Source organism: Coptis chinensis, chromosome 3 (assembly GCF_015680905.1).
Source record: "Coptis chinensis isolate HL-2020 chromosome 3, ASM1568090v1, whole genome shotgun sequence".
NCBI classification, from domain to species: domain Eukaryota; kingdom Viridiplantae; phylum Streptophyta; class Magnoliopsida; order Ranunculales; family Ranunculaceae; genus Coptis; species Coptis chinensis.
Genome location: NC_141458.1, coordinates 117,098,520 through 117,218,401, shown reverse-complemented (window position 1 = coordinate 117,218,401; position 119,882 = coordinate 117,098,520). Strand labels below are relative to the sequence as shown.

General features: G+C 36.5%; 11 protein-coding genes, 1 long non-coding RNA gene and 1 pseudogene across 16 annotated transcripts; 7 read left to right on the top strand and 6 right to left on the bottom strand.

The window, feature by feature from the left end:
- Positions 1–1,557: 1,557 nt before the first annotated feature.
- On the top strand, positions 1,558–3,344 carry LOC147513472 (RNA-binding protein-like RNA recognition motif protein). The gene is made up of 5 exons (XM_086596531.1): positions 1,558–1,693; positions 2,079–2,179; positions 2,379–2,452; positions 2,545–2,671; positions 2,750–3,344. The coding sequence occupies exons 2-5, from the start codon at positions 2,177–2,179 to the stop codon at positions 3,017–3,019; spliced, it is 474 nt and encodes a 157-aa protein (XP_086452657.1). The 5' UTR covers positions 1,558–1,693; positions 2,079–2,176; the 3' UTR covers positions 3,020–3,344.
- Positions 3,345–3,664: 320 nt separating this feature from the next.
- LOC147513471 (uncharacterized) lies at positions 3,665–7,928 on the top strand. Its single transcript, XM_086596530.1, has 6 exons — positions 3,665–4,043; positions 4,122–4,348; positions 4,453–4,563; positions 5,419–5,574; positions 6,016–6,257; positions 7,505–7,928. Exons 1-6 carry the CDS (start codon positions 3,811–3,813, stop codon positions 7,826–7,828), a joined length of 1,293 nt encoding a protein of 430 aa, XP_086452656.1. The 5' UTR covers positions 3,665–3,810; the 3' UTR covers positions 7,829–7,928.
- A 1,237-nt stretch (positions 7,929–9,165) lies between these two features.
- On the top strand, positions 9,166–14,230 carry LOC147513470 (ferric reduction oxidase 2-like). Of its 2 annotated transcripts, none has more exons than XM_086596526.1 (8): positions 9,166–9,801; positions 9,888–9,990; positions 10,233–10,430; positions 10,516–10,750; positions 12,029–12,356; positions 12,449–12,689; positions 12,790–13,502; positions 13,630–14,230. In XM_086596526.1, the coding sequence occupies exons 1-8, from the start codon at positions 9,639–9,641 to the stop codon at positions 13,767–13,769; spliced, it is 2,121 nt and encodes a 706-aa protein (XP_086452652.1). In that variant the 5' UTR covers positions 9,166–9,638; the 3' UTR covers positions 13,770–14,230. The 2 variants fall into 2 exon arrangements, with proteins under 2 accessions (XP_086452652.1, XP_086452653.1); XM_086596527.1 differs by having other exon boundaries at positions 9,178–9,801; positions 10,236–10,430.
- Positions 14,231–16,717: 2,487 nt separating this feature from the next.
- Positions 16,718–20,633, top strand: LOC147513469 (ferric reduction oxidase 2-like). Of its 2 annotated transcripts, none has more exons than XM_086596525.1 (8): positions 16,718–16,957; positions 17,082–17,184; positions 17,294–17,488; positions 17,590–17,824; positions 18,605–18,932; positions 19,038–19,278; positions 19,399–20,105; positions 20,246–20,633. In XM_086596525.1, exons 1-8 carry the CDS (start codon positions 16,795–16,797, stop codon positions 20,383–20,385), a joined length of 2,112 nt encoding a protein of 703 aa, XP_086452651.1. In that variant the 5' UTR covers positions 16,718–16,794; the 3' UTR covers positions 20,386–20,633. The 2 variants fall into 2 exon arrangements, with proteins under 2 accessions (XP_086452651.1, XP_086452650.1); XM_086596524.1 differs by having other exon boundaries at positions 17,291–17,488.
- A 1,393-nt stretch (positions 20,634–22,026) lies between these two features.
- LOC147513468 (IAA-amino acid hydrolase ILR1-like 5 pseudogene) lies at positions 22,027–22,413 on the top strand (annotated as a pseudogene).
- Positions 22,414–24,614: 2,201 nt separating this feature from the next.
- Positions 24,615–27,083, top strand: LOC147513467 (putative choline kinase 2). Of its 2 annotated transcripts, none has more exons than XM_086596523.1 (7): positions 24,615–25,085; positions 25,383–25,504; positions 25,594–25,789; positions 25,961–26,078; positions 26,218–26,265; positions 26,516–26,584; positions 26,774–27,083. In XM_086596523.1, the coding sequence occupies exons 1-6, from the start codon at positions 24,750–24,752 to the stop codon at positions 26,548–26,550; spliced, it is 855 nt and encodes a 284-aa protein (XP_086452649.1). In that variant the 5' UTR covers positions 24,615–24,749; the 3' UTR covers positions 26,551–26,584; positions 26,774–27,083. The 2 variants fall into 2 exon arrangements, with proteins under 2 accessions (XP_086452649.1, XP_086452648.1); XM_086596522.1 differs by having other exon boundaries at positions 24,617–25,085; positions 26,484–26,584.
- Positions 27,084–30,927: 3,844 nt separating this feature from the next.
- On the bottom strand, positions 30,928–33,511 carry LOC147513466 (BTB/POZ domain-containing protein). Its single transcript, XM_086596521.1, has 2 exons — positions 32,272–33,511; positions 30,928–32,066 (listed from the first exon to the last, which is right to left on the bottom strand). Exons 1-2 carry the CDS (start codon positions 33,226–33,228, stop codon positions 31,149–31,151), a joined length of 1,875 nt encoding a protein of 624 aa, XP_086452647.1. The 5' UTR covers positions 33,229–33,511; the 3' UTR covers positions 30,928–31,148.
- A 2,353-nt stretch (positions 33,512–35,864) lies between these two features.
- Positions 35,865–42,304, bottom strand: OVA6 (Class II aaRS and biotin synthetases superfamily protein). The gene is made up of 11 exons (XM_086596519.1): positions 41,920–42,304; positions 41,784–41,840; positions 41,472–41,582; positions 41,258–41,344; positions 41,040–41,153; positions 40,754–40,960; positions 39,917–40,054; positions 37,879–38,040; positions 37,488–37,687; positions 36,564–36,647; positions 35,865–36,218 (listed from the first exon to the last, which is right to left on the bottom strand). The coding sequence occupies exons 1-11, from the start codon at positions 42,268–42,270 to the stop codon at positions 36,077–36,079; spliced, it is 1,653 nt and encodes a 550-aa protein (XP_086452645.1). The 5' UTR covers positions 42,271–42,304; the 3' UTR covers positions 35,865–36,076.
- Positions 42,305–53,579: 11,275 nt separating this feature from the next.
- LOC147513464 (uncharacterized) lies at positions 53,580–57,257 on the bottom strand. Of its 2 annotated transcripts, XR_015217386.1 has the most exons (4): positions 55,933–57,257; positions 55,427–55,525; positions 54,954–55,278; positions 53,580–53,682 (listed from the first exon to the last, which is right to left on the bottom strand). It is a non-coding gene; the product is annotated as an uncharacterized LOC147513464 (long non-coding RNA). The 2 variants fall into 2 exon arrangements; XR_015217385.1 differs by lacking the exon at positions 53,580–53,682 and having other exon boundaries at positions 54,733–55,278.
- A 3,330-nt stretch (positions 57,258–60,587) lies between these two features.
- LOC147513463 (brassinosteroid-responsive RING protein 1-like) lies at positions 60,588–61,447 on the top strand. Its single transcript, XM_086596515.1, has one exon. The coding sequence runs from the start codon at positions 60,735–60,737 to the stop codon at positions 61,248–61,250; it is 516 nt and encodes a 171-aa protein (XP_086452641.1). The 5' UTR covers positions 60,588–60,734; the 3' UTR covers positions 61,251–61,447.
- Positions 61,448–98,119: 36,672 nt separating this feature from the next.
- Positions 98,120–99,725, bottom strand: LOC147513462 (uncharacterized). Its single transcript, XM_086598921.1, has 2 exons — positions 99,627–99,725; positions 98,120–99,523 (listed from the first exon to the last, which is right to left on the bottom strand). Exons 1-2 carry the CDS (start codon positions 99,723–99,725, stop codon positions 98,120–98,122), a joined length of 1,503 nt encoding a protein of 500 aa, XP_086455047.1.
- An 8,730-nt stretch (positions 99,726–108,455) lies between these two features.
- Positions 108,456–114,707, bottom strand: LOC147513461 (uncharacterized). The gene is made up of 8 exons (XM_086596514.1): positions 114,175–114,707; positions 114,059–114,080; positions 109,865–109,921; positions 109,693–109,774; positions 109,481–109,576; positions 109,281–109,405; positions 109,121–109,139; positions 108,456–109,027 (listed from the first exon to the last, which is right to left on the bottom strand). Exons 1-8 carry the CDS (start codon positions 114,275–114,277, stop codon positions 108,800–108,802), a joined length of 732 nt encoding a protein of 243 aa, XP_086452640.1. The 5' UTR covers positions 114,278–114,707; the 3' UTR covers positions 108,456–108,799.
- Positions 114,708–115,802: 1,095 nt separating this feature from the next.
- Positions 115,803–117,671, bottom strand: EDA8 (Putative membrane lipoprotein). Its single transcript, XM_086599542.1, has 3 exons — positions 117,387–117,671; positions 117,015–117,079; positions 115,803–116,810 (listed from the first exon to the last, which is right to left on the bottom strand). The coding sequence occupies exons 1-3, from the start codon at positions 117,552–117,554 to the stop codon at positions 116,129–116,131; spliced, it is 915 nt and encodes a 304-aa protein (XP_086455668.1). The 5' UTR covers positions 117,555–117,671; the 3' UTR covers positions 115,803–116,128.
- Positions 117,672–119,882: the final 2,211 nt, after the last annotated feature.

Below are 119,882 nucleotides of genomic sequence, written 5' to 3'. Positions count from 1 at the left end.
TTCATTAAATGTGAATATTACCCCCTCACAATTAACAGTTGTGTAGGTGTTGTTTCAAACTTTCAATATAAATTTACGAAGGATCTTACAACGAAATTCACCATCAGTCCATAATTGACATATTCGGATATTTAATTTAGCACCCAACTAGCCATTTCAATGTATTGACTATTTTGACGCAGCCAGGGAAACTTGAGTGATCGTCATTCGTCCAATATCCGTGAAGTGAAGTGTCGGTTTGCCTTTCGTAATGGGGATAAGAAATTGCCAACATTGGTCCCCGCATATAGCCTTAGCATATTACGAAGGAATTTTCATTGGATAATGGAGTTAATGCCCGTTGTAGTGCTCCCCAGACTGGATCCTTGAAATACGATGGGAACAAATGAAAAGACATTAACTAATCTCTTGGGCCTTCAAAATATATGTACTTAAGAAACACAGTTATCATCCTAATATGCACCTAAAAAGTCAGTATCAGCTATTTAAGAAATTGATTTGCATTTTTCCTCGTGGATCCTTAGAATTGTATTACTTTTACGTGGATCCTCACGCCAATCATTTATCCATACAATGATTATTATAAATTGTTATCGTGAGACAGCTCCAATGTTCATGAGACTAATATCAATTTAGCGAAAAAAAACAAATCATACTTATATCATTGCATTGTGCTGTCATGTTCAATATGATGACACTGGTATTAGTTTATGACTTTATGTACAAAGTAAAAATTGCTGTCAAAGTAAAGAAAGGAGAAACGAAAGAAGAGAAAATTAGTTTGAAAAAACCAACATATTTTTGCCTAATCTCCATCCCTCTCGAGTTTCAAAATCAATGCTCAATCAATGCTCTTTAAGTTAGTGATGTTGAATTGTTTGTCATAAGTCATAAGTCATAAACATGTGCAATGTCTGCTTGCTATTAAGTGGTGCAACACAGCAAGTGCAAGTTCTTTTCCCACTAACTTTTTCCCCTTATTTCTCTGGGTTGACATCGGCTCCATTTAGAGTATTTTCCATGCAAGTCAATATGAGGGGGAATTGAGAATTTTTATCTCCAAATGTTAAAAATCCTTGTCCAATGCAAGAGTGACTATAGGGGTGACTTATTCACTAAGTCAAAACGAGAGTGAAATTTGCGACCGAAATAGTAGCTGAGTTGGGAACTTTGGACGAGATGTTTTATTGGTCTCGTGTGTTTTTTAAAAAAATTTTTTTTTTTTCAGATGGAATGTTTTATTCCTCGACTCTTTTTCGGTTTGTTTTTTAAACTTCAGACGGGATGTTTCATTCCGTCTGACGAGTTTTTTCGATTTTTACATTCAGACGGAATCAAACATCCCGTCCAAAAAATAATAGTCACATTTACATTGGGCAGTCTCACCTTGATTTTCACCAAAACGGTGGAAAAGATAAAAAATTGAGTCTACGTGGAGGTGAATATGAGTGACAAACAAACAAACTTCAAATTTTCTTGGGCCAAACGTTCCACATTCATGTGGGCCTAAATTAGGTAATTGTCCCAATCTTTTCTAGAGAGGTCCGTGAAATTAGGCCCAACATTCCTAATGACACCTTTCTGACTTCCAAAGTTAGAAAATTTTCATCCGATCTTCATTCTCTGAATTAAACGTTGCAACTCTGTTGAAATAATAGGACACGCACACGCTATATATTGTTCCAAAAGCAGCGTAAGTCTAATTATCCCTTTAGAATTTGTTCCTTACTTTTTGTGTAGAGTTTTCTAGTTTTTTTTTTTTTTTTTTTTTAGAAATGGTAATACCAAGGAATAAAATGTTATTTTACGCTATGCAATAATTGGTAGTTGTTTTCATATCAACAAATAAATCTAAAAAATTAAATGTACATCTAAAAAAGAAGTGCTCATTGTTGAGAAAGTTATAGGTTATGACTTTTAGAGCTTAGAGAACTTGTGTTTAATTTAAAGTGTGGTGTTGTTCCATGTGTTAACAATTTGTTTGCCTCTATGATGCAAGTAGTTAAAAACTTAAGGCGCTTTGCTGTTGTAGCAGGCTACCAGCCCACACTTACTATATTGATTTTTTTTTAATGCAGATTTGTGGTGCCTGAAGAGGTGTTGCAGTGACTAGTTTCTCGTATTTCTTGCTGACATTTATTTCCATTGGTCCTTACCATAGGCCTGTTGTTCTTTCATGGTAATATTCACGTTACATTTTGTCGTAAACTTATAATTTAATGACATCCTTCTGTGTTAAGCTTTTTTCGACAAAGTTTATTAGTACCGAACTATTTACAAGTTAGTCGTTAGAACCCTGTATGCTCGCCGTTGTGTATATTGACGATTGCATCATGTCACACATTATTGACTTGATCACATGTGCTTATGATATGCAGGACTCTGATAATCTGTTTGATGATAAGTCTGACAGAAGACTGTACATTGGTAACATTGATCATAAAATAACTGAGTAAGATTTCTGTCTTTGGGGTATGTTTTTGAAATGTAGAGAGTACATGACATCTTATTCCAAAACACTTTTGGTCGGCCTTCTGTATTTAGGGCTCTCCTGATCAAGATGTTTTCTCCTTTTGGGAAGATTGTGGCAGAGGATTACCTTTGGCACACCCGTGGCCCAAAACGTGGAGAGCCACGTGGTTTTGCGTTCATCCAGTTTAATACTAAAGAGGTAAGTTCTCACTTCCCACTGTTTAATCTTGCTGTTATCATGCAATGCCTTATTTTCTCCATTGAAGTGAGCATGCAGGAAGCTGAATTAGCGAAGGAGAAGATGAATGGAAAGTTGGCTTGTGGGCGTCCATTGGTGGTTCGCTTTGCCAGTGAGAAGTACATGGTAGAAGCAGAAGGAAACCAGCTGAAGGCTCCCAGTGAGGGAAGCAAATCAAGTCTTGTGGGTAACTCATCAGGACAGGTGAGTCGGAGTGCTAAGATAGCTGCAATAAAGAATAAACTGAAAGCTATGGAAGATGAGGGTTCTAGCTTAAAAAAGCCAAGGCAAGGTGACAGGATTACCTGATCAAATCTCATTTCTTCCCCAATTGTTGAACAAGTTATCAGTTGTGAAAGTTCGCTTGAACAAATGAAGAGGATGTGCTAGTTTTATGGTAGAAATTTGTTTTGTTTTAGCCAAGTCTTGGAATCAGGGACACATTTTTGCAGTGTCATGTGCCACCCACACGCGCATTCCAGATTCCAGAGTTCCTCTGCTAGATGATGACTAATAGTTTCATTGGCTGAGAGCTTAGCTTTGAAAATATATTTGGAGACGGTGATAGTTGATATGATGTATATAATAAATTCCAAGCTGCAAGATGATAATATCTGTGAACTACTTTGAAACTTATAGATGCAGAAAATTTAGTGCCTTAAAATTGGTGTCCTATATAGGTAGCGAGACAGGCAGATTTGGATTACGGGGTTGGTGGGTTTTCCTTTAGAGCCACCTTCTCCTATATAGGTAAACCCAAAGCATATGATACATCAAGACGCAGAACAGACTCTTCTTGTGTGAGCCAAACAGAGTGACTGCACTCCATTTGTTTGTTTGAACTTTGAAGAGCTAATCAAAATTAGGTACCCAATGCCCATGGGCATTTTGAAGAAAGAGGCCCCAACCCTGGCAAGAAGTTATTGGCATTCTTCCAACTTCACAAATCTGGCTGGTCCAGTGAGTCAGACAGTCAGTGAGCAGTGGTGAAGTCAATCAGAAGTCGTTTCGTTGTTTTAGTATAATAAAAACGCTCCCGCTGCATGTAGAGTTTTTTAGGCAGGTAGTAGATTATAGACCAACTAATATAAAGAAGAGCAATGACGATTACAATGTCAATTTCCAACACTCTTCACCCTTTCTTTCATAAACCAACTCTCTCTACTACCACCACTACATTTTCACAACCCCCACTCCTTCATATAAAACACCCATCCTTAAATCGATCAGTTAAAGCCAGAGCTCAGTTCAACTTAAACTTCCCTCTTATCTCTCCTCATGATAATTGGGGAACTTGGACTGCCCTCTTTGCCACTGGAGCTTTTGGTATATGGTAAAACTTCTACTCATCACTCTACTTCAATTTTATTTGATTATTTTAGTGACTTGGTTTAACAATTGGGCATTGAAGGTCTGAGAATACTAAGATTGGGAGTGCATTAAGTGGTGCATTGGTAAGTACTTTGGTGGGGCTCGCGGCGAGTAATCTTGGTATAATTTCTAGCGAAGCCAGAGCGTATTCTATTGTGATGGAGTATCTTTTGCCCATTGCTGTTCCTTTACTGTTATTTAGAGCTGATCTACGTCGCGTGATAAAGTCGACCGGGGCATTGTTCTTAGCTTTCCTCCTTGGATCAGGTTTTTCTATTGCACCTGTTTTGTTTGTTGTTGTTGTAATCTCAGTTTACCGATGAGTATCTTCCATCACATTATCATTCATTTATATTTTTATCTTTTGGCAGTCGCGACTACAATTGGAACAGTAGTGGCATATCTTCTGGTACCTATGCGATCACTTGGTCAAGATAGTTGGAAGATTGCAGCCGCTCTCATGGGTAGACATATTGGGGGAGGTAATACTGAAAATGTTTGTTTGTTGGAAGTTCTGCTGCATAGTGTAACTAATAGATGGTTTTTGTTGACTTCGCAATGTTAATGTTATACAAAAGTTTTTCATGCGACACTTCATTGGCTTAATTTCATACTAACATTTTTTCAATAATATTGTCAAGTTCCCATGTTAACGGCAATTGGTCTAATTCATCTTTCTCGACAGTGGCGGATCTATGAGTTGGCTGTCTGGGGCTATAAGCGCCCCCCCCCCAACTTTGCCCAAAAATATATAGTGGTCACTATTCATGAAGTATACCCCACAAAAAGTCAAAACCCAAATAGCAATGGCAATTAAGGCTAGTAGCCCCCCCCCCCCCCCTCCCCTTGTGGAGAATCTTGCATCCACCCCTGTTTCTCGATATGCCTGAAAAGTGTGCATATAATGGTCGTTACATTATTTCAAAGGATCTTTCCTTTGGTGGAAAACAGCCATCTGGAGTTATGGTGGTCATTGTGCAGTTTCTCTCATATCATCTTTGTTTTCCACTTTTTGTTGTTATAATAAAGTATTCACATGGTTCTCTGTACTATTAGGGTCGTGAACCACCCTGCATATAACACAATGAATACCTATCTGAGACGGGTTCGTTATCTGTCATTTATCCTTGAACTCGGAGGGTTAAATATAAACACTATTCTCCTATTGCAATACTTACTAGTTTCCAGATCTAGCAAGATCCTACTGTGCTGCTTCTTGTTTCATTTAGTTTGCACATGTTTTTCTTTTTTTTCTTTTTTATGATTTATTATTATCATGTCATGTTTCTTTTCTCCTGTATGTCTGATGAAGAATCTTTGTCCTTGATCTGTCATAGCGCTGAACTATGTTGCTGTTTCGGAGGCGCTTGGTGTTTCTCCATCTATTTTGGCTGCAGGATTGGCCGCTGATAATGTTATATGTGCTTTATATTTCACGTCACTTTTTGCTTTAGCCTCCAAGATACCTCCTGAGTCTTTAAAATCGACAGAGGGTAGGTACTTATCCTTGTAGTTTCATCTACTGTCTGTCCATTATCTATCAGGTTTTGTTTTGTGCTGTTTACCTTGGGTACTTGAAGCACACTTTCATTTGGCCTCTTTTTTTAATATTTTGATTTGTACAACTTATGACTTATGAGTCTTGTATATTTCTTGAGACTGTTAAACGTTTCACCCTGCCAAAGTTGCTCCTCTTTCTTGTTCCTTGTTTCTCTTTTTCTTTTTCGTGTTTTTTTATGCAGCTACATTGAGTGTTGTTGACAAATGGAAATATAAGTGTTTGGACTTTGTTATCTCTTATTTCATTAATGATAATAACTAAGTTCAAATACTTCGAATCTATTTAGTTTCAGTAGTTACTTAGTCCAACAATAAGGATGGTTCTAGTTTCACTGTATACAAGATTTGCTGTCTAAAAACAGTCACATTGACAGATGGTCCTGTGGATATGGAATCAAATCCTGGAAGCAAGACACCAGTTCTACAGAGTGCTGCTGCTCTTGCTGTATCGTTGGCTATTTGTAAGATTGGTACGTATCTGACAAAATATTTTGGAATCCAAGGAGGGAACCTTCCATGTATAACAGCGATTGTAGTAGTATTGGCAACTATGTTTCCAGTACAGTTTGGCTACCTTGCACCTGCTGGTGAGGCTATGGCTTTGATCCTGATGCAGGTACATACTCCAAAACAAATACATTTTAAATTTTCATAATATAATAATGTGTCTCTACGAAGTTAGTGTTATGCTGATTCTCAATGCAGCTAGTGTGCAATCCAATTCTGAAATTCAAGAAAGTAGGGAAGAAAATGACTATTGGAATCGGCATACTACATTAACAGGATTGACTTAAAATATGTTAATTATTGGAAGAAAAACCATTGACAATAATGATCCAATACATTTCCATACTTGCTTAGAATCTTAAGAAATAAATGGCCAGGCCCTGCAATACATAATCTGTCCTAGAGCTTTGAGCCACAACCAAAAATTCTCTCCCCTTGTTGAGATAACAACAATAGAATTCATGAAACCTCGAGAACCTTGTGACATGAGTTGTATACCCTATAGGAGAATAAAGCAACCACAGAAACACTGAAGGAATCCTTTGATCAAGATTCTGTTACCGATGCTCTTTTTGTTCTGGTTTTTTCTTCTGGCCTGTCATAGTGCCGTTTTTTTTTTATTGATTCTTTGGGCTCCTACTAATCGCTAAATTGGTGTCAGACCCCTATCAGAGGCTGTTGCTTGCAATCCAAGTTGTTAAAGAAATGAAAACCCCCCATTCCCCACGTAAGTGGGTATCGAACCATCAAACCCAAGTCCTCCTAGTACAGCCACGAGATCCCTGTTAGACGTTTTGGGATTAGGAAAGTGTTGTGTGTGTCCATGTACATGCGCATAACATCCTACAAAAGCAGCCTCTTATTGATGTTGATTTGTTAAGGTTTCTGTTGCCTATAGTCTTAGGCGTGCATAATCCATTCATACTCCAATAGTCCAATTGCACCAATTTCAGGAATCTGATCTTAAAACACGAAGTTCAAACTGGAGTTTTCTGGGGCAATAATATGTCAGGTGCCGTCATAGGTGACTCATTTCATGTTTACAGACGCGAATACACTTTTCCTCCCAAAGTTGGGGCAAATGAAAGAAGTGAAATGTAGCATAATTATAGGCTTCTGCAATTAGAGAGATTTTTGCTCCTCCATGTACTTATCTTTTGTAATTTGTAATTTGTATTTTGTTTATTTTGCTCTTTGTTTTACAAGTTAGACTGGCTTGTCCGATGCTCCAATCTCTCTTTTTAGAGTAAAAAGAGTGTTACATTTTTTTTTTGGTAGTGTTTCTTGCTTGGTGGATTTAACTCTCTCTCTCTCTCTCACACACTACACATGCAAATTTTTATTTATTGTTAACAGGTCTTTTTCACTGTTGTGGGCGCCAATGGAAGTATATGGAATGTCATCAACACTGCACCCAGTATTTTCATGTTTGCTCTAGTCCAAATTGCTGTTCATCTTGCTGTGATCCTTGGAGTTGGAAAGCTACTACGTATTGATCAAAAGCTGTTACTTTTGGCTTCAAATGCCAACGTTGGGGGTCCTACGACAGCCTGTGGCATGGCCACTGCGAAGGGTTGGAGCTCTTTGATTGTTCCTGGAATTCTTGCAGGCATATTTGGGATTGCCATTGCAACTTTCCTTGGCATCGGCTTTGGGGTGACTGTTCTTAAATATATGTAACTTCTTTTTCTTGTCTTGTATTTTTGCTGAAGAAATTGATGTAACTCTGAACAGTTAATCTGACAAATTGTAAATTGGTAAGTCTGTTCTCTTTTGCGAATTGGCGATCATAGTCATTTCATTTGTCGAAAGGCACAACAGATTTTTGGGTGCCAAAAGATTCACCTAAGAAGAAATTTTGAACAAATTTCATGCCATCGTACCCATGAGTGGTCCACTATGGAATAGAAAATAAATGAATGTAATGGATTTTTCTTTTTGATGCGTCTATTTGGTTATTTCGGAAAAAGGAAAGGAAAATTTAAAAATGGAATCTATGATGTTTGTGAGGCCAAAACTTAAGAAAAGAAAAGAATATAAAACTATATATATTTTTATTAAATTTTATTTCCTTATTTCTTTTACATAATTGTTTGTTATGCAAATTGGAGGGTTGAGCCACTGACTCGAAAACTTTTTATTTTCCATAGTTTAGTTTTCACAGGAGAAAGACAATTTTCTTTTTCATAGCAGACAAACACACTAAACTTATAGAAAGGGTGGTAATTTGATAAATGGGCAGACGGCATCTTCTTCTACTTTTGCCTATTAAGAAATAAAACCTTAAATGAGAAAAATGTCCAAAATGGAAACTATTATAGCATTTCCGGATTTCCCTATAAATAGCAGTACTTTTAGAAAATTGCAAGATGTGTTATAGACTTATAGCTACTTCTCACCTAAGCGCCGCATGTTCTACAAACTTATGTGATTCTGAGGTTATTTTTTCTGTTCTTTTGTTATTCTTTTAATACTAAATGCAGGATACAATTGCTTAAAATCCTCATGGATGCGATCGTTCACAACACTTCTGATTTGTCGTAAAGGTAATTTGGAACTTGTGTTATGCACTTCGTAATGTATAGTATGATGCTGACTTTCTGGATTTGTTTGGTCTTTTACAACAGCTTGATGAGTGCACGCTCCTATTAGGGCTTTTTTTAACAGCCCCACGAACGGTTCAAATACCATGACATCTATAGGTACCTAACCACACACAGACACACGCAAGCACACGCACATCAACACTTGAACACACGACCAACATAGAAAACACATTCTTCTTAACCCATCTCACTGATTAACAACTCAATTCCTCCTCAATTCCTTTTGTCCTAGAAAGTAGAAACTAATTCAAAACTTGTACCAATTCAAGTACTCCCCAGAAGTGTGCGCCTATTTAAACGTACCATACTTCTTCTTTGGACGCCACGTGGAAAACCGATGGATACATGTATTACCAACCGTCCAATGATCTCAAACACTAAAATATTGGACTTCATAACTTTTTGAAGTTTGTGGAGTAAATTGAGTAAACAAAATGTACATCAACCTCAAAAGCCATGCATGACCCTTGCCTTTCCAGGTAAAGAAGTGAAACATCAAACAATCCCACATACCAGTACACCGCAAGCTTTCAATAGGCGTTGACATTGAAAAAGAATGTCAACTTGAACACCCCACATGCGCATTTTTACTTAAGTTGCGGGCGCAAAGAATGTAATGCACACTTGAGCTCAGAATGCACTGTGGAGGGACGTGCATCATGCTTCTTTCCTAATTATTATACTTAAATCTACTAATGCTTAGTACCATAAAGTCATACACAAAACAAGCTAAGTACTATTCAAGTGTACTTGCATGTTCACAAGTTGCTGCCTATATATACTCTTCAGTGTACCATACAATCCTCATTCAAGGGTGTTTCGGCTTAACTTTGAGTACACACATTAAACAAAAAGGGTGAGGAGAAGAGAAGATCATTGCTTCAATGACGACGATAAATATTATTCGAACAATGATAAAGCTTCTGCTTCTTGTGGTTTTTCTTGGGATTGTGATGATTTGGATCATGACGCCAACCAAAATAAATAGGCAGAAATGGCTGCCTAGTATAAGGGCCAAGACTAATTCAACGTATTTTGGGATTCAAGGTTTGTTTGTTTTCTTACACCAAAGTACTTCATAAATTTCACTATATTGGTTGCTAAGGATTCATGCAATTTCGGATGTTTCATAGGAGCAACGATTTTGGAGTATACGTTTCCCATGCTATTCATAGCTGTTTTGGGCTGTGTTTATCTTCATTTGGCAAAAAAATCCAAAGATGATCAAACTGAAAGGTATATGTTTATTATAGAATTGTAGTGTTGCGAGAATTTAGATTTTTGGCAGCCAGATTACTAATTTACGGTTGATCTAATCTGGTACTAAGATTTTATTTTCAAGAGGTCAAGAAATCATTCTCAGTTAAGTTTTCCTGGCTTCTTCTAATCGAGCCTTGGCAAGTCCCAAACTCTGATTGGAAGGCATTATTATCTAAGTTACAGTTTTCACATACTGATGTTGCATGGTGTTCTGTCAGCAGCCCAGGCAAAAAGAATGCTCTTCTGCTGTGGAAGCGACCAGTCCTCGTGAAGGGACCACTAGGGGTTGTTTCTTGGATAGAACTGGCCTTCTCAGCCATGTTCATCGCGCTCTTGGTCTGGTCTTTTGGTACATACCTACAGATCAGTTTTTCGAACATTACAACAAAATCGGCTGCCAAAAATGGGGAAGAAGTGTAAGAAGATGGTTTTAATTACTTAGTCATTGGTTTACCATGACAATGAATCTCACAAATGATGAACATATTTTTATTTTGGCAGGTGGGAAGCTAAGTTGGACAGTGCAGCACTGAGACTTGGCCTTGTTGGCAACATATGCCTTGCCTTTCTCTTCTTTCCAGTGACTCGAGGATCGTCTCTTTTACCGCTCGTAGGAATTACATCTGAATCCAGCATCAAGTATCATATCTGGCTCGGACATATAGTCATGACACTATTCACAGCACATGGTCTATGTTATATTGTATATTGGGCTGCAACCAATCAGATTTCAGAGGTAACAAGCAAACGCAGGGTTACGTTAATTTTTTTAATTGATGTTGGTATAAGCAAGTATGACCATTTGTAAAAACAGAGGAAAGGACTGCCTTTTTTGAAATGATGATCTCCTTAAGGAATTCGTCCTCACAATTAAAATCTGTTTGACATATTAATTATCACAATAAGTAAACAATACATAGTCTACTATGAAGGTTAGGATTGTTGGAATGAACTGATTTTCGGTAAAGATCAACTCTATAGTGGACATCAAGCATGTTTGCCAAAATTAGTCAGTGGCTTATTGCGTACATTACCAAGATTGCATGGTTTTGTTAACTGTCATAAGCAGTTGGACCCATGCATCACACAAATCACACACACAATTCACACATTTCCTGCACTAGTAGTGGACTAGTGGAGTGACTATACCCTTTTCAGTTTTCACCCACGTGAGTATCTTCACAGGAACTATTTAGTGGTGTGGAGACAAGCAGAGGACTCATATATTTATAAATACCGCGAAGTCCCAATATACTATGGGTCCTATGAAAGTGATACTCCGAACTATCATAAATCAACTTAATTTTATTGCTTATGAATACTGAATTAATCTACATTTGACTTTACTCTTTTCTCAAAGTTGACTTTTGGTGGGTGAAGTTTCAGTTCAGCCATCAAAATCCGATAAAGAGGTCGGGAAAAAGAACATAGAAAATACCAAAGAACATACAAATCAACAAGAAGTCAGGAGAAAGAGATTCATGAATTCATGGCTGTGTTCGTCGGCCTCCTTTGGTTATTACCAGGAAGCATGGGCCATATTAATAGTTAACATTGCATATTATTGTATTATTGATTATGGACTAATATTTTCTCTATCAAAGTAGAACAAATATGATAATCATTAAACTTTTCATGTGTTGTCGCTCTAGACGACTAGACCTGAGATGGATTTCAATAAACTGGTAACCTCTCACCCAAAGAATGCAAAACTAGCTAACTGAAAGGCTTTTGGGCTGATACAAATTCTGAGTTGCTTCGGTAATTTTATGATGTGCTTGAGTTAGTGTAGGTGCCTCCGTAAGTCCTAAGACATCATTATGCATGGCCCGGTCTGTCCGACTGCCCCCTGTTAAACGGTTAGACCATTGGTCTTTTTGAGATGCTTATCATGCATCTTTCCTGTACTTTGGGCTTTAGAATTATTTCTAATCTCTTAATGAAGATTCATAATTCGGCAATCGCTGCCGATTAATAGGAAGTGAATTTACAAGATGTGTCTCTTGAAATGCAGATGATAAAATGGGATAAAATAGGGGTATCCAATGTAGCCGGAGAGCTGGCATTGCTTGCTGGACTAGCCATGTGGGCAACTACCTTCCCTCGAATAAGGCGAAAGATGTTTGAGCTCTTCTTCTACACTCATAACCTTTACACCCTCTTCCTCTTTTTCTTTGTGTTACATGTTGGGATCTCGTATGCCTGCATTATGCTTCCCGGTGTGTATCTCTTTTTGATTGATCGATATCTGCGATTCTTACAATCAAGACAGAAAGTTAGGCTGCTTTCTTCTCGCCTTTTACCTTGTGAAACTATTGAGCTAAATTTCTCCAAGAGCACAGGTGATTCTGCAGCACTAGAAAATGTCTTTGAAAACTATCTGAATTCTTTTTGCATCACACCTAACAAAACAAAGCAAATTTCATTATTGCAGGATTGAAATACAGTCCTACCAGCATCATCTTCATCAATGTTCCTAGCATTTCTAAGCTCCAATGGCACCCTTTTACTATAACCTCCAGTTCTAATCTGGAACCGGAGAAGCTAAGTATTGTCATCAAGAAGGAAGGGACTTGGTCCCAGAAGCTCTACCAGATACTTTCAACTCCCTCTGTTGATCGACTTGATGTCACTGTTGAAGGACCCTATGGACCTATTTCAACTAATTTCCTTAGGTGTGTGAATTAACCAAGGATGAAACCAGTGTATTTCTTGCCACCATTAATCATAATTAAATTGAGCATATACTGATTGCATTTAGAAATATTGGTGCAGGCGCGACAGTCTTGTGATGGTGAGCGGTGGAAGTGGAATAACTCCTTTTATTTCGATAATTCGCGAGCTTATCTCTAAGAGCACCACAATGAAGACAAAACCACCACAAATCCTCTTAGTGTGTGCCTTCAAGAACACCGCTGATCTGACTATGCTAGACCTTCTCCTCCCTTTATCTGGAACCCCTTCGGACATTTCTAATGTACAATTACAAATTGAAGCCTATGTTACTAGAGAGAAACAGAACACCATGTATATGGACAACAAAAATCTCCTTCGCACAAAATGGTTCAAGCCTAATGTGTCTGACCAACCTATATCTGCAATCCTTGGTTCCAATGGCTGGCTCTGGCTTGGGGCGATAATATCTTGTTCCTTTGTTATTTTCCTTATTCTTCTGGGTATCATCACTCGTTATTACATTTATCCTATTGACCATAACACCAACAAGATCTACTCTACGTCCGCAAGAGCTCTTATAAACATGTTGCTAATATGTGTCTGTATAGCCATTACATGCAGTGCTGTAGTTTTCAAACACAAGAAGCGAAACGCCAGGGAAGCAAAGCAGATTCAAAACATAGATGCGCCAACACCAATGACATCACCAAGCTCATGGTTCCACACTGCCGACAGAGAACTGGAAAGCCTTCCTACTCAATCCCTTGTCCAAGCAACCAATGTGCATTATGGATCAAGGCCTGATCTAAAGAGTAATCTCTCTTCTCCATTCTTTAGTTTGCATATTTAGTTGATAAATATAATACACGACATAGAGTTCATTTCAGTTGCTTAGGATACTGAATTGCGTTTGCATTTGGTGTTTTTTCCCCCTTGCAGAGATTCTATTCGCGTATGAAGGGCCAAGCGTTGGTGTTTTGGTTTCTGGTCCCAAACAGATGCGACACGATGTTGCTACCATTCGCTCTTCTGGTTTGGCAGATAATCTGCATTTTGAATCAATTAGCTTTAGCTGGTAATGTTAAGGAGATGGCTCTCATATTGTGACAAAGGATTCCGCTCAATCCTAATAAATTGCTATCTGTAGCAGCTGGCCGGGGTCAGAAATTGTACAAAAGTTCACTTTTTTTTTTCTTCGGGTTTGGGGGTTTGAGAATAGAAAGTTAAGTAATGTTGGATCTTTGAAGAAATTCAACACTAGAAGAGTCGCTGTTGATTTTCTAGTGTCGAATTTCTAACCATGATAATGTCATTCTGTTCTTAATCCGGCCATTGTCAGCAACTCAATGCAAAAAGTTGCTGACATTACCCCACTAGTTGCTGACAAAATACGCTGAGTTGTATTTTGTGGCCGAATTGAAAACACATTGACATTATCACGGCCGAATCAGAAATTTACCCCTGTTGTAATATCTGTTAGTATGAAAACTAAGAAATGTTGTATCTTATTAAATTTGTACTATCTATATTTGACTGAAAAGATGCATACGGCTGATACTGTCAGTGAAATGTGGGTGTCCATAAGTACAGATTCATTTAATTGAGGTTATTAGAAACCAATTAAGAGCCATACCAAGAACTAACCTGATTAAGAAGCATCAATCCCACATTCCCACCCAAAAACAATGTGCAATTATCATGGCCGAATCACAAATTTATCCAAAGTTAAATATGGCTTTTAAGATGTAATCTCTATACTATATGATAGCCGGATCTTTAGGAGGAAAATTTCTCAACCGAATTGTGTATTTATAATCTCTCTATTTTATGATTTTAGAACCACCTCCTTTAATTATTCTAATCAGCTCCCTCCTTTTTAAACAATTTACCAAAAACTCTCTCACTTTATTGAAATTAGAATTAGCTTCATATTATTTAAAATAATTTAGAAAACCTCATTCACGTCACTCAAATTATATTCAACCCCTCTTAATGTTTTTATATTATTTTTTAAATTATAACTAGAATTCAAAAAATCATACTATCAGAGAGATGTTAAAGCGACAGGTTTAAAGATTTGAAAAAACACCGATGTGTAGCACAGTTCGCATACTCGTATCTTAAGATAGCTCTTGTTAAAATTTTAACCGATTGAGGTTTTCGAGTAACAATAAATTTCTAGGATTGCATGTTGTACTTGTTCAACTTTCATATATAAACGCGCCATGGCCAAATCTGTAAGTGAATACGAGTGTCAATTCATATTTCAATTCATTTGTGATTGTCTGTTGTACAGTCACAAAACATGCAACTACTTAGGAAAACAATTTTATGAAAATCATGGATAGTATCAGTAATTACTCACAGGTTGTAATGTTCTCTCCTTAATACATTAGTAGGCGTAGCAAGTGCCGACTAGCAAAGTCGGTAAAACCTTAGGGTGATGATACCAGAGGTTTGGAGCTTGAACCCGCATCAAAGAGTTACTGATCTCCTTTAAAAAAAAAAAAAAAAAAAAACTTTAAAATAAATAAATAAAATTGTTTTAGACACATTTATATTACTAAATTACGCTTTCTTTTTTTATTAGACGTACCCAAGACAAAACAATTCATTTATTAGAATATATTAAGGACGCAATACTTAACCGTAGATATTCTAAGTTTTTCACTTGTAACTGAAAAAAACAAGAACATGTTCTTTTTTTTTCTATTAAAAAAAATGATATTGATTTATTCTCTAATAACCTCTTCTTTAATAATATTTCTCTCACTAATAAACATGTAAGTACTCATCTTTAATTTGAATCAAACATACCAAAATAATGGGGATAAATACCAATCTAATTAGGATGAAGGAAAAAAAATCGAAATCAAATTTTAACGAATGGGGAAAGAAGAAAATTGTCGAAAAAAAAAGCGCATTTTTGTTTATTTATTTATTTTTATAGTTTTAATTTTTTGCCCCTAATGAAAATATTCTAAATTAATTTGGGAGATATTATTTGATTGAAGCTGTTGTTGGGATATGACAAAAATTTTAATTAGTTATGGGATACTGGGATCTCAAAACATTTATTGAAAGTTTAAGATTTCTTAACTTATAACAGATATCGTTGATATTCCCAGACTTTTATTTCATGTTCACACCCTTTTAAATGGACTTGTTTCAAATTCTAATTTTGGTTTTTCTGTTATAACTCTTGATGACGGCACGCACTGGCCACTGGCCACTTTAGAGGTTTTTTTAACAGTCCCACAAATGTTTCCAATACCATGACATCTACATGTACTCAACACACGCCAGCACACTGCCACATTGTACTTAACCCTTTTTACTTGTTGATTACCCAATTAGCCCGCAATTAGAAACTAATCAAAAGCTTTTACCAGTTCAATACTTTACTACTTCCCAATGGTGTTTACCTGTCCAACAACATTTGTACTTCTCTTCCCATGTTGAACACTGATCCAGAAAATTGGATCTCACATCTGAAAAATATTCCCAGGAGAATTGGAGTGCAGAACTTTTGTTCAATTTGTCATTAGCGGAAAAAATAGAACTTTTGTTCAATTTGAATGTTATTGATGTGTAAGTAAGGTATCATGGTATTAAAATTATCAAAACTCAAAATCCATTCACGAGTCAAGACCGCCTTCCAATTTTCAAAGAATGAAGTGCAACATCAACCATCAATCCAAAAACATACCACAAAAGAAAACATACCACATAACAAAACATTCCACAAGTCTCCAATAGGCGTTAAAATCTAAAATAAATGTCAACTTGAATACCATATACATGCTCATTGAAATTAATCTTGTGTGCATGCACAAAGAGTTTTTACCAGTACCCTGTAGGTGGACTTGTATTATTCTTCTTTCCGAACCATCCTTAATTAGATTCCTATAATTATGCTCATTACCAAAATAAACCAAAATACTCCTCTACAAGGCTACAAGCAAGTGTCCTTGATATTCTTAAGGTGTTGCTTATAAATACTCCAGGGTACCATAGAATAGTAGAATCCTCATTCAAGGTTAATTGTGGCTTTGAGTACACTAAACAAAAAAGGAGAGGATAACAGAAGAGGACACCATTGCTATGATAACGACAAAGGTGGTTCGAGGAATGATATTCCTTCTGATTCTTGTGGTCTTTCTAGGGACGCTCTTGGTTTGGATCATGAATCCAACCAAATTATATTGGGAGATATGGCGGCCTAGTATAAGTGCAAAGGCTAAATCGACGTATTTTGGACAACAAGGTTAGTTTTCATTGCATTTTAATAGATATGTTTATGTGTTTGTTGTAAGATTGATCTTCAAAGAAAAGAGTTTCATCGTGTTTATTGCGAAGGATTGATACAATCTCTGACGTTTTATATATAGGACCAACACTTTTGGAGTTTATGTTTCCCATGCTTTTCATTGCTTCTTTGGGCTGTGTTTATCATCATTTGACGAAAAAATCCAATGATAATGGCATCAGAAGGTATTTAATAGTTAGTGTTCGTATTAGAGCCTTTGCAAGTCCCCGTGACAGCTGAAATGCCTTATTTTTTAACGTAACATCTTTAATTTTTATTTTGTTCTCTCAGCAGCCTAGGCAAAAAAAATGGTCTGGTGCGGTGGAAGCGACCAGCCCTTGTGAAAGGTCCACTGGGTGTTGTTTCATGGATAGAACTGACCTTTTCAGCCATGTTCTTGACGCTCTTGGTCTGGTCTCTTGGTTCGTACCTACAGGTCGCCTTTTCACAGATTACAGTGGAATCGGCTGCAAAACACGGGGAACAACTGTAAGAAGATGGTCTAATTCTTTAATCATTGGTCTACCGTGGCAACGACGAACAGGGAAACAAATAATAAACTGGGAATGATGGTGGTTTCATTTTGGCAGGTGGGAATCTAAGTTGGAAAGTGCATCACTAAGATTAGGCCTTGTTGGCAACATATGCCTTGCCTTTCTCTTCTTCCCAGTGGCTCGAGGATCGTCTATTTTGCCGCTAGTTGGACTTACATCTGAATCCAGCATCAAATATCACATCTGGCTCGGTCATATAGTCATGGTATTACTCACAGCACATGGTCTAGGCTACGTGGTGTACTGGGCTGCAACCGAACATCTTTCAGAGGTAATAAGCAACAGCACATTATTACTTGTATCTCCATAATATGGTGTCCTAATCAACTAGATCCACACATACGATACTCGCATACTAAACCGCATTTGGTGCACCAGCACTCCAGTAGTAGAGTGAGCGAGTGACTAATTTTTTTCTCTCATAGGAATTTCTTAATAGGTACTATTTAGTGGTAGGGTGACAAGTGTACGGTGAAGGAGTTATTTAATACATCGAAGTTACCAATTTTCCGTGTGGGTCTTATGATTGTTATCGTCTGAACTTTCAAAAGTGAACCTAACTGGATCTTATGAGCCAATGTCAATGATGAAAGGGTCCGATGATGAAAACCCACAGTAGACTTCACTCTTCAGACTGATGGTAAAGGTTTGTTGATTTGGAATTTTTTCATCCTTAAAGCTGCCTTAGGAAAAAGATCCATATATATATTTGGTAACCTCACCCCATGTACCATGTAATGACATTGATTGTTGATTGATATTTCCTCCAACTTACTTAAACAAATATCATCATATCTTTCTCATTAACACCATATATTATTTTCATCAAGTATTTTGATCTCAATAAGTCCGTAAAGTGTCGTTTTGCCCCTGCCCTTCCTTCTCTTTACATTTCCAGCCACTGGACTCCGTGACAAGTTATTTGTCCATCTCTAATAGTCTCGGCTTTTGGAATATTTCCGTCCTGTTTACATAGATTATAATTCGCTACTTAAGCAAATTTATACCTAGGCTGTATGTACATTTCTAAGCTGTCTCTTTTGAAATTCAGATGCTAAAGTGGGAAAAAGTAGGAGTATCAAATGTAGCTGGAGAGATGTCATTGCTTGCCGGACTTGCAATGTGGGCAACTACCTTTCCTCGAATTAGGCGAAAGATGTTTGAGCTCTTCTTCTACACTCATTACCTTTACATCCTCTTCCTAATTTTCTTTGTATTACATGTTGGGATCGCATATTCCTGCCTTATGTTTTCCGGTGTGTATCTCTTCCTGATTGATCGATATCTGCGATTCCTACAATCACGACAAAAAGTTCGTCTGCTATCTTCTCGCCTTTTACCTTGTCAAACTGTTGAGCTAAATTTCTCCAAGAGCACAGGTGATTCTGCGACATATTAAAACGCCATTGAAAACTATCTAACTATCTGGCCTTTCTTTAATTTATATCTCTCCTAACAGTACAAATCAAATTTGACTGCTTCAGGATTGGAATACAGTCCCACCAGCATCATCTTCATCAATGTTCCTAGCATTTCTAAGCTACAATGGCACCCTTTTACTATAAGCTCCAATACTAATCTGGAACCAGAGAAGCTAAGTATTATCATCAAGAAGGAAGGAAGTTGGTCCCAAAAGCTTTACCAGATACTCTCATCTCCCTCAGTCGAGCGACTTGAAGTGGCTGTTGAAGGTCCCTATGGACCTACTTCAACTGATTTCCAAAGGTGTGTTCAGTAACCACAGATCCGACACTAGTGTATGTCTTACCACTAGTGTATTTCTTACCACTAGGATCATAGATCTTATTAAGCATACACTGACTGCATTTAGCAATATTGGTGCAGGCACGAAAGTCTTGTGATGGTGAGCGGTGGAAGTGGCATCACTCCTTTCTTTTCGATAATTCGTGAACTAATTTTTAAGAGCACCACAATGAAGGCAAAACTGCCAAAAATCCTCTTAATCTGTTGCTTCAAGAACTCTGCTGATCTGACTATGCTAGACCTCCTCCTCCCTGTATCAGGAACTCCTTCTGACATTTCCCATGTGGAATTGAAAATTGAAGCCTATGTTACTCAAGATAAACAAAACACCATTTCCATGGACAACAAGAATTGCCTACGAACAATATGGTTCAAACCTAATGCATCGGACCAACCTATATCTGCAATCCTTGGTTCCAACAGCTGGCTCTGGCTTGCGGGGATAATCTGTTCTTCCTTTGTTATTTTCCTAGTTCTCTTGGGTATCATCACTCGTTATTACATATATCCTCTTGAACATAACACTCAGTACTCTACAACAGGAAGAGCCCTTATAAACATGTTACTGATATGTGTCTGCATAGCCATTACATCCAGTGCTGTAGTTTTCAAACAGAAGAAGCGAAATACCATGGAAGCAAAGCAGGTTCAAAATTTAGATGCGCCAACAGCAAGGACATCACTAAGCTCAAGTTTCCACAACAGCGATAGAGAGCTGGAAAGTCTTCCTAGACAATCCCTTGCCCAAGCAACCAATGTGAATTATGGCTCACGACCTGATCTTAAGAGTAATCTCTCAGCTCGATCCTTGCTTCTATTAACATGTTATTTGGTTAATTAATTAACATTATATTGTAAACAAAAAATCGTTTAGATATATTTAACTTGGCTAGGAAACTGAACTGATCGAGTGTTTTTCCCTTTGCAGAGATTCTATACGCTTGTGAAGGATCAAGTGTTGGTGTTTTGGTTTCTGGTCCTAGACAGATGCGACATGAAGTTGCTAACATCTGCTCTTCCGGTTTGGCAGATAATCTAGAATTTGAATCAATTAGCTTTAGCTGGTAATGTGTAGAAGATAATGGCACCATTTTCTTTTCTTTTTCCATCTTTTAAACTTCCCATACATGAAGAGTTATTGCTGTGAAACTGTGTGCTCGAAAAGTTATTCTCGTATAGTTATGCAAAAGATGCGTAACTACATTTTAGATGCGTCCCTAAGTGCGAAAGTTATTGAATGGTTAGTGTTGTAAGAATTTGTATAAGACAAATCCAAAAACTATTAAAAAGGGTATCGAAGTTTACAAGTTTTGACACTATAGAGAGTAATTTTTTTTTTCCGTCAAATTGGGGACCAACTTACATACATTGTTATACACTTTCTTATCAATGTATATCCATGCTGCAACTTCATGACCATAGAAATTAATTCGATCGGTGAAACACCCATAGAAATTAATTCGAACTGTGAAACACCCGTGTGAGAAATTTAGATGTCATGTTACACATGTCCCCACATTGCAAAAATTAAAAAAATTAGTTCCTAATTTAACCAAAAAAAAAATTTAGTCCCCATATTGTCAAAATAAGAAATGGGGCTCAGCCCCTTGGTTTTAATCCGGATGAGTGTAAACCCCTTCATATCGGCCCATACCACATAACCTCCCTATTTATCAGCTTATATCACAAAAACTCCCTGTTTTCCAATATCAGCGAAATTCCAATCCGATTTTTATTTCCTATTTTATTTTATTACCTTTTTTACCCTTCTTCCATATTTGGATCAGATCTCATTGCTTGAAGCTTCTCATCCAAATTAAAAACCTCCTTCTCTATTTTCATCGACCTCTTCAAATTTTCAACATCATTTTTCGCTTCCAACTTCTCAACAAATTTAAGATCCAACTTCACAAATGTAATCGTCATCACCACTTATGATCATCGTACTCACGCGATTTGAACAAGCCAATTATAACACCAAGAAGAGAAGGCCAAGCATGAGGAGTAAGGAAAGGATGGAATGCTTAGGTGGAGTGATGTCTGAGAAGATGAAGTATACATGGAGAGTGGCCCAGGAGCTCATGAGAGTTACTTCTCCAGTATTTGGGAATTTTAAGAAAACTACTAAAGATACCAGCTTTGGTGGTTTTGAGATGTGTTGTGTTGAAGATGTGGTGTGCTGGAATGCTATGATTGATGGGTATGTGAAATATAGTGAAATGGAGCTAGCTAAGTTGGTTTTTGAGAGAATGGTGTGTAGAGATGTTGTGTCTTGGAATACTATGATTAATGGATATGCATTGGTTGGGAGTATTAAGGAAGCAAAGAGGTTGTTTGATGAGATGCCTGAAAGAAATGTGGTTTATTGGAATTCTATGTTGGCAGGATATGTTAAATGTGGTGATGTTGAGGGGCACTTTGAGGTGTCTTACAACAAATGGCCTACACCGACTCCGGTGGAGACTGAAAGAAGTAACTATCATCCATACTTGACCTTTCTATTTCGCTTAAACACATACTGATTGATCAAGCCTGTGATGCTTATGAAATATTAGTGTATGACAGAGTTTGCCGAAGATATTCGTGGATTCTCTTAGAACAGGATATACTTGCTTAAAGTTAGTAGTATATTTATCTCCATTACGTGTTTGTTCTATGTAATTGTAAGAAACAACGCATGAAATAAAATTATGTATTAATCATGTTGATATGCATGGAGTGGATGCGTGGTCACAAAACAGGCTTGCATTACACGGATGCAAGGCTATTATTGACATGAAGGAGAAGGAGGCGCCCAGTCTACCCGGTGTCATGAATGATGAAACCTTGCATGAACATGTGGAAATGGTTGGCAGACACTTACTCGGTTCCGAGAATGTCAAGTTGTGTAACAAGGTGTTGGCAAGTGAAGACTTTGCTTTCTATCAAGAAGTGATTCCTGGTGTAATGTTTAGTATTGGAATCATAAATGAGGAGTTGGGTTCAGTTCACTCGCCACACTCCCCTTATTTTTTCCTTGATGAAGATGCCCTTCCCATCGGGGCTGCTGTCCACACTGCGCTTGCAGAGATTTCTGATTTTCATGTGGAAATTTAAATTTACATAGTAGTTTGACATATGAAAATTTAATTTTACATAGTAGTTTGATATATGAAAATTTGAATTTACATAGTAGTTTGATATAAGAAAATTAGAATTTACATATGAAAATTTAAATTTACATAATAGATTTGTGAAACAAAACATGTCTGACGAAAAAACATTTGTACTATGCAAACTTAAATTTACATAGTCACTAGAGCTATGAAAACTTAAATTTACATAGTAACTTGATCTATGAAAATTGAAATTTATTTAAAAGAGTGTGTTTACATGCAAGTATGCAACACAAATAAGAAACTATGCATGATAAATTGTTTTCACATAACATTTCTTTGAAATTGACCAATCTAATATCTGACAAACGAACTCATGTAATTTTATACAACCTGTTAAAATGTATTTTCACACAGAACTTATCTATGTAAATTTAAATTTACACAATAATTTGATCTATGAAAAGTTAAATTTTCATAGAGAAAACAGATCATAACCTATGCAAAATTATTTTTACACAATATATTTTTGAAACAAAACAAAACCAATTTGTTTTACCAACCTGAAAAGATAAAACAAGTTCCCATTACATCATTTACCAACAACACATTAAGCCAAATCAGCCTTTTTACATCCGAATTTAACAATTGTAGTCATTACATCAAAGATCTAATAACAGATCCACCAAGAAACCGATTAAACAAAAATCAACTCATCATTTCTTGCATTTTTCTTTTTAGATCCCATATTCATTGTTGAGATATGGTCCTCAGCTCTAAGCCTTTTCTTAAAAAATCTGCTACAACCCCAAGCGTAGGTAATGCGAAGCTCTAAAGGTCTTGTAACGACTTATTCTCGTTTTTTCATTCATTTACAATGAGAGAAAACCAATTAATAACAAAGACTATCTATGCAAAGTTTAAAATAACATAAATAAATTAATACGCAAATTTAAAAGTGCAGAGTAAAACTACTATGCACATTTAAGAATGCATAGTAAAACTACTATACAAATTTAAGAATACAGAATAAAACTATCACCACATATTACACAAACATGAAAAAACAGAGTAAAAACACTACGCAAATTTAAGAATATAGAGAAAAAACTACTACGAAAATATAAAAATGCATAGTAAAACTACTACATACACAAACATAAAAATTCATAATAAACCCAAACTTGAAATTGCAAAACTATGAAAACTATAAAATACAGAGTGAAATCACTAAACAAATGTAAATTCGTATTTACAAACTAACTCACATATGAAAATTCATTTTTTCATACAAATTTCTAAAAATAGGATTAAAAGTTGAAGATTCTCACCAGATTTGGTTTGTTTGCCGTAGTTTTTGGAGCAGCCATCTTCTTAATTTAATCTCCATCTCTTCTAGAACTTGAAAGTTTGATTTTTTTTGTTTGCAAAATTATTGTTTTCCCAAAAAAGTCGGAGATTTTCCAATGGATTATGGTTTAGATATGCTTTTTAAATAACCAAACTTCTTGTTTTGATTTTGGTAGTGTTTTATGACAAAAAAATTGATATTTCACATCTGAATAGCGAGATGTTTCTACACTAATTCAAAAATGAGAAATTTTTGGAACTGAAATAGATAACAGAAGAAGGTGGACTGGTGTAGATGACGGGGGTATTCAGGTCATTATTAGTTTTATTTTCTTATTTCGAAAAACAGGAAGGTTTTGTGGATTAGTCCGCAAGCGAGGGTTTTTTAAGTAACTGAATCAAGTTGAGGGAGATTTATCCCAAAACCTGATTGTCAAAAACTGTTCAATACCTTTTTAGTCGTTTTTCATAATACAAATTGAAAATACTTGAAGTCTACATTTTGCAATAAAGTTTATCAAACATTCAAACAAAAATAAAAATAAAGAAAGATGTCATTACGGAAACGTTAAGCTCTACGCCAAACTCATGCCAAACCTGTGGAATCAAGTCAGTTGAGAACTTGTACGTAATGATACATGCTAGTAGATCCTTGTTTCTAACATCAAACAAATGGAATTCATTTATAAATAATAAACGTGCACTTCATTACAACTAAAATTAAATTATGCGTCAACACAAACCCACATCGTTGGAGAATCAACCACGGTATCGAAATTTTATTTGCGAACGTTGAAAAAGCAAAATCAAGTCGCGTATTAATATCAAACGCGTGCGGAGTTTTGTTTTCCACGTGTCCAAATCGTGTCTATGATAAACATGCATAAATCGAAGTCCCCACTGTTTTCTGCTTTCTTCTCGTAACGTTTATAACTTCTAGGTAGACAGCGAGTACACATACCCATTATTGCATTTTAAGGTTTGGTCATGGGTGTAAAGAATGATGGTGGTCTTCCTAAAGAAGCAAAAAAGATATTGCAATCATTGGCTTCAGCTTGGGACGATGTAATAGATTCTAGTACGTTGGAGGTGATACCTATAAAGGGAGCAATGACTAATGCAGTTTTTCAAGTAAATTGGTCGACAGAGAAAGGAAAACTTCCTCAAAAAGTTTTGCTTAGGATTTACGGTGAAGGTGTGGAGGTTTTCTTTGACAGGAGTGACGAGATTAGGACATTTGAATGCATGTCAAAGCATGGCCAGGGACCTCGTCTTTTGGGACGGTTTCCTAATGGCCGTGTTGAGGAGTTCATACATGCAAGGGTATGTGCTTATTTCGATTTTTAATTCTAAGCTTTTTATTTGGATGTTTTATTGCTCTCTTTTGCACAACCTATAAAACCAATCCTTACCAAACATTCAAACCATTTGTATATATTAATGTTCTTTTGGTAATGCACATTGATGTATCTCTTAAAATTGTAATGAATGTTTAGAATTGTGTAAATTCGCGTTCACTATTTCTGTGCAAAATATGCTCAGTTGGATTCTAATGGTCTAATTACAATAGGGTTTTTTTTTCGAGTAATGGTCATGTATTTTTTGTTTACTATGTTTTAGACATTATCAGCATGTGACTTGCGTGATCCAGAAATATCTGCGTTGATAGCAATCAAACTGAAGGAGTTCCATGATCTTCACATGCCTGGTCCCAAGAATGTAATACTCTGGAACAGATTAAGGTAAGCTTATGTTCACCAAAGTTTAAGCTCCCTTTCATGCCAATTTTGTAAGTTGGGGTAAATTTTGTGTACCTTTTTTTTTTCTCTAGAAATTGGTTGAGTGCATCCAAGCGTCTGTGTTCTCCTGACGAAGCGAAAGCATTTAGGTTGGATGCCATAGAGTTGGAAATTTCGCTATTGGAAAAGGAGCTGTCAGGGGAAAACCAAAATGTAGGATTTTGTCACAATGACTTGCAATATGGAAATATCATGATCGATGAAGAGACCAGATCAATAACTATTATTGTAAGTTATCCTCAAATGGTTAATTTAATTGTGTTAGTTAGGTTGTTCTTTACATATTCTAGATGGTTGCAGTATATGCTAAATGGTTAGTTGTGCTAGTCTGTACCGTATATATTGTCAAATGTGATCGTGATTCCGATTCCAATTCCGATTCCATTCCTTTCTTTACAGGATTATGAGTATTCGTGTTACAATCCTGTAGCCTTTGATCTTGCGAATCACTTTTGTGAAATGGCTGCAGATTATCATACTGAAACACCTCATGTTCTAGATTATGATAAATACCCAGGTCAGTTGAGAAATCTGTTATTTCCTGTAATTCATAAATGCGTCCAATTTATAGTGCTAAAGCACGTTAGACACGCACCATAAAAAGTTGCACTTCAGCAATATCTAATTACTTTCATGATGGGCTGCCTGTGCAACAGGTTTGGAGGAGCGCCAGAGATTTGTGCGTGCATATCTAAGTTCTTCAGGTTAGTCGGGTTTTGTTCTGCAATTTAATGACGTGTATATACAAGTAGGGCCTAAAATGTGTTAGACTTGATCCAAATTAGATGTGACTGAATTTAGAAAGATTTTCCTGATCATGGACAATAACATCTTAATGGTTTAATGATATTGTGGCCATATTATGGTATCAATAAGAATGACTTACTAACGTTGAAAATATGAAATTTTCATTATAATATAGGCAATGAGCCTAGCAATGTTGTGGTGCAGCAGATGGTCGAAGATGCAGAGAAGTATACGCTTGCTAGTCATCTATTTTGGGGTTTGTGGGGAATAATATCGGTAAGATGGATTGTTATTGTTTTCATGATTTCCGTGGACAGACGCACACATGAGGCAGATTATCTATATGGAGGAAATTCAATACCAATAGTTTTCAGTACCTGATAAAAAAAAATTCACTTACCTTCATGTTCTTTTGGCAGCCTGTGACCCTGATAATACTTTCTTGTTCATTTTATTGGTCAACAGGAAAAAGTAAATGAAATCGATTTTGAGTACATGGAGTATGCAAGGCAAAGGTTTCAGCAGTACTGGTCAAGTAAATCCGTACTCTTGGAGAATTCAAAAGATGTTGCGGAGGATGGTATTAGTGGTTGTGCACTAGGTTCTTAGAACCTGAACTGTGTTTCCTAAAGCAGGATTTCTGTAAATATTTTCATTCCATTTCCACAGGACATGTAAAAATAGTCCATAGTGGTTGAAGGTTTTAATAAAGCTTGTAATTTGTAGAGCTGATTGTAATGGTTGTTGAATGAATAAACAATTGTGATCTTCTAAATACTATAATGAGAATGTTGTTGGATTCTCCACACACGTCTTTGTTATGGAATTATCAGGAGGCAAACTTGTGTAAACAGATGGACGTGCGACATGTTTTACTTTCTTCTAGTGATGTTCGTTTTACACTTACTACTTTGTTCACCATCCTCCATAGCAGTTCAGTTCGCAATCCTATGAAAAATTATGGGTGAAATTTTCTCGCAGTTTCGGGATAGATTCACTCTGAAAGTCTGAAGTAGTAATGCGAGCAAGAAAAAGGTAGTACAAGAAGAATATTTACTCGCGCGTGACACTCAAAGACTTCAAGTGACTCTAGAAAGTGGTGGAACCAATTCTGATGAAGAGTTTATCCAAAAAAAAAAATCTGATGAAGAAGAATTTTCTTGCAATAATAAAGCTCTTGCTTCTCTTAGTCTTTCTGGGTTCTATAACGATATGAATCATCTTGCCTACCAATACATATAAGAACAAATGGCTGCTGAGTATAATTGGTAAGACTAATTCGTCGTATTTTGGAGTGCTAAATAGGTTTTACTTTACAGACGATGTCAGTATATATGAAGAATTGGTATAGGGCTGATGGTAGCATGGTGGACTGATTTTGGTAGGTGGCAAGCTAGGTTGGGTAGTGCAGCTCTAATACTGGGCATCGTTGGCAACATATGCATTGCCTTTCTGTTCTTTCCAGTGGCTCGAGGATCCTCAGTTTCGCAACTCATAGGTCTCACCTCTGAGTGCAGCGTCAAGTATCAGATATGGCTCGGTCACATAGTAATGACTTTGTTCACAGCGCATGATCTATGCTACATCGTATATTTGGCTACAACCGATCGGATTTCAGAACTAACGGACCACACCATTTAGTAACCGATCGGATTTCAGAAGTAACGGATATATATATTTCGACATTTAGGTGGCATATGTCGGAAATTCCGAAATCCTGAGCTATGGTTCAAAGTTCAAACTGAACATTTCTAACGATATGGTCTACTCATTTGTTGATGAACAAACACACAAACACACAAGGTTAGAAATGTTTAAATATTATTCCAGTACTTTAGCTTAAAACAAAATTATCATTATACAAAAACGAGACCAACAATCAGCCGTAGTTCATTGGATCATCATTTATCCGCTTGTGTTTTCCTTGTCCAAGTATCATAAAAAGTTGACCGACAGTGGCATTGGCTGCATCAAGAATCAATATGCCAGGTTTCTTCCATCTACATTCCACTGAGTTTCTCAGCAGGATCTTCTGCCAAATATTCCAAGGGTCCTCTCGAAGCAATCTTCTGAACTAAATGTCAAACCAAAAAGGCAAAAACATTGATCTACTTGTCACTTCTCAGTTGTTACTTGTGTACAGTGCTAGTTTTCTGATTGAAGATTTTTACGGTGAAAACTGGTGATTTGTTTATCTGGAATCTTCATTCTAGGACCACATCTGAAGGTGGATAGTAGACTTCACTTGAGTGGCCTCTCCAAGTGAACGTTTAAGTTTTAACAGGATCTCTATTCTCTACCATGAATAAAAAAGGAACAAAACAATACAAGTTCAGCAATTAATACCAATTAATGGCGTGTGTTTATGACCAGGAAACATGGACCACATATTCACATGTACTGGTGAAGCTTGCTTCCTTTTCACTTGATGATAACGGATATTTCTACTGTATCATACTGATTTCATAATTCTTTCAAAGAACTAATGTAAATAAAACAGACATTACTTCGCAATCACATTATGTAGGATTGTAGGAATGAACTTACGCCTTTACCTAAATCCCCTTCACCAACCAGAAGGTAACCAACTCTGGTACGGAAAAAAAATACGCCAGACAACATTTTTCTGAATACAGATAAGGAAGCACAATTTCACGAAAATTACCAATGACTTAAAGGACTTCAATGCTTCAAAATTTAAAAGCTGGATCTATAGTAATTCTGATGCTAAAATGGGACAAAACTGGCTTACCAAGTAGCTAGAGTTCGCATTGGATGCTCAATTAGCAATGTGGGTGACTATGGAGTACTGACTAGTGCCAACCGCATACGGCGAAAGATGTTTGGGCTCTTCTTCTACGCTTCTAGCCTTTACCACCTCTTCATTTTCCTCTTTGTATAACATGTTGGGATTGCATAATGCTTCCTGGTCTGTATCTCTTCTTAATTGATCGGTATATGCAGTTCTTACAATCACAATTAAAAGTATGTCCACTCTCTTCCGTTTTCTACCTTGCAAAAGTGTTCACCAAGGTGCCCAGCTTTGCTAAGCTGCAATGGCACCCTTTTCCTACAAGTCCGAACAAGGCTTTGCTAAGCTGCAATGACACCCTTTTCCCATAAGTTCGAACAGGGTTATCTGGAGCCAGAGAGCCCAAGTGCTGTCATAACATAGGAAGGAACTTGGTCCAGAAAGCTTTACCAGATGCTTTCAGCTCCCTCGTCAGTGGAGCGACTTGATTTATCCGTCGAATTCAAGTCATTTTCTAAGGCTTGCAAAATAACTAAGGATCCTCAACCCTAACGTTTTACCAAGATTAATATAAATATTAAATAAGCCTACATGGGTGACACAAGACAATTCTGGTGCAGGTATGCCACCCTTGGCATGGTGAGTGATGGAAGGCATCACTCCTTTCATTTCAATAATCCAGGAACTCATATTTAAGAAAGCCACAACGAATATAAAAACACCAGAAATCCTCTTAATATGTGTCTTCAAAAACTCTGCTGATCTCACAATGCTAGCCCTCCTCATTCTTGTATCTGTAATCCCTTCAGACATTTCGGGTGTAAAATGACTAATTGAAGCATATGTTACTAGAGACAAACAAAATACCATGTCCATGGACAACAAGAATCTACGTCAAATTTCGATCAGGTCTTGGGAATATTCCTTTGCACGAAATTTTTGTAGACCTCTTACTTTGCCTGCCTAGATGACTAATATTAGATTCAATTATATTTCTCAGGACTTGGGAAACTAAACTGGGTCTGCATTTTCAATATTCATTGTATATACATAGTAGGGGTGCAAACGGATATGTTCGGATGCGGATATGTTTGTATCTGAATCCGAATCCGAAAATTTATACCGATATCCGAATCCGAATCCGATGGATATTAAAAAAATTATCCGAATCCGATTTCGGATATCCAAAACGGATATCGGATAATATCCGATCCAAAAATAAAAATTAATTAAAATTTTATTTGCTTTGAATAATTCATTTTACCACTATAAAAACTAGTATAAATATATATATTTGTCATTTATTATTATTATTTTGTTATTATAGTTTTATATTATTAGTTTATGATTTTATATAATATTTTATACAATAAAAAATAAATAAATAAATTATATATAAAAACTATTAATTTTTTAAATCGGATCGGATATTATCGGATGCGGATATGTTAGTATCTGAATCCGTATCCGAAACCAGTTCGGACATAAAAAAAAAATCCGAATCCGAAATTTTCGGATAATATCCGATTTTTCGAATACGAATTCGAATCGGATTCGAATATTTGGATAACCACTTGCACCCCTAATACATAGGCGTATTGCTTGCAACAGATCTTATTACCCAGAAAGAAATGTGAATGCCCATATATGAAGGGAATAATTCTGGGCACTCAGGCATTACAAAATGAAAAATACGAGAAAGCAACCTATTAAAAGTCAGACCAGTACCACCCCAACTAAAATGCCACGAAGCATCCAGTTTCACCAACTTAGTGCAGAGAGGTGCATGCCACACCAAATTAAGCACAAAGTGGTAGTTCAGTCTAGAAGTGAAAAATAAAATAAAACTAAATGAAATAACAAGGGATTGAGCAAGCAGCTATAAATTCTCAAAAGAAAATTAGAATTCTCCGTGTCAGGACATGGCACAATCTTACATGTATTGAACACACAAATAATACAAGTGAGTAATCATGAATTAATAAATATGAGTAAAAGCATCAAAAGTATGACATCGAAGAGAGTTCAATCTAAAAAAGAAAAAGAAAATTGGAACCTTTCTGTCGAATCAAGGATTTTTGTGATTTCTCACAAGCGACGCTGCTCAGATTCACCATATCTGCGCCAAAAAGCCCTCCTCCACCAAACTTGGAACCCTCTCTGTATATTGGGGCAATCTTCACCTGAGTTCAAGAACCGATCAAACCAAGCGAGTAAGATCTCTTGCTGCCAAGCTAGAGGCAGAGTGAGAATGGTGTTGCTAAGACCATCCTCAATTAAATGCCGGTCAAGACCATTTGACGCCCTCCTCATCCAACCAAAATCATCATAGAATGGTTCCAGCCATGTTCGCAGAAGCATGCATCTTACTTCCTTTGAAGCCACAAGCTGCCCCTTTCCAATACCAACAAACAGTCTAGCAGTAACCCGACTCACTTCATATCTGTGGATTGCAGGAACTTTAGAGTGCAGTTGAGATAGCTCAGATTGATCAGCCCATGTCTTCAAGAAGTCATCAGCAATCTGTCTATCAATCATTATATCAAGAATCCAATGTAAATTATCAGCTTGTCGAACAATCTGATTCACATCATTCGAGTCCAATGAAGATGATGTCGCTGCACGGATGAAATGCGACCGGAGGAGTTGCAGACACCCATCACAAGCTGAGTACAACGACTCCTTACTAAGGTCATTCTGAGATGAATTCTCACGAAGCATTTTTAACACCAACCCTTTCATTTCCCGCCTTGCTTTCTCGTCTTTGCCCTCAAGAACCACCTGCAAGAGCTTATAAAGAACTTCTTCATTATTGCACCCTTCTTCTGGCTCTGCAACTATTTCAGCTGAAACTCTCTTCAGAACTTCCCCTGCTCCAACCGCCTCTAGGTGAAGACGTGATAAGAGCAATGCTATCTTCTCCTCTTCATCTTCAGCCCATGGAACTGCTTCTAAGTACTCCAAACAAGATAGTACTCCAGCCTCAAATACAATCTCAGCACAAACCTAAGGAACATAGGTATATAACCGGGAAACCTCAAAATTACAATCTCAATCACATAAAACACCAAAGCAAGTTCTCAATATACAATAAACCAACGCAAGGGACTTGACAGTTGGTACTAAAAATTAAGCAAACATAGAAACTTAATTCCTCAAATAAACATTGCAAACATAGAAAAACTTTAATGCACTTGGAAAAGAATATCACCTTCAAGATGGCTAGTACTTTGGGAACATCCTCCTTCATGAGCTTCCTTCTAATGTCCTTACAATACATCAACCTCAACGTCTCAATATACACTTCCACGTCCTCGCAATCTGATATCTCCACAATATGTGGCAGCGATCGCCGTTGCTTGGACCAACTATCGGTCAATTCAGCTGCAAAATAACGACTATGGGCAACAAGGATCTGTCTATGAACATTCATGGAAACACTCAATCCATCGTTAGAACTCAAAGTTAACTTAACATCACTCGAGACGGGATCATTAAACTGATTCCCAGGACTTATATTCCCTACCATCTCAGCCAATCTTTGTTGCAAGAGAACCTGCTTGTCTTGTACCGAAATAGGGTGGGGTGGTTTTCCATTCATAATGGGGATGTGGTTATTGTTATTATTATAAGTTGGCATCTGAGATTTAGGATGGCAATCTACTTCTTTCGACATCATTTCGAAAAGAGTTGGGCTTCGGGCTTTGTCTAGAAGAGGTGGTGGTGGTGGTGGTGACAATGGGTTTAGTAGTCCAGCATTTAGAGCAGAATTGAAGTCAGTGTAACTTGATGGATATGAAGAATTATTATAAGGAGTTACACCAACACCCCCAACAACACCAAATGGAGCTGTAGAAGAAGAAGAGTTGGAAGTATCCATAACTGGAGAAACTCTCCCAGGTGAGAATCTAAACTTCAATGTCAATGAAGATGTAGAAGAAGAAGAAGAAGAAGAGGTTGGGTATTTTTCTTGATCTTGGGGTGGGGCTGAAGTGGAGCAGCACCAAGAGGTTTGAGGAGAAGAAACAATGATGGGGTGGTGAAGATCAGATGAGGAGGAGGAGGAGGCAGAAGTGGAGATAGTAGTTTCACGATGTTTACGACGTTTATTGAGTTTGGAGTGGGTTTGGGTATGGGTTTGGGTTTTGAGATGGGCGGCAGCAGCCATGAATGAAGTATAGTAGTGCCGTTATCCGTTTAATAATAATATAATAATAAAGCGTTGGTTGTAATAACTAGGGGGGAAGAGGTGTCACTTACCTGTGAATGTTGTCCTTTTGTTAAATGAGAGGAGAGAGAAAGAGTGGGTTTTGTTTTTGATGAAGAAAAAGAGGTAATGGCGATGGATACGAGAACACAGATGTGGGAGCGATAAAAGAGAGATAACAAACAATAAATAAAACAGAGGAAAAGAGAGAGAGAGTGTGTGTGGGAGTGACCGACTGAGGTCTGAGGATGATGAATTTTATTGCCCATTTGATAATGTCAGTGTGAATTGGATGAAGTGGGGTCGTGTTTCTTTTGTATGATCGGTGATGCTTTTACTATGTTTATGGTTGGCTGTCAGCTGAAAAGCAACAGACCAACCCTCCCTTTTGAGTTTTGACCAAGACGGCAAGACCAATCCATCAAACCCTCTTCCGGTTCATGGAGGCCCATTTTGATTTTTTTTTATGCACCCGCCGTCACGAATTAGAAGAATCTCATTCCCGCCATACGCAGGCAGGACCGTTTTTGTGTGTTTGAGACTTTGAGTAGTTGCTTTAGTTGGTAGTGCTGGGAACGGGTCGGTTTCGGGTCGGATATGGTTATATCCTAATTCGAATATGAATAGTTTGATAATATCTGAATCCGAATCTGAATCAAACTAAAATCTTCAATCCGAACCTGACTAACCAGATCGGATAACACTAAAAATTCAAAAAAAAACCTAAAAACTATATTCGAACTCGAATCCGACAGACCCGAATAAAGAAACGGATATGAAAATCAACCTGACTATTCGGATTCGGATCAAATCGAATTTGGGGTCAACCCGACCCAATTCCTGCCCTACTAGTTGGATAGAAAAATGTAAGGGACATCCCACCAAATCACATGATGTGCACGTGCAACGACTCCCACAATATAATGTGACCCCTAGACACGTACGAACGCCCATCACACTCGTATAATCAGCAACTCAGTGATTCGTCACTCGATTTTATCTCGTGACATTATCACATACTACTGTCATCATTACTAATATATCCTTAATCTCATTTCCCACCGTAATATATGCACTATTATAGCCATACACCATCATTTCGGAGAATATCATCATTACACCCTATACCAACTCAAATAGACCTAAACACCTACAACTGCTATCCACATACCTCTCAAAATAGATGTCATTCATCTCGACCGCACATATGTACTCGTCATTACACGTGTCGTATCTGATGCTCATTCTCAATGACTATAAAAGCCATTCTCTAGAGCTATGTGTGACTTAATTCCAGTCTCACTAACATAGTGTTGGATACGTAGACATCTTCTTATTCATAAAGAGCATCTATTAATACAAAATAAAACCATTTTTCTTTATTATTCCAATTTTAAAGCTAAGAACTAAGTCTTAATCTTTGGTGTAAATTTAGACATTTTTAAAAAGTAAACAAACAATTGAAATCTTAAGCAAGCTATGAAGTATTGAAGCCCTAAGATATATTTATTCCGAATGTTTCCAACCAAATTTCAGAACTAATGAAAGTACGGCCCAATATTTATTTGAGTCTATTTATTTTTCGTTGTTCGTTTTCTATTTTCAGAAAAGAGGGATATTCATAGGAATTCAGGTATACTGTTCAAAATTGCAAACACTGGTTTGGATACCGTCTTATATAGCATTTTGGATGCCTAGTTTTTTTTTTTTTTTTTTTTGCTCACACACCACCAGACCACAGTCCTCATTCAATGGCAGAAAACATTGAAGAAGCGGTTGTATGGGATTTTTTTTTTTTTTGACAATTCTGAAAGTCCCAAATTTGTTATTGAACAATAGAGCACTCATCTAGCCTCTCCATCTTCTAATAATAGAAGATATGTTTTCATTAACAAGAATTCCGGGACAAAGGACACTTTTTTTTTTCGAATCACTCCCAAACCCAATTTTCGGGTGAAAATAACACTTTATGACAAATATATTGGATTTGAAATTAATATTTTCCGATTTTATTTTTTCTGTGGTTTTGGTATGTCTCTTCATGTATAAACAATGTTTGTTCATGCCCCAAATAAGTGAACATCTCTCATACATTATATTAAAATATGAATAGAGATTGTTCATAGTTTATGTTAAAATATGAACAATAATTATTCATACCCCAAATATATATTAACATACTCCAATATGTATTCTTATTAATCATACATTATTCATAACTCATGTTAAGATATAAACAAACACTACATCGGGGCTCCAAAAATCAAAGAGTTGTTTTGATTTTGGATCAAGGTTATTTAGGATTATTTAGGTTTTTTTTTCAAGGCCAAAAGTAAACTTGAATTTTTACTACCCGGGTTTTTAATTTCGCATAAAAGAGGTATACTTGTTCTAAAATCTATAAAATCTAACCGGTCCTGGTAGATTATAAGAAAAAATTGGTTTGAGAGTGATTTTTTCTTTTTTTTTGTCCTTAAACTATGTGAGGACAATTTTTTGTCCTTTTTGTCCTATTTCATTAACTTAGTGAAGACAAAATTTTGAAATCGAGAATAGAATATCTGAATTACACCTAAACCCGACGCATTTAAACAGTATGGACCGTAGAAGACAACTGTTCTTACCGCCATTAAATTACACTCGAACTTTTATGCTGTGTATTGATTGGTTTCCTCTAATTCCTGCACTGAGAATTTACTGGGAAACGAACTCAAAACCATAAGAAACTACAAAAATACATACAGAACTCAATAAGGAAAAAATATCTTATGACTACCTACTCTAAGTAGATTACAAAAACTACCCTGCTTTAGTAGGATTTTGCAAATATTGCAACCTCCTCTGCTGGATTGCCAGTCATCAGGCATGCTTTCATCCCCTGTGGCTGCTCAAATGGGAAACACCTAATGGTAGCACCAGTCTCTTCCTTCACCCTTAACTCTTCGGAGTCACTGTTCAAACAATAATCGCACACTCTTAATGCATTATATCAGCAAAATTTGACTATAGTCAACTAATTATATTTGTCAAGAACTTCAATCTTTCTGTTGACCTCAGCACCCTCCTTTAAATTCATTGATAGAGAATTACAAAGAAAGGTAATACGCATTAATCAAAGAAAAACTTGCTATAGCAATTTCAGCCTTAACAACGGGATCCTAGAAGTAAATCTAGTGATGCCACAAAAAATCTCATGGACTCATAGTTTCTATAAACCAGTAGTCATCCAACATGTGAATTCAGGCCTTATTATAACCAAATACATGCCACTATGTGCACACTTTGGAAAATATTACCTTGCTGACCAAGGACCCCTAGCCCACTTGCCTTGAGAAATCACCACCTTGAGTTCGTCGTATGAGGTCACGTCCACAATATTGCTGCAGCATGATCTCTTGTTAGTGAAGAAGATTCTTAAAAAAGTAAGGCAAAATGAATATACAGAAATTGTTACCCCTTGCCCATTTGCAGATACAAGAAAAGGAAAGGACTACAGAGTAAAAAGGACAGTTGCATATTTGTTATCCTGATCCATTACCAAATAAAAGCTCACATAATGACCAAACAAACAGTTATATGTTTACTCCAGTCCATACTAACCCTCCAGGAAACACAGACCCAACTATGTGGCTCAATCAGTAAGTTTACCTAGCAATATGTTACTGAGTTAAATACGAAGGCATACTAGCTGTCTTCTGTACATTTCCGTAAAAGGTAAACTAACAACAACTCCGTCTTGAGAGCTTCAGCCTGTAACTCAAATTCATTGACTAACTTCATTGCAACTAGGTCATTACATCAAGTCTAGCTAACGTGAGCAGTCATTCAACATGGCAATTTCTTCAAGAACAAAGTATTTTTGTCACATATTTGATAACGAAATGGAGATTCACATTATCAAGATGATCTGGTTTTGATGTGATATAGGGTTCATTATTATTATTTAGGATACTTTCTGTTTAGGATATTTCTAATTATGCATTTAGGTATTTTTGTTAGTTTCCTTTTCCATTGGTTTCTAAATTGTTAGCCTTTGAAGGCTATAAATACTTATGTAGGCCTTTGGCCAAGTTCGTTTTGGAGATTGAATTGAATTGCAATTGCGATTGCATCAGGTTTGCTTTCCCAAGTTGGAAGTAGCAATAATTATGTACTATGCATGTACGATATTTCTAGAACGACATATTAATATCATGAGATTATAAAGAACTAAAATTTACCTATCTCTGAACGCCTTTGCTTTTTCCAAAAGAGATGCCTGGATCTCTTCTAATTTGTCCTTCACATAAGACTCCAATATAGAAGGTTCCATAGATATGCCAAAATCTTTCCCTTGCTTTCCAGGAACATCTCTCCTTGATACAACTAAAGTCTGACTTGAAACATCACGGGGCCCAATTTCAATCCGTATGGGAACACCCTGATGAATAGAAATGGCTATCGTAAGGAAATGGAGAAATGGAAATCTACTATCAAAAAATGCAACCAGCAATCAATATCAAGGGAGCGGCGAACAAATTCTGTATATGCATACTGCATGGTAATAGTTTGACACAAATTGAACAAGTAACTTTCAATAGTCACAAGAATTGTATGTGAATTGGTGTATACCTTCATCTCCCAGAAATTGAACTTCCATCCTGGGGTTCTCTGTTCCGAATCATCCAATTTAACTTTGATCCCAGATGTTTTTAATATTTTCTCAACAGATAAGGCCGCATCAAGTACATTTGCTTTCTCCTCAGCCTTCTTCCAAATTGGTACAATTACCACCTGGAAATATTTAATACAAAGATAAGTAACTAACTCACAAAGCGTATTATCAAACATACATTCATACTCCACATTTGTCGAACTATTTAAGAATATATGCATGTGTCTATACCAATTAGCATTAAGCTTTAAGATTCTTGGAAGCTTTCAGGGGATACAGCTTCAAGACACAGGTGATTTGCTCGCCTTAATGTGCGCCTAAAATCGCCATTTTAACAATGATCCATAGATTGAAAAATTACAAATAGCAATATGAAACAAAGGTTAGCACCTACCATTATTTCAAAAGAATGTATACAGAAACCAGCACTATTAACAACAAGTATGCCCCCACAAAGTTTGAATTTATCTTAGGCATTGCTTGAATGCAAGCAAATCTAGCAAAAGTTTGCTGGTCAAACTCAAATAAATTAAGGTTTCTTGAGGGCATTGGTAGTCCTGGTGAACGCAGAAAATATCCCTATATATAGGAAAGTGATGTAGGATTACTAGCCCTTCTTTCTAACCATAATTCCTTCTTTTGTGCTAAGATTATTATTTTCAAAGTAGAATTATTATTTATTAGGAATTTGGAATATTTAGTATTTTCTATTTAGAGTTTAATTAGCTTTAGAAGTGTAGGTTAGATATAGAAGTTTAGGTTTCTTGGTTATCAAGTATGGCTTATCTATATAAGGAGACCATTGTAGTTTAGTTTAGGAATTCAATTATCAATTATCAAACTATCAAATCTCCAAAACCTAATATACTTTTCTCCCTCAACTTCTACAATTCTTCTAGGTTACATTGACACGGACATACGTGTCGGTGTCCGACACGGATACGGGGTGTCGGATACGGCTAGCTATTGGAGATCGACACGGGAACACGGATAGGTTTAATTAATTAATTTTTTAATAATTATAAATTTATTAAATTAGAAGTTTTTTCAAGGTCCATAAATAGAAATTGACCACCTGTACAAGTATGGGTCGTGTTTAAACTTTAAAGACCTTATATGAGACTCTTAGTTAAAATTTTAAAGCAAGGCCCATCTAAAAGAAGCCCACTCAACTTCAATTCCTTCTAAGTTTGTCCCAGTCATGACTCACGTGAATACAAACCAGATTGAAGAAAAAAGAAAAGCTTGCACCATTCTTCTTCTTATTCTTCTTTTACTTACCTTTTCTAGTCTTCTGTCCTCTCTCGACCAGTAACCAGTTTTCTTTACTCTTGGTCTGCCGTATTTCGCCGATTTTAGCCGTGTCGACACACATTTTTTTCAGATATTGCCGTGTCCATGTAACCTAGTAATTCTTCTATTCAATCTTCTTCCTCCTTAAATCAATCCTCCTTTTTGAAGATCTCCACATTTTTTCTTCAAAATCTCGTTTATTCCACATCAGAAAGTTTGAGAATCTGATACCAATCTTCCAATATGCATCCACAACTTTTACCCCCATTTTGGCTTGACCTGGAAATATTGGTTCAGTATATTCCATTCTATCAGGGACATATGACGGAATGGGTAGAAATCAATTTGTTGGGCCTTGGTCCTGGTACCAGTCAAGCCTTGGGAAGCTGGAGCAAAGATCTTAGGATCGATTCCCACCATCATCCCGGGTTAAAATGAATACGAGTTGTAGCCATATAAAAAGGCAGTTCCACTACAACTATCTATCAAAGATGATGCAAGTATGAAAGAAATTTTCTCTTCCATTTAAAACTGAAAAAAAACTCAATCGATTTTCCATCCATAGCACAGAATTGGAATGATATTTATGACGAGTCAGAACTAATGACCACACTTGTAATATAGGTTGGTTTCATACCAAGTGGAGCTCATACAATCAACCGATGAGGGCTAATGTAAAACTGTAGATAGCCGCAGACTTACCTGTACTGGAGCAATCTTTGGAGGAAGCATTAAACCAGCATCATCTCCATGAGTCATGATTATACCACCAACAAAACGTGTGCTGATAGCCCATGATGTTTGCCATACATGTTGTTTTTGTCCATTTTCATCAGTGAACTGTCGTGCACAAACATAATTTGTTAAACCTGAGTTGAAAATTACTCTCCGACAAATAACCAACATAAAAAGATTTCTAAAACAACTAATGGGATGCAGGATGCTAAGCATCTATAAAGACACAAGTTCAGTCTCTTTTCTTATTTGCATATCAATATATGCCTAATTTACGTAGAAATAATTATCAGCAAAATGTACAATAACTGACTGACACCCAAATTTTGAGATTAATAATAGCTTAGAAACAATAAAAAGTAACTGTGGACTATATAATCTCAAAATAGAAAATGAACCTATTTCCAATTCCCTGTTGATCCAAACATGAAACATCAATTTGGGACTAATATTAGAGATTGAATACCCATATGCCATGTATTATGTCAAGCTGTATGATCATAACCCTCCGACAGTACTCTCATAGATACACTTATATTGTGAAACTAATGTATTAAAACTTAGCAATAAGGTTAGCCAAAATAGTTTGTTTTGCATTCTTCATAATTACAGGTGGTGACTCGAATTCAAGCGCATCGGACGTATAGTGTAAGAACCAGGGTACCAAAAAGGATAAATTCTAAGAAAAAAATTATCATAAGGACAACTGGACAAGGGTCATACAGATACTTGCCTACATCCAAAAAATGAGAGCAATTTCAGTTTCTACCTTTACTGACATGGGTAGAAAAGTTTGTTAAAAACCTTTGTTCCAAAGGCACGAGAAAAGTTCTGTCCAAGATTATGGCTAGTTCCCGCCTGTAAAGCCTTCTGGTCACCCATCATAGCCTCTATTGTATAGGTCCTTGAGGCACCAGCAAATGTTTCAGCCTTTGATTTCCTACCAACAATAACAGGTATTGCAGTTTCCTCATAAGCAAATTTTTTGTAGACATCAATCATCTGTAATGCCTGCAGTGAAACAACATAAACTAAGTAAACTTACAACAAAACTGCAGTCAAGTTACTTGGGATGGTCTACTTAGAAAACCTCCTTCTCTGCCTCCTCTGGAGTTGCATGAGCTGTATGACCCTCCTGCCACAGAAACTCAAGAGTCCTCACAAATGGTTTCGTGCGCATTTCCCATCTCGTGACATTTACCCACTGAAGATAAATTAGATATAACAAGAGGGACATATTAGTATCTGCTTCCAATTTCACACGTCACAAGGGAAAAAAGGTTACAACAAGCAACAAAATTACTGCACCTGATTGATCATAAGGGGAAGATCACGATAACTATCAATCCATTGGGTGAACATGTGATTTACAATTGTTTCACTAGTAGGCCGCACCTGCCAGTACCTCAAAAAGTGCAAGTAACAGGAATCAAAACCAAAAACCTCGGGCCTGGAGAGGCTTTTTCATATACTTGTAATTAGAGAAACTAGGATCAGTATTAAATTCAAGAAAGAAAGTTACCACAAGTTTCTCTTCAAGTTCTTTCCCTCCGCCAATGGTTACAAGAGCTAGTTCTGGACTGAAACCCTCAACATGACTAGCTTCTTTCTCTATGAATGAGTACGGTATCAACTACAATAGTGAAGGAAATGTAACTATCCTATTAGTTTAACATCCATCCCTGATTAAACCAACAACCCAAGGAACAACAATGGAAAACTCCATTTATATTTAATATATAAATGCCAGAATAGGAAAAAAAAAATTATCCAAAAAGAAATCTCTACTAAAAATACCATAAACCTCAAATGAACACATAAGATGAATTCAAACCTGGGGGAAATACATATTACTGTGACCAGTCTCCTTAAACTTGACATTCAAATAATCCTGCACACAAAAAAAACCCCATATTTCAGAAACACAAAAAAAGAAGACATACAAATTTGGATAAAGAAATAGGCTTTACTTGAATAGCTTCCCAAATAGCATAGCCATAAGGACGAATAACCATGGTACCACGAACTGGACCATAGTCAGCAAGCTGAGCGTCACGAATGACGTCAAGATACCAAGCATTGAAGTCTTGTGAACGTGGAGTAATGGTGCCTTCTGGTTTAGATTTCTGCACTTCATTGTTATGGCTCTTCTCTTTTGGTTTTTGTGGTGTGGTGTTTTGAGTTTTTGAAGCAAGGGGTTTTACAGTGAGACATAAACGGCGGTGTTGTTGTTGGCGAGGGAAGAATGAGCGAGAGGGAATTGAAGAGTGTGGGGATGTGTGGAAGAGTGTGAGTGAAGATGGTTGTGTGAGAGAACCCATTTTTGCTCCACGTTACTCTATGGAGTATGGACTTGAAAACTATATCTTAAAAAGATAAGCCCAGAACCAGAAAGATAACGATATGTAGGTCCAAAACAAAATTTTGGGCTTGACAATTTCAGTTGTACTCTGTGTTCTAAAAAAAAAGGCTTGGCGGTAGTAGGGCGGTGGGAGAACGCCTAATGCCTAGACGGGCTATGCACTAGGCGGTTTTTTTTTTCTTAATCCTACCTACATTAATATCCATTCTCTTGGAATGCTCATAGAGTCAGCACAATTTTTAAGTGGGTACACAAAGTTAATTAAAAGTCATGACAATATGTTGATTATTTGCGAGTCAGTCCCTACTACAAATTACATCAGACCTTGGATTTGCTCGCGATTGTTTAGATATTCTCGGGATACATATAATAAGAACAACACAATTACACGCCCAATCTTTAAACCAATTCGCGATAACTACGAATCATTCAAATACAAAATTTGAATCTAAAAAAAAAAAAAAAAACTTCGATTTCAACTAGGAATCCTAAAAATCCAAAAAACCTTCGACTACTATTAACCAAAAACACCATTTGACTTCAAACTACGAAACCTAAAAATCCGAAAAGCCTTCGACAAGTTCCATATATTAAAACTCTTCATAATTAAACTCCTGCAAAACCTTGAACAAGTCTTCATCAACTATCTTCTTTCTATCTCAATCAACACCCAATCTTATTTTTCCCTGTTCTTTTAAACGGGTTTTTTTCAATATTAAATAAACAATCTCTGCCATGGCGCGCGGGGTAAAATGGCCAGTATATGTTTTTATAATAATGTTTAATTGATTGGTGTTTTTGTTTCTTGTTATTATATGTTGATTAAATTTGTGGAATGTGATATCTCTATAAGATGGAATATTCATATGTGGTAGAGCTAGATGTGCAGAGTGGAAATTTTTTGACCTGGGAAAAAAATAATTTTTTTTTTTGACAAAAGTTTAGTAACATATATTTTCGTTACAAAAATCGTTATTAATAGCAAGTGACACATATATTACTAACAAATATATCTGTGACATACGAAAATTGTTTTCCTGCTAAAAAGTAACTGAAGCAGCACCAAATGTTACTAACACATACATCTGTTAGAAATGAATAGATTAAATGGGCTATCAACAGTTGACTATCCGTTACAAAGAATTATAGTAACAGATATAAGTGTTACTAAAATTAATTTAAGTAACGATTGTATCCGTTACTAAATTTGGCCCAAGTGACAGTGACGCCCCAGAGCTAACGTATATAACCGTTAGTAAAAATATAAGTAACGGATATAGCTGTTGGTAAACGTCTTTTCTGGTGTAGTGACGGGGAAAAATGGCTAATATATATTATAATATATAGTAGTACACACCTATACGGCTATACTACAAGAAATGAATAAAAATATTTAACTCAAAAAATAAACACAAACAAAATTACTTATTGCAAAAAGGCATAATAGTTGAAGAAGATTGTAAGTCATTTGCTCGAAGTTTAATAGAGAAACCGAAGATCGACTTTCTTATAAGAGGATGGTTATATGAACTCCACCTTATAGTGACTCCAATTATTAAAAATGGACTTACAAGATGATTTGAGGGCTAATTTGTTCTGGAGATGTACATCATATGATGGAGAATATGAAAAAAATAACTAGGGCGTTGAATAATTTTGTAACTTTCCAAACAATTTTTAATGAGTTTGTATATTTTCAAATGAACTGATATTTGGTGTGGATGTTCTATATAGTGTGAGAACATCTCCACCAAAAATCAGCTTCTAATTCAATGTATTTAGTAGTGGAGTAACTTTGGAATCATTTTAAATGAAGTTCATATAACCATCCCCTTCTTATAAACACATACTCTCTTTCTTATATTGACATACTAGGTATTACCCGTGCCTACGATACGGTTTGTTATGAGGTGTTTATTATGTTGTTTGTGGTATTAATATTAGTACACCCAAATATTTTAAAATGTGTAAGCTATGTGGGAATTTGTAAACATTTTATTTTGAAGTGGTACTATACTACGTTGTTGTATGTGTGGCATATGTTCAATATTTACACTCTAGGTATTATTGAAGGCACGACGTGCTATTGAAGTTATTTCTGAAACAGTATTTAAATTGATCAAAGAAAATAAAATAAATAAAATAGTAGTAAAATTAGGATAAGTCCAATCTTTTTATTCTAGTTATTGGTTTTAAGCCCGTGTCTCTCAACTTCTCAAGTCGATAGCTAGCAATACTAATCTGTATCTACGGAGACCTTAACAACATAATAAAAATACACTACACATTTTTGTCCATACATGATAAGTTACCAACTATATCAATAATTAAACTAAACAACTGCCAAACATTAACATATTTCTTCTTGATGTGGTGAGAATCAAGTATTATGGTCTACCAAAAAAATCAAATATATGAATTAAAAGGAGGCCTTCCAAGAGTGCGTGAGCTGCCACCAACAATGCGAAGTTACATGGCTTTGATAAAATTCAATATATACAATCATTAATTATGCTCTCACTTATTATACTACTTACTCAAATTCATAGATTGCCTCGTTTACAATGCACGTTGGGCCATCAAAAGTGAAGCTTCGCTGAAACAATGATATTATATACATGACTGCAAAACCCACACAACTAAGCCAGAGTTTTGAAATAAGCCAAATAGCTTTAAGATTGTTCCGAATGGCATACTCTTAAAGCTGTGCGAGTTCATAAAACTTTGTTTGTTTTTTTGTTTTGTTTTGTTTTTTAAGTGGAAATTCTATTAATAATAATAACGAGTTTTACAAATAATTACGACAAGCGTGCCACAAATTGTGTCGCAAGTCTTTTCTGAATGACAAATCCTATCCTCCTAAAAACAAACTCATTAGAATCAACTGTCATTACGTTGTAGTCCATAACTTTCTGCAATCTCTTAAGAAGCTCAACAGACTGTTGTGCCAAGAAACCAAAAGTGTCAAAACTGAAAGGAATGAAACAATGCTGGTTAGTACTACAAGCCTCCTTGTGTTTCTCAATTTTTCTATCGCTGCTCTATTAGTTGTTTCTCCTACCTCAAAGACTCCATTCCCAAGCCCTACCAATGGAGAGGCTCCAGTTACATCAACACACACATGCTTCCCCTCAGACCAACTATAGATCAATACATCCGCAGGCCGAAGTGTCGATCTCCCCTCATTCGGATCAGTGAGAAAATTCACAGGAGCCTTCTTCGATATTCACTTGTACCCCAGCCCTCCAAAATGCATCACATAAAATATCTCTAACATGATCATGTTGGTATTTGAAACCTGGAAAATGTCTACAATATACTTCATGGTCCCTGAAATCATCTAGTCAACTCTTTTTGCAAACAAGGCATAGATCGCCATCAAAGTACAAAGAAATCATGAGATGGTACTGGAGAATAGAACGATACTCTACCACCGACATACGCTGTCCAAGTCCCTTCATCGGAATAGCAAGTAGAAGATCATGTGCATGTTCTGACTGCAAGCATCCAATGACTGCTTTCTGAACGATACTCTACCGGTGACATTATTTTTTTTTTATTTTTTGAATAAAAGAAAATGTATTTTTTTTTTTGAATAAATTTAATTTGTTTTTTTTTTTTTTTTTAGTTTACTCTTCGAATAAAAGAAAATGTACGGGGTTTTTTTTTTGAATAAAAGAAAATGTTAGGGTTTTTTTTTTTTTTTTTTGGTAGTATATACTCTTCGAATAAAAGAAAATGTTGGGTTTTTTTTTTGTAGTATATACTCTTCGAATAAAAGAATAAATATATATTTACTTATTTATTTGGTATTTTTTTTGTGTGTAGTATATTATACTCTTTGAATAAAATATATTTTTTTTCCATAACATATAAAATAAATATAATTTCTACATTGAAAGATAATCCTATGTGAATAACTTAGCCAAATAAAGAAGACAAAGTACTTAATTAAATAAAACTTACAGTAAAACTTGTTTCCAAACTTCCAATTCAATGGGAATCGAAGGAAAGTCACCATCTCTTCTTCGATCTCCGTTTGACTCAGTACTACAAAATTAATTATTTCGGATATGATGTCCATTCCTCACACACCACAGATTGCAATATATCCTCGTTCAAACATTGTCATCTGCCCTCTCAAAATCACAACAAAGCTATACATATGGCACCTTTGAGAGAATTCCCTTGAGTTATAGTTACTTAGCTTCAAGAGTCTTTTTTGTTGTCTTCAGTGGTGGTGTTATAAGAAAAGCTGATGTACAACAACTTCAGTGATGCTGGCATTGCCGTCTTGATTAATTATGAAACTTCAAGAAGTAAGGTGATCTGAGAGAGGTTAGGCAATGATACCGGTAATTAGAAACAAACTGACACCCAATGCAAAGTTTAGCCTAATGTCTAATCCCAAGGATCCCGTTAAGGCCTAAGACCCACCTGCGGCATTTGCAATGTAACATGGTAAAGTTATCCGCAACTTAAATCAAAATTTTTGAAAAAATAAATATTGAGTACAAATGTTCCGATCCAACGTCTATAAATGCTTCATTGAAAAAAACGTTATGACTATGTAAATGAATCATCTGTCTTGGAAAGAATAAACTGACAGAGCAGAGACCAATTACAGAAGCAAGGCACTCAGTAATACCCATAAATGTTTTAATGTAAATAATCGGCAATTAGCAACACCTCACAAACATTTTAATGTAAATGCTTTTCTTTATTCCAATACAATTATTTCAAGATCTATCATCCCATATACAAAAGGATTGAAACTGTACATGTATTCTAACTATAATCCTAAGGTATTCAAATGACAAATGAAATAAAACTTTCAAGAGGGGTTCCAAAGTCGCACCTAAAAATTTAACAACAATAGTGAAAAAAAATCCAAACATTAAGGCATTTAAAGGCTATGTTCACTGATGAAAAGCTTTAGCCAACCAACTAGCTGTACCTAAATCATGTTTCAAGAAGATTTTAATTCCTCTATTAACCGCTAAGATCTAAATTAATGCCTCATTTTGAAACCACGTTTCCTACTATTTCAACATTACCCCAAAAGACACTGCTAGCTAGCATATCTTTTATTAGTCCACTCTTTGGGCCTGACACATATTAACATGTGCAAATGCTTTTGTATTGGATGTGCATTTGGTAGAATTCTTGAATTCATTTATGAAATGACTTCCAAGTTATGAAGGGAAAAGAAAAATTGAAAAATTCGGCCTAAACAAAGAAATCTTAAGAATTTTCTTTTAAAAAATGTTACGGGCTAAATTTCTTCAATCTTTAACAAAGATCGAAATTATTAATAATAATGAGAACATTAGGGGAATTAAGTTGGGAAACTTCTTCATTTTTTCAGTTGTAAGCAAATTATTCCTCCATGTTAGCAGTATATACTCGTTGGCTTGCAATGACCCAAAACTAATACACATATTTTCAAAGGAAATCTATAGTTTTATTCAAATATGAGTTTTTCAGTAAGTAAACAATATATGTTTCTTACTGAAATCTAAGTTTAGTTTATTACTAAGAGTTAACGAATAATTGACTAAAATACGAAATATTGTTCCCAATGAAATTGCTTAACCCATTTACATTTATGTCATCAAACTAAAAATAAACCAGTGAAATACATAAAATATGCCTCATTGGCAGAAGAAGTATGCTGCCACATCGATAGCTGAGCAAATAACTATAGTGTGCAATCAAGAAAACATCATTTATGCAGTTGGTCAACCTAAAATGTGTTGGTCCTACTATTAGTACATAATTTTGGCTTTGGTATATAAATCTTAAATATTAGTCTTTAGTCCTACTTCCGGTAGTTGCCCGTCAGTCAACTCAAGTACCGGAATTAGGACTAAAGACTATTATTTAAGTTTTTTACCAAAGCCTAATAACCAACAAATAGTATGACCAAGACTTAAAAAACCCTAAAATGAACAATGGGGCACTATTGTTACATGCATGTACCCAGATGAACATATTCAAACACATGAATAATTAGGCCTAAAATCAAAGTTGCTAAATCACTTTTATCACACCCAATTATACATCAACACAAAAAAGGAAAGTCACAACTAACCATAACATTTGTAAAGTAGCTAGGGTATGCGGGGCTCTCAACATCACCACTAATTTAATAAACTTCTCAAACTCATTACAATCATATAATTAGAAGCTCACATCGAATAATAGTCAACAATATACTTATTTAGGAGAAAAAAACATAAAACAAATTTATCAAACTTATATTCAAACATAGAACTCCATTTGTTATTAAGAAAAATACACAACTAAAGTGAAGGGGATTTGTAAAGCCAATCATATACATACCCAAAGAACATAGTACATTGAAGTCATCAAAAACTTAGACCAAATATTTATGTCACACCATAATATTTTTTAAAGAAATAGATGCTACATTACCAATGAAAAGATTCATTTGAGGCTAAGATTTTGAGGTTTGTGAAATATACTATAAAGTCTAACCCTGAAAATTAGATATTCTCATTAATGTAAAATAAAAAATGATCAAATACTCATTAGATTGCTCATAGTGGGAAACAACTATGCAATACTTACTGAGTCAATTTTTTCGATCATAACATTAGGAAAGATAAGTTCTTTCCTATTAAGAATAACATTGATTAGTGTAGCATTACAATCGGTAGAATGACTTTTTCCTTAACCAAAATAATGGTAGAAACATAACAACACTCCGTGGAGACTTTTCTCTGTCTCAGTGCTTGCTCATTACTAACAAAAAAAAAATCTTCCTAGTGGTCAAGCAAATTGGATCAATCAATTTTCAACGAAAGTGGCATTAACTACCATATAGTAATTTTCCACAGATACTTCACAACACCGAACTCGTATACTGGATCAAAGTTTCACGACGACGATCATTATAAACTGGACATGGAAAAAATGGACTAACAACATCAACATGAAGAAAAAAACAGTAAGAAACAAAGCAAAAATTCATTTCGTCAAGCGTGGCCGACGAAGAATAACACGTAATCAGTAATCTGTAATGTAAAAGTTACCTAAGACTTTGCTGGTTAGAGACGGAGAAGAGATGCCTGACTGAAGTCGATCACTGACGGTTCAAACACCTAGCTTTTACCAAAAATCTTAAACAAATACCGATAAAATACGTCAATAAAGCAGGCAAACAGAATTTCTTATCTAGATGATAAAGATGTTAAATATAAGGGTGAACTAGTGTTTACCTAGATGGCCAATTAGGATCCCCTAGATGGGTCTCCCCTAAACACACGGTCAACTTGGTTTGACCGTTAACTTTCAAGTCAAATAACTGAAAATAACATAAATGCCCCCACCTAATTAAAATTGAATATTTTTTTTGAAAACAATGAGGGCATTTGTGTAATTTTCAATTGTTTGACTTGAAAGTTAATGGTCAAACCAAGTTGACCGTGTGTTTAGGGGAGAGACCCTATTTTCCCATCCAGTGGGGGGGAAATCCTAATTAGCTCATCTAGTGGGGGTAATACTAGTTAACCCTAAATATAATATGGACATTCCGCTGAAGAAATATAGATAGCAAGATATATAGGGACATGTTATTTCGTACCTTTAATTTTGAAGGTTTTTCTAAAAAGTTCCAGCAAGCAATTTAAAGGAAATTTATACCAAATGGAAAGGAGTAAAGAAGTTATAAGAGAATTTGGAATGAATGATTAAGGCGAGTTGACAATTTAAGAAGCTAATGAAGTGGTAGATGCAGCGGAAGTGATAAATTAAAGTATCTAGCCGTTTTGCTTTGGCAGAACTTAAACCCCAATAACCAAATGGTAACATTTATAGTGTAAATTTATATTAAATCCCCATGGGTCAAAAAACATTTTCATTTAAAACTTTTTAATTTAAAAAAATAACACCCGCAGCTACGAAAATGGGATTTGAAGTTCTTATTAATAAAGAGAACTGCTTTAGTGGTTCTTGTCTCTTGGGTAGTCAAAAGTTGGCTCGAGAAATAAAACGTTTGCATGTGGTATGTTGAATGACTAATAAAGTTGTGGAAAAATATTTAGTAACATTTAACTCACTAACAATATACTTTAATTTTCATTGAGAATATTCTCAAAGGGGTTTCAAAACAATCTTTGTCGTACACATGTTTTTAGCCGATCCCAAAACAATCCTAATACAGATCCCTGCGTGATCCCGACTACCATTTGCCTTCCATTTTGTTTTGTTATAATAGACTAGTTAATGCCCGTGCCTTCGGCACGAATTTCATAAAGAATCAAAATTGATAATGTGATTTAAAATTCCACATGTATTGTCTATTTCCTTAATCGTAAAGGAAACCAAAAATTAATAAGCAAGCCAAGTCGATGATGAAGTCTAAATAATGCGCGCCAAAAAAAGGAAAATATGATTGAATGATATAAAGTAGGTAACTCGGATCATCTTTGTTCCAAATTATTGAAAGCATTTTGAAGTAAGATAATAATGTGTAACATTATGAAGAGGGAAATATACAATACAAAATGAGTCGAAAACTTAATAACAACTAAATTATTCATGGAGGAATTGTGGTAAGTGACATAACTCCGTGATGTGCAACAACTTAATCTATATTGGCAACCCAGTTCGAATATAATTCAGTATCCGCTTTTTTTTAAGGTTTTCTCTAAGGTTGAGTTTTGGTTTAAGGTGTGACTTGTAGATGTAGTCATAAAGATATAGAAAAGCTAGCTTTATGTTTTGAGGTGCTTTGAGTAGCATAAATTGGGAATATGTCTTCAAAAGATGTTGTGGTTGTCTTGTTTATATCTCTAGAGGTGTTTGACAGCCTACCCATTTTCTGCATAAAGAATAAATATGATATATAAAATAAATGAATAAAAATAAAAATAAAACAATATTAACTATAGCTAATGGGAGCAACATAGTTACATAGTGAAATGATGGACAGAAAAGTTAACGTGATAAAAAAAGTTGCATATCACACATATCAAGCAACACAGCAGGCATCATCAGTAACAACAGCAGCATCATAATCAGCATCAACATTAGGAGGTAGCATGCATGAGGCAGCAGCAGCAGACACCGATCCACACACACCAATCACTACACCACTAAACCAGCTACCACCTATACCACTGCACCAGCAACACCTACACCACTACGTAGTAGACACATCACCACTCACCAGCACCACCTACACCAAGTAGTAGACACCAGCACCACTACACCACCTACCACCTCACACACACACACACACTGACCAAACTACTACCACCTGCTAGTACCACCACACTGCACCACACACGCAACGCCACAATTACACACCATCCAGCACAAACCACACAACACCACCATCATACTCACACACACCTAACAATAAAACATCATCCTCGCGAGACATTCAGTTTCACTTCCATGGAATTTCAGTATGTCACAAACACAAACACAACCCAAATCTATAATTATCAAACCAAAAGTTATCAAATTTGGCTCAAATTAACACTATTTTACTATAAAAGGAAACAAATGAACTTACAGTGAAGATCTATACCACCTCAAAAATCCACTTCAATTCAAGCCATAGTATTCCGCCTTTAAAACCCACAGCCGAAAGATCACACAAACAAAAGAAAAGACCAAAAAACTTAAAACTTCAAGAAGAAGAAAAAGAAAAAGACTTCACTATGCTCATCAAGAAGCAGTCGCACCAACTTAAACGCGAAAGAACAACACGAAAAATCAAAAGCTACCTGTTAATTAGAACATGATTCATGCATACAAAGGAAGGATTTGTCAGGTTGAGGACGAACAATGGAAGAGGGCTAACGTAAAAACACTATTCCTATTACACACACCTCGTTATAAAAATTAGTATATATAAGAAAGACTAAAAGAAGCAAACATAGCATATACCGATATGACAGTACAAATAACTAACATATAACATGTGTGGCATTATTTTTTTTAAAGATGTATAGAGATTTCTAGGAAATGATGTTCTACCGGCAGATTGGTCATTGTTCCAATTGAAATATCTGTTTCCATGTCTTCATCAGAACTTATTGATTCATTTAAGATCCTCACTCCTTCATATGCATTTTCGTTGGAACATCTATCGCTTCCAGAACATCTTTTAGACCTGGGGACTACATTAACATTTGAAGCAATAATATATTATATATAAGCATTGGGTGGAACTGACATTTCTTTGACGGATCAAACACTTGATATAGAGAAACACACCAGTAGGTTATTCGTAAAGGTGTTGTTTTTACTATCACCGAGTTGCGGATAACAATCGCCAAGATTCATAACCTTTTCTTTGTATAGAACATCGTTTTCTTGAGTGGAGTCCCCAGTGTAAACGATGACCCAACCAAAAACATGACTATGGTATACAGTGGCGTTGGCGTCAAATCATGAACAATGCTATTTCCTGTGTCCTTTAGAACAGAGGTTTGCAACGGTGAGTGAGAGTCCTCTTCTGCTTTCGATGTTCTATTCAAGATTAGGTAGCAGAGCTGGAGTGGAATGTTGGTTCAAATTAGATGAAGACTGGCTTCTCTGAGCCTTGGTCGAAGATATGACTCTCTTCGAGCACAACATGAGATGGTGCTAGAGGAACAATACTCATATTTGCAATAAACAAACATGGTCGTTACGAATCACACATGCCAAATATCATAAATTTAACATCTAAATTTGTCTTTGTAGGTTCAGTTCTAAGGATCTGCTGGTTCTAGCTCCAAGTTTAAGTAAATAAGAAAAATTTAGATTTTAGGTAGCAATTATGAAGTGTTCTTTTTTCATTTTGACCAAGTAAAACTGTTAAAAATATTATCATCCTTTATTTTATTCTATATACAATTAATTTCTCCTCTTTCTCTTGTCATTCATGTTTTCTTGCTGCAAAGGGTGGTTAAGGGACTTGAGGGGATTATGAGCAAGTTGATCTGATGATACCTTTCCTAGTTCCCACTCTCAACTAAAAAGGCGATTAGTGCGTAAAGATAACAACCTCAAGTTGCTTCAACATGTCAAGGGAGGCTTCGGATCACCCGCGTTTGCAAAGTAGACATCAACAATGGACTGATCGATACCCCAAGATAGTTGCTTTGAAAGAATTGCGGATCCATCTCGGATTCTTCATTAAGGTTCCCTTTGTCCACCGCTTGTGGATTACGGGATGTTTGGTCAAAGAAGTCTTATCATCACCAACAGAGTCTCCGGGATACACACATAAGCCGGGTGCTGTTTTCACTCCTTTTTCCTCGTTTGGAGAGTGGTATATAAGATGATGCATACGGATTCAAAGAAGAGTTTTTTGGATCCATTGTTTCAGTTCATTCAAGATATCTGTCTGTTACAACAAAGTTAATTTTTTTGTTTAAATGACATCATAAATTGCAAGAAAACAAAGATAACACAATAACATCCAAACTATATGACTTTGTATACATAATTACATGAGAAATTTAGAACATGGTGATAAGTTTATGCCAGTTTAAAAATGGAGAGAAAAACATATTTCATAAAAAAAATAAGTGGAGGAAATAACAAAAGCAAAACAAAAGAACCATACTACAACATCACCATGCTTATCCAGTAACTTGTTTTTTCAATGAGTGATTTTTTTTTTTTCTGTCTCTCTTTCCTCTCGATCATGGCTTACTCTCTTGCAACATTTTTTCAAGAATTTGCATCACCAACACAGCCTAAGGATGCAACGACTACTAAAGAAAGGAATCATAAACTCCTACTACAACTCCATAATACTACAACTGCATAACACACAGTTATATACCCCTCAATTTAACGTAAGAAAGGTTTGTTCATTATTAAGTGGCAAAAGGTACTATACCATTTACCCTTGACCATCATATCAGATGCATGTTCTTAAAAGCGGTGGTCTGGATAATAATGCAACTCGTGTAGAGACTTCTATGTGTTCCGGTTGTGGCTCTCTTTGGACCTTCTATCATATGTTTTGAGGGATCATTCACACAAACGAACCACCCACTACCATCAGTGGACATCAGACGTTTTAACCCAAACCGTCTCATGGAAAGGCATTCCATGGTCCACAATAAAAACTTTTATCTCCTAAATCTCATATGGACGTGTGAAGTGTTTTGCTTACCTACATCTGTCTCCTTCCCTAATAGGAGAACTATTCTTTAACTTAAAAAAGTAAAATGTCATAACTTAATTGCCTAAATTGATTATTTCACTCTTCTTAATTATGTAGAAGAAAGGGTAATGCAACTCGTAAAGCCTCCCACGACGCGGTTCTGGCTCTCTTCGAAACTTCTATCATATAACTTGTCATGTGAGGGATCCTTCTCACAATCGGGCCAACCCGCTACCAACAATCAAACATCAGACCTTAGTCACCCAAACCATCCCATGGAACCACATTCCACAGGTCACAATAAAAACTTCAATTTCCTAAATATCATATGGACATGTAAACTAATTTTGTACCTACATCTGTCTTCTGCTATGATTGTTTGTTAAAAGATTCATACAAAATCCATTGTGTGACTTAAAAAAGCAAAATGTAAGCTTAATAACTTCAGTCAATTATATCACTCTTGTGAATCGAGTAGACAAAAAGATAATGCAACTCACCTAGAGCCTTCTAAACATTGCAGTTTTGCCTCTCTTTGGACCTTTGAAAGTCCCATTTTTTGCTGTAGTAAGTTTGTGCACATCTTTTTAATTGTTCAACATTATGATCTATAAAATCATTGATGATCATAGTGCTATTTGCAAAAACTTATCTCCCCTTTTTATCCAGATATCTTGGTCCCAAATCAATCCCTAGCAGACCTCCACTTCAAAAATGCAGCTTAAATTCTTTAAGCCACACCATCAGATACTAATGAATAACAGGTGCTAGAGGAAGCTGGCGCTTTTGAGTTGTCTGAGTGTTGTTGATTGAAGCCCTCGAAAACTATTTGCAATAATTTAACACAATTAATTATAAGTAGGTGATAGAACACAATCTATTATATCGCCATAAGGACTCTACAACAACAGCAAATTGATCAACTCTCTAGCCAAAGCAGAAAAACGAATGAAAAAAAACAAAAAAGGCCTACCTGAATTGTCTTGACTGGAGGCTTGTTAATCTTCCTTAGATGGGCTCTTACTCTCTTTAGCTTGGTTGAGACGTTTGATTATTTGCCTAAGTAATGGACCTTGAGAAAACAGGAAAATTTTTTGTTTAAAAAACCAAAAAGTACAGTGAAATAGAGAGAGAGAGAGTACCTAAGTGCAATGTGAAAAGGAAGAGTGAGAGAGTCGCCAATGACATGTTTAATAACAATATGCAGTAAAACTCATAGAAAACAATAGAAAATATACAAACTAACAATAGAAAATATACAAAATCTGAAAAAATTCCTATTGGAAAAAACAATAGAAAATATACAAACTCTTGAAAAAAATTCCTATTGGAAAACATCATTTGCAATCAAAACACCGAATGAAAATATATTAATTTAAACAGTTAAAAACATCTCAACATCTCAGTCTTCAGATTATGGTAAAAAAAAAATGATGCCATAAGAATATAATTGAAAAAGCAGATAGAGATAGAGATTACCTGAGAGAGAAGTAGCGATATGGGGATCGGAGAGAGGAGTTCTGGTATATACCTGAGAGGGTTGAAGCACTGAGAGGTGAAGGGAGCCATGAGAATATAATTGAAAGAGCATATAGAGATGGAGATTACCCGAGAGAGAAGTAGTGATATGGGGATCGGAGAGAGGAGTTCTGGTATATACCTGAGAGGGTTGAAGCACTGAGAGGTGGAGGGAGAACCCAAAAGGTTTCGAAGCTTTTCACAATTAAATTAAGGTTTCCACATTTAAGAATTTGATTTATTGCCCTAATCTCACGTGGAGGCAATTGTGACCCTCGATTTATACCCCTTGGAAACGAATCCCAGCCGCGAGTCAGGAAACCGAGCTACTAAATATCCAAAATCTGATCTTAGAAACCCACATAAATATACCTAAATACTCCATAAAAGCAATTCCAAGACATTCTACCTTTGCTCACCATCCAGTAAAGACCACACCCTTAAAACCCAACTTGAAAATCCCCCTCATATGCTACAAAACAAATCCTATCCATAAAAGGTTGATGTTACCAACATTAAGTTAAAAGCTACCTGAGTGAGTGTGCATTTCGTCAAAGAAAGAAACTTTTTCAGTCATGGAACTAAAGTTTAATTGAATTTCAAACTAATATGGATATGGGATTGTCGCAAGTTGAAGCAATGAATTCGAAAGGAAAAACACATTCAGACCAAGATATTGTAGTTCTAATGTGTGGGTGCATTATTGAACTATTATTTATGCTTATATTTTTAGTAATTTTGTCCCTGAAGCATGAAGATACCAATGATTGAAATTCCATGCCTTATTTCCTTACGGTAAATCTACCTAATATGCATACAACATGATAAGTATATGTATGAACTATGAAGTCAGACATTAGACTCTAATTAATAGTTCAAGTATGTAGTATGTAAATCTTCTGAAATCTTAAGTGCAGTAAATAATGTAAACCTGCTATTTAGCTCATCGATAGGCTAATAGTATAGAAACGTAGATACCTGTGGAATGCTTAGTTCTTACAAAATATATTATAACTTTTCTGACAAAACGATAAGTCATAGAGGCCAACACATACATACACTATTTAGCTAAGGTCATCATAGAGGGCCACATTAGATGCTAACTCCCCTTTCCTGTTACATGCATGATACACTAAAAATGCGTGTAAGCAATACAAATCTATGTATAGATTATTTTCATTAATTTACTTGACATGAAATATCTTCGATTCCCTGGATAAAACATACATGATGATTCACTCTTGATAATCGGATGTCAAAGTAAGTAAGTGGATGTCAAGGTTTTACAGTTGTATTCCTGAAAAAGAGTAAAAAAAAACTAAAAACTTAAAAATAAAAAAAATAAAAAGTGAAACAGTTGTTCCACTTTAAAACAGTCTAATCTCTAGCAATAACCCCATCTCATGATGGTACCACCATTCAAGCACCATGATACAAAAATCTAGCCCCAAAGCAAACTATAAGTGGTATAACCTCCTAGCCCCTGCTACTCTCGAATGGAGAACTGAAGGCGTTTCTATTGTTCAATGGTTTTCATAATTCTCACAATTAATTTCTAATCCTACGCCATTGTGGTTGAGGCTTTACAACATTCCAGTATCATGCCACTTGAATCAAGGGCATATCAATCATTTTGCATTTACTTGGATCACACAATTCATGTGTAAATATATAATACACTTAAAATAGCAAGCCCACATCAATTAAAATTATATAGCAAGAACAACATAATCATGTTATAATCATGTTGTAGCAAAGCAAGTACCCCATTCGCAAAAAATTAATTTTTGACTAAACAATGTAATTAGTTGGAAATATATAGCTATATTTAATTAGCTAATAATGAGACTCCATGTTAGTCGAGCTGAAATGTATTAATAAAGAAGGACCTGAAACCCGTAAAATATGCATGGTTGCCACTGGAACTTAAAAAAGTGCATTACAAAGATATATTAAATGGTTATCCATGATGTTTCTAAGATTGGTTAACTTCAATTGAAACCGAGAAGAAACTGAAAAAAAATATTGTAGAACTAAAGCGGATTATAATTTGTCCCAAATGATACAATTTCAAGGGTTTACAAAATCTCAAGTGCAATTAAATGGACATACCTCAATACCTAGACGTCAACTCCTCATAAGAAGAACCGCTTACAACATCCTTGTTGGTCATGGTTTCCTCATCAATGAACCTCCTCCCATTAAACCTTAAGAGTTAGATACGAAGGAATCAATGGTTAGAGTTTCCTCTTGAGAGTATGATCCTAACATAACAAAAATGAGAAAAATAGCCCACCAAAAAGATGCAAATTCATGTCAAATTGTATTATTTGTACAAACAAATATGTTCTACACTATGAAGAAGTAAAAAATAATAGCCCTCAACTTATTTGATTCTTGTATAAATTTATAATGAATATTTTTTTTAAGACTGTAATTTCATTCTATAAGGAATAACAAAAACCAAATCCACAAAGGATCAAATCAAACTGCAATATAGCATAGAACCTTACATGTTTGAAGTTCTTCTATAACCAATCAAAAACTATAAGCCAATCATTAACTAAAATCCCAGCAAAAAGTTGAGTTCCCACATCTCAAAATACTGATAAAAAAAGAACAACACATTCCCAAAATCATATTCTGCGAGTTCGCCTTGTTGTGATCTTACTATGTTCATCATCAATTAAAGACTTCTCAAAGTTTCCTGCCAAAGGGGGCTTCTTATTTTCCTTGCAACTACTTCTTAAAGAATATCTCGGAGCAACAATTGGAGTCTCAGATCGACTTACAGAGAAGTTTGAAGGCAAAGACTTCCTCACACTCAAACCTTTTCGAATTGCTTTTCTTTCCAGATTCCATACTAACACCGAGACCATAAGGTGTTTTCTTCTCTTGCCCAATCACACCCTTCTTTCTCTTAAGCCTTTTATTCCTTCTAGCAGAATATTTGAATTACAAAAACCAAATAAATCGGCGAGATACGCACACTTTGAACTAAATAGTTTCTTTCATAGTTTTGTGAGACCCAAATTCAGCCAATAAAATACCAATAGTTTAATTGAATCAAAACATAAACCATTTGAAATTCGGGGGAAAAGAACAACCAAAGCAAAAGAAGAAAGGTTGATAGAAACTTTACCTTGTATACGACATGCGTTGGCTTTGGGTGAAGAAGACAACACATTGATCTTTCTAATAGAATCATAGTTTGAGAGAGATCGGAAGTAGTTTGGAGAACTGGAGAAGGTGAACAGAGAGAATGACTATTCGGTTCAACTTCTAATTAATTGCAAGCCGTTTTCTTTGATTTGAGAGATAGAAAGAGAGTTGAAGGAGCGAAAGAGTAGTTAGGAGTGAGGAGACGAAGGGTGGGTTTTTGATATTTGGGATAACAGTAATAATTAATAAATTTTATTAAGGTAATGAACACTTTAATTCCAATCGTGCCTAATTTAAGACCTTTAATTAATTCTTAATTCAACGTGGCGGCATGACAACTCTCGATTTATACTCTCTGAAACTCAATCCCAGCCGCGAGTCAGGAAACTGAGTTGTTTTGTTAAGTTGATAATTTACATTATAGACATATAATTTACATTAGACTTTAATCTCTTAAACTCATTCAAATCTTAAGCCTTCACGTGTCTTTTATTTTCAATATTTAATCATTAAAAAAAAACAGCTTGAGAAAACCGTCTAGACTCGCCTAATTGTCCACCGATTTTTTAACCGAGTTAGAATTAGGCAATTGTTTCGCCACCGCCTTTGCGGCTGCCTAGACACGAGAAGTCCATGACCTGATCACCTGATGACCCATCGGTTTTCGACGTACACTATCTCATAATCACTAGTGTCTAGATACACGAGTTTTTCAGAGTACACGCATCATTTTCATCACATTAATTCTTTTAACTCTTTGAAACTTAGGTGTATGTACTTTTTAACATATACAGATGGAGGTATGGAGGATTGGAGGTATGGATTCGCTTTTTTCACATCAGTTCTTTTATTCATGAAATTTAGGTTTATATTTAACATCGAGTGAATCTATCATACATTTTTTCTTTTTTTGGTAACTAATTCTATCATACATGAATTGGATTGGTCATTAGTAGGTAAGTATTTTATGTCAAAGATCAATAGATGCTTCCAAAATAAAGCCGCCAAGCCTCCTCTGGAACCGGAATCTGGATAAGGAATGTGTTAATCAGAACAAAATTATTAGCGGTCAAGAGAAAATGGATGCTTCTAATTCTAATGTCTGAAGTCTGAACATAGACAAAGCTAGCCACCTTACATTAATTAAAAGTAGAGATAATAGATGCTTCTAGTTAATTCTAATTTCTGAACACGGGCGCCGCAGAATGAAAGACCCGTCTTCATTAACTACACAAGTTTACAACTAAAAACGTCCCTTCGCCGTCATTGTAACAAAAGATTACGGACATTTTAGACGTCTCGTTCTTTCTTTCTCTCTCTCAAAAAGTAAGCAAATACAGAAACTAGTCAGACCTTTTTTTTTTGGGTAAAGGAAACTAGTCAGACTTGTCTAGCTGATTGATGATGACCTGTGAAAGTTAAGCTTTATTACTAAAATCAAATAATTCACACCCAAGATTTTAAAAACCCAACTCCTTCACAACCAAAACAACCCAACAACAACACAACACTCTCTCTTCATTTTCTCTTGTCTCTTTTCCTTCTTTCTTCTCATCTAGCTCTTTCTTTCTTGCTTCCATTCTTGATAAGAAGAAAAAAAAATGGGCTTTCCAGTTGGTTACACTGAGCTTTTCCTTCCAAAACTACTACTACACGCACTGTCCTTGTTGGGTTACGTTAGAAAACTCATTTCATGGCTATTCCAAGCATTGGGTCTTGGTGATTTTCTTGAATCAGATATTGCTTGGTCTGATTCTTCATCTTCATTTTCATCAACGACATATGGCAACAACTCTCATGTATCTGAGTTCCACTCAGTTTCAGCTGTTCTTATAAGAGAATTTCTACCAGTTGTTAAGTATCAAGATTTGGATTGTTGTGATACACTAATACCAGATAGCTGTGCTGTTTGTCTATATGAGTTTGAAGGGAAAGAAGAAATTCGAAGGTTAACAAATTGTCGACACATTTTCCATCGGATCTGTTTAGACCGTTGGATGGATCATGATCAAAGTACTTGTCCTCTTTGTAGGACACCTTTTATTCCTGATGATATGCAAGAATCTTTCAATGAACGTCTTTGGGCTGCTTCTGCTGTTCCTGATTACTACAACTGATGATATGAAGAGTTTTTCCAATTTCTAGCTTTGGTTTCTTTCTATCTTTTCTTTTTCCTTTTGTTTTCTTGAGGTGTAAATAGTTAGTACTACTTCTACAAAAGATGAAGGTAAAAAAAAAAATGCAATCCGGAAACCGGAAAGAGATGAGTTTGTATACATTTTTTGAAAGAATTTAGAGATGGGGTTTGCACAAATTTGTTGCTCTTGTTAAGTTTGGACTACAATCAGTTGAATTTGGGAGTTTTAGACCAAATTTATCTTTAAATTTTGAGATCTACTGCTTAATAAAATGGGTGTTGCAGATTACCGAAGAAGAATATAATTGGTTGGATTTTGTTAGTTTTGTACCGTCATATTCGGATCATGTCACCACCATCTGCAATTAATTGTTTCTGATTCCGATTGCAAATCTTTGTTTTCAAATAGTATTATGGGATTTTCTGTCTGTAAATCTTGTCCCTTTCTGCAATCTGAAAAATATTCATTGCACCATTTTTTTAATTTTCATTTTTGTAAAAATTAATTTTTATCTAGTGAAATTGAATCTTCAGTGATTGGAAAGAAGGGTCGGACAAGTGATCTGTAAATGGAAATAAGGAAGCAGAGAGCCATGTGATGGAATGCCCCATCTTTTCTTGTTAAATTCTGCAATTCTAATCATATTACTGCAGTTTTGCAGGTTTTTCACTTGCGTCATTTTGCCTTTTTATAGTTAGGTCCATTAAGTGAGAGCCATGAAGTCAGAGTTTCAGGTGGGTCCTCTTAATAACTTTGCATTTGTTCCTTTTCTGTTCGCCAATAATTAGTGGATAAGTGTAGTGTGTATTAAAAACCACTTACGTACTTTTACCTCGAGTATAATACCAACAAACCAAATGCGAGATGCCTTCGATACATTGATGCAATATCTATTAATTTTTAACTTCTAATAAATATAATTTATAGTATGGCGTGAAATCCGTGAATCCGTAAGTTGATTGAATTTCTCTTCCGTGTCAAGACTCAAGACTCAAGGAGACTCGAGAGTCCAATTTGAAAGTTAAAAGTTCCCATCTAGAAACCTTAGTAGGTTTTGGTCGAGTAATGGGGAAGTCATTAGTTTTGTAGACTTTTAGGACGCAAAACAGTTTTGGAGTCTTAATATCAAATAAATTAGTAATTGTTGTTTGAAGTAATTTGACTGTTATAGATATATATAATGTAATCTACACTACTTACACTAGATAGTGACTGATATTATATCTAAGGAAGGAAGAGCGTAATCACTAAGCATTTCCTGTATTTTATTCTCTTATATTCAAATTGGCCACAAATTCTTTTTCTTAAGTACTAGGAAAGACCCAGGCTGAAAATATTGATATATCGGTTTTTGAGGTACTCGATATAGATATGTTTGATATTTTGAAGCCGAATATTCAAAAAGCCAATATATATAGGATTTTCTTATATATCAATATATGTCTGTGATATATATGATATGTGCAGTGTGATATATATATCGATTGACTTGGCTTGACTTTTTTTGTTTGATTATTTTTTTTTACTGTTGACCAATATTTCCAGCATATATCGTTAAATATCGGTGCTATATATATATATATATTGATATTTTGACTGTTATTAAAAAATGATACCTATGATACAACTCGATATTTCAATATACACTGATATATATCAGACCCAAAAACCGATATGGAAAAATTGGGAGTTGATACAAGATACTTGGGGTGTTTGCGTGTCTGTCTTTTTATAAGCGTCACTGAAGACCTGAAGAGAGAAAAAATGGGTGGGGGTGCTGGCGATTAGATTGTGAAATCATTAATAAAGATTTATTCTTCCGAACATTGATGGTAGATAGTAAAAGTTAGAATCAATAATCAAAATACCTCAAATGGAGCAAAAACCAAATAAGCGCGTGATGATATGAAGATACAAAATTCTAAGATTATTAGGTTTTAGTCCTACTTCCATCTGTTGATCGTTAGTCTACGTCGTCTCGGTTGACCGTGGTCAAACTGTTAAATCTTTTTCGATTTTCTTAAATGACCAGAATACATTTGGAGCATGTTTGTCACACGACTTGAAATTGGATAAAAGTGTGACCAAAACCTAATTTACCAAATTATAAGAGGGGGTAAATCCTAAAAATAAGATTCGGACATGCACTAAATTCTAACATTTTCTTAACTTGTATTAAAAAAAAATGTATTTTGAGAAAAATCATTGCATTGTTTTTTTGTGCATTCTCTCTCTTTATAAGTCTTAATTTTAAATTGTTCAACTACGCAACACAATATTGCGTTCATTGAGTCATTTAAATTGGAGTGTTACATTCATAGGATTGAAATCCGTTCTATATTGGGAGACAATTGTTCATCAACCTTGAGCACCGAGAGAGCAAATTTGTCTTAATAAGGACATAAAGATTATCACTAGGCTCGAATTTAATCATTGGTAAATTAAGTTAACTTGTTGAACTAAAGGTTTGTTCATGACATATTTGTTGTATCAATTTGATTTTATTCTTTGTTTAACAATAAGTATAATTTTAGAATAAGTTTCCTACATAAATTACATCTGCCATTGGATTATTGATAGTTTTCATCCTGATAAATTAGGTGAGATAATGAGGGAAAATTCTTCTCACTCCCCCCATTTCGTTCAGACACGTACACCCAACATTTCATCTTATTTCCTAACTAAACCTCATCACTGAAACCTTAACCAAACTTCATCTTCTTCATTAAATACCCCAACTTTAATAACAGAACTCCATTTGCTTCAGTAGTAGAGTTAAAGTTGACAAATTAGTGAAAAAAACATGTTAAAAAATGTTAGAATTTAGTGCATGTCAGAATCCTTTTTTAGGATTTACTCATCCTGTAATTGGGTGAATTAGGTTTTGGTCCTATTTTTTATGGGGTATTTAGGTTTTGGTCATACTTTTATGTAATTTCAAGTTGCGTGACAAACATGCTCTAAAGATATTCTGGTCATTTGAGAAAATCGAAGAGAATTAAACAGTTTGACTACGGTCAATTGAGATGACTAATGGTCAACAGATAGAAATAGAACTAAAACCTAATAATCGATAATTTTATGACAAAAATCTAAATATCCTATAAAAAGTAGGACTAAAACCTAAATAACTCAAAATTCTATTAATGTCTAGAGCTATGGCAACACTTTGAGATTCACGAAAACACTGTTGATGAAGATTTTGCAGTATCAAGAGTAAGCCTACATTTTGCGGGTAACTAATATGGTGCGGTAACCTCCTTTACTATTAGGCTTTTTGAAATTTGTGGAAATTGTTAATGGTTGCAAGAAAACTGAAAGCCATAGTCTTTCACTCTCGTGCCTGTTTGTTTAACTCGAAAAATGAGAAAACAAAGTATATCAAATATGATATCAATTTGTCTCCATGAAAGTGAAGTTCCACAGATCTAACAAAACATCAGTGTGCCCAGCAGATGTCCCATTTTAAATGCTCTATATTCCGATATAGAATTCTAAAATAATTGATGAAAAGGAATTCAATGTGCCTATAATCTAATCACATTCCAGATAAGACATTAAGAGCTTATAATACTCTTTGGCTGTCTAGAAACATTAGAATTAATCACATTAAGCAATTAAAAACATATTCACGTAGACAACATTTTAAGAAAACAACAAAATTGTCAGCAACTTGAACAGTTACACGAAACAAAAGTCATCAACTAGTCTGAAAATTATGTGTATTGTTCACCCACATGCTGCTATCTGTTCTAATTGGGTTGATATAACTTTCCCACGCGCTAATGTTGGGGTGCTAAAGGTAGGTACAAAAGAGATCTTACAATGCCCTGTCTGTCTTTTAAGCTTTGAAAAATACAAGACCGCCAGTCTTATCTCTGTCGTTGGACCTAATTATGCATTTTAATGATACTTAAAGGTGTCGATGGTTATCTTTAAGTTAACAAAAATCGTTAACATGGTATAGTAGCATGGATTTAATAACTATATGAACAAGATATTAAAGACTTTAAGAATAATGAAAAGATATTAGAGCATATCAGGTGGTGGTAGCATACTCTTCATATTTGAAGAATGCGAATGAAGAAGTTGATCGCAAATTTCGACCAACTCTAAGTAGTCGCAAATTCGATTACCAAAAAACAACCCACGCGACATTAGCACTGTCGCGCGACAGTTGTAATGTCGTCCATGTATAATTTGAAAACAACCCACGCGACATTAGGAGTGGCGCGCAACAGTGCAACTGGCGCGTGTGGTGCTGGTCAAAGTCAAAAAAGTTGTGGGGCGACATTTGTAATGGCATGCGACATTACCAATGTCGCGCCGCATCCGCATCCAAATTGCCAAATTTGCGAACAAGAATGCGAACAAGCAAGTGATGCGACCACGAATGCGTCCACCTAGAGTTGGAATTTCGGAAAATTCCGACGCATTTCTTCAAATTTGAAAAATGCGACCACGAATGCGTCCACCTAGAGATGTTCTTAGAGGTACATCAAACAACTAGTCTGACGTGAAGTTGCACGTTACAAAAATTCAAGGGTTTTTTAGACATACCCGCCTATTTATAATTGGGAATTAAACATATCCCATTCTAATTTTTTCTTAGACATGTCCCCCCACTTTAACATCTTGATGCCGGTCAACAAGGTTTGACTGTTAGTGGGGGGTATGTCTAAAGAAGATTAGAGTGGAGGGAGGGTATGCGATATCTATCTGCCGTACCGGGGTGGATACTTGTCTGAGATGGCGGGCAAGATATTTATCTTGCATCGATGCCGGCGGATGCACGTCGGAGGCAGAAAAGCGCTTGGCGATATCGGTCTGGACGGAGGGCGGATGGGCGTCGGGGGTGCAAAAAACGCGTGTATCTGTGCCATACGAGAGGCGGATGCGCGTCGGGGACACCGAAGGCTCATGTATCTGTGCCATACGACACGGGCAAATACTAGTCGTTAACATAGTATAGTAGCATAGATTTAATAACTATATGAACAAATTATTGAATACTTTAAGAATAATGAAAAGATCTTAGAGGTACATCAAACAACTAGTCTGATGTGAAGTTGCACATTACAAAAATCAAGGGTTTTTTAGACATACTCCCTATTTATAATTGGGAATTAGACATACCCACACTCTAATTTTCTTTAGACATGTCCTCCCATTTTAACACCTTAATGTCTAAAGAAGATTAGAGTGGGGGTATGTTTAATTCCCAATTATAAATGGGGTGTCTAAAAAACCTAAAATTCAAAATAACAACTTAAGAGCATCATCAACGCATTGTTAAAATCGATTTCTAATGTGACAGTTAACAAAAAATTTGGCAATTTTCGTCCCCAACGCGCTGTCAAAACTTGATTTCTATTCTAACAATTCTCAAATTCCAAACTAAATTAGTGAGAAATATATAAATGAGCCGCACGGGACAAGTTGTCCCGTCTAATAGTAGGACAGGACAAGTTTTGCCGTCCAACATTTTTTCCTCTTTTTTTTAATAATGAATTAAAATGACTCGATGTATCGTTGGGCTTTTGTTTCAACAGAGACGAGACAGCTTTTGTCATTTAAAACAAATTTAATTTGGAACGGGACAACTATTCCCGTCCAAAATAAAAACCCCAAATTTTGTCCAAACAAGATTGGTGGTTGACTTGTTTTTAGAAATTTTGATGGACTAAAAATGTTGAAGTGTCACAAAAAAAATATAGAAACGCGTTGATGATGCTCTAACAAGTTTCAAGAAACAAATTCGATATGGATTTCAATGCAAAATGACTAGTATTCGTCTTTTAATATAGCAAGGACTTTGGGCTTACGGAGTTACGGCCTTAAGTGGCATGTATTACATATATTTCATAAAAAGAGTGTAAACCACTGTCTGCTTAGGGGTAAACAAGATCTGGACTTGTTTATCGATGAAAAAAAACAAAGTTCTGGAATCTGGACTCATATGAATAATGAATCATACCAATAAAAATTGGTAACAAGTTTATGCAAACCAGCTCGCCGAAAACCCTACACATAATTCATTGTTGAACACTTGAACAAGTCTGAGCCCCCTAATTTTGGGTTTACCTACTTGCTTCCACCGTTGGGGCTTCAATGATCAAATTGGTGGGTCGCGCATTTTGCAAAAAGGAAAGGGTACAAAGCAAAAAAATGAGAGCTACTTGAAGCTGTTTTGTTGTATCTAGACAAAGGGGGTCCTATCAGGGATTACAACAAGATAACGGTGTTGCTCATTTGCTCAAGTAAATAAACCTACAATTCAAGATTCAAGATTGGATCGCCATGTTTTCACCTACGAATTTCCACTTTTCTATTGGGCATCGACTATAGGTTTTGTAAAGTGAAAACTGTGTATACTCTTGTTGGAAGAAATGCTTTCAAAATCAATATTTTTGATACATCAAACTATTCAATTTTATAAATTTAGCTAAAAAATGGTGAATGTATTAATATATATATATTTTTTAAAAAAAATCAATGTCCATAATTACCTATAATGTTGATATGTGTTGGCGTGTTGCCGATATTTACAGTGAGCATCTTTAAACATTCTATAAGACTTTTTTGCCTCCATCCGTACATAAGAAAGGGGAACAACATCAATAGCCCATCCCCAAAAAAAAAAAGAAAATGAACAAGTTTGTGTTTATCCCCCAACTTTTAAATCTTCACACTTTAACACCCACTCTGTCCTGGTCCCATCCCACAACCATCTATATTTTCCCTAATACCAAATTACCAATTATACTCCCTCTAAAAGAGCCGACTTGTTATATAGTTTTGTACTTTTGTATACCCATTGTGTAGCGAGAAGAAAAACAGTTTGAGAAGACATTATGATTCGATTATGTCAGTAGAAGTAATTACAAGAGTTGGTGGGTTATGTTGAATATTTCGAAATACAAATTCTTCTCCACCTCTTATGTTGTTCAATTTTTATGTTCATCTATGTTTTCATTGTCGAACATGGGGTGGTTGTGGTTCAAGTCAGTTTAGTTATTCGAACTTTTAGAGACTCAGCTCTTTTAGAGAGGTATGATTGGTATTATGGCAAAGATGGATAGTTCTAGGACGGAACGGTGGGGGTGATTTAAAGTATGATGATATAAAAGTTGTGGTAACACAAAACATGCCTGTAAATTGTGGGGTTAGGACTTAGGACTAATTTTTCCTAATAATAATAATAAATAAATAAATAAAAATCATGGGTCGTTATTTAGAACATCAACAACTTCGCTGAGGTCTTTATGTGATTATTCTTCGCCCATTTTATTTTTGGCATAGTGGTATTGGAATCTCTTCATGGCATTCTTTCATTTAGAATTTTTAGAGTTAGTTGATAATTCATCACTGGTGCACAGTGTACCAATCAAAACTGAAAATATTGGTCGAAATATCAATTTTTTGGTGAAACACTCAAAATATCAATATATATTGTTATATATAGAAAATATCAGTTAACAGTAAAAAATCGGTTAAACAATAAAAAAGTCAAGCTAAGTCAATATATATATTGATTTTTAGGTACTCGATATAGATATGTTTGATATTTTAAAGCCGAGTATTCAATCTTTTTAAGCTGATATATCGATATATGTCAATAATATATTTGATATGTATGATATATATCGATTGACTTAGTTTGATTTTTTAATTATTTAACCGATTTTTTTACTGTTGACTGATATTTCCAATATATATTGGTATTTGTTACTGCCGGACTCTAATTTGTGTTGGGCGGACTCCAAAAAAAAAAACGATTATTACAAGTGTGATATTGGTTTAAAAAAAACAATTATTACAAGTATGTCATTGATTTCCAAAAAATTGAATTCGAAACCCCAAACTTAAACGATCCGACTAGTTCGTTTGGACTAAGTCCCAAACGACTTGGCCACACCGTTTGGAACTTAGTCCAAACGACCGCCTTGGAGTTAAGAGCCAAAAAGCGAGAACTTTTAATTTTTTTTCAAAGTTGAATCCCAAACAACGTGGCAAAACCGTGCGGATTTGAATCCAAAAGCGATGTGGCCGTATGGTTTGGGATTTGATTTATAAAAAATGGCAACAGCCTTTTTGATTTTAGAAAAATCTCCAACGATATGGCCACACCGTTTGGACTTTTTCCCAGCATTTCTCTATCGATACCAAAAAGATTGATATCTATGACATATCTTGATATATCCATATAGACCAATATATATCGGTTTTAGGTGGGGGTGGAAAACTGGAAATAGAGAAAAATTGGGCCTTGGTAACGATGACACCCACAAAACCATTATTTGTGCTTGGCTGCTTGCCCTTCTTTAGAGTTTTCTTTCATCAGATTGCAAATTTCAGTCCCTGTAGAAAAAAATAAAATAACGATCAAATCCATGCGGACGCGATTCAAATATTTTGCATTTTGTTGATAGTTATATAGCATATAATTAGTTTTGTGATGTTTACTGTAAGTTTGTTAGAGTTTGTTTGACACTAAGATCATCTCCATGTTAAGCTAATCTTATTCTTGCTCACACTCCATATTAGTTAATCAATAGTCGAATATTTCTGCGTATACATGATCAACTCGTTAATTGTAAGTTGTAATATATCCAGTAACCTTATCCAAAACATAAAACCTTTAATAAAGGCTATAACAATTAGTGATCAAAATGGTTAACATGCAGTCACCACTCACCAATGTACAAATTGAATGATGGGATCGTAGCATAAGAAACACGTGGAATTCTCGTGCATTAGCCCTGGTTTTAAGAAATCCGGTTAGGCGAGCTTAAGAATCTCTTCTAGAAAGCCACCATAAGTTGAATTTTGTTAACCAAATGATGTGACGTAAAGTAATCTGAAGTTCTGAACATAGTTTAAAGCCAATTGAGCCAACGGCGACTTAAGTTTTGTCATTTTAATGTGTTTGCTTTCTTGACAGCTTGTTATACTTTTGGTAATCTGATTTGCCAAAGTCTGAACTTTTGGCGATCATAGGGTGTACAACAAATGTCTTTTACGCAAACAAAAAAATGTACTCCTCGTGCATTTTATACCACTGTACAAAATGTTATGAACTTGCCATGTCTTCATTTTGTTCCCTGGATTGTAAATTGGTAATGGATTGCTAGGATCGACAGATCAACTATAGCAAACATGTCTTATTGTTATCACAGAAACATAATTCTTCGATGATTTATAGAATTTTATTGAAACACATACCTTCGGGTTACTGAAATTAGAGGGCGTGCTTAATTTATCTAATTTTTATAGAAACTGTCAGCATAATAAGTTTACTTTTAAAACATATAAAGGTGTTTACCATATATTCACGATGTGTACTATAGAGTACTAGTTGATGCCCGTGCCAGACGGCACTCATGACACACTGAACCACCACCAGGAATGGCAAATACAATCTAATTTTACCACCAAGAGATCCAACTACAATTGAACCACCACCAATAATGGAAAAACACTGAAAGTTCGTCCCTCTAGAAAACTGATGTCCGACGGATGTACTCTCACTTGCGAGATTCTAAATCATATCTTTTCGATCACGCTTATCCCACCTACAAATCCTATTATCATCCAAACCCAAGAATATCGATGCCAAAGGGTCCAACTGAGACCCCTTACTATTGTTAGTTATATCACTCATTGTCCAACTGAGGGTAAAAAAGGAGTGCCCAAAAAAAAACGAAATTGATGCTGGGCTCTAACTCGAGCCCGCGATTTGGTGTGAGAAAAGCCCTTAAAAACGAAGTGGGATTCGTTCCCGTTAATGTCATATTCCAACAATTAAATTCTAACCCTTATCTTGAGGATTCACAAAAATTTGGAAACACACAAAGTTAAATAATCAAAATGGAGCTCTAATAAAAAAGCACGGCGAAAACTCAAAGTAGTAAATAGTAGAACACCTAATTGAAAAACACTGAAATACATTGACTTTCATATATATTTAGGAATTAACATATAAAATTCTAATTCAATTAAGTCTATTATTCAGCTTTAGTATACATTGACTTTGTGTTACATTGTAACTATAATCTCGCCACAGTTACAGGAGTTTAAACATTGGAAAAAAAAAAGAGAATAAATATTAAAAATATACATTTTAATCACTGAAGAATATTGTAAAAGGGTCGATTGAATGTAGAAAATATACTAACATGTTTTTGAAACACACTGGCTCGTCGAATGAAGGAGGTGATTAGGGTTAGTATGAAAGTAATGGGAAACGCTCCCACCAAAATCAACTAACAAATAAGATTCCATTCTATGTTTTTATCTATATTTGAATAATTCCCAATTTCCCACATTCAAATGGCTTACATAGGCATGAACTGAGTTAATAAGTCATGAGTTATTTAAATGTGGCTCAAACCAGACTTGAACTTGCCAAGAAGGATTTTTGTGGTCTTTGAGCCCCTATAGGCATATAACTAAGAAAAGCTTTGATTATCGAGATGGTGTGATCAACAATCACGAGTTTAGCGGAAAAAAATGATCAACAATCTCAGTAGTGACTGCAGTACACATACCACTGCTGGTCTTCATCAACTCTTCAATAGCTTGCCTCTTCATCAACCCTTCAATAGCTTGCCTGACATCGAAAATCCTTAAGTGATAAACAATTGTAAAAACTGAGATAACAAACTCACATTGATATTTGAGACATTTTAATAACATTGTTTCAAATTGCTGAAGTGAAAATTTATAGAAAGTGATGTCTTTGGAGTGAAAGAAATTCGTGCGGGTCTGCAAACTCTTAACTAATGTTGACTAAAACTTTTGTGAGCTGTTGAGCTAAACTTTATTTAATTAAGTATATAAAACTGATACCTGCATGCTGCATGATACTCACTTTTGGAGTGGAGGTTTTTTTTTTTTCTTTTTGATGGTGACGGAGTGGAGGGTAAGTAGTGGAGTCGACTGTGTGTTTTAAGAAGATTTGAATAAAAAAAAACCGAAACTCGTCAGTGTTCTCTGGGCTCGAACCCGCGACTTGTGTGCGAAAAGCCCATAAAAACCAAATGGGATCCGTTCCCGGCAGTTTCCTGTTTCAAAATTCTAATTAGAACTCGTATCTCGAGATTAATCACTACTCAGTATCCGTGGGATGGTGATAGAAATGATCCCGACCATCCTTTATTATAATTTTGTCCAATAGCGAAAAAAACACCCTATCTTATTAGATAGATAGAAGACAATGAATATCTCATACTTCAACAAAAATTCTCATCATTCTCAGCTTTTTCAAAATTTCCACATTAATACAAAGTTCTTTATAACATACGAATGTCCCATACGGACTTCGTTACTATGGTTGTCATTTTGTGAAAGTTTCCCCCACACGATAGCGTCTCTACTCATCTGGTCATCTCCACTCCATATTTGATTATTTGCTCCTCCTTTGGCATTAAGCTTGAGATGGCCCAGTATATTTATTACATGATTGGAAGGATTTTCTTGTGTTCTCACTCTCCAAAATGCTGTTTAAACCAACGTAAAGGCAATGACAGAAGGTGATGCGGAATGCCTTCCAAAATCGATCAGCACTAACGTCCCCAGTGGACACGTCTGTGTTAAAAATGTCTTTAATCTAAAAAAAGCATACATGATTACATGTACACAGGGTCATGTAGCGGAGTTGAGGTGGTGGCTCCTCCAATACGTAAATTTCAGGTTTCTAGAGTAGCGTCCATAACTTTCAATGCTACATGATAGACATGATTACATCTCCATTTGAGAAGAAAGTAACTTCATTCATTTAATTCTTTGTCAGCATTACTGTATACTCAAAAAATTACAATCACTCTCTTTTTCTCTATCCTTTTCTCCTCCCTCTCTCCTCTTTTTATATTCTCTCTTTTTCCTAACTCCCTCTCTCATTAGGCTCTCGCCTCCTAGCTCTCCACTTGTCCCACTCCCTATATGGCAGTTCTCGGCAGTTAGGTTACCGCGGACTTGATCCGCTGCATCAGGTTTTCTCTTCACAATCTGCGTATGACCCTTTTTTGTACCTCGACTCCACATGTCATCAATAAGTCCTATCTAGATGCCCCTCCGGTCCAGTTGACATTCAGCGATATCATTTATGGTCCATGGATTGCATCCATGATTCAGAAATCATCAAACCTCCTCCTCCAAATATTCTATCTCTGGCATGCACCCCCCTTGCATGTGCGCCCTTATCCATGTGGCTAAAGAGCACGTGTAGGAAAGCTGTCTTTTCGGCGCACGCGTATCGAACCTGCCTTTTCGATTTTCGAGGACCCACGTGTCTTCTTTACTCTGGTCCTTTTTTTTTATGATATTATACTTTTACCCCTGCCGCTTAGTATCCCGCTCAAACATCTCTCTTCCTTCAAAACCCCTCTTTTGCATCTAAACTCTCTTACTTCTCTCACTTTTCTCACTCTGCTCCTTCTTTCTGTTTCTTCGTTTCCGGTGGATTTTTGGTCGTTCAAGGTTCGAGTTTTCTTCACCGTTCTTCATTTTCGTTGCTCTTTGCTGCTTGTACCTCAGGTTTGTCTTCATCCTCTTTGCTCCTGTCCTTTGTTCCTGATTACGCTTATTCGTGTAACTGTTCCTCCATTTCCCTTCGTTGGAGCTCTCCAACTTATCGGATTCTATTATGTCGAATCAAATCTGGAGTACCTCGGGGCACTCGCTCCGGGATCAGCGTCCTCCACCTCGGATCTAAGCGGTCATACTGCGGCGGAACGATCTGAATCCGCGACCGATACTTCTAGCCCCGCAGCGGAACCTTCCACTTCAGGAAGTAAAGCCACTCTTCCTCCCTCGCCTTCATATCATTTGTAGACCCAACTTAGATGCCATTAAAGCGCTACGGCATCCCGCCCGGCGTGATCCTTGAGCGCGTGCTGGCATTACCCATTTCCCCATCTAGTCACACCGCGGTCCGGTTGTGTCGTTGCTACCGTGGGTCGGATAGCAGCAGTTTTTCGCGGTTTCCTTAACTCCTCTAGATGTCGCGGTATGTAACCACTTCAACATCCCCATGCCAAGGCATTGGTAACTTTTGAAGCATCTTGCTCGCGCGAATTTCTACAACAAAACCAATTCCCCAAAATCTAACTCTGCGACATAATGGCTCATTACTATATAAAGAAAAGTACCAAATTTGGTAGCGTAAGATACCAATCCTTTTTGTACCGATCCACGAGAAAAAAGTCCTTTGTCCTCCACATTACTACCGACAAAGTATGGCATTATTATCATTATATATGTGTCGGTAGTTTTCTATCGCGGATCTTTCCTCGACCTTTCTCTAAGGCATCTCGGTTTCATTTCTAGTGAGTGCGTAACATCTTTTGTTCGCAATGCCTTTTCCTAACTAGCTTTTAACTCATCTTTCTTCTGTGACACAGGTTGGAGCCCTGATTCGCGATCTAAAATTTACACCAGCGTCTCATCAGCAATTTTCCAAAGGCTCCGTGATTTAGGAAGTGCCCAGTGTGAAGTTCTTGGTATAGATACATACAAGGGCAACCCTCTTCTCCTTGATCCTTCATTGAAAATAATATGTAACTATCAAGGTCCGCTCTACCGACCAACACCACCCAAAGAAAGACTTCCCAAATCCTCCTCCAAAAAAAGAAAAGCTTTCAAGTCCTTCAAGTACACCAACAAGATATCTCACTCCAAAGCCGTTTGCCCAGCGAGCTGCCGCTCAATCTCATACCGCTACACCTAATACCGCCCCTCTTCCTACTGCCCGCGGTGGATTGGGAAGACGACTTTACTCAACCCTCGTCCAGATTATCGGTATCGGCGTTGCCATGGCCACAAATAAGCTCAAACTTTGGGAAAGTGGCTTCGGACGGTGAGGATGCCCCCGAAGCTGCAGCCAAGAGTCCTCCGGCCTAAAAGGCTAGAACCGCCCGCTCACGCCTTTCATGAACCCATGATTCGTATCGCTGCGACCAACGGGGTCCTCCACGGCGTCTGGTAAAGAACCCTACCCATCGGGTCTTTGCCATCGGGGCCGATGACATATGCCCTCAATTCGAGGGGCGAGGAAGCGGGATGTAACAACTCGTGACTTCGATACTAGAAAACACGCTGTTGCGGCCTCTCTTTTCTTCATTTCGCATCTTAGAAAGACCAAGCATATGGAGATTCGGTTCGCTTTTTGCCGCCGCAGAGCTTCCATCTACCGCGGTGGGAAAAGGTATAAATTTTCCCCTTGCAAAATAACTTTTCATTTGTATTGTTTAGTAATCCTTCTTTTGTAGTTAAGTTTGGACATTGGCTCGTGGTCCGTGGCCTAACCACCATATTTGGAATGTTTTGGAGACCGTGAGGCATGAGATCGAAGGCCCTGATGGCTGGAAGGCTAAGTACGCCGCTTTGGAGAAAGATCATGACGATCTTCGTATAATAGCCGTGAAGAACCAAAAGGCGCTCCAGCTGGCTGAAGAAAAACATCGCGACTATGTGTCCGGTGTTGCCTCCAAACTCGAGGGCCAAAAAGCGGCGGGTAAGATTGCAATTCAAGCCGCTGTAGACAAGGCTGTGGCGGAGGCTGCTGATCGATTTCGTAGTCTAGCAGAGAAGAAGATAAGCCGTGAACTTAAACAGCAATTAGAAGCTCTCACTGCGTCTGGCCGTCTTCTTCCGGTTCCCCCTCCAGCCGCGGATATGCCAGCCTCTGTTCCCCTGCCCGCTCCCCGTCCGGACCCTTCTCTCGCTAATGCTGCTACTCAAGGGATGACTCTACCCACAGCCGGGGTGGTTGCCTCTCCCATTGATTTGGATAACGATCCTCCTTCCTCTAGTGAAGGGGATTTGGCGTCCACTCCGAAAAATGCAACTGAAGGGAAGCAGTAACACATTTGGCTTCATCTCTTTGTCTAATCTAAACTTGTGTTTTTGTGGTTGTTGTAATCCTTCTACTATGACTAATTGCCCATTTTGTATTATATACTTCGCCTGTATTTCTGGGTACACCCAGCAGGCTCTTAATATAAGTCGTTAGCAAATCTATTTCCCTTTAATGTACTTTTTACTTCTTTATCGTTGGCGTTCTTTTTTGTTTTATCTAAGTTTGCTGCATAATTAATTTGGATATTCAGTCTGCAAAGGCTCCTCTTCCGCTATCTTTAATAAGCCGTGGAGTCCAATGGGGCATCTCATTTTGCCCCAAGTTTTATTCATATGTTGCGTCCGCGAAGGACTCATCTTTGATTGGCGTGAAGCCTGGGTAGGCGACTCATTTTGCCCCGGTTTGATTGGACCATTTAGATCGCGAAGGGCTCATCCCAGCTGTCTTTGAGCGGTGAAGCTGATAAAGGGCAGCTCATTTTGCCCTGATTTGATTCGAACATTTTGTCCGCGAAGGGCTCCTCCCATTTGTCTTTGAGCGGGTGAAGCTGATAGGGGCGACTCATTTTGCCCCAGTTTGATTCGGACGTTTCATCCATGAAGGAACTCGTCCCGCTCTCTTTGAATGGGTGTGAAGCCTAATGGGGAAGCTCATTTTGCCCCCCTATTGATTCGGACGTTTAGTCGCGAAGAACTCCTCCTCCCCGTGAAGCCCGATAGAGGCGGCTCATTTTGCCCCTGATTTGATCGGACGTTTAGATCCAGCGCGGAACTCGTCCTTTCTCTTTGAATGGTCATGAAGCCTAACGGGGCTGATAAGCACCAAAAGTGTATTATGAAACCCCATTGAGACATATAAATTTGGTTCATTATGTGTTTAATAATTATGAAATAAATATGTTTTCATACTTTTTTGCGGTATTTGCATGAAACATGGAAATATTGGTTAAACCTCGCAATAAAAGCACGAGGCAGTATATATGAATTCTCCCAAATCCACGTTGAAGCATCAAACTTCCAAAGCTCCTACCTCTCGAACGGGACTCGAATCGCGAAGAGAGAGTCGCTTTCGGATAATCGAGGCGATGAACTAGCGTAGGCGGGAAGTTGTAAAAGCGCCCAAAATCTCGGATCGCCTTTGGGATCGCACATGGACCCACTATCGCGGGGCCACAAGATTGGATGAGTCATCAATCATGGAGCATGTCAAGACAAAGATAACAAATTATTGGTGCAAAGTTGACACCTTGCATGTAATAAATTAGATTAGGTGTTAATAGTGAAAAAAAGCAAGGTGTCACTTTGTTTTAATGTGGTAGATAAAAATGAATCAATGTGGTTTGATAATTCAATGGGAGGAAATGAGATTTCTCTCAAATGGAGGAAGAAATTAGACAAATGTGGGGACACTCAATTACTCCCTTGACTTATTTTCCTCACATGACATTATTTTAGTTCCTTAGTGAAAATGAGAAGGAAGTTTTGATTTTATTAAAAGCTTGTAATAGTTTTAATGGAGGAACACTTGTTCTTCTAAGAAATAATAGAAGTGAGTTTGGTTGTGGATTTTCTTCTCTCTCTCTCTCTCTCTCTCTCTTTCTCTTTTGAGTTTTATTAGTTCATAAGTCCTTGTCCCAAGGATCATGAGCTAACTTCCCTTTGGGGAGTTAGTCTAACTTCATGTGAGGGTAAACCAATTGTTGGTTTGGTAGGTTTAGGAAGAACAACTAATCCTACATCCTACCCCAAAATGGTAGTTGGTGTAGAGTTTAGTTAGAAATCAATCAATGAGCTTAGAGATAAGTCATTGTTTAGTTTCACTTGCTAGCATGTATGAGCTCTTTAGTGAGCCATGCATGCTAGGGATCAAATCTATTTTTCCGTTAGGGACTTGTCTATGAGTTTAGGAAGAATCAAAACCTATTTCAAATCAACACTAATGGTAGTTCACATGAGGAGGATTAACTCTCCAATTTCTCTTTCAAATTTCCATTTTGATTATTAAGTGCATGTTTTCATTTTAATGTTTTATTAATAGGAAGGAAAAATCTAGCATTAATAATTACTCCTTACTCTTTAGTTCCCCTTATTGTAAATTCCAATTTGTAGTTGTTCTAAGCTTTAGTTTAGTTTGAATCTTTATTCCAACTCTATTTAAACGAAGATCGTGAGTAAGGAACCTTGATTGCTTTTTCACCAATTTAGAGTTCAAAACTCTAAGTAGTGTCCCAAAGAATATCAAATCAAATGGCCATTTGTTGTTCTAAAGTCATAGAGCGTGTGCTAAAGATCGGAAGTTGCATCGAGGGAACCCCCATTCTCTTCAATCCTTTTCCTCTTCGTTCGTTTTACGTTTTTTTTTTTTTTCATTTTTTTTACAAAGAAAAAGACACGTTCGCTAAAAATTTTCGTTCCACTTGCAGGTACCAAAAAAGTTAGGACTGGGAAACAAAACTCTGAAGATTATAAGACTTCGAGAAAATTTGGACGTGTTCAATTCTTGGACAAAGCGTCTTGTGCTGGTGGGACCAGCTACCAGCGTGATGAATTCGTCGATTTTGCTCTGTTCAACCAAGAATGACATCTACAGATCTACATTGATCCATTTCCAGGCCTAAATATCATACCTTGTACCTGAAAATATCGATAATCCTTTGGGATTAATCGGCGTCGACAAATTGAAACGTTTGTAAGGCGGGCTAAAACGCGGAAGCTACAGTTCCAATTTTGATATTATTGTAATTTATTTATATTATTATTATTATGTTTTCTGCATGTATGCCATGTATATAGTATTAGGAAAAATTTATGGATTATTATTTAAGCTTTAGCCCTCGAATTATGCATGAATCAAATTCAGTATGCCGGTAAATATTTATATACGATTACTGCGGACATGAATTGCATATGAATGTATATTTACATATTAATGGTATTGTATTGCATGGGTATATGTCTTTCTACGATATAAATGTTGCTTGTTAAATGTTTGATATTTCTCACGATTATGCATAACGGTATTGTCTAATATGTCGATTTTGTCAAGAAAGAGGAGAACATTCCAACGAGGGTTAAAATCTTAGTTGGGTAAGTTGTTTTCTAAACTTTACGGGGTAAAGCCGCTCTCTATAGGACATTCGCAATCTCTCAATGAGTATTGTCGAAATCGATTTATTATGCAATACAAGAGTAAATATTTTAGTTTAGGTATAAAACTTTGCATGTTTAGTTTTGTCATCTATTCACATTATGTATCAGATTCGTATTCTCAGATGCTAATGTATTTAGATATCATTATGAGTAATTAAAATTAAAGCATTCTTGTTGATATACATTTACGTAATATCGATTTACAAATTAGCGTGCATATACATTATTATTCGATGTATATTTGCACCATGTCGTATGGAAATATTTATCGATGACACAAGCTTGCCTATTCAGTATAGCTATAATTATGAGTAGAGTACCTTCACATGCTCTGACCTAGTATTGTATGAGTAGATCAGATTTGTATGTTTGTATTTTAAACCTTGCATAAATCTTAAAAAAAAAAAAAAAAAAAAATTAAATTAAATTAAATTAAATTAAATTAAAATTAATTTAATACCACCTTTGCATAAATTTTAATTCCATAAATCTTAATCATATTCCAATGGTGTCTAGGAAACTTGAAAGATTGAGGTTACTTAATTAGAACCGTTTTCGCACGAAATCCTCCTCATATCTATCTTGTGACACGGTACATTTGGTTTATGACACGTATTCTAGCTTCATCGCACGTTAGCGGCAGCTTAGGCATATGTTGTTCAACCCTAATGCTTAAGATAATAATAAAATTCGAAGTCCTCATAATTCATACGTAAGTTAGATCTAATTTTATGCTTGCATGAGATTAAGGTGGTGGTTCCACTAAAGAAATTGAACAAACCTATCGTCGAAAAAAATACGATAAGCAATTGCGTAAGTTCTCACATAAAAATTGTTCTTCTTCGCTAATTACCTTCATCACAATCCTTCGTGCGCCATCAACTTCGTCTATTATGGCGGACGATCCTCCACCAGAGAAGCCCCTGGGACTTCTATCTTTGCATTACAGAAGGACCTTCTTCTGCGATCATCAAACTTGAGGACATTGTCGGTGATTTTCGTGATCCCACCAAACGTCTTGGTTTTGTTACCAATATATCATGGTTTGGAGCACGAAAAACCGTGACAATCATCTTCGTAGACTTCAACAAGTGGCAACAACATTTCATCATCCAGTGATCTTCTAAGGAACAACTCTTTTGCTGGTGTTTCCATTCACTTTAGCGGAAAAAGCATCAATCGGCTGGCTAGGACAACAATCACAATCCAAACACATGGAATAAACTAGTTCAAGCTTTTATGCTTCAGTTTTACACTCGAAGAAAACAATGAAATGCTTGAGAAAATTCAATTCTTCCGTCAAAATCCTCATGAATCATTTTTTTTTAAGCATGGAGTCGTTTTACCGATCTTACGTTGGAATGTCCTCACCACCAACTAGAAAAAGCTGTCCTTGTTCGTTCATTCTTTAATGGTGCATTCCGATCATCAAAAAGAAACTCTTGATATAATGAGCGGAGGAGGTTGCTTCATGGACAAAGCGAGCTAAGCTTATACTTTTCTTGAAAAACAAGCGAAAAAGGTACACCTTTGGGGTAACAGGCGAGCCGTCTAGATCATCAAAGGATCTTTGTTACAAAAAGCCACATCTATTTTTGAGGTAAAACCCGATCCGAAATAAAAATTTGATAGAATCCCTAACTAAAAAAAGTAGATGCCCTTGCGGTTCAAAGTAAACGATCAACTACCAAAACCGGATCATGAGCGTTGACACCCCTCCTTGTGTCCTTTGTCTTGAAGTCCCGATCATCTCGGATGCATATTGTCCTTTGTTATATGTTTCCCCACCAACAAGGCGGGAGGAGGCATGTGCATTCAACATTCCCAATGCACCATGGAGACAACATCCGAATCGGCCAAGGTCGAAATAACCAACAAATGGGGGCTCCTCCTGGTTTAAGCTTAATCAACCTCGATTCGACCTACCAATAATTTTATTCCATACCGCCAAGGAAATAATCAACAATACCAACAAGGTCAATTTCAAAATAATTCTAATGCTAATTATCAGATTAACCGCAGCTTGTTCCAAAATTAATCCAAATCCAACTATAATCAACAACTCTAAGCAATAATCGAGAACTACTACCTGACACCTGACTTGTTTTTAACCATTACGGATGGGACAAATGAGACTTTCCTGGCTTACATGAACCAACAAATCTCAAATTTTGCGTCTATCCAACAATCACTTCAAGAATTGGCGCAAGAAAAGAGTCGAAGGCGTGTTTCTGCCTGGCGGTTCAAACCCTAAACCAAAGAAACCCGACCTTTGAACTTACCAATGCCCGGTACAAGCACCCCCAACCAAGGTGAGGTGCATGCAATCACTACTTTACGATTCGGAAAAGCGCCGACAATCGATCGTATGCGGATAATCAACCAAAGAGCGGGGAGGGTTCCAAGGAATCTATTTCTAATAATGAACCACGGAAGATTCCCCAGATTCAACAGAGTCAACACCTCCGAATGTAGGAACCAAGCAAGTAGACCCTTTTGCCAAATTCATACTAAGGCACCGTTTTCCAAAGCTTAGCAAAGAATAAACCCGATGACAATTTTCTTTGAAATTGAGAGACTTTTCAAAATTTAACAATAAACTTACCTTTTCTCGATGCCTTAAAATTATTACAAAACATGCAAAATTTCCGAAAGATATGTAAACCACAAAGAAGAACTAACGTTCCTCAACAAGCGTTCCTCATTTGAGCGGTTTCCTCCATTAGAACACAATGGTATAGTAAAATACAAGGACCTGGTAGAATTAACGGTTCCATGCACCTAGGTGACAAAATACCGACTTCGCTCTACTAGACCTAGGAGCTAGTGTGAACTTACTTCCATATTATTTATTTAAACAACTTGGTCTTCATGAACTTAAACCTACCACCATGACTCTACGGTTAGCGAGATCGTTCCATAAAGTATCCAAAAGGAATTGTGGAAAAGCGTCCTTGTAAAAGTCCAAGATTTCTTCTATCCCGTAGACTTTGTTATTTTGGATACGAAGTTGCATGTGATTCCATTTCAATCATCTTAGGACCGTCCTCGTTCTTCTTTGCTAACGCTCTTATTAAGCGTCGAGATGGTTCCATGACCATGTCCTTCGAAATCTTCGGTCGAGGTGAATGTGTTCAAGTTGATGAAACAACTTCGAGCGACGTTGATGGTGAGGTCGCGGGGTTCCGACATTCCCAAAGAGTATTTTACAAACTCTTTTTCTGAAGATGAAGTGTACCAATTTCTTTTCCTTTAGCGACTAATTTAAGTTTGAGGGCGATGATTATACACAAGAAGTAAAATGAGTTATTAGAGTCGGTACCATTATTTGACCTACAATAGTGATGTCAAGTAGCGGATGATGATCAATCAATCATTTTACTACATGGATGATGACCTTCCTCAAGAATCTTTTAATACCCCTCCGCCCACCTGAATTAAAACCACTTCGCCGGAATTAAAATAATGCAACTTGATCGCGATGTCACGGGTCACCAGTTATTATTTCTTCACAATTAATCGGCGGTCGGGAAGCTTCGTTTAATTAATGTCATTCAACAACATCGCTCGCTATTGGATGGTCCCTAGATGACATTAAAGGCATTGAACCTAATGTATTGCACCCATCGCATACACACGGAAGAAATGCAAAGGCGTCGCCGTGAACTGTCGCGCTAAATATACCATGAAAGATGTGGTCCGAGAGGAAGTGTTAAAATTACTAGATGCTGGTATTATTTACCCCTATCTCGATAGTGTTTGGGTGAGTCCCGTATACGTAGTTCCAAAGAAATGCGGCATTACGGTTATGCGAAATGATAAAGATTAATGCATTTCCTTCGTATCGATAAAATGGCGAATATATCATTGACTATCGCAAAACTTAATGCCGTCACTCGTAAAGATCACTTTCCACTTCCATTCATCGATCCGGATCTTTCGAGCGTTAGCGGTCATGCCTATTACTGCTTTGTTGATGGTTATTCGGTTATTTTCGGATAGTCATAGACCCTGGCTGATCAAGAAAAGACAACGTTCACCGTCCATTTGGTACATTTGCATATGGAAAGCGAATGCCTTTTGGCCTTTGCAATGCACCCGCTACTTTCATATTTGCATGCTTCATATTTTGGTTGATATGGTTGAGCGGTTTATGGGGTATTCATGGACGACTTCTCAATTTATGGAGATTCTTTTGATAGATAAATTGCCTATCAAATCTTGAAAAAGTCTTTACCGTTGTGAAGAGAAAACCTTGTTCTTAATTGGGGAAAAATGTCATTTCATGGTTACTAAAGGAATAGTTTTAGGACATATCGCGTTTCAAAGGGCCGAATCGAAGTCGACAAAGCTAAGATAGAAAAAAATGCTTCACTTCCTATACCAAAACAGTTGAGACATTAGCGCATTCTTAGGACCGCGAGGGTTTCTATAGGAGATTTATTCAAGATTTCTCAAAGGTTGCTAGACCTTTAACCAATCTCTGCTTAAAGATGCCGCTTTTGATTTCGGTTTCAGTTGCAAACAAGCCTTTGAGGTATTAAAAACCCATTAACTACCGCCCCATAATTCAACCACCTGATTGGTCTAAACCTTTTGAATTAATGTGTGGCGACTATCTTATAGGGATCTTGAGAAGGCAACGCCGGTAAAGATAAGCGGTTTCATTTGCTATCGGTAAAACCCTTAATGAAGCTCAACGTAACTATACCACCACCGAGAAAGAGTTTCTGGCCGTTGTATATCGTTAAGATAAGTTCGTCCTTACCTAAGTGGGTTCTCCAACTGTTGTCTACACTGACCATGCTTCGCCGTTATCTATTAGCGAAAAAGATGCAAAACAAAGGTTGATCCGATGGATTCTCCTTTTGCAAGAGTTTACTCTAAAATTAGAGATAAAAAGGTAGGCGAAAATGTGGTTGCAGACCATTTATCAAGACTTGTCGGTGATGTTGATCTGCGATCTTTTGAACCTATCCGTGATTCCTTTCCGGATGAACACTTATACTTTTTTTTTTCGCCCGGATGGCACCGACAGTAAATTACTTAGTTACCGGGAAGTTCCTTTATCTTGGTCTCGTGAATGACCGGAAAAAGTTTTATCCACTTGTGAAATTCTATTTGCGGGATGATCCCTACCTCTTCAAGTATTGTTCGGACCAACTAATCCGCCGTTGCATTCTCGATTGGAACACAAGCGATGTGTTATCCATACGCCATGAATAATCTTATGGTGGTCATTTTAGTGGTAAGAAAACTGCGGCCAAAGTTCTACAATGTGGTTTTTATTGGCCAACACTTTGTTTAGAGATGCACATGAGCATTGCAAAAGCATCAATCGCTGCCATAATTAGGTCGCGATTACTCGGCGTAATATGATGCCCTTAAATCCCATTCTAATTGTGGAAATCTTTGATGTATGGGGCATCGACTTCATGGGTCCATTTCCAAATTCTCATGGCTTCCTATACATGGCAACAGTTGACTATGTGTCAAAATGGATTGAGGGCATTGGCATGTCGCGGCTAACGATCATAAAGCCGGTGGTTTTGTTTGTAAAAGAAAATATTTTCTCGATTTGGTGTTCCAAAAGCTATAATTAGTGAGGGGAAAACATTTACGCAATAAAATTTTTGAATCATTAGTAAAGAAATATGGAGTCACGCACAAAACAACTCATTATCATCCTCAAAACCGATTGGTCCAGGTCAAGAGAATCTCTAATCCAGAAATAAAATCCATTTTGAAAAAGCGTCAATCCATCTAGGAAAAGATCGGTCTCTACGATTATCGATGCCTTGTGGGCATCAGAGCGACTTTAAAGACACTATAGGGATGTCTCCGTGTCGCCTCGTTTTTTGAAAACCCTATCGTCATCGCGGTTGAACTTGAGCACCGCGTGCTCTATGGGCCATCAAAACTCAATTATAACACTAGCATGGCTTAAAAGAGAAAATTGTTAAATAAGCTTGAGGAAATTGGTGATGCCTATGATCTCGAAATCCTATAAAAGCCAACATGAAAAGAGTGCATGACAAGCACATATTGAAAAAAGAGTTCAAATTCGGTCAAAAGTTTTGATGTACAACTTCGAAGATTACACATTTTCGGGGAAAATTAAAACTTCGATGGTCGGTCCTTTCACCGGTCTCTCTTTGTCACCCCTTATGGGGCTATCTACGTGGAAAACGAAAATGATGGTAGCGAATTCCAAGTAAATGGCGCCACTTTTAAACATTATCATGAGTTGCGCTCTCCGGATGTCGAAGAGACTCTTACCGATGATCCGGTCTTTTACAGACTAATAGATTGGCTGGTGTACTTCTTTTCCATGTATTTAAACAGGAAAAAGTATGCCAGGGGTAGCCGGGCCCCTCTTATTTTCTTTTCTAAAATTCCCTAGAGAGTGTGGTTGCAAGCGCGGAACCTTAGTCCCACGAAAACTCTACCGAAGGCGAAAAGTATAAATGTCTTGATGTCGAAAGCGTGCCTCGGGGAAAACAATGGGTACCAAAAATTTCAACTCCTTCTTTCTCCTCCCTTTTCTATTCTCTTCCTGCTGAACTCAACTCGTCATTTGGTCAAATCTCGCCCATCTCGAATTGGTAATGGTGTTGTAGCAAAATGCTTTCGGCGGCGGAAAAGGATGGGGTGGTGTATGAAAGCATCAAACTCCTTTTTGTCAGTCTTGATCTTTTATCCGAGATGAGCGACACCCGATGAAGCGGATATTATTGTCGTCACCAGCTCAGTTGGGATAAAACTTACGAGGATGCCGTTAAAAGACTCCGTCTTGAGGAGGTTGGCTCACGATACCGTCTTGAGATCGGCGTTAATTAAGGTGATGTGTTGTTTTTATTTGGATTTCGGTGTTGTTGACCGCGTTAACTTCCGACTTGTACATTTGTATATAAAGGATAAATAAATAAAAACCAAAGATTGTTAAAAAAAAAAAAAATTGATGTTTGAATGTGATTTTTCATATTCTAGTGGATGACATTTTTAATACTGATCGTTTCGATATCTCATCCGTTAAATTCGGGTTAAACGAATCGAATTTCCGCGTTTGAAATTTCCGGAACTTTTCGGGACATAAGAGGAATTTCTGTAATTCATTTGTACTTGGGCCAAAAATTTGACCGACCCAAAACCAAGATCCGGGTACAAAGCCCGCGTCCACCCCCAAACTTCTTCTTCCACAAAAACGGATCTTGGTCCCTCACCATCCACTCGGCTTTCACCGGTGATGAATTGGCGCCGCGCCGGCCAAACTCCACCAACCTCAACCCCTTCCTCCGGCACCACCTCCTCCACCTCCTCTTGCTATTTGCACTATCAAAATTTAAATTATACCGCTATGGCAAAGCCGAAGGCAATTACGATTCGAGAGAAATTTCACAAATCTCTATAATTCGGGATGTTTCACCCATTTTTTGATGAAATTGAAAGAGAGTGGGAATATCTATTACATCGAATCAGCTCAATATTCGAAGAATTGGTGTTGAAATTTTATAATAATGGAGGTTTCGGGGTGATCGAATTTTGGATTACGGGCGGATGGGATGGAGCGTGAACTCACACTGAGTTGATTTGAATACCGCGCAGATTCGATTAACTCTAATAGCCCCACCATTATTGTCCAGGAGTATCCGACCACGAGGGATTTGATGTTTGACACGCTTCTCGAGGGGATTACAACACTGGCTCGAGCTGCGTGTACCCGGCGTCCTTCGGGCGTAACCAATTAGCCGTCACTCAATGGTTGGCGCTAGCGTCATTGGAACTTCAAAGGCGTCGGCGTGAACAAGACTTTCTTGCACCGTGGATCCTACGGGAGAGGAAGCACACTTTCTGTATGGTCCACTTCACGGGCCATATTCTTCGACCCGGCGTCAAATAGGTCACTCCTCTTCTTTGTACTTGTTACTTCGGCTTATGCTTAACTTAGGGTTCGGTCTGCTACTCCTTTCATTGAAACAAAAGTCTTTCGAGAATTTTGAAATTTTTGAGACTTGTGTTTTTAGACCATTAAGGACCCGGTAGCTAGAGATGACATTGAGCATGATAACGTACCTCCTCCTCCGCCTTCACCACCGTTGTTTTAATGAAGATACCATCGCCGAATCAATACTCCTATGGATGCCTTGAGGAACATGAATTCTAGTATCGCGAGGATGTTTCTTCGCCCGAGGAAGAGATGATTACTTCGAGAATGAATTCCGAAGAAGAAATGAGAAATCGCCAAGGCCAATTCCAGAGAATGATGATGGCTAATCAGCAGCAATTCAAGATCAGTTTCTTTCTGATCTATAGGCCACATTCACCTTGATCATTTCGGCTGAAGTTAAATAAGTGGCGAAGGCGTAGAAACCGGTTCATCTTCGCTAACCCGGAGGATTCCCGATAGATGTTTATTTTCTTTGGTTTAGAAATGACTATGTCATTTATTTCCCCTAATGCATCGCATTTTATTTTAGTGCTAAATTATTATATATCGGTTGATTTCTCATAATTTTGTATCTCCGCAGACGGTTTAAATGAGAAATTATTTATGTTATCGCGAATATAGTACTTTCAAAAATATGAGTTTGCTCCTTGATTCATTGGGCCTACTCTCAAAGCCCAACGGTCAGAACCCAACGGACTGATCCAAACGGTCACATGCCCAACGGTCAGAAACCAAGTTATAAATACTACTCTCCTTTCCTCTTTCACTCATTCCCTTCTCTCAATCTTCACAACTTCTTCTTCACAAATTTTCAATTTCTTGACAATAATGAATAAACTAGAGCGATGGGAAAAGGAGCAACGAGAATGGGCTATCACATTAATCGTGATAACAATGTTTATCATTATTCTCTTGTCACTCATGCATAACTTGATCCAGAACATCTAGATCTATGTAACCGTCCCTTTTCTGTTTTCATTTTTGTATATTAGTATGGTGTGTTAAATAATTCTCACACATTTTATGCGGGTTCATTATTAAATGGAGAAGTTCGTATTAATTAGTTGTGTATATTAGTTGTTTTTTCCTCTCTAATAAATATATATATATATATATATAACAATAAAAATTAAATAAAAAAATATAAAATATAAAATATAAAATATAAAATAAAAAATAAAAAAAATATATATATATATATAAAAATAATAAAAAAAAAAAATAATAATAATAATAAGTAAATAAATAAACAAACCATAACAAAGAAAGGTCATCGAACTCACGAAATAATTAATGGATACACATAGTGTTCGGAGAAAATCGCCAAGACGCTACAAGGTACACATAACACTTGTCACACATGCAGCTCGATTATTCTATCCATATTCTATTACCGAAGTTATGATCATCATTCTGAAATTACGTGTAAGTCTAACTACCCCAATGAAACTTTTCTCCGTATTTTCTAAACATTAACCCATCTCATTAATTGTATTTGGATATCCGACATGACAAAGACTTCTTGTGGATCCCCCATGATCTTTGTTCATAATCACATGGGTCATTAAATACACTTGGACTCAGATTGGTATAGCCTCATAGATTGCCTATAAATCTCTTCTTTTAAGCCATTCTTATTCATACAATTTTCACTATCCTTCCCAAAGAATGGCTCAACCAAGAAAAATACTTGCGGAGAAAGACTACCTAAAAACTTTCGAAGAAGGCGGTTTTCTCCTTATTTTGACAATGAAATCATCGTCGAGGATGGGCCTCTTCTATATCATTCGGCTAGCCTAGTTATTCCCGAATTGGTTTTGATGTTCTACCAATTTAGCGGTTATGAAGATGGAAAATTCTACTTCAATGCCTATGGACAACGATTGGAATTGAATAAGGAAATGATCTCCTACATACTTCAAATCCCAATAAAAACCGAGGGAGTCCCTTGTTCAAGAGTCATCATTCGATTCATAAAAACTTTATCGCGAGCTACCAGATATCTCATGGCGGCGTCGAACATACACATCACATGGTTCTTCAACTCTTTGAAACGAGAATCAACGTGTTGTGCTCCACTGGTTGGGACATAATGTGATAGGTACATCACACCAAACTGAAGTCACAAAGCCTCCAACTTCACCTACTTTGGATTTTGCAAACTCAAAGAGATGATTTTTGTCCGATCCAACACCTCCGAACGTAATCACCAAGAAAACAAGAAGGTCGGCAGTTCTACCCACTTTGGTTCACGCTAGATTATGATTCGTTAGGGGTTATCCAATAATATCTCGAGAGACACCCTTCAAAGAGTATATATAAAAGTACTTCAAACAGATTACTCCGTTGGTTTTGGACCCACGATACTCGATAGATGAAGCGAGAACACCTCAAGCTCAAATTCGACAATTTATTTGATGAAAATGCCATGTTTGAATATTATTAATCCCATGGAAGGCATTAAACTTCTTCATCGGGGTTTGAGGGAACTACACGCCTTCGTCGAAATATCATCATCACAACTCTTGAGGATTTCCAAGATCGTCAAAACGCATGATGTTGAGCGGGGAGGAGATCTTGGAAAATCATTCTCAATTCTTGCAAAATCATGCTCTCCTAATGGAAAATCAAACTGTACTCTCTCGGCCGAAGGGGACATTCGGATGCATTTCGGCCAACAAATAGATGACCTAAACGATGCAGTGCAAAATATGCATCTCCTAGATCAATATCGAAATCCATGATATTACTAAGTCAATAAGTATATAATCATATATGTTATTACGTTTTCCATCGTACTATGTATTTTATCTTATCTTTTTGTTTTATTTTGTATGAAATGCTTAGTAGGATTGTCATCATTTCCATTGTGACTAATATAATTTTAACATGTGCTTCTGGGAGGGTCTATTTTCTTACATACTCATTTTTCCATCCGGTTGCGTTACCCTAGTTTATTACTTCATCCACTATGGCATCTTCATCAAACACAAAGCATCTTCATCATCCATGGTCCCTCCCAAAATCATTCTGAAAGCAATCCTTTTCGATCTATGATGGATTCCAATGCCTATGGCCATCTCTTCCATGATTACATCACAAACATTGGGTGGTCTTCCCTAATTCTTCAACCTGACCAAACTTATTCTCCTAGTTTGGCTGCATACTTTTATGCTAATATGGATGACACACCAGCATTCAACCATGCGCATGGTTTCTACTTAGACGGATTCACAATCCGAGTTGGTGACACACCTCATATCTTTTCTGAACAACAACTTGCTCTAACTTTGGACCTTCCATATCACGAACCTGCTGCATCTTGGCATTACATCTATCATAATTCTTACCGTTCTTTTCAGTGGCAAGCATTTCGTGACTCTTATGGTGATGGTCTTGAGATCAAACGAGAAGGAGATGGCCATGTACCATGGCGCTGACATCACCATTCCATTAGCGAGCATGACCATGAACATGGGGACTGCAATGTTATTTGTACTCTGAACATTATGGGAGATTGGCATTTCTCTGCCAATGAGGTTGCTTAAGGTCGTATTCAGATTACTAGCTTCGGGGTCATGCTTTATTTAACATTTTAGGTTGTGTTGTCTCGGCTGAAAACGAGCTCGCACTTTTCAGGATAAGTATATACTTTTACCATCACCGCTTGCGAATCATGAAGACACATTTCCCACGGTTTGCGGCTACTTTTCATGATCAATCAAGGTGGATTCCATGTGCCCGAAGAAACGGAATCATTAAGCTCATTAAGGTTTAATTCAATGGAAGCATCCCGCCGATACGAGGCATGTTCGATGTTACCCAAAGGATCGAAAAGATGAAGACCAATTTGAGGGAATCCGGAGACAAAGAATGGGCAGAAATTTGGCGGACTATTATCTATTGGCGTGATGCTAAAGAAATGCATTTCCTTAAAGAGGACCTTGACCTTCCGTCTGCTGGATGGTAAACTTGAGTTTGCCATTGTACATATATCTAGCTAAACCTTCTATTTGGTGTGCTATTGTTTTTCATGTTTAGGTTATCTTTTGTGGTTTATTATATGGGTATTGCTATGTTTAGTGTCTTTATTGAACATTTTCTTGTTCTTTCTAAATAATATATTATGATCTCCAACCTCTCTGTTCCAGCAATCTAGCCCTAATAATTTTGCTCCACGGTTCTCGGGTACTTTCTCTCTTTAATTATTGATCCTTCGAGGACTAAGCATCATTACGTTTGGGGTGCTTTAAACCTATAGCAAAAATTAGGCATCTTGTAGCCTATATATAGTTTTATTTTCATATTAATAATTGTACTTAGTGACAAAGTCTTGTTTCATTTTCAATGATGAAAATTGTCTAGAAATCTCACATTAGTATCCGAATTAGGATTTGTTTTAAGAAACTTTAGATAATCATTATGCAATAGTTTATACATCTTTTCATGAATATTCATGTCTTGAGTATCATTGATTGTACATAGCGATAAGTTTACGGAACCAACGGTTAGTTACTTAAACTATAAATCTGTGAGAATCTAACCAAAAGCCTTGATATGAGTGATTTGTGTGTGATGACCACGGAGGGAGTAGTTTTTCGATTAGAGGAAATTGCATCTACTTAATTGATCACCACCACGAACCACTAAAGCGAGAATTTAGGCCTTCTTTGGATCGACATAGCTAAAATTCTTACATTTACAAATATTACCGCTAGTCACTCCAATCGAACCTTTCATCAAACCTTTCACTTTCACCACAAAAATTCCTTACCCATCTATTAAACCAAATAAAAGAACCTACCTAAGTGATGAGTATGAGAAATAGGATGAAATGTGGAAGAATAAAGAGAAAGACTTATCCTAAATATAAAGTCAGGTTACTTGCTTCAAGAAAGGAAAATAGAATCATGTTCTTAAGCTTTAAAAAAAAAAAAAATCTTTTAGTATCCGGAGGCTTAAGAACAAGGTTGGAAAAACTTCGGTTAGAAGAAGGAAAGGAAAAAAAGGATTTCTCTAGTGTAAATATATGAAGACCACATTCTCTCATACTTTCGTAAATTTTGATTATCCATTTCCATTTTTCTTATACACTATCACTAAGCCCCATGATACCTAATAAAGACCTCTAGCTCAATTAGGAGTAGGGTGGTGTGATAATAAGTAGTAGGCGTGATTGATCGACATCGGCTCCTCATTTGTCATTGAGATGTAAAGAAACGTGTGCCCACCGCTGCTGGAGTTAACAAAACCTCGAGTGGAAAAATTTTTGAGTGAATATGTGTTTTGACACATACATGCAGAGAACCCATTTAGGTATGCTCTCCAAGGATCGAAAAACAACCACTGCTAGTATATTTCAATGAAAAGTTCAACTGCATGAATAATCATATGTAGATGTTTTAATTATTGAATACATATTAACTTGAGTTTCAAAGAAATAAATCCTCGTTCCACTGCTAAGGAGATGTATGGATATCCGAGATTAATTTAGGAAACAAGTTTAAATCATTTGAGTCGTTGTAGTATAAATAAAGTTTGTGAGTATCTTTTCGGAAAAACTCTCCGCGGTTATAACTTCGTCCACTAGGGAATTCTAGTGGTTTAAAAGGCCTTGTTGCGTATAATTGTCAATGCAACTCTGTGAAACGAGAATTAGTTTAGGACTACACATTTTTGGCCACTTATCTATTTTAGTGTCTCTTCTTTGCTTGAGAGGACAAGCAAAGTCTTTGTTGGGGGTAGTGTGATAAGCACCCAAAAGTGTATTATGAAACCCGTTGAGACATATAAATTTGGTTCATTATGTGTTTAATAATCATGAAATAAATATGTTTTCATACTTTTGCGGTATTTGCGATAAACATGGAAATATTGGTTAAACTTCTGATAAAAGCCAGGAGGCAGTATATATGAATTCTCCCAAATCCACGTTGAAGCATCAAACTTCCAAAGCTCCTACCTCTCGAACCCGGGGACTCTGAATGCGACAAGAGAGCCTCGGACAATCGGCGATGAACTCTACGCATAAAGGAAGTTGTAAAACTACCCAAAATACCGGACCGCCATCGGATTGCACATGGACCCACTATCTTGGGGCCACAAGATTGGATGAGTCATCAATCATGGAGCATGTCAAGACAAAGATAACAAATTATTGGTGCAAAGTTGACACCTTGCATGTAATAAATTAGATTAGGTGTTAATAGTGAAAAAAAAGCAAGGTGTCACTTTGTTTTAATGTGGTAGATAAAAATGAATCAATGTGGTTTGATAATTCACGTGGGAGGAAATGAGATTTCTCTCAAATGGAGAAGAAATTAGACAAATGTGGGGACACTCCAATTACTCCCTTGACTTATTTTCCTCACATGACATTATTTTAGTTCCTTAGTGAAAATGAGAAGGAAGTTTTTGATTTTATTAAAAAGCTTGTAATAGTTTTAATGGAGGAACACTTGTTCTTCTAAAAAATAATAGAAGTGAGTTTGGTTGTGGATTTTCTTCTCTCTCTCTCTCTCTCTCTCTCTCTCTCTTTCTCTTTTGAGTTTTTATTAGTTCATAAGTCCTTGTCCCAAGGATCATGAGCTAACTTCCCTTTTGGGGAGTTAGTCTAACTCATGTGAGGGTAAACCAATTGTTGGTTTGGTAGGTTTAGGAAGAACAACTAACTCTACATCCTACCCCAAAATGGTAGTTGGTGTAGAGTTTAGTTAGAAATCAATCAATGAGCTTAGAGATAAGTCATTGTTTAGTTTCACTTGCTAGCATGTATGAGCTCTTTAGTGAGCCATGCATGCTAGGGATCAAATCTATTTTTCCGTTAGGGACTTGTCTATGAGTTTAGGAAGAATCAAAACCTATTTCAAATCAACACTAATGGTAGTTCACATGAGGAGGATTAACTCTCCAATTTCTCTTTCAAATTTCCATTTCGGTATTAAGTGCATGTTTTCATTTTAATGTTTTTATTAATAGGAAGGAAAAATCTAGCATTAATAATTACTCCTTACTCTTTAGTTCCCTTATTGTAAATTCCAATTTGTAGTTGTTCTAAGCTTTAGTTTAGTTCGAATCTTTATTCCAACTCTACGAAACGAAGATCGTGAGTAAGGAACCTTGATTGCTTTTTCACCAATTTAGAGAGTTCAAAACTCTAAGTAGTGTCCAAGCATATATCAGGGGCAGCTCATTTTGCCCCCCTGTTGATTTGGACGTTTAGTCCGCGAAGGGCTCATCCCCCCCGCTATCTTTGAACGGCTGTGAAGCCTGATGGGGGTAGCTCATTTTCCCCATTGATTCGGACGTTTAGTCCTTTGAAGAACTCATCCCCCACGCTGTCCTTGATTATCCTCTATTCATGCTATTGCGCCAGGAATGCATTCTTTGTTTCATTGACTTAGAATTCCGCACACAACAACATATATACATTTAAAAAATATTCTTGTCCAACTGAAAGCTACACACTGCTTCTTTCATGGAATTTTTTCAGCATTCTTATATTCCATTGTTTCTCAATCGTTACCCCTGCCGGTGTCTCTATTTTGTAAGTGCCTGAAATTCCCTTCGCTGTCACGACATACGGTCCTTCCCAGTTGGGTCCTAGTTTGCCGTCATTCTCCTTTTTAGTGGCTGGAGTAACCCTTTGCAGCACCAAGTCCCCAATCATGAATCCCCTCGCGGCTTTACTTTCGTTTATCATCTTCTCTCAGAGCCTTCTATGATACTCCTCCAATCATTATCGCGAAATATCTATCTTTTTTCCTCAATTATATCCAACTCGATTGGCTAATATATTTTCATTAAGACCCATTTCCACGGCTCACGGTTCTTGTCGTTTTCTCTATCATTTCCACCGGTATGACCTCTCTCCTCCATATGCTATTCGCGAATGGTGATTCATTCGTCGAAGTCCGCGGTGTAGTACGATAAGCCCATAAAACATGATTCAATTCATCAGCCCACGCTCCTTTTCGGTCTTCCAATTTTCTCTTTAAATTGTTCATGATGATTTTGTTTGATGCCTCGGCTTGACCATTCCCCTCCGGATTGTATGTATGGCCGAGAACCCTTGTTTCACTTTGTGGGCTTGAAGGAATTGACGTACCTTTCCCCCAGTAAATTGTGTTCCATTATCTGCAATGATTGTATGGGGCAAACCGAATCTGCATATTATGTTCTCCCAGAGGAACTTCTTCACATTCTCTTCTTTGACTTGTTGTAGTGCCACTCCTCCACCCACTTGGTGAAATAATCGATGGCGGCCAACATAAATATTCTCTTGCCGCTTGCCATGGGCAAAGGCCCCACTATATCCAGTGCCCACATGGCAAACGGCCACGGACTAAACACATTATGCAGCGGCTCTACAGGGGAATGGATTAGTTGTGCAAACCTTTGACATTTCTCACAAGTTGTTGCATACGCTGTTGCATCCTTCTTCATATGAGGCCAAAAATATCCCTGCGATATCAATCTATGGGTTGTGGTTCGACCCGTTGAGTGACTTCCACAATCACCTTCATGTACCTCGGCCAACACTTCTTGCACCTGCTGTGGCCCTATGCATCTCAATAGCGGTCCGCTGAAACTCTTCCTGTACAAATCTCGCCTAACGTAACATATCTCGGTGACTGCTCCATCTTTCATCTCTCCTTGGTATTTTCTATCTCGCTCCCATAAGAAAAGTTTTAATAGGCGTCATCCATCCCGCCTCCTTTTTCAATGGTGAGACACACACCCTCGGTTTACATGTACTAGGCCCGCTCAAAACTCTTTACTTCAATAGAGCGACCCTCTGTTCACGGAAGCCGCAACGACCACAAATGCTAACGCCTCGGCGTATGTTTTCACAGCGGCCCAAATGGGCAAATCAATCCTTTTGAACTTGCGGCTTTTGTGTCGAAACCTCTAAATATCGTGCCATCCTTGGAAAACGCGCCACAAACCCCCCATTCATCTGACAAATAACCAAGTTAGAGTCAGAGAACACCGATAGCTCGGTTACTCCCAGATCCTGTGGCAAATTTAAACCTGCTATCACTGCTTCATATTCAGACTCATTATTGGAAGCCGCGAATCCTAGTTTCATTGATAACTCCAACCTTGTGTTGTTAGGAGTCACCAAAACCACGCCAATCCCATTTTCGATATCTGTAGCTGATCCATCTGCGAATACTCTCCATCCATTGCGCATATCCCAAGGGTCCAAGGGATCACGTCTAGATTCTTCCTCCTGATCCATGACCATTTCCTCTCCCCAAGTGGGATCCTCGGCCAGAAATTCTGCTAGGAACTCCGCCATGGCTTGCGCTTTTTCCGCTGTTCTAATCTGATATTGGATTTCGTAACAACTAAGCATCACTGCCCATTTCAGCATTCTTCCTGACTTTTCTGCCTTCAACGCTTGTTTGAGGGGCAGATTTGTTATCACTACCACTGAGTGTGCCTCGAAATAGGGTTTCAATTTTAATGCAGAGAAAATCAACGCTAAGGCATACTTCTCCGATTCTATCAGATCGGCGTCGGTGGCTAGCATGGTTTTACTCTGAAAGTAAACTGGCTTCTCTATCTTTTCTATAACACGCACCAGGACTGAGCTTATCACGTACTCTGAAACCCCCAAATAAAGATATAATCTCTCTCCTTCCTCTGGCCGCGATAGCAAAGGGGCTTTCCCTAAATAAACCTTCAACTCACGAAGGGCTTCCTCACACTCGGTGGTCCATCGAAAAATCGGGCGTTTTTCGACAAAGCGATACAACGGTCTGCATTTGTCCGATGATTTAGATATAAATCTGTTCAATGCTGCGACTTTTCCTGCCAATCGTTGCACTTCTTTTACACTCTGAGGGGACGGCATCTCCACTAGGGATCTAATTTGCTTGGGATTGACCTCTATTCCACGATACGTGACTATGTAACCCAAGAACTTCCCCGAAGATACCCCGAATGTGCATTTCTTTGGGTTCAGTTTCAGACTATGCTTCCGGAGTATGTGAAAGGTTTCTTGGATACCCTTCAAATGTTCCTCTTCCGACATGCTTTTTTCCACCATATCATCAATATATATTTCCATGCCCTTCCTAATCTTGTTTTCGAACATTTTTTCCCCCAACTGCTGAAATGTAGCCCCCGCATTCTTCAAACCAAAAGGCATTCTTGTATAACAATAAGTACCTCCTTCCACCACGAATGTAGTCTTTTCTTGATCTGGGCCGAACATCGCGACCTGGTTATATCCCATGGAAGCATCCATGAAAGAGAATACTTTGAAACCAGCGGTTCTATCTACTAACTCATCCACTCGCGGCATAGGATAACAGTCTTTAGGGCACTCTTTATTTACATCTGTAAAGTCAACACACATTCGGACCTTGCCGTTCTTTTTTGGAACCGCGACCACGTTGGACAGCCACTCCGTACATTCTACATCCCTAATTATCCCCGCATCCCTAAGCCGTATAACTTCCTCGCGAATCCCTTCTGCGTATTTGGGTCTTACGCTTCTCATCTTCTGTCTTGCAGGCTTCGCACCTTCCTTCATATGCAAGTGATGACAAGCGAACTCTGGATCTATCCCTGTGATATCTTCAATCGCCCATGCAAATATGTCAGCATTCTCGGTTAATAATTGTGCCAGTTTGATTTTCCATTCCTTTGGCAAGTCCGACCCGACCGAAGTAAACTTCTCTTCCCTCCCCTGAGTTCATGATCTCAATCTCATCCAAAGTTTTCGGTCTCTGAGGAGACTCGCATCCTTCAGTCAAGTCCGCCTCCTGTAATTGCTACGCTTCTCCCTTATCATTCGTCGGTTTTTCACCCCCTATTCCACGAACCATACTTTTCACCGTCACTTGGTGTATATTCCGAAAGCGGCGACTGATCCCCTTTATTTCAGTACACCCCTTCTTCGGGGAAGCGGATCACCGATAATAATAACCTTCATTTCATGAATCCATCTTCTCCCTAGAATGGCATTATATTGGGACCCAGTATCTACCACCATAACCCTGTGAATACCGTCGTCCGGACCTGCTATTACTGGCAATGTTACCTCCCCCATAGGCTTTGTCATGCTACCATTGAAGCCATACAAATTAGTCTGAGAAACCTTCAACTGATCCCTGTCTATGTTCATCTCTTCCATGGCCCCTATAAACAACATGTCTACTGAACTTCCGCAGTCTATCAACACTCGCTTTACTAGATAATTACCCATTGCTATGGTAATCACCAAAGCATCCTCATGCGGCGAAATCACTGATTCCAAGTCTTTCGGAGTGAACATTATGTTTCCTTCGGCAATCGCGGTTCCTGAAACTAACCGCGTCATGCTTGCCACCTCATTTACCTGTTGTAAGCTCGCTGTCCTTCTCATCTTGTCATGGTGGGCATTCCTCCCGAGTGTCTCTCCACTGTAAATGACATTTATTGTTCCCAAGATCCTAGCGGGAGCCTGTCCTCTCTCCGCATGACAAACCTCCGCGACATACTCTCTAAGCATCCCCTTCTCAATCATTATTTCCATCAGCCACTTCAAAGCATAACATTCGTTAGTGGCGTGGTTTCTAATCTGATGATAGGCACAAAAAGGTTTCCCCTCAATCTCTCCAGGTGTATTCCGCGGTCCTTCATAATGCTGCAACCCCTTGATAAGTGGCAAGATTTCCTCTAATGGCCTATTAAGAGGTGTTTGTTCTATCTCACGGTACGGCTTTCTTTCGCGAATATCTCTCCTGTTCCGATCTCCCATTTTGTCGGGTCCACGCCTTTCCCCTCTGTTGGATCCCCCTTCTCTCTCTTCTCTCTTTCCCCTATCTCTTCTATCATCTTTATCCACCGCCTGCACTGCCTTCCCCGATCTCTTTTGTTCCCTCGCATTTCTTTGCATTATGTTCTCGTACCAAATATATTTTTCTACCTTTGGGTACAGAGCGTGCAGAGTGGTGATTTCAATTTTGGACACCGATTCGTGAACCCTAGTCCCCTGCTTCAAGCCGTGCTGAAATGCAATGACTGCTGTATGTTCCTCCAGATTCTCCACCCTCAGGGTCTCTTCTTTGAATCTGCACAGAAACTCCCTTAATGACTCTGCTGACCTCTGTTTGATGTTAAATAATGCCGCGATATCCACTACCCTCCGCTTCTGGTGGATGAAATGGTCCACGAAGGCACGCTCTAGCTCTTCAAATCTACTGATGCTCCGCGAAGATAAGCGGTAATACCAATCCGAGGCGCCCCCCTTAAGGCTTGCAGGGAACATCATGCAACGCAGTCCATCATACTTATTTTCCTACCACAATGGCATCTGTTGTCTAAAATGATGCAAATGATCAGTTGGGTCAGCCCTTCCCATCATACCTTTCAAATCTTGGTTGACTGAATCTCTTAGGTACCTCTGAATTCCAGATCAAATCCGCCAGTGGATTCTTATTGAGGTTAGCAACCTCCTTTTGAGTGGCACTTTGGTTCACTTTTTCAACCGCACGGTTCATTTCTCTATCTTTCTCGATCATGGCCTGTACTACTTCCAAATGATGCCCTCTCTTGTCTACTCCCCGAGGACCGTATACCTCATTTTCCCTTCCATCTCACTGCCCCGACGATCCCCATGTTCCATGTCATCTTGTGTGGTGTCTCTTTCCTTTCTCAACTCATCGTTCGTTTCTTAACGACTATTTCTTCTTTGCATAAGTCGGTGGCGTCGCACGCCACATCGATATGTCTTCCTCTCCACCCACCTCTCTTTCTTCACTCACTTCTTCCTCTACTACCTCTCGAATAATTTCTTTTCTAGGTCTTCCTACCCCCTTTTTTGTTATGGTGGCCATTTTATCTCGCTCTTCCCCACAGACGGCGCCAAAATGTATACTCAAAAAATTACAATCACTCTCTTTTTCTCGACCCTTTTCTCCTCCCTCTCTCCTCTTTTTATATTCTCTCTTTTTCCTAACTCCCTCTCTCATCAGGCTCGTTCATTTCCACTCCATCCCTCGCCTCCTAGCTCTCCACCACCCGTCCCACTCCCTATATGGCAGTTCTCGGCAGTTAGGTTACCACGGACTTGATCCGCTGCATCAGGTTTTCTCTTCACAATACTGCGTACGACCCTTTTGTACCTCTGACTCCACATGTCATCAATAGGTCCTATACAATTACTATTTACTAGTTAATGGCAAACTCAACTAGAGGACAATGGAGCCGGATAACATTTTCTCGTCCTCACAATAAGGGCTGTCAATGGATCGGTTTGGGTCGGGTTATAAAAAATCCAAACCCGAACTAATAAGATAATTGGTACCCAAAATTGAACCGAACCGAACTAATAATATTATATTTCACCCCAAATTGAACCAATTCAAACCGAAAACTATAAAATCAATTAAATCTTAAATCAAATCGATTAATTTTAGTCACACAATTGATAAAAGTTATACAAAATTAATCATAAATATCACGAAAATGTTATCTTATCGGTTCGGATTCATATCGGTTCGGTGGAGGGCAAATCCAAAACCAAACCAATATCGTATCGGTTCGATTCGGTAGAGTACAAACCAAATTACCAAAATCCAAACCATTTTTTATCGGTTTGGTTCGGGTCGGTTATCGAGTTATCGAAACCCATTGACAACCGCACTCACAAGAATGATACTTGTAAAGTTGGTAAATTTTTTGGGTGATGACACCAAAGATATGGGTTCGAACCCGGTACATCAATGAGTTACTGATCTCGTTTAAAAACAGGTTTGCCAATAAAAAAATGATACTTGCTCCGATACATACATAACCACGAATGCATTCTTCTTGTCCTTATGTAACTGGCTTTTGAACCCATCCTATGAACGAGTGTCGTTATATTAAATTATTTTTAAATATATTAGTGACTATACATAAATATGAATATATTATATTGATCGCTCACTCTCTATAAAAAGAAATAACCCAACTTTGATCAAACCATTCTACATATTTTTGTTGTTTAATAATAAAAGTTTGATTGAAGTTTGTGATAATACCCAATGACGCAAATATTATATTGAAGCTACTTGAATAGCAAAACATTCTCAACCATGCGAAAAGAGATGTGATGAACTTTATTTTAAATGCAAACTATACTTGTCGAGTCTACATATAATACAACTATGTTTTGATATTAGTTTAATACATTTTCATCCAGTTTATGATTTCCCATTAATTATTTTTTGACGTTAGTTCAATGGATTTGTAATTTTGCATCCAATTTTTTATTTTTGGTTAATTATTCTTTGATGTTACTTCAATACATTTGCATCCAATTTTCGATTTTCCGTTAATTATTTTTCAAGGGTAGTTTAATGCATTTGAATTTTCCGAATTTCTAATTAATTATTATTTGAAGTTAGTTCAATGCAGTTGTACAACTCTTATCTAAAATAAATGAAAATGAACTGATTTCTAGAAATAATTATTCTTCATTGATGTTAGTTCATTGCATTTCAAACGCATTCAGTTTTTCAATTTCCCATTAATTATTCGTTGAGTTTAGTTCAATATAATATATTTGAATCCAGTTTTCAATTGTTCGTTAATTATTTTCTTTGAGGTTAGTTCAATGCAGTTGCATCCCGTTTCTGATTTTTCATTAATTATATATTTCTCCTTAAGATTAGTTCAATGCATTTGCATCCAATCCCGATTCTGATTTTCTGTTAATTATTCTATAAGGTAAGTTTATGCGTTTGTATCATGTTTTCAATTTTCCCAATAATAATAATAATAATAATAATAATAATTATTATTATTATTATTATTATATTATTATTATTATTATTATTATTATTATTATTATTATATTAGTTCAATGCATTTGCATCATGATTCTAATTTATAGTTAATTATCTTTAAGGTTAGTTCTAATGCATTTGCAATTTGCAATTTTCCATTTATTATTTGTTGAGGTCAGTTCAATGCAGTTGCATTCAATTTTTGATTTTCTGTTAATTGTTTTTTTTTATAAGTTCAATGCATGTGCATCCAGTTTCTGATTTCCTATTAATTATTATTCTTTAAGTTTTCGATTCCTCGTTAATTATTTTTTAAGTTTTATTCAATGCATTGGCATCCAGCTTTCCGATTTCCCGTTAATTATTATTCTTTGAGGTTAATTCAATTTAGTTGCATCTAATTTTTTATTTCTTGCTGATTATATATATTCTTTTTTTAGGTTAGTTCTAATGCAATTGCATCCAGTTTTTAATTTACCGTTAATTATTCTTTGAGTTTAGTTTAATGGATTTGCATCCAGTTTCTGACTTCCTATTAATTATTTTTCGTTGAGGTTAGTTCAATACATTTGCATACAATTTTTTATTTCATGTTAATTGTCCATTTTTGATTAGTTTAATGCATTTGCATCCATATTCTTATATCCCATTAATCATTCTTTGAGGTTAGTTCCTGGTTTTCGATGTCCCGTTAATTATTATTTGATATTAGTATGATGCAGGTGCATCCAGTTTATGATTTCTCATTAATTATTTTTTGAGATTAGTTTGATGTAGTTGCATCTTATTTATGATTTTCCGTCAATTATTTTTTAAAATTAGTTCAATCCAGTTTTGATATTTCGTTAATTACATATTCTTTGAGGTTAGTTTGATGCAATTGCATTTAGTTTCCAATTTTCACGTTAATTATTTTTTTAGGTTAGTTTGGTTCAGTTGCATCCAGTTTCCGATTTCCCATTAATTATATTTTGAGTTGTGGTTAATTCGATGCATTTGCATCCAGTTTTTGATTTTCCGTTAATTATTCTTTGAGGTTAGTTTAATGCATTTGAATCCAATTTCTGATTTTCCTCTAATTATTCTTTAAGGTTAGTCCATTGCATTTGCATCCAATTTCCAATTTTTGATTTTTTGTTAATTATTCTTTGAGGTTAATTCAATGTAGGTGCATAATTTTTTTTATTTTTCGTTAATTATTCTTTGAGGGTGTTTATTATTATTATTACTATTATTATTATTTACTTTGACCATACGTTGCCTAAGAATCCATGATATTCAATATACATGTTGTAGGCTTACTTGATACCAAAATTCATCTTTAAGTTTGGAGGTGCATTAGAATTACGATCAATAATATCAGTAGCAAGGTTACTTAATAAGTCTAAAAGTCCTCTCCAATAATTATAATTGATCATTCCCATAGAGATAATCAAGTGATCCAATTAATAAAATTTACATACAAAATAGTTTCAATTGCATGATTTATACACTAACCAACAACACTCAATCACAATGTAAGTGGATTTGGTTAAAGAAGTGAATAGTTACAACCTTTGGAAGGTAATCCCATATTTGGAGATTTTTCTTTCTAGAATTTGACAAAAATCACATCCAATCACACAAATCAGTAACTTAAGCCATTTAGTTGTTCTCACACAAACCAAAGATTGACACAACAACAATAAAGTTACATTATACTTAGGGAACCATTGATCATCTTTAAGTTTTCATGTATTAGTTTCCAGTTAAATAGTTAATCTCTTCTGCTGCTATTGCACAAATTGTAACTCCTTTCAACACCAATATGATGAGTATCAAAAGAATCTATGAAGCTCATCCTCATTAATTTGGCAAGATTTGTTTATAAGTCGAACATACAATTAACACAGGTGTCAAAATTTGATATGTATAGGCGCCTTGATCTCACTGTAGATATCTGTGTGTTGTTGTTTTAGGCACATACTCTTCTCATTGACTATCCTTTCAGTTGGTCTCCTTAATTAAGATAACCATACTTGTACAGTTGTACTTTTTTCAGGTCAGTTAATTACGATGGCATTTGCGCATCTCTCCAATTCAGGTAAAACAGGAGCACTATAATCTATTTTATCCAATCTGTCACTCCAATGGTTAAACTAAATAAACTGTAATAACACCTTTTTTTATGGTGAAAAAGTGCCAAAATAGCTAGGTAGAAACTAGGTTTCAGTGTAATTCATAAGATTGGGCCAAAAGGACCCAAAAAATTAAACTACAATGCTCAAGAAGAAAGACATATCTATGCATCCATAACATGTTTACATTATGAGACATGCATATTTGCATCTCTTTAACCTTGTAAAGTATATATGTAAACTTCAATTTTAATGTGTCACTTCGTGAAACTATAAGTGGAGTTCTCCACATAAACTTCTTTTGTTTTCCACAACATATTATCAACCTTCAATTCAATCCACCTTAGCTGTGTATACTCATAGCTCACTTCAATTCGTTCAATCACTTGGCTTACTCTGGATCTAAATTGCAATCCTTAAAGTAAGTGGATATAAATTGCAATCTCATTAGAACCTTTTGTTGAACTTGTATGTCATTACTTAGCATAAAGTAAAAAAAACATGTAGATGAATAAAAATAAAATAGGTAAATAGAGTTGAGGTTCAGTGAAAATGAATCAATAGGTAAATCGATGGATAGAGAGAGGAAGAAGTTTAGTTTCTTGTTTGGGGGATATAAATTGCAATTCTTGAAGTAAATGGATATGAATTGCAATCCCATTAGAACTTTTTGTTGAACTTGGATGTCATTATTTAGCATGAAGTAAAAAAATAAAAAAGCTAGATGAATCAAAATAAAGTAGGTAAATAGAGGTTTAGTGAAAACGAATCAGTAGGTAAATCGACGGATAAAGAGAGGAAGAAGCTTCGTTTCTTTGTTTGGGATTTCTAACTACTAAACCAAGCATGTCTCCAAAAGAAGTGTAAAGAAGACAATATAGGAATAAAGGATTTTAAGTGTAGAGTTAGAAAAGAGTCCGATTTTTCTTATGGAAAGAATTAATAGTGATTCATTTTTCGTAGTGACTCTCCAAAAATGCTTCCGATTCTTTGTCCCCTTATTTGGTATCTTTCCTGTTTTCTCTGTTTTTTTTTTTTTTTTTTGCAAAGTGATTTTTCGAAATTAACCACATTACTTTTCGAAAATTGCTAAAAAATAGAGCCAAAAGGGTATAGATATAATATATATTTAAGGAGGACAATGCCTTTTTTAACGATAAATTAGGAAATAAAATTGGAATATTACTTGGTTATCAATTTTTAGTTTTGGAAAGTTTTACTTTAGCCATCTCTTTTTTTTTTTGTAACTTGCAATAGTGTTTTAAAAACTTAAACAACTTTGGACACTATTAGCAATTTTTTTTTTTCTCTTAAATTTCTTAAATTGTAGTGAGTAAAAAAATGACGTGGACACTCTTAGAGAGCTCCAGATGGGCTCTATTGCCATAGCACCTAGGTCCATATCATTCAATCTTGTTAAATTCTATATTAGTGGTGATGCTAGGAAAGTTGTAACATTGATATATTAGAGAAACCAAGAATAAGAACAGAGAAAACTAGAGATTGATTAGGGTTGGAGTTTAAAGTCTGAGAGAGAGTTTGTTCTCTATCCAAAGTTACATACTTATACTAACTTAAAATATGATAATAGCAACTACTAGATATGGATGTCTACACTTATAGAAACATGGGACTTTCCATATTGGACATATACTAATACTAACATATTCTAATACTCCCCCTCAAGCTGTAATTACGCAAACTATGCAAATTACAACTTGGATTACAAAAAATAAAAGATAATAATACTGCTCCTCCTTTTGCATAGAACTGTCTTTAGTTGAAGAACTCGAACAACTGTTGAGACGTTCTGGAGGTGAAACTGTCGGTGTAGGCAATGGCCTAACCTGAATACTGAAGGTGTACCACAGGTCATAAACTGAAATCATAACACCGGTTTAGTGGCGCTACCGCTTGGCTACTACTTACTCCATTCATCATTATGGCCGCATAATATAAAATGAAAACAATAACACCGACTTGATGTGCACTTCTTGGCTGCTACTATCAATGTCACCAAGTAATGTTAACAAAATACTATTATGGGTACTCAAAACATACTTACATTGAGGCTTGATGTTACCTAAAACATACGTCGCGATTAAGGCTTGATTGCTATCTAATATCAAGACTCGAATAGTGGAGATGTCATATAAGTGGATATGGATATGCCTTGTCATGAAGAGTTCGTCAAGGCTTGGCTTGGATTATGGAGACATGAGTACTCTTCCTCATACGTCTCCATATTCTCCTTCCCTCATATACTACTGAATGTCTTTATATCTCCCTATTCCCCCTCTCAAGTTGGAATATACAAGTCTGTTGAAACATACAAAGGCTTGTCTATTCCGACTTGAACTTGAAATTGAGAAAACTAAATACCAACTTATACAACCAACCAATGCCCACTTCAAAAAACTATACCTCATACTCCAATTCACAAAAAAATTCTAACAGAACATGCATCAAACAATACTCACTATAGAGGATGAAGGGTGGGTCGCACCTTTTTATGATTGCGAACTTTGGGAGCAGTGGAAGATGGAAAGAATAATTCCTCGTGAGATAGAAGTCATGTGCCCCTATAATACTTCAAACAAACAACTTGATCATGTTCTAAAAACTGAGACAGAAGACGGCATCAATACCAACTGCGCGGAAGCTAGAAACCCAAACATCCATAATGACATACAAACAATAATACCCCTCCAATCCTGGATGAGAGTGCAAACTACCTTCCAAAGGCTTGATACTTCAAAAATCTCGAAAACTTATGTGTGGAGGCATGAGCGCATGCGCGCCTTCATCAAGGCCAAAGACTCCGGGATACAAAGAGATTGTGCCCCTTTTATCAATACTAAGACAGAGAGATTGCGAAAGACGTAGATTGCAGAAGCGAAATAATACTAAGAAACCAATACTGAGAAACTTTGGATCTCTCTCCTAACATTCTTCAAACAAACTTTAAACACTAACGGAATCTTTAAAACTTACTTTAACATGACGATGAATAGTACCGTGAACAGTATCGGTGAATAGTACCCGTGAACAGTGCCAGTGAACAATACCGTGAACAGTAAACTCGCCAGAGAAAAAATTGAAACTTGAATTGAGATATAAAAACTTCTTCTTGTGAGAAATCCTTCTTCTTCTTGAAACTTGACTTGAATACTATACTGAAAAACTTAAATAAACTTGATTTTGTTTCTTGGTGAGGGATTCCTCTCCTAACATACTACTGAACATCGCTCTGATACCATGTTAAATTCTATGTTAGTGGTGATGCTAGAAGAGTTGTAACATTGATATATTAGAGAAACCAAGAATAAGAGCAGAGAATACTAGAAATTGATTAGGGTTGGAGTTTAGAGTCTGAGAGAGAGTTTGTTCTTTATCCAAAGTTACATACTTATACTAACCTAAAATATGATAATAGCAACTACTAGATATGAATGTCCACACTTATAGAAACATGAGACTTTCCATATTTGACATATACTAATACTAACATATTCTAATAAATCTCACTGTTTGAATTTGATTTTTGGAAAACAATTTTCCCCCATTAGAGCATTCCCAATGTAAGTCATTATGGTGGGTTTGTGACTTTATTCACCTCCAAATGGTTCAAAACATTTGCCCAATGCAAAGGTGAATACTAAGGTGATTATTTTCCCAAAGTCAAAACTAAGGTGAAACCTTCAACTGAGATAGTGGCTGAGTTGTGAACTTCGGACGGGACGTTGGATTCCGTCTCGTATATTATTTTTTTAAAAAAATTGGTTTTTTTTTCGGACAGAATGTTTCATTCCGTTTCACATGATTTTTTATTTTTTTTCGATTTTTTTTTTAAATTTCAAATGGGATGTTTCATTATGTCCGAAGCGTTTTTTCGAATTTTACATCCACACAGAATCTAACATCATGTCCGAGATTAATATTCACCTTTGCATTGGACAGCTTCACCTTGCTTTTCACCAAAACGGTGGAAAAGAAGGGAAAAATAATGACTTGAATTGGGAATGCTCTAATGGACGGGAATTTGATGGGCAATAAGCCAATAACTGAGCCGATCAGTATGTCAAACAATCTAAATTTTGCATCCCCAAAATATTTGTTGAGCCGACCACTTTCCATAAGCATCCCAGAATAACTAGATTTAGTTGGGGATGACACCCATTTTGCACTTAGGGATGCCCCACTATAACCCAAATAATTATTCTGCTCTCCCGTATAGCTAGACAAAATATAAGTTATGCTTTCCTAAGCTTGTTCAGCACAGAAGCAATGAAAACACACATATCCAAATATCCAATGTATGTGGACGGACTACATTGGGATATACCGTCACAACTATTTTCATTATCAGTGAACCAGCACCAAAAGTGCTCGATAACAAGAACGTAAATTAAACAATAATTCACATTCCTGAAACAAATTCCAACAAATGCACCCATGTTCACCACATAAGATGCAACATGTCCGTAGAGAGGAACACAAAATTATGCTTCCAAGTTTAAATGACACACCATAGTATTTTTTTAAGGGAATAAGCATCACAGCACCACCAGCCACCAACATAATCAAACTCACCATATCCAAATATAAGATTTTCAATACTTGCCAACCAGTACAAGGCCAATTTAATAAGACCTCACTGTCACACGTACAGAACCAAGGTGAGTATTACCGAGGATAGCCAGCAGGAGGATAACCAGATGGAGGGTAATTAGGAGGATACCCTTGAGCTTGAGGGGGTGGTGGATAGGGCTGGCCATATGCTGGCTGAACATACCCAACAGAAGGAGGGACTGCCTGATCAAAGCGAGACATCTGCTGAGCAGGAGGTATTGCCATCACTGGCTGTGGTCCAAACACACCATCCCTCTTGTCCAGTTCAACTTTGTGCTGTGTCTGCAATCGAGAATAGCAACTGACCAATGTGTTCCAGGTATACGTATACAAGTAAAACAATAATCAAAAAGAATTTATTGGTCTTGGGCATACCTGCATACATGCACAAACCCTATTCTCCAAAACAAAAAAAGAGACATATTAGTTAGTTCAAAAACTTAAAATCTCGATAACCAAATATTTTTAATTATCGAATAAGGAGGGGAAAAAAATATTTTTGAAACTAACTTGTTGTTGGGATCTAAGAACTCACGTGCAATACACCAAATCCGCCATACAGTTCAGTATCTGTGAAGCCTGTGAAAGCTCATCACTTCCAACAATACATGCAACAATGGAAAATATACAAGCAATTTGCTGAAGGCAGAACATGAATCCCTGCAGAACCCAGCTTTGAATTAGAAAATTAAATAAATAAACAAGTCTTGCCATGTAGGGGGTGAAAGTATGTACAATAATGCAATTGTCGCATTGTGTAGTTTGTATGTTGAATTCATCTTGCAACAGAAAGCGGGTTGAGGCAACCGAACTTCCAAAGCAGAGGAAAACCTGACAAATGAAAATAATAAAAATATATAAATCAAAAGGCTTCACAATTGACCACCGAAGTTGTTCACCAAATAGATGCAGAGCAGTGTAAAAGAAGCATATTGAAATGTCCTCACCTCAGTGCAGAGACAAAATTCAGGGCATCGACTTTCTCCACACCTACCACTACATGGCATGTATCCGGCACAGCATACATACCTTACCAACACATAAGCAAACAATTTTATTAGAAGCCAACTTAGAATTTTCAACTACCAAAAGGTCTATAATAATAAAAGAAACAAATACCTCGACATATCATTATATAGAGCTCGTTTGCGGAGCAGGTATGACACACAAGGTGAACTGCAATGAAGTAGAGAAAGTTTTAGCTTTGCGAGACCAAACATGTACCGTTGCCTAAGTAGCACACACCAGATGTTCTTACAGCGTACACAACCACAATGAAAATATTTGTAATTTACCAGCCAAGAGAGAAAGGAAACAGCAAATAGAAAATATGCAAATGGCTTTCATTTTTCATTGGATAGTTGTTCAAAAACTGTGAACAACATGGAACAAAGGAATTAACAAGACCTCTAGCAAAGATAAACTAGAAAAGTCGACATATTGACCTATTTAATTATAATCGATATAAGAATTTCTTTCTTTTTACCCTTTTTATTGGTGGATAGATTTCTCCTGATTCATTTTCTACAATTTTAACCAACACCAAATCGTAGACATGCATAGAAACCCATTTACTTATTAAAGAAACATTCTACTCATATTTGCTATTTAGCAATAATTTGTACATATGTTTTGCATTAATAAATGAAAGGTATCAACTTGTTTCCATGTATGCATATAGAAGAGGTGTCTCTCAAAATAAGAAAGCAAACTATACAAACAATTTTGGGGAAATATCTGAAACTCTGCAACAATATAGGCACCTAAGCTATTTTTTTGCTTCTGTTAAACATATTAGAAATTAGCTTGGTTTTAGAGGGGACATGTGCATAAGTAACGAGGGGTAAAGGTTTGCATGAAATGGTGTGAAAACAAATAAATTTTGGAAGGACAGAAGACATAAGATGCAAAGAATGAATACGCACGAACTAAGGGAGAATTTATTGCACTTTTTCAATCCAAAGTGTATATGTCAGAAATTTTGACCCATTCGACCCACAACATCATCTCTTGACAAACTTTAAATCATTGGATCGCTCTTAATGAAACCTTTCAATAGAGACAGCTCAAGAACACGAAACAACGAAAAAACATAAAATATTATCTTTATGCTCTTCATAATCGGAACGGGAGGAGCACCTAATCTGTGGGAGCTTGAGGCACATTAAGGCATGTCGCGTTCCACGAATGGTATGCAGGAGGAGTGGTGAAGGGTGTTAAAGGCACCTGTATTGTCTCGACTATTGTAACCATGGGTCACTGATACATAAATGGAAAGAAATCTTCACTAGAATCCCACACAAGTTCATACTTGGCAAACCAAACTCTGCAACCAGAATACCTATGTAACAGCGACTTTCCATATTTTCACAAAATTCTGTCTCAGATATAACAGAGCAACACAGCAAAGGTTATATACCTCATATTCCAATACTTCATACCTGTATCAGGTACTGATACATGTATTTGTTTCGATGTCACTTAGCTGAATACATATTCCTCAAGAGGTCTTTCCATCTTTTGAGTGCATCCACAGCCACTGGTTAATGCAAGAGAATTCCTCGAGACTGAAATATCATGAGCACTGTCGAGATGCTTAGATATCCACACCTTTCTTTCTTACTTTTTTTCTTGGCCGATAAAACAATAACTTAATTATAAATTGATATAAAATGACAGAGAAAGTCACTCTAAACTCCAGTTACACAAAGTCATTACAAGGATCACTTTAAAATGTATGTCATCACTTTAAAGTCATAACACATTTCTTTCTTACTAAGAAACCAATAATATTGATTTCAGAAATGGACCAAAACCCACAGCCTGATGGAGATGGAGACACATGTGTCAACCTCCCAACAGAAGAAGGTAACTTGAATTTTGGTGAACCATACCACACATCACAATTCACAATTCACAAAACACAAAATAGGAAATGAAAGAATAGTAAGATTATGTTTTCCTCCCACTACAAAGAGGAGACACTCGCCAATATTCATTCCTTTCCTTTCTACAGATTTAAAACTGCTCAATACTTTCAAGAGAAGTTCAGTTCACAAAAAATCCCACTCCCAACGAATCAAAATTAGGCTTACTAAATATTTTAATTAAGAAAGAATCCACAATTTTGATTTCACTTAAAAATGTACCGATAATGAGCAGCCCAGCATATACAAACCCCACTTAAAAGATACCATCTGCGGTCTCTCCACCCTCTTTTCAACAACCCCAAAGAAGAATCCTGCCCAATGAATTGCCGCTAAAGGCACTAATGTCCGCAAAACTTTCCTCTCAGTTCCCTTTTCTTTAACATAGTAATAGAAACTAGCTTTCCAATAGCTTAGAATGAAATTTGGGAATAACTCAATAACTGCTTAATAAAATGTGGCTTACCCCCGTACGTTACAAGAAGAGGAAATGAATTTCCTTAAAGGCTTAAGAAAGTTAATAATTGTAACCTTCAATAAACTCGCCCTGTGATTAGATACACTTGGCCGTAAAAACTTCATATTGGATTAGAGGATTGTCATCTCGCATTTGCATCAATATCTACCCATATAATAGAACATCATGACACTCCACTAGAAAGAAGAGCCAAGTTTACAATGTTGATATGCTTCAGGATAGCAAACTAGGCGCCATTCTAAGCTATATGCCTATATCTCCTAAAGACCATGTTAACCTTCCTAAAAATAAGAGCCAATTCTATGTTTGGGAACTGAGGCAGGCCACAAGCGAACAATAATATTGTTTATCCCTTTTCTTCTATGTCCTATTCATAAATTTATGTTTACCAGTAAATACAAGTATACAACCATGTGCCAAATTCACATATACCGTACTACATAGCAGAGATGACCTTAAAGTTGAATACCCATAACCTACTATTTTTTTTTCAGCCACAAGTTATAACAGATAATATAAAGGTGAACAGTTCAAAAGGTTCCAGCCCCAGGAGACAGGTTATAACACTTCTTTTGATCAGGAATATACTGACATCAGCTGCACTACGATATGTCCATCAATATAAAACTCTATATCAAGATGAATGACCGATTCATATGTTTAAGAAACAAATTTTGGATGACGCGTATTTTCCAATATTTAATTCTTTAGAATGGATACAATATGTGGTTGTTGCATATAGACATAATCTCCTTCCACCAATGACAAACCAATTTCTGGAGTAGAAAACTATTAGACCACTAAAACTAGTTTTCACTCTTAGTCAGAGAGAGCAAATGAGGGACTTTTTAATCATTCAATTCCTGGTTGCAATTAATCATTCCAAGCTACAAAATAATCCTTCCAATATGGTGTGATACCTGATCCACCCCATTTTAATTAGAAGATTGAAGGGAATGCGTACTTGAGAAACTCCTCCCAACATATATATAGGGAGGGATCAGCATTCCATGGTTTATACTACACCCCCCTACAAGATGAGTTAAGTGCTAATAATTTGTGAATATGATCTACTAACCATAGATAGCATCTCCACAAAAAATCATCTCATTAGGAAACCTCTATCCTAGCTAATATATATATATATATATATATATATACAAAGATAAAATACTACACACGATTTCAGTGAACGATTGAAGCTATCAGTGTCATTGATCAGACAAGTATCCACAAGCTGAGTCTATTGTTATCTCCACAGAAACAAATTTTCATCAATAACAATCCTTTAAAAAATTTAGTCCCTCCAGTAAGGAGCACCCTTAATTAAGTTGACGAAACCTCGAGGGAATAGCTACGAATCCTCTCCACCCCAGTATATTCCCTTCTTGAAGTGACGAAAGGCAATACTCACGTAACAGTTTAAACATTTAAAGATCAAGCTATTATAAGTCTATGATAGTAGATAAATGCAATGCAGCTCCAATGGTAGGTCATACAAACTTTGTCACGCACCTTAATGCTTTACAATAGAGCAACGTCTAAGTAATATAAGATATAATACTAATGCAATAAGGAACATTTCAAACTACATAACAAAAAAAAAACAAAGATAGATATGGACTAACACAAGAACATAACCATAATCAACAGGCAACACAAAGACTATTCCCAAGTGTTTAAAGTAGACTTGATTATCACAGTCTATGTCTCTTAACATAAAAATTCAATAAAAACTACTCATAACTAATATACATTGCACAATGAACTTAAACTTTCAAAGTCAACTCAAAATAACCAAGTCAACATACTCAAAAAATTTGGAAATAAAATAAACCCTAGATCATAAAAAATCGCATAATAAGCACAAATTTAACAAAAAAAAAAAAAAAAAAAAAAATCACTCACCACCACAATGCAAAACAGCAATCTGCAAAACAATCATACAAAGATCAAGATCCAATCCCTAATCAGATAAACACGATAAAAATCAAAAGTGAAATAAATGAAAAAGCTATGCTTACAAGGAGTATCAGCTTGAATAGTGTTGGTGAGACTGGTGTGCCAAAGATTCCTGTAATTCTGACGAACCTTCATCTTGTCTAGATTTTGTTGAGAAGCTGCCATCACTTTATTTATAGACACAAAATATTTTTTTCTGTGCCAGAAACGGAATGGTTTTAAGTGACAATTAATTTCCAACCCTTTTTATAGATAGAGAGGAAGTTTCATATTAATTCCCTTTTTTGAAACCCTCAAACAACGAACTGGCATAGAAAACACAGCCAATAGAGTATTGAGGGAGTTCTGATTCCATACTCCTTCGCCTACATGTACTTGCCGTCTTTGCAACGGTTAATAATCATTTGATTTGATAGTGTCGTGGGGTTGAGGTGTAGGTGATCAATTAGGATAATGGATCATTTTTCAGACGTTGACCAATAACAAGAAAAAGTTAAACGAATTGAAATTCACAACGCGGATTGGGCCTGGCCAAACCGACCAACTTTAGCTAAATCAAATATGGGAGGGGTTCTATTGATATATTTTTATCTTTTTTGACACCGTAAACAAATTCAAAATAGTTAGGGCATTTATAAGTTTAGGCTAATTTTTTTATAAATATAATTTCTTAATTACTTTAAATATTATTACAAATAATAATAAAAATAAAAAAAAATTCAAACTTGTCAAATGTAATTAATAATTTATAAAATTTGGCTAATTGTAGACAGTTCATTTTTATCATTTTTGATATTATATTTTGATAAGTTTAAAAATTTTTTTTTTTTATTATTTATGACAATATTTATAATAATTAGGAGATCGTATATTTAAAATATTAGTCTCGTCCGAAACTTATAAATATATTAACGATTTTGAGTTTATTTACTGTCAAGATAAAATATGTCTCTAGAAACTATCCCATCAAATATTAAGATAAAATCGCCCCTGTGATTCTTCGATTTTTCACATGTACATTGGTTTTCCAGTTGTTTGGAATTTCACCTCTATTGACGATTTTTTGAACGTTGGATTGATTACCTTTTCAGCACGAGTCACCTCACTCACTCAATACAATTGAGCACTTGCGGGGTTGACAGGCCCATAGGAAGTTTTCACTCGTACAATCATTCGGCCTTGCCAGGCTGCAACGCTGACGGTGACAGTCGAGACTCGAGATCCACCAAACCCAAAGAGGGGGTCCGTCTTGCTAGCAGAATAGTAACGCAACACTTGTTTGTTATGTGGAGGTGGCAAACCAAAACCCATGCCTTGTTTACTGATGCAACCCAAATGTCATGAAACTACAGCCATTGGGTTGCGCGTTGTGGAAAAATTTCTCATCGTATAGATTTCAAATTGCAAGTTCTAGTATATATTTATTTTTTTGGATAAATTGCACGTCTTCTGAAAAAAAAAAAAAACTTTCCCGGCATTGAAATGTTGTTGCAAGAAAAGAAAATTAGTTCACCTGTTTTCTTAGTTCTTACAGTTCCAACCATTGCACTGTATTTCTTTCTTTCTTTCTTTCATTTTTGGCCTATAAAAAGAATCACACTTTTGTTAGAGGAAATTCTGGAGAAATTCCAAAATTCTCATAAAGTGGATGCAACCGGAGAGTTTATGTTGGGGTTGCACGGTACAACTCTTTAAAAGCTAACCCTATTTTATGGAATCTGGAGTTTCTGGACTATTTAAAACATTTTCTTTTTGTGCTGAAAGTAATTTCCAGACAACTAAAAAATGCTCCTAAAGAAGAAAAAGACATAATTAAAACACTAATATTACAACACAGATCAGAGGTAAACCAAGACAATGACCAAACAAACCTCACAAAATACGACCATTCTCCACTGTACCACACGGCTCGTGCCAACCACACGTAACATCTCAAAATTGGATCCCTCCGACCCCGACTCCAAGTCCCCAACCGCAGCAAAATAACAGCATTTATCGTCATCATCGATCACAGATTCAAAATAGAGAATTGAGTGATCTCTCTTTGATGGGCTTTCGAACTCTCTTTTTACGGACAGTATCGTCATCAGAATCATCACATACATCTTCCTCGAATTGATCATCATCATCACTATCATAATCATGATAATTTGCAACATGTACCATTGACGATGAACTAGCTTCAGCATTCGTATCACTGTCCACAGCTTCCATTTCCACATCCTTGACCTTAATCTCATTACCTTTCTTCGACCTTTTTTTGCTCCACGATGGACCAAACCCAGAATAATAATAAAATTCCGATGGAGAAGCAGATGACACTCTTCCCCTATTTCTTCTCTTATTCGCCGCGATGGTGGCTGTTGTCGTTGCTCCCACGGGCGGTTTAACTTGGCTAGATTTCCCTCTAGAATGTGTATAGTCGCTGTAGTTGTAAGATTTCAACTGTATCAAATGATGTTCGCAAAGTGGGTTTCCTTCTTTCGCCTCTTTCTTACAATACCATCCCTTACCATCAGTTTTATTGCATACACCAATTCGCTTCTCTTCTTCTTGTTCTTCTTCCTCACTATCATAATCAACTAACCCTGAACACTTCTTCTTCTCCTCCTCCTCCTCTTCTTCTTCTAAATCATCATCTTGTTCTTCTCTCTTTACCCTCTTCAGTACTACTTCATCTCCCCAGCAATGTTGTGCACTGCTCAAAGAATTGAAAGTAATCTTCTTTAACTAAAACTAGTAGTTTATACGTCATTAATATCTACTAAACACTCCAATTACTACTCAATGTTTCCTTTTATTTCAAAACAAAAAATGGGTTCAACTTTGGTTGAAACTTGAAACCCTAATATTTTACCAGTCCAAGTAGATGAATTTAATCGTGATAATCAGAAACACATACCTTTTGAATACATAAACTGAGTCTTCTTCACCAATATAATTCATATACTTATCTTCTAGCTTAACCTGAAACATCACCAAAAACAGAAGAAGAAGCTAAATACAACACGATAAAGATGATAAGAGAGAGAAACAAGAAAACCACATCAATTATTTTGAGAACCCAGTAATGGATTTTGAGTTTGAAGATTATAAACTAGAAATGAACATACACCCAAAGTGGAAAACCCTAGAAGAAGTCGAGAGAAAAACAAAGTAGAAGAAATGAAGTGAGAAAGAATAAAAACGTGTAAATTTGATTCCTTTAAGAGTAGAAAGAAAAGGGTAGTGATAGATCTGAAGAAGAATGAAAATTTGATGGAATTAAACTGACCTGATATTCATCCCAGGGTGATTTAGAAGTGAAAGCAATGACATCCCAAGGTGAACGGCTGAGCTCACACACGTGAGTGGCAGGAGCTGATGATGATGAAGAAGAACAGGGAATTAATGAACAAGGAGGAGAAAGAGATGAAATTCTAGCATGCTTTCGAATCCTCATTTTTTGAAGAAGAGATCTAGGTTTTATTAGCACTGTAGATCTCGATACGAAGAAGGGTTTTATTTTTATTTTTCCTTTGTTTCTCAACTTCAGTTGTGCTTTCGCATTTCTTTCATATTTTTTCGATTTTCTAGTTGTTGTGATAATCTACTTACTTAATTACCCTTGCTTTGTTTATTAATTACATCAATTGAAATTGTTGTGGAACACTTGAATTTGTTTGTCCGAATGGAATAATATAAACGAATAACAATCCAGATTGGGTATCTTCGACATTTGGTATATATTAATGAAAATTTTCAGATTATGGCCGGCTAAAATTCTAAAACTACTTATTATATGCATTAATCTGGATCAAATATAAATCTCTATTTAAAAGCACCTTATTGGAGTTCAAATCTTCGTATTTCGTCTCTAAAATTTATGATACCGAAATGTATTGTAAAACTTATTCTATGTGGAATGTGGATAATAAACCAATGGGCAATACATGAACTTAGCTCAAAGTTCATGAACATGAACCAATAGGCAACAGTGCAACACATTTGAGTCGATATGAGGCTTCTTTTCTCTGTTTTGGTGAAAAGACTTTGTCATATCCTTTAGTCCTGATCACAGTTCACGATTTCGAAATTGTTGGAATTTCGACTTTGTGACGGACGAAAATTTGGAATTTATTATATTATATTATTCGATGATCCTATATTTTATTTATAATACAGGTTTTATTTTAGCAAAAACCAAAATATTTGAAGGAATTCTAAGATTCCGTTCGAAATAATGAACTATGTTCTGGATATGTTCACATGACCACAAAAGCTAATCTAATTAAGTTGCACCAAGAGTGAGTTTAGCTCAAAGTTATTTTAAGTGGTAATATAATAGCTAACAGTACAGCTGCTGGAATTGAGTTAGACACTGAAAAGATTCAAGCTAAACAAAATTTGGCAGAAAGGACGACGTACTTATAAACTTTTGTACAAAGAGCTAGACAAGTTTCTACTTTCTAGGCGTTGGGAATTTGGGATGAACTGCTGTGTTCGGGTCATGACGTCTACTAGACCCACCAATTCTGGGGCCGAAGCCTATGGATCCCCAAATTACTAACTTTGCACTCATTGTCTTTGGGCCACCACGAATTGGCCCATGGCTCGCTATCCCGTAAGTGTGAGATAAACTCTATTCACACGTAATATTGCATTTCAATTCTCCTAGCAAGGTTTACCTAACAACCGGCTGAGAAAGTGAGGCCTTTGTGGAATGTTGTACTCGAGTCGATGTATCCCCTTTGCACTTGAAATTCCACATTATCTAAAGCAAACTAACAAAACAAACATTATCAACTAACCAAGCTGATTGATCCCCGGATGGAGTCCTTGAGTTGATCTCCCTAGGTTGCATACTTGCATGGGTTACTTATCCTCAATAAGATAACCTGTTGCCGTTAACCCCATTATCATCCATCTTAAAAAATCATTGAGATATGTGTAGCTCGAAAGCCTATTTATTTCCAATTCTTAATGCCTTGCAACCGGTTTTAGAGTACTTGTTATCCTTGTATACATATTTCAAACATATAGTTAGGAGTGACTTGGATCGGATAAGGGGCTTTCATAAAAATTTCCAATTTTTTTCGGATGGCAATATCTTTTTCAAATCCGATCCAATTATTTTTCGGATGATAATTTTTTTTCTGAATTCGAAAAGTTTGAAAAATCGGAATTTTTTTGAAAATTTCAAAATTCGCAAAATACACGGAAGTAAATCGGAAATTTTAATTATATATTGGATTATCTTTTAGGATAACCATTTTTTATCTAGTTAATACATTAATTTAACAATCATTTTGAAATGTATTAATTCAGTAAACAAGTTAGACCTTTTAACACATTCATTCAGCAAGTTTAATCTCCATATTGTTAATGTATTAATTCAGTAAATAAGAAGATGAAAGAAATTGAAACATGTACTAAAATGACAATATAATATTGATTTCTTGAAATTGTGAGAGAGACAATGTTCTACTTCTGTAGGATTTTTATTTTGTTTGTAAACTATTTATAGTTTTAATTTAATAACTATATGAAATAGATCACTATATGTTAAAAATTCAGAAATTAACCTGAGGTGGAAGGCAATTTTGCATTTTTGCCTCCCCTCTCTCTCTCACTCACATGCTCTTTAATTTACAAAAAGATAAAAAAATAATAAAAATAATAAAAATAATAATTTCTCTTCTCTCTCTCTCTCTCTAAGTATTTATTAAAAACATCCATCCCCATTTGAAACCCCCACACTTTTATCAATAAAAACATCATACATGAATTT

Excerpts from the sequence above, each read along its gene's own strand:
- LOC147513472 (XM_086596531.1), top strand. Across the intron at positions 2,453-2,544 it reads ATTGATCATAAAATAACTGA|GGCTCTCCTGATCAAGATGT; the intron begins GTAAGATTTCTG and ends TTCTGTATTTAG. Across the intron at positions 2,672-2,749 it reads TCCAGTTTAATACTAAAGAG|GAAGCTGAATTAGCGAAGGA; the intron begins GTAAGTTCTCAC and ends GTGAGCATGCAG.
- LOC147513471 (XM_086596530.1), top strand. The coding sequence starts at position 3,811 with ATGACGATTACAATGTCAATTTCCAACACTCTTCACCCTTTCTTTCAT. Across the intron at positions 4,564-5,418 it reads GGGTAGACATATTGGGGGAG|CGCTGAACTATGTTGCTGTT; the intron begins GTAATACTGAAA and ends GATCTGTCATAG. Across the intron at positions 6,258-7,504 it reads TGGCTTTGATCCTGATGCAG|GTCTTTTTCACTGTTGTGGG; the intron begins GTACATACTCCA and ends TATTGTTAACAG.
- LOC147513470 (XM_086596526.1), top strand. The coding sequence starts at position 9,639 with ATGACGACGATAAATATTATTCGAACAATGATAAAGCTTCTGCTTCTT. Across the intron at positions 9,991-10,232 it reads AAAGATGATCAAACTGAAAG|CAGCCCAGGCAAAAAGAATG; the intron begins GTATATGTTTAT and ends GTGTTCTGTCAG. Across the intron at positions 12,690-12,789 it reads ATTTCAACTAATTTCCTTAG|GCGCGACAGTCTTGTGATGG; the intron begins GTGTGTGAATTA and ends ATATTGGTGCAG.
- LOC147513469 (XM_086596524.1), top strand. The coding sequence starts at position 16,795 with ATGATAACGACAAAGGTGGTTCGAGGAATGATATTCCTTCTGATTCTT. Across the intron at positions 17,185-17,290 it reads AATGATAATGGCATCAGAAG|CAGCCTAGGCAAAAAAAATG; the intron begins GTATTTAATAGT and ends TTGTTCTCTCAG. Across the intron at positions 19,279-19,398 it reads ACTTCAACTGATTTCCAAAG|GCACGAAAGTCTTGTGATGG; the intron begins GTGTGTTCAGTA and ends ATATTGGTGCAG.
- LOC147513467 (XM_086596522.1), top strand. The coding sequence starts at position 24,750 with ATGGGTGTAAAGAATGATGGTGGTCTTCCTAAAGAAGCAAAAAAGATA. Across the intron at positions 25,790-25,960 it reads CCAGATCAATAACTATTATT|GATTATGAGTATTCGTGTTA; the intron begins GTAAGTTATCCT and ends CTTTCTTTACAG. Across the intron at positions 26,079-26,217 it reads AGATTATGATAAATACCCAG|GTTTGGAGGAGCGCCAGAGA; the intron begins GTCAGTTGAGAA and ends CCTGTGCAACAG.
- LOC147513466 (XM_086596521.1), bottom strand. The coding sequence starts at position 33,228 with ATGGCTGCTGCCGCCCATCTCAAAACCCAAACCCATACCCAAACCCAC. Across the intron at positions 32,067-32,271 it reads AAGTACTAGCCATCTTGAAG|GTTTGTGCTGAGATTGTATT; the intron begins GTGATATTCTTT and ends TATGTTCCTTAG.
- OVA6 (XM_086596519.1), bottom strand. The coding sequence starts at position 42,270 with ATGGGTTCTCTCACACAACCATCTTCACTCACACTCTTCCACACATCC. Across the intron at positions 41,154-41,257 it reads TTCCCCTTATGATCAATCAG|TGGGTAAATGTCACGAGATG; the intron begins GTGCAGTAATTT and ends ATTTATCTTCAG. Across the intron at positions 40,961-41,039 it reads CAGAGGAGGCAGAGAAGGAG|GCATTACAGATGATTGATGT; the intron begins GTTTTCTAAGTA and ends GTTTCACTGCAG.
- LOC147513463 (XM_086596515.1), top strand. The coding sequence starts at position 60,735 with ATGGGCTTTCCAGTTGGTTACACTGAGCTTTTCCTTCCAAAACTACTA.
- LOC147513462 (XM_086598921.1), bottom strand. The coding sequence starts at position 99,725 with ATGAACCGTGCGGTTGAAAAAGTGAACCAAAGTGCCACTCAAAAGGAG. Across the intron at positions 99,524-99,626 it reads ATTTGATCTGGAATTCAGAG|GAAAATAAGTATGATGGACT; the intron begins GTACCTAAGAGA and ends CCATTGTGGTAG.
- LOC147513461 (XM_086596514.1), bottom strand. The coding sequence starts at position 114,277 with ATGGCAGCTTCTCAACAAAATCTAGACAAGATGAAGGTTCGTCAGAAT. Across the intron at positions 109,577-109,692 it reads AATTTTGTCTCTGCACTGAG|GTTTTCCTCTGCTTTGGAAG; the intron begins GTGAGGACATTT and ends TTCATTTGTCAG. Across the intron at positions 109,406-109,480 it reads AATGCGACAATTGCATTATT|GGATTCATGTTCTGCCTTCA; the intron begins GTACATACTTTC and ends TGGGTTCTGCAG.
- EDA8 (XM_086599542.1), bottom strand. The coding sequence starts at position 117,554 with ATGAGGATTCGAAAGCATGCTAGAATTTCATCTCTTTCTCCTCCTTGT. Across the intron at positions 117,080-117,386 it reads CACCCTGGGATGAATATCAG|GTTAAGCTAGAAGATAAGTA; the intron begins GTCAGTTTAATT and ends GTGATGTTTCAG. Across the intron at positions 116,811-117,014 it reads TCAGTTTATGTATTCAAAAG|TGCACAACATTGCTGGGGAG; the intron begins GTATGTGTTTCT and ends TTCTTTGAGCAG.